Here is a 105764-nt window from a genome sequence, read left to right as displayed (position 1 = left end):
TTCCTCCCTGTGACTGCAGGTGGAGGAGTTATTGATGAGGCTTGTCACACTGACACACACTTCCTCCCTGTGACTGCAGGTGGAGGAGTTATTGATGAGGCTTGTCACACTGACACCGACACACACTTCTATCGGGGGCAGGTTTCTGGTATGTATTGGGCTCACGTGTTCCAATTACATTACTTACACGTTTAATTTCCGAAGCTACTGGTCCCATTTGAAGAAGCTCCGGTTTAATGAATACAGATATACACCTGGGATGTATTGTGTCCTGGCCAACACTCTTCTTCACTTATCTGGCTCAGATCCTGGACTAGTCTCTCAGAGAATTATTGAGAAAGCAGAGCTGTGCATTGATTTATTAATAAGTGTGTCTAGTAGTCGTGGTGCATCCTTCAACATGATCTGGTGAGAATAACACAGTTGGGAAGTGCTTTGTGGCTTAATGACACACACACACACACACACAGTGTACAGTACAGTATCTTTAGCTACATAGCTAATCAAAATATTAGTTTGCATCTATTGATTTAACCTCATCTTGAATACCACCATATAGCGAGCTATATGCAGTAGCCTTGGTTTGTTCCAATACACTCCATATGACTGGCAGTGGTAGAACGGTCCAAGCAGCTGTTGTATGTAGCCTATGTTGTTCATGGTGTGCCAACTCCTCCCTATTGCTTGGGAAAGGAAGATGGATTCCTATTTAATGCCAGAGTAGTGTTTCTGTTTCCAAAGAGAAGACGGATGTTGCAGACATGACTGGCCGCAACAGCATCCACTTCTGTCTGCGCTGCTCCGCTTCAGTTTGAACTCTGGTTCTACAACTCGTACGTCTTAAACAGAACATAAACCGTACAGACATATATTTCTCCCTGACATGCTGAACTCAAGGCCGCATATCTCTGTGATCAGTGTTATCCTGTGTGTGTGTGTGTGTGTGTGTATATATATATATATTGCAATGGACCGATGCAGTGATGTCTTGACTGCCACTGACTGCACTCGCACATGATTTCAGAGAAGCTGATTGATGAGAAGTGATTCCGAACACGGAGGGCCGGTATTATCTCCGAGTATTCTATTCGTCTGTTTCAATGTTCTATCTTCTCTCGCTCTGTGGTTGAACTGGAGTTGGTGTCGCCAGAAAAGGGGACTAATGCAAGGACATTTTTATTCTGCATCAGTGGCATAGCATGACTTGGTTTACCTTGAAGTAATTGCGAAGGGACTTCCTGGCTGGTCTGAGATTCTATCGTAGGCCGTTTTTAGATTGCTAACGCACGCCACGGACAGACTTAAAGCACAAATGGGATTATATAATACTAGTGCGTGACTTGCTGTTCTGGACTGTCATCTCTCACTATGTGTCTGTTGCTCTGAGGGGCAAGGGGGAGGACTGTACTGTTTTCAGAATGAGTATTGAGCAAACTCTCTGGTTTCCTGTCAACTCTCATGAGAAAATAAATTGCCTCGGCAAACCTGCATGGGGCTGATTTAAGTTGATGATTGTATGATTGACCATGTAACCATGGTGAAAACCTGTCCTTGATCATCCAATAAGGTCACTGAACAAGACCTCTCAAAGTAGGCATTTTACACATTAGTAGATACTTGAAAACATTGTAATGACGATGTAGTATGACCATGAATGGCTTCATGATGCGCACATGTCCTTGATCGTCCAGTAAGGTCACTGAACAACATTCTATCCGTGTATACTTCGTAACATTGTAATTGCATGTAGCATTGGGGCCATCTGGGTCTCTTTAACATGTTTTATAATCACAAAGACTAACCTGGATAAATCAAGGTAAAAAAAATGTTACTCATAATTTGCTCTGAGAGCACTTACAGAGAAATACTCAACAATGAACACATCCAGAGAGAATCGTCAAACAGCAATTTTCCTCCCTCTGTGAACAGTTGGCACCTGTAAACGGCAGACAGCAGGTGAGCCTGTGTCGTGGCCAGCAGCACTAAATAGACCTTCAATCATCACCTGGAGTTTGTCAATAGATAAAAGCATGTATAAACCCCCACATTACAGCATTCACACAGAGACAGCTGGTGGTTGTGCACAGTAGCTTACTAAAACGGAATCTATGGCTGTAACAGACGGGATTTTCTTGTAATGGAGAAATGCAGTCAGATCTCCCTCAGGAAAGGGGTCTTCTGACCTCAATGGGGCTTCAACTGTTAAATAAAAGCCTGTCTGAGCAGAAGGTAAGGTTGTTCCGAGCCCAAGTTGCAGGTTTATCCGACCCAGGATGTACTGTTTTATATCTTTGATCTCATTGGAAGTCCACCTCAGTGAATAGGTCTGGCTAGGCCTATAGGAGCACGGCTTTCTGTCTCAGTGAGTGCACCACTGGACAGCCACTCCTGTCCCCCCATCTCTCACTCCACATGAGTGCACCAGTGAGAAGTGTGTCAGCCAAAGCTAAGCCCCAGGGCCAGCCAGGGTTGAGGTGGTGCTCTGCTCTCTCTCTCTCTCTGCCCAGGCCATTTGCCATCCACCCAGGCTGGGTCACACACATACACAACCTTATTGGCCCAACGCCCTGAGCCCTGGCCCAACGCCCTGAGCCCTGGCCCAACGCCCTGAGCCCTGGCCCAACGCCCTGAGCCCTGGCCCTGAGCCCTGGCCCAACGCCCTGGCCCTGAGCCCTGGCCCAACGCCCTGGCCCAACGCCCTGAACCCTGGCCCAACGCCCTGAACCCTGGCCCAACGCCCTGAACCCTGGCCCAACGCCCTGAACCCTGGCCCAACGCCCTGAACCCTGGCCCACCTGCCGCAGGTCAAAGGACCAGATGGTCACACGATGTCGGAAGGATCAAGCAGCAAGTACAGAACACTTTCCTTGTACATTGCACAACACTTGGCACATTGATTGTGAAAACCTAATGGGCTATTCATTTATTAAACTGAACCTCAGTTTTAATATATTTATTAATAGAGTTGAGGAGCCTATAATATATTTATTTTTGATGTTAAATCAACAGACACTAATAAAGGGGTCTCTATAAACAGATGTAAATAAATGACCTTAGGTTAGCTAATGTTGTTATGTTATGAAGCCTAATGTAATAATCTGTTGTAAATAATGAGAGGCTTATATATCCTCTACACAGAGTTAAGAGTGTTCTGCGGACTGTTTCCCGCGTAATGTGTCCCATTTCTCCTCGAACCAATCATTATACTCCAGACACCACCTCCAACCTGGCCTGCCTGTCAGTTAGCCACCAGACTCCGCCCCTCTATGCCTGCCTCGCACAAACAGCGGTCGGGAGAGTAAATACAGAGAGCCCCAAGATGGCGGAGTCACTGAGCTTCATTCACTTTGGTGCAGCGACCAAAAGCCCGCTCGCCAAATCTAAAGAACCGAAACTAGCGTCGGACACCCGGCCGCAGTCTTCCCGGGACATTCACCCGCCGCCGTCCAAGCGAGTCCGAAACGACGAGAAGAGCCTTAAACCTAAGAAACTAAATGGGGAAGGAGGTGCAGGGGGAGGTGGCGGCGCAGTGGAGAAGCAGCACCAGAAGCAGAGTTCAGGCAACCCGACAACATGGAGCTTCAGCCCCGTCAAGGCGAGCAGCAACCCCTCGGCGCCCCTCCAGCCTCCCATTCACACAGTGTTCAAGCAGAGCGCTTTCCTCGCCTCCCATACCAAACCACCATCCAAAAAGCCCAAGGAAAAACGAGAGAAAGAGAAGGATTTCAAGGAAAAGAAGAAACATAAACCAATCCCTGGTACTCCTGGAAATATTAGCAGCAGTCTGAGTAACGTCACTACTGTAATGAAGAAGGAGAACGGGGAGATGAAGTTGTTGCAAAAAGGTATTTTATACGAATGCGCAATTTTACGCACTAAACGGCTGGCTGGATATAACGTTACATGAATAGAACGTGTTACTGCATGTTATTGTCCATAGAAAGACAACGCCAGGGTCCATTAACCACTTAGCTTTTCAGGGCTAGTGGCTGTCGCTCTTCAGGACTGTGAAGCATGTGGGGCCGACAGTGTGCGCCGTGCAGTATGACAATGTGTCCAGTCCAGAACTGCGTCTGTTATCGCGTTTTATTCCAAATAGTTGTGGTGTTATTTTGGAAAGGACCGTTTACATTTCTAATTCTAGCCACGATTGTACACATAATGACATATTTTTTACGGTGAAATTCTATTTTTTTTGTTTCCGAGTTTCGCTGTTCTTCTCGTTTGGTTGGCTAATGGCTGCGGATTTACCCGCTCTTGAACCTGCAGAGAAAATGCACGTTCGAACGTTACAAAGTATCGAGCGCTCTTCTGCAAACTGCTACATAGCGTTCCGATGTCAGGACACGGGTGGAAACATTATTGCACATTTTACAAACACACGTTTTTAATTAAATTCAAACGGGAAATACAATTGATCAACCAGAGCGGAACAAATTGACGTGGTTGTATAAACAAACAACTGTAAGATCAGCATTACGGTCTGGGAGAACGTTAGAGACGTGTTGGCGAAACATTGACCGATCGTTAGGCCTACACATAAGTGGGGTTTTAATTGTAACTGGTGGTTTTAAGACAGTGTTCAAATGACGGTTTAATAAACCATCGGCAGCCATCCACTGTTGTTTTTGTATCCCCACCACGCCCCCAAATAACACCCGAGCAGCGAGGGAGGCAGTGGAGGCAGGGAACAGCTATCTCTACCTCTGAATATTATTACATGCGTGCTGCCTGCCACTATCAACCACATGAATAGATCTGTCTCAAACTGTCATTCCAACACACAGGATGTTAATTCATACCGTTTAGTTTGGATCCAATCTTTTAGGACTAATTCATTTCTTACATTTTACCAATGTGGGAGAAATGAAGACTGTGGGTATTATAAAACGGACCCCCCCCAGGGCATTAGAGGGACCTTGTGACAGATACTTAAAACGGGATCAAATACATATTCCAGCGTTCTAGTTCGATGTATAACAGGATGGTTACAAGTTGGCCTAAAAAAATATACATTCAAGTTTATATTCTAATTCTCTATTCTACCCCAATTTAAAGTGCAAAATAACATTCAGAATTCTATGTATTTCAAGGTAATTTAAAGTTTAAAATAACATAATTCTATTCCAAGTTCACCTGGAGTTCATTCTCAGTAATTAAATAGCAGGCCTTCTGCATTGCTGTTGGATTCCAAGTTCAGGCTGGTGTTGGCTCCATTGAGATAAGCAGGTGTGAGCTGGTAGGACAGAAGGCTGTTGAGAGGGAGAGATGTGAAAGCTGGAGGACTTGAACTCAAGTCAAGCAGAGAGAGAGAGAGAGACGGGCTATTCCAGGGTAAGACTGTTGCTTAGACACATTTTAAAGTGAAAAATATGGATGTCAAATTTAAACAAATAATTCACCTCTATGCACAAGGACTACATGTACTACAACAATGTCCATGGAACATTTCACAAGAACACATTTACTTGAACAACAGGACAGAAGCAAAGTTTAATAACAGAATGGCGGTTTGCTGTTGGTGCCGTCAGTCTGTTACCGAACAGTACATCTGCATTGCTTACTGTTTGGAGTTTCAGCCTGGGTTTCTGTACTGCACTTTGTGACAACGGCTGATTTGGAAACAGGGCTTCATAAATACATTTGCTTTTATCTGACCTGTTCTCTCACACACATCCAACACGTCTCTGGCAGTGAGAGCACCACCACTTGTAGTAATTCCTATGACCCTGGTGGAATGTCCCCAATGTTGATAGTCTATTTATTGAATGTCTGAATGTTATATAATATCAATGGTTTTGGGTGCTGTTTTAGGCTGATAAAATCCCCAGTAGGGAGTAATATTTTAGGTGCTGATTGAATCCCCACTAGGGAGTAATATTTTAGGGTCTGTTTTAGGCTGATAAAATCCCCACTAGGGAGTAATATTTTAGGGTCTGTTTTAGGCTGATAAAATCCCCACTAGGGAGTAATATTTTAGGTGCTGTTTTAGGCTGATAAAATCCCCACTAGGGAGTAATATTTTAGGGTCTGTTTTAGGCTGATAAAATCCCCACTAGGGAGTAATATTTTAGGGTCTGTTTTAGGCTGAAATCCCCACTAGGGAGTAATATTTTAGGTGCTGTTTTAGGCTGAAAAATCCCCACTAGGGAGTAATATTTTAGGTGCTGATAAAATCCCCACTAGGGAGTAATATTTTAGGTGCTGATTAAATCCCCACTAGGGAGTACTATTTTAGGTGCTGTTTTAGGCTGATAAAATCCCCACTAGGGAGTAATATTTTAGGTGCTGTTTTAGGCTGATAAAATCCACACTAGGGAGTAATATTTTAGGTGCTGTTTTAGGCTGATAAAATCCCCACTAGGGAGTAATATTTTAGGTGCTGTTTTAGGCTGATAAAATCCCCACTAGGGAGTAATGAGTCACTTATTATTTTATATGAATGAGTAACAAGTTATTGAACAATCGGAAGCCTCATGCTGTGCAATACTGTTACTTCTCCCTTTTGCCTGCAAAACATTTAGGCCCAACGTTTGAATTTGTAGCTTGCACACATTCCAGGGGTGTGACATGGTGTCAGATTTAAGGGTTTTTACTGGAAGACCTTAGTAAACATGCCTTGTGTTTACATGTCTTCTACCGCTTGTTGACCCCCCCTTCTATTATTTGTATTTCTTTTACTGACAATCATGAACTATATATAATAAATAAATCTGTCCTAAATAGCATCCTATTCCCTAAATTTAGTTCACTATATAGGGAACAGTGCTATTTGGAATGAATCCTGGATGTTCACAACAGGGTTTTAGTGCCTCAGAGCTACTACTGCTTAAGTGAAAAACCACAAACCCATACATACATACATACATACATACATACATACATACATACACTTTCACACCAGGGTCACATTCTTTTTCTCTGCATTGTTGGGAAAGTGCTCATAAGTAAGCATTTCACTGTAAGGTCTACTACACCTGTTGTGTTCAGCATTTCACTGTAAGGTCTACTACACCTGTTGTATTCAGCATTTCACTGTGAGGTCTACTACACCTGTTGTATTCAGCATTTCACTGTAAGGTCTACTACACCTGTTGTATTCAGCATTTCACTGTGAGGTCTACTACACCTGTTGTATTCAGCATTTCACTGTGAGGTCTACTACACCTGTTGTATTCAGCATTTCACTGTGAGGTCTACTACACCTGTTGTATTCAGCATTTCACTGTGAGGTCTACTACACCTGTTGTGTTCAGCATTTCACTGTGAGGTCTACTACACCTGTTGTGTTCAGCATTTCACTGTAAGGTCTACTACACCTGTTACGTATTCAGCATTTCACTGTGAGGTCTTTCTGCACTACAGGGCCATTAGTAGGGTGTATTCAGCATTACTTGACTGGGCCATTATGTTTCCATATTCAGCATTTCACTGTTGACCAGGGCCTACTACACCTGTTTGTATTCAGCATTTCACTGTAAGGTCTACTACACCTGTTGTAATTCAGCATTTCACTGTGAGGTCTAGACCACACCAGTAAGGACACCACAAAGTTTGTATTCAGCATTTCACTGAAAGGTCTACTGATGTGACCTGTTGTATTCAATTTCACTGGGTGAATGGTCTACAGTACACCAGGGTGAATGGTCAGCAGTTCAGGGTGAGGTCAACAGTTCACCAGGGTGAATGGTCAACAGTTTCCCAGGGTGAATGGTCAACTAGACAGGGACCAGGGTGAATGGTCAGCAGTAGATAGGGACTGAATGGTCTACTACACCTGGGTGTGGTCAGCATTTCACTGTGAGGTCTACTACACCTGTTGAATGGTCAGCATTTCACTGGGTGAATGGTCAACAGTACACCTGTTGAATGGTCAGCATTTCACTGTGAATGGTCTACTACACCTGTTGTGGTCAGCATTTCACTGGGTGAATGGTCTACAGTACACCTGTTGTGGTCAGCATTTCAGGGACTGTGAATGGTCTACTACACCTGGGTGTGGTTCAGCATTTGGTCAACAGTGACAGGGACCAGGGTGAATGGTCAACAGTAGACAGGGACCAGGGTGAATGGTCAGCAGTAGACAGGGACCAGGGTGAATGGTCAACAGTAGACATTTGGGTGAATGGTCAACAGTAGACAGGGACCAGGGTGAATGGTCAACAGTAGACAGGGACCAGGGTGAATGGTCAACAGTAGACAGGGCCCAGGGTGAATGGTCAACAGTAGACAGGGCCCAGGGTGAATGGTCAGCAGTAGACAGGGCTGTGAATGGTCAACTACAGGGCCCAGGGTGAATGGTCATTAGACAGGGCTATTTCAACAGTAGACAGGGCCCAGGGTGAATGGTCAACAGTAGACAGGGCCCAGGGTGAATGGTCAACAGTAGACAGGGACCATTTGAATGGTCAACCAGACCAGGGTGAATGGTCATGCCGTCAGGGACCAGGGTGAATGGTCAACAGTAGACAGGGCCCAGGGTGAATGGTCAACAGTAGACAGGGCCCAGGGTGAATGGTCAACAGTAGACAGGGCCCAGGGTGAATGGTCAACAGTAGACAGGGACCAGGGTGAATGGTCAACAGTGACAGGGACCAGGGTGAATGGTCAACAGTAGACAGGGACTTGAATGGTCAACAGTAGACAGGGACCAGGGTAATGTTCAACTAGACAGGGACCAGGGTGAATGGTCAACAGTAGACAGGGACCAGGGTGAATTCAACAGTAGATTGAATGGTCAACAGTAGACAGGGCCCAGGGTGAATTCAACAGTAGACAGGGACCAGGGTGAATGGTCACAGTAGATAAGGACCAGGGTGAATGGTCAACAGTAGACGGGACCAGGGTTGGTCAACAGTAATGGGACCAGGGTGAATGGTCAACAGTAGACAGGGACCAGGGTTGGTCAATAATTTTCAACAGTAGACAGGGACCAGGGTGAATGGTCAACAGTAGATAGGGACCAGGGTGAATGGTCAACAGTAGACAGGGACCAGGGTGAATGGTCAACAGTAGACAGGGACCAGGGTGAATGGTCAACAGTAGACAGGGACCATGAATGGTCATTAGACAGGGACCAGGGTGAATGGTCAACAGTAGACAGGGACCAGGGTGAATGGTCAACATTTTGACTGTAAATTGTCATTAATGGTCAACAGTAGACAGGGACCAGGGTGAATGGTCAAACTGACCAATAATGGTCAACAGTAGACAGGGATAATCATGTAGACAGGGACCAGGGTGAATGGTCAAGTAGACATCAGAGTGATGGTCAACAGTAACAGGGACCAGGGTGAATGGTCAATCTTAGACAGGGATCGCAGGGTGAATGGTCAACAGTAGACAGGGACCTTGAATTTCAACAGTCCTCAAATGGTCAGCAGATGACCTGGGACCAGGGTGAATGGTCAACAGTAGACAGGGACCAGGGTGAATGGTCAACAGTAGACAGGGACCAGGGTGAATGGTCAACAGTAGACAGGGACCAGGGTGAATGGTCATTTCTGGGTGAAATGGTCAACTTAGACAGACTGGAAAGCAGTAGGGAATCAGGGTAAATGGTCAACAGTAGACAGGGACCAGGGTGAATGGTCAAAGTAGACAGGGACCTGGGTGATTCACTCTTGACCAGGGCCATTGAATGGTCAATAGGGGACCAGGGTTGGTCAACAGTAGACATACCAGGGTGAATGGTCAACAGTAGACAGGGACCAGGGTGAATGGTCAATAGACAGGTGCCATTTCTGAATGGTAACAGTAGACAGGGCCATTAATGGAATAGGGTTCCATATGTATGGTCAATAGACAGGGACCAGGGTGAATGGTCAACAGTAGACCAGGGACCATTGAATGGTCAACAGTAGACAGGGACCAGGGTGAATGGTCAACAGTAGACAGGGACCAGGGTGAATGGTCAACAGTAGACAGGGACCAGGGTGAATGGTCAACAGTAGACAGGGACCAGGGTGAATGGTCAACAGTAGACAGGGACCATTGGTCAACAGTGACATTACAGTAGACAGGGACCAGGGTGAATGGTCAACAGTAGACAGGACCATGAATGGTCAACAGTAGACAGGGACCAGGGTGAATGGTCAACAGTGACAGGGACCAGGGTGAATGGTCACAGTAGACAGACCAGGGTGAATGGTCAACAGTAGACAGGGAAGGGTGAATGGTCAACAGTAGACAGGGACCAGGGTGAATTCAACAGTGACATGAATGGTCACTCTAGACAGGGACCAGGGTGAATGGTCAACAGTAGACAGGGACCAGGGTGAATTCAACAGTGACAGGGACCAGGGTGAATGGTCACAGTAGACAGGGACCAGGGTGAATGGTCAACAGTAGACAGGGACCAGGGTGAATGGTCAACAGTAGACAGGGACCAGGGTGAATGGTCAACAGTAGACAGGGACCAGGGTGAATGGTCAACAGTAGACATTTCCAGGGTGAATGGTCAACAGTAGACCGGGACCAGGGTGAATGGTCAACAGTAGACAGGGACCAGGGTGAATGGTCTAGACATTTAGGGTGAATGGTCAACAGGACAGGGACCAGGGTAATGGTCAACAGTAGACAGGGACCAGGGTGAATGGTCAACAGTAGACTACCAGGGTGAATGGTCAACAGTAGACGTGGACCAGGGTGAATGGTCAACAGTAGACAGGGACCAGGGTGAATGGTCAACAGTAGACAGGGACCAGGGTGAATGGTCAACAGTAGACAGGGTGAATGGTCAACAGTAGACAGGGACCAGGGTGAATGGTCAACAGTAGACAGGGCCCAGGGTGAATGGTCAACAGTAGACAGGGACCAGGGTGAATGGTCAACAGTAGACAGGGACCAGGGTGAATGGTCAACAGTAGACAGGGACCAGGGTGAATGGTCAACAGTAGACAGGGACCAGGGTGAATGGTCAACAGTAGACAGGGACCAGGGTGAATGGTCAACAGTAGACAGGGACCAGGGTGAATGAATGAGATCAGGGACCAGGGTGAATGGTCAACGGAGGGACCAGGGTGAATGGTCAACAGTAGACAGGGACCAGGGTGAATGGTCAACAGTGATGGGACCAGGGTGAATGGTCAACAGTAGACAGGGACCAGGGTGAATGGTCAACAGTAGACAGGGACCAGGGTGAATGGTCAACAGTAGACAGGGACCAGGGTGAATGGTCAACAGTAGACAGGGACCAGGGTGAATGGTCAACAGTAGACAGGGACCAGGGTGAATGGTCAACAGTAGACAGGGACCAGGGTGAATGGTCAACAGTAGACAGGGACCAGGGTGAATGGTCAACAGTAGACAGGGACCAGGGTGAATGGTCAACAGTAGACAGGGACCAGGGTGAATGGTCAACAGTAGACAGGGACCAGGGTGAATGGTCAACAGTAGACAGGGACCAGGGTGAATGGTCAACAGTAGACAGGGACCAGGGTGAATGGTCAACAGTAGACAGGGACCAGGGTGAATGGTCAACAGTAGACAGGGACCAGGGTGAATGGTCAACAGTAGACAGGGACCAGGGTGAATGGTCAACAGTAGACGGGGACCCAGGGTGAATGGTCAACAGTAGACAGGGACCAGGGTGAATGGTCAACAGTAGACAGGGACCAGGGTGAATGGTCAACAGTAGACAGGGACCAGGGTGAATGGTCAACAGTAGACAGGGACCAGGGTGAATGGTCAACAGTAGACAGGGACCAGGGTGAATGGTCAACAGTAGACAGGGACCAGGGTGAATGGTCAACAGTAGACAGGGACCAGGGTGAATGGTCAACAGTAGACAGGGACCAGGGTGAATGGTCAACAGTAGACAGGGACCAGGGTGAATGGTCAACAGTAGACAGGGACCAGGGTGAATGGTCAACAGTAGACAGGGACCAGGGTGAATGGTCAACAGTAGACAGGGACCAGGGTGAATGGTCAACAGTAGACAGGGACCAGGGTGAATGGTCAACAGTAGACAGGGACCAGGGTGAATGGTCAACAGTAGACAACAGGACCAGGGTGAATGGTCAACAGTAGACAGGGGACCAGGGTGAATGGTCAACAGTAGACAGGGACCAGGGTGAATGGTCAACAGTAGACAGGGACCAGGGTGAATGGTCAACAGTAGACAGGGACCAGGGTGAATGGTCAACAGTAGACAGGGACCAGGGTGAATGGTCAACAGTAGACAGGGACCAGGGTGAATGGTCAACAGTAGACAGGGACCAGGGTGAATGGTCAACAGTAGACAGGGACCAGGGTGAATGGTCAACAGTAGACAGGGACCAGGGTGAATGGTCAACAGTAGACAGGGACCAGGGTGAATGGTCAACAGTAGACAGGGACCAGGGTGAATGGTCAACAGTGGTACACTATCTACTGTTGACCATTCACCCTGGGCCCTGTCTACTGTTGACCAGGGCTCAGTATAGGGAGTAGCTACATTCAGGGTTTCCTCCTTACTGTTATACAGGCAGGGTGCCTCCCCTAGAGCATCAGAACTGGAAACTGGTTAGGGACAGGAGTTTTACTGTACCTCATCACCTGACCAGGATAAACTCCAGACCCGAGTTGGCCGTATAACTTGGACCCAGAGTATTTCCTTGGCTAGGCTATAACCAGGGCCCAGAGTATGTCCTTGGCTGGGCTATAACCAGGGCCCAGAGTATGTCCTTGGCTGGGCTATAACCAGGGCCCAGAGTATGTCCTTGGCTGGGCTATAACCAGGGCCAGAGTATGTCCTTGGCTGGGCTATAACCGGGGCCCAGAGTATGTCCTTGGCTGGGCTATAACCGGGGCCCAGAGTATGTCCTTGGCTGGGCTATAACCAGGGCCCAGAGTATGTCCTTGGCTGGGCTATAACCAGGGCCCAGAGTATGTCCTTGGCTGGGCTATAACCAGGGCCCAGAGTGGCAGGGCTGTAACCAGGGCCCAGAGTGGCAGGGCTGTAACCAGGGCCCAGAGTGGCTGGGCTATAACCAGGGCCCAGAGTGGCTGGGCTGTAACCAGGGCCCAGAGTGGCAGGGCTGTAACCAGGGCCCAGAGTGGCAGGGCTGTAACCAGGGCCCAGAGTGGCAGGGCTGGGGCCCAGAGTGGCAGGGCTGTAACCAGGGCCCAGAGTGGCAGGGCTGTAACCAGGGCCCAGAGTGGCAGGGCTGTAACCAGGGCCCAGAGTGGCAGGGCAGGGCTGTAACCAGGGCCCAGAGTGGCAGGGCAGGGCTGTAACCAGGGCCCAGAGTGGCTGGGCAGGGCTGTAACCAGGGCCCAGAGTGGCTGGGCTGGGCTGTAACCAGGGCCCAGAGTGGCTGGGCAGGGCTGTAACCAGGGCCCAGAGTGGCTGGGCAGGGCTGTAACCAGGGCCCAGAGTGGCTGGGCTGGGCTGTAACCAGGGCCCAGAGTGGCTGGGCTGGGCTGTAACCAGGGCCCAGAGTGGCTGGGCTGGGCTGTAACCAGGGCCCAGAGTGGCAGGGCTGTAACCAGGGCCCAGAGTGGCTGGGCTGGGCTGTAACCAGGGCCCAGAGTGGCAGGGCTGTAACCAGGGTCCAGAGTGGCTGGGCAGGGCTGTAACCAGGGTCCAGAGTGGCTGGGCTGGGTTGTAACCAGGGCCCAGAGTGGCAGGGCTGTAACCAGGGTCCAGAGTGGCTGGGCTGGGCTGTAACCAGGGCCCAGAGTGGCAGGGCTGTAACCAGGGCCCAGAGTGGCTGGGCAGGGCTGTAACCAGGGTCCAGAGTGGCTGGGCTGGGCTGTAACCAGGGCCCAGAGTGGCTGGGCTGTAACCAGGGTCCAGAGTGGCTGGGCTGGGCTGTAACCAGGGTCCAGAGGGGCTGGGCTGGGCTGTAACCAGGGTCCAGAGTGGCTGGGCAGGGTTGTAACCAGGGCCCAGAGTGGCTGGGCTGGGCTGTAACCAGGGTCCAGAGTGGCTGGGCTGGGCTGTAACCAGGGCCCAGAGTGGCTGGGCTGGGCTGTAACCAGGGTCCAGAGTGGCTGGGCAGGGCTGTAACCAGGGCCCAGAGTGGCTGGGCTGGGCTGTAACCAGGGTCCAAAATACTCAGCCTGTGACTAAAGCCTTTAACTGGAACAGCTGCTGAAGCGATGGTTCTGGCTCAGGCAGAGAGTTGACTGATCCCTAATGGCACGCTATTCCCTTTATAGTGCTTCTGACCAGGGAAGTGCACTATATAGGGAATAGGGTGCTATTTGGGAGGGAGGGGCCCTGAGAGTAGGCTGTGTTCACTAGATGGTTCAGTCACACAAACAGACTCCTGTTCTCCAATTCAGAGTTTAGCTGAGACAGATGGCTGTCTTATGATTCCCCCTCCATCTCTCTCCATCTGTCTCCCTCTCTCGGTCTCCCTCTCTCGGTCTCTCTCTCTCTCTCTCTCGGTCTCTCCCTCTCGGTCTCTCCCTCGGTCTCTCTCTCTCGGTCTCTCTCTCGGTCTCTCTCTCGGTCTCTCTCTCGGTCTCTCTCTCGGTCTCTCTCTCGGTCTCTCTCTCTCTCTCGGTCTCCCTCTCTCTCTCTCTCCTCTCTCTCTCTCGGTCTCCCTCTCTCTCTCCCTCTCTCTCGGTCTCTCTCTCTCTCTCGGTCTCTCTCTCTCGGTCTCTCTCTCTCGGTCTCTCTCTCTCTCTCTCTCTCTCTCTCTCTCTCTCCCTCTCTCTCTCTCTCGGACTCCCTCTCTCTCTCTCGGTCTCTCTCTCTCGGTCTCCCTCTCTCTCTCTCTCTCTCTCTCGGTCTCTCTCTCTCTCTCTCTCTCTCTCTCTCTCTCTTTCGGTCTCCCTCTCTCTCTCTCTCGGTCTCTCTCTCTCTCTCTCTCTGGTCTCTCTCTCTCTCTCTCGGTCTCTCTCTCTCTCTCTCTCTTGGTCTCTCTCTCTCTCTCTCTCTCGGTCTCCCTCTCTCGGTCTCCCTCTCTCTCTCTCTCTCTCTCTCTCTCTCTCCCCGTCTCCCTCTCTCGGTGTCACTCTCTCTGTCTCTCTCTCTCGGTGTCACTCTCTCTCCTTCGGTCTCTCTCGCTCTCTCTCTCTCCATCTCTCTCGGTGTGTCTCTCTCTCTCCCTCTTTCTCTCTCGGTCTCTCTTTCTCTCTGTGAATCAGCGTATGTTTTGGACACATTTGGCCCACTGTGAGCCAGCCTAAGCTATTCATATCTGATGTTGTCCTATATATCTGTGACAGAGACTGGCCTAAGTGCTGCCAAATTATTCATAGTTGTGTAATAGCAATAATGATGTAATAATTGTGCTATATTATCAGTGGTAGCTGCATCTGTCTTTTAACTAGCAGCGTGCCCTCTCCTCAACCTGCTTTTAAATAGGCTGTAATGACAGTTCATTCCCACCACACCAGTCAAGACCCTGCTGCCATTTTCCTGACCTTACACAATGCCCATGACATGATCCAGTGAGTCGGGCAGCGTGCCGGGCAGCCAGAGTTTTATTTATTTAGACTGTTAGTGGCTTCCCATGTCTGTAAAACGATCGCTCAATGTCCAGACAGCTAGTCAGTCTGGCAGCCAGTCAGTGGTGGAGTCAGAGGGAAGCCTCCCAGCCAGTCAGTCAGAGGGAAGCCTCCCAGCCAGTCAGTCAGAGGGAAGCCTCCCAGCCAGTCAGTCAGAGGGAAGCCTCCCAGCCAGTCAGTCAGAGGGAAGCCTCCCAGCCAGTCAGTCAGAGGGAAGCCTCCCAGCCAGTCAGTCAGAGGGAAGCCTCCCAGCCAGTCAGTCAGAGGGAAGCCTCCCAGCCAGTCAGTCAGAGGGAAGCCTCCCAGCCAGTCAGTCAGAGGGAAGCCTCCCAGCCAGTCAGTCAGAGGGAAGCCTCCCAGCCAGTCAGTCAGTCAGAGGGAAGCCTCCCAGCCAGTCAGTCAGAGGGAAGCCTCCCAGCCAGTCAGTCAGAGGGAAGCCTCCCAGCCAGCCAGTCAGTCAGAGGGAAGCCTCCCAGCCAGCCAGTCAGTCAGAGGGAAGCCTCCCAGCCAGCCAGTCAGTCAGAGGGAAGCCTCCCAGCCAGCCAGTCAGTCAGAGGGAAGCCTCCCAGCCAGCCAGTCAGTCAGAGGGAAGCCTCCCAGCCAGTCAGTCAGAGGGAAGCCTCCCAGCCAGTCAGTCAGAGGGAAGCCTCCCAGCCAGTCAGTCAGAGGGCCTCCCAGCCAGTCAGTCAGATGGAAGCCTCCCAGCCAGTCAGTCAGTCAGAGGGAAGCCTCCCAGCCAGTCAGTCAGTCAGAGGGAAGCCTCCCAGCCAGCCAGTCAGTCAGAGGGAAGCCTCCCAGCGGGTGTTGTGTTAATGTGACGTGAGGCTGACAGAGCAGAGGTCTGTATCAGTTTACTCTGCTGCTATTTATACCTGTCTGTCCTTCAGCCATACCAGTGTACCAATATGTACACACACCCAACATTGTATGTGTGTATGCACATACAAAAGTCAACAAAATAATTTCTGGTGTGTGTGTTAGCAGAGGGCACTGTGTATTCCTCTGGTTGACATGCTGAAAGAGGAAGCCAGTATATTGCTGGCTGTGCTGAATCATTTGCACCGTTGGACAGACCTGTGCACAGTCCTAACACTATGACTGGTGTTCTGCTTAGTACAGCGGCCCTGACTCCTCTTTCTGTGTGTCTGACTGCTCTTAATGGTGTACTCCAGCCCCCTCTATCAATATGACTACTACACTGACTGTGTGTGTGTGTGTGACTGCTCATAATGGTGTACTCCAGCCCCCTCTATCAATATGACCACTACACTGACTGTGTGTGTCTGACTGCTCTTAATGGTGTACTCCAGCCCCCTCTATCAATATGACCACTACACTGACTGTGTGTGTCTGACTGCTCTTAATGGTGTACTCCAGCCCCCTCTATCAATATGACCACCACACTGACTGTGTGTGTCTGACTGCTCTTAATGGTGTACTCCAGCCCCCTCTATCAATATGACCACTACACTGACTGTGTGTCTGACTGCTCTTAATGGTGTACTCCAGCCCCCTCTATCAATATGACCACTACACTGACTGTGTGTGTGTGTGACTGCTCTTAATGGTGTACTCCAGCCCCCTCTATCAATATGACCACTACACTGACTGTGTGTGTGTGTGACTGCTCTTAATGGTGTACTCCAGCCCCCTCTATCAATATGACCACTACACTGACTGTGTGTGTGTGACTGCTCTTAATGGTGTACTCCAGCCCCCTCTATCAATATGACCACTACACTGACTGTGTGTGTGTGACTGCTCTTAATGGTGTACTCCAGCCCCTCTATCAATATGACCACTACACTGACTGTGTGTGTGTGACTGCTCTTAATGGTGTACTCCAGCCCCTCTATCAATATGACCACTACACTGACTGTGTGTGTCTGACTTAATGGTGTACTCCAGCCCCTCTATCAATATGACCACTACACTGACTGTGTGTGTGTGACTGCTCTTAATGGTGTACTCCAGCCCCCTCTATCAATATGACCACTACACCGACTGTGTGTGACTGCTCTTAATGGTGTACTCAGCCCCCTCTATCAATATGACCACTACACCGACTGTGTGTGACTGCTCTTAATGGTGTACCCCAGCCCCCTCTATCAATATGACCACTACACCGACTGTGTGTGACTGCTCTTAATGGTGTACTCCAGCCCCCTCTATCAATATGACCACTACACTGACTGTGTGTGGGACTGCTCTTAATGGTGTATTCCAGCCCCCTCTATCAATATGACCACTACACTGACTGTGTGTTTGTGTGTGACTGCTCTTAATGGTGTACTCCAGCCCCCTCTATCAATATGACCACTACACTGACTGTGTGTGACTGCTCTTAATGGTGTACCCCAGCCCCCTCTATCAATATGACCACTACACTGTGTGTGTGTGTGACTGCTCTTAATGGTGTATTCCAGCCCCCTCTATCAATATGACCACTACACTGACTGTGTGTGTGTGACTGCTCTTAATGGTGTACTCCAGCCCCCTCTATCAATATGACCACTACACTGACTGTGTGTGTCTGACTGCTCTTAATGGTGTACTCCAGCCCCCTCTATCAATATGACCACTACACTGACTGTGTGTGTGTGACTGCTCTTAATGGTGTACCCCAGCCCCCTCTATCAATATGACCACTACACTGACTGTGTGTGTCTGACTGCTCTTAATGGTGTACTCCAGCCCCCTCTATCAATATGACCACTACACTGACTGTGTGTCTGACTGCTCTTAATGGTGTACCCCAGCCCCCTCTATCAATATGACCACTACACTGACTGTGTGTGTCTGACTGCTCTTAATGGTGTACTCCAGCCCCCTCTATCAATATGACCACTACACTGACTGTGTGTCTGACTGCTCTTAATGGTGTACCCCAGCCCCCTCTATCAATATGACCACTACACTGACTGTGTGTCGGGCAGAGCCTCTCAGCACAACACCAGTCTGCTGTAAAGGTCATGGCTCTACACCCCAGCTGAGGAGCTTGACTATCGCTGCAAGGCAACACTCAGATTTCCCTCTCTTTTGCTCCTTGTGTACACACACACACACACACACACACACACACACACACACACACACACACACACACACACACACACACACACACACATAGAAAATAGTTGGGTGAGTCGCTGGATATATATATTTTGTGAACTAACCATCACCAAAATAAAAGCTAGACAGTCAGGGAGAATATCCCATTTTAAAAATGGTGCTTTCAGGAGTGTGTTTGTCATGGCATGGTGCCCTCTGTGGGGGTGTGATGTTTGTCATGGCATGGTGCCCTCCATGGGGGTGTGATGTTTGTCATGGCATGGTGCCCTCCATGGGGGTGTGATGTTTGTCATGGCATGGTGCCCTCTGTGGGGGTGTGATGTTTGTCAAGGCATGGTGCCCTCTGTGGGGGTGTGATGTTTGTCATGGCATGGTGCCCTCTGTGGGGGTGTGATGTTTGTCATGGCATGGTGCCCTCCATGGGGGTGTGATGTTTGTCATGGCATGGTGCCCTCTGTGGGGGTGTGATGTTTGTCAAGGCATGGTGCCCTCTGTGGGGGTGTGATGTTTGTCAAGGCATGGTGCCCTCTGTGGGGGTGTGATGTTTGTCATGGCATGGTGCCCTCCATGGGGGTGTGATGTTTGTCACTCAGACAGCAGAATCCACGGCAGAATGTGTAGGATAGTGAGTATTTATTTTCATAGTATGGTTACTCTGCACTGCACTGCAGTGTGACTGAGCCTGGTCTCTGTGTGAGAGGCTGAGCTGGGAGCCTCAGGCCTGTGTCTGTCCCTCTGCCTGGGGACAGGAAACGGAGCAGGCTGCCCTTCCTGTGTGGTGCTGATCAGTCCTAGCAGGAGGGAGACCTCGGAGTGAGCCTCTGCTAATACCACCTAGCACTCTTCAGTACAGTCACTATATGTTATGTCTTGTGTTTATATATGTTATGTAGTGTGGTTTATATATGTTATGTAGTGTGTTTTAAGATAGAAATGTGAGTAGAAAGGACAGGATTCCAGGTCCACCCGGCGCTGTCTCACCCGGGACTCACTCCACCCGGCGCTGTCTCGTCCGGGACTCACTCCACCCGGCGCTGTCTCGTCCGGGACTCACTCCACCCGGCGCTGTCTCGTCCGGGACTCACTCCACCCGGCGCTGTCTCGTCCGGGACTCACTCCACCCGGCGCTGTCTCGTCCGGGACTCACTCCACCCGGCGCTGTCTCGTCCGGGACTCACTCCACCCGGCGCTGTCTCGTCCGGGACTCACTCCACCCGGCGCTGTCTCGTCCGGGACTCACTCCACCCGGCGCTGTCTCGTCCGGGACTCACTCCACCCGGCGCTGTCTCGCCCGGGACTCACTCCACCCGGCGCTGTCTCGTCCGGGACTCACTCCACCCGGCGCTGTCTTATCCACCTGGTATAGAGGTCCTGGATGACAGGGAGCTCAGTGATGTACTGGGCTGTATGCACTACCCTCTGTAGAGCACTACCCTCTGCGGAGCACTACCCTCTGCGGAGCACTACCCTCTGCAGAGCACTACCCTCTGCAGAGCACTACCCTCTGTAGAGCACTACCCTCTGTAGAGCACTACCCTCTGTAGAGCACTACCCTCTGCAGAGCACTACCCTCTGTAGAGCACTACCCTCTGTAGAGCACTACCCTCTGTGAGCACTACCCTCTGTGGAGCACTACCCTCTGTGGAGCACTACCCTCTGTGGAGCACTCTGCAGGAGCACTACCCTCTGCGGAGCACCACCCTCTGTAGAGCACCACCCTCTGTAGAGCACCACCCTCTGTAGAGCACCACCCTCTGTAGAGCACCACCCTCTGTAGAGCACCACCCTCTGTAGAGCACCACCCTCTGTAGAGCACCACCCTCTGTAGAGCACCACCCTCTGTAGAGCACTACCCTCTGTAGAGCACTACCCTCTGTAGAGCACCACCCTCTGTAGAGCACCACCCTCTGTAGAGCACTACCCTCTGTAGAGCACCACCCTCTGCAGAGCACCACCCTCTGTGGAGCACCACCCTCTGTGGAGCAGTACCCTCTGCGGAGCACTACCCTCTGCGGAGCACTACCCTCTGCGGAGCACTACCCTCTGCGGAGCACTACCCTCTGCGGAGCACTACCCTCTGCGGAGCACTACCCTCTGTGGAGCACTACCCTCTGCGGAGCACTACCCTCTGTTGAGCACTACCCTCTGCGGAGCACTACCCTCTGCGGAGCACTACCCTCTGCGGAGCACTACCCTCTGTCGGAGCACTACCCTCTGCGGAGCACTACCCTCTGCGGAGCACTACCCTCTGCGGAGCACTACCCTCTGCGAGCACTACCCTCTGCGGAGCACTACCCTCTGCGAGCACTACCCTCTGCGGAGCACTACCCTCTGCGGAGCACTACCCTCTGCGGAGCACTACCCTCTGCAGGAGCACTACCTCTGCGGAGCACTACCCTCTGCGGGAGCACTACCCTCTGCGGAGCACTACCTCTGCGGAGCACTACCCTCTGCGGAGCACTACCCTCTGCGGAGCACTACCCTCTGCGGAGCACTACCCTCTGCGGAGCACTACCCTCTGCGGAGCACTACCCTCTGCGGAGCACTACCCTCTGTGAGCACTACCCTCTGTGGAGCACTACCCTCTGTAGAGCACCACCCTCTGTAGAGTGTAGAGCACTACCCTCTGTGGAGCACTACCCTCTGTGGAGCACTACCCTCTGTGGAGCACTACCCTCTGTGGAGCACTACCCTCTGTGGAGCACTACCCTCTGTGGAGCACTACCCTCTGTAGAGCACTACCCTCTGTAGAGCACTACCCTCTGTAGAGCACTACCCTCTGCAGAGCACTACCCTCTGCAGAGCACTACCCTCTGCAGAGCACTACCCTCTGCAGAGCACTACCCTCTGCAGAGCACTACCCTCTGCAGAGCACTACCCTCTGTAGAGCACTACCCTCTGTAGAGCACCACCCTCTGTAGAGCACTACCCTCTGTAGAGCCTTGTGGTCAGATGCCAAGCTGTCGCCATACCAGGCGGTGATCCAGCCAGCCAAGATGCTCTCTGTGGTGCAGCTGTAGAACTTGTTGAGGATCTGAGGACCCGTGCCAAATCTTTTCACCCTGTTGTCTCCTTCTTCACGAATGGGTTGGTGTGTGAGGACCATGAGAATTCCTTAGTGATGTGGACACAGAAGAAATTGAAGTTCCTCGACCCACTCCACTCCCGTCGATGAGAATGGGGGCGTGCTCGTCTCGACCCACTCCACTCCCGTCGATGAGAATGGGGGCGTGCTCGTCTCGACCCACTCCCGTCGATGAGAATAGGGGCGTGCTCGGCCCTCCATTTCCTTTGTCATGCTTACGTGAGGTTGTCCTGGCACCACACTGCCAGGTCACTTACCTCCTCCCTATAAGCTGTCTCATCAGTGTTCAGGCCTTCCACCGTCGTGTCGTCACTTAATGGAGTTGGAGTCGTGCGCCGCCACGCAGTCGTGGGTGAACGGAGTACAGGGGGGGTCTCAGTACGCACCACTGAGAGCCCCGTGTGTTGAGGATCAGCGTGTTACTCAGAGGCGGTGCGCTGTGTCATGGCGGAGAAACAGAAGTAGGATTCAAAGGAAAAATAACAATTGGAAATCAACAGGAAAAACATGGCTGCTTTAGTGTCGTAGTCACACTGAGCTTTGAGGGTGTTTGTCATCAACTGTGTGTCTGTGTTTTAAGGGCCTATATTACCCAGAGACCACTAGACAGACAGACAGACTGTCAGCATGTCACCACTAGACAGACAGACAGCATGTCACCACTAGACAGACAGACAGACAGACAGTCAGCATGTCACCAATAGACAGACAGACAGCATGTCACCACTAGACAGACAGACAGCATGTCACCACTAGACAGACAGACAGCATGTCACCACTAGACAGACAGACAGCATGTCACCACTAGACAGACAGACAGCATGCCACCACTAGACAGACAGACATGTCACCACTAGACAGACAGACAGCATGTCACCACTAGACAGACAGACAGACTGTCAGCATGTCACCACTAGACACAGACAGCATGTCACCACTAGACAGACAGACAGACTGTCAGCATGTCACCACTAGACAGACAGACAGCATGTCACCACTAGACAGACAGACAGCATGTCACCACTAGACAGACAGACTGTCAGCATGTCACCACTAGACAGACAGACAGCATGTCACCACTAGACAGACAGACAGACAGACAGTCAGCATGTCACCACTAGACAGACAGACAGCATGTCACCACTAGACAGACAGACAGACAGCATGCCACCACTAGACAGACAGACAGACAGCATGCCACCACTAGACAGACAGACAGCATGTCACCACTAGACACAGACAGCATGTCACCACTAGACAGACAGACAGACTGTCAGCATGTCACCACTAGACAGACAGACAGCATGTCACCACTAGACAGACAGACAGCATGTCACCACTAGACAGACAGACAGCATGTCACCACTAGACAGACAGACAGCATGTCACCACTAGACAGACAGACAGCATGTCACCACTAGACAGACAGACAGACAGACAGTCAGCATGTCACCACTAGACAGACAGACAGCATGTCACCACTAGACAGACAGACAGACAGCATGTCACCACTAGACAGACAGACAGACAGCATGTCACCACTAGACAGACAGACAGCATGTCACCACTAGACAGACAGACAGCCAGCATGTCACCACTAGACAGACAGACAGTCAGCATGTCACCACTAGACAGACAGACAGACAGTCAGCATGTCACCACTAGACAGACAGACAGCATGTCACCACTAGACAGACAGACAGCATGTCACCACTAGACAGACAGACAGCATGTCACCACTAGACAGACAGACAGCATGCCACCACTAGACAGACAGACTGTCAGTCTGGTCATCATCCAGGGATGTTTGCGTTCAGCAGTCAAGCCCCGGCTGTGACAACACAGCTAATTGACTTCCTCTTCTTCACCCCCTCCACTGATTTGACTGTGGATGTTGGACACACTGTCAGTTCCATTCATGTGGCTTTAGGGTGTTGATCAATTCATGCCATTTTGGATCGATTTCAGTGGCATTGTTTGGTGATCTGTCAAATGCTGCTTCAGCTGTGCCGGGGGAAACTGATGCTGTGCAGGGGGAAACTGATGCTGTGCCAGGGGAAACTGATGCTGTGCAGGGGGAAACTGATGCTGTGCAGGGGGAAACTGATGCTGTGCAGGGGGAAACTGATGCTGTGCAGGTGGAAACTGATGCTGTGTAGATGCTGTGCCGGGGGAAACTGATGCTGTGCAGGGGGAAACTGATGCTGTGTAGATGCTGTGCCGGGGGAAACTGATGCTGACAGCAGGGGGAAACTGATGCTGTGCCGGGGGAGATGCTGTGCAGTGGGAAACTGATGCTGTGCAGGGGGAAACTGATGCTGTGCCGGGGGAAACTGATGCTGTGCAGGGGGGAAACTGATGCTGTGCCGGGGGAAACTGATGCTGTGCAGGGGGGAAACTGATGCTGTGCAGGGGGAAACTGATGCTGTGCAGGGGGAAACTGATGCTGTGTAGATGCTGTGCAGGGGGAAACTGATGCTGTGTAGATGCTGTGCCGGGGGAAACTGATGCTGTGTAGATGCTGTGCCGGGGGAAACTGATGCTGTGTAGATGCTGTGCCGGGGGAAACTGATGCTGTGCAGGTGGAAACTGATGCTGTGCAGATGCTGTGCAGGGGGAAACTGATGCTGTGCAGGTGGAAACTGATGCTGTGCAGATGCTGTGCAGGGGGAAACTGATGCTGTGCAGGGGGAAACTGATGCTGTGCAGTGGGAAACAGATGCTGTGCAGGGGGAAACTGATGCTGTGCAGTGGGAAACTGATGCTGTGCAGTGGGAAACTGATGCTGTGCCGGTGGAAACTGATGCTGTGCAGATGCTGTGCAGGGGGGAAACTGATGCTGTGCAGGGGGAAACTGATGCTGTGCAGGGGGAAACTGATGCTGTGCAGATGCTGTGCAGGGGGGAAACTGATGCTGTGCAGGGGGGAAACTGATGCTGTGCCGGTGGAAACTGATGCTGTGCCGGTGGAAACTGATGCTGTGCAGGGGGAAACTGATGCTGTGCAGATGCTGTGCAGGGGGAAACTGATGCTGTGCAGGGGGAAACTGATGCTGTGCAGATGCTGTGCAGGGGGAAACTGATGCTGTGCAGGGGGAAACTGATGCTGTGCAGGGGGAAACTGATGCTGTGCAGGGGGAAACTGATGCTGTGCAGATGCTGTGCAGGGGAAACTGATGCTGTGCAGGGGAAACTGATGCTGTGCAGGTGGAAACTGATGCTGTGCAGATGCTGTGCAGGGGGAAACTGATGCTGTGCAGGGGGAAACTGATGCTGTGCAAACTGATGCTGTGCAGTGGGAAACTGATGCTGTGCAGGTGGAAACTGATGCTGTGCAGATGCTGTGCAGGGGGAAACTGATGCTGTGCAGGGGGAAACTGATGCTGTGCAGGGGGAAACTGATGCTGCAGATGTGTGCAGGGGGAAACTGATGCTGTGCAGGGGGAAACTGATGCTGTGCCGGTGGAAACTGATGCTGTGCAAACTGATGCTGTGCAGGGGGAAACTGATGCTGTGCAGATGCTGTGCAGGGGGAAACTGATGCTGTGCAGGGGGAAACTGATGCTGTGCAGATGCTGTGCAGGGGGAAACTGATGCTGTGCAGGGGGGAAACTGATGCTGTGCAGGGGGGAAACTGATGCTGTGCAGATGCTGTGCAGGGGGAAACTGATGCTGTGCAGGGGGAAACTGATGCTGTGCAGATGCTGTGCAGGGGGAAACTGATGCTGTGCAGGGGGAAACTGATGCTGTGCAGGGGGAAACTGATGCTGTGCAGATGCTGTGCAGTGGGAAACTGATGCTGTGCAGTGGGAAACTGATGCTGTGCAGTGGGAAACTGATGCTGTGCCGGTGGAAACTGATGCTGTGCAGGGGGAAACTGATGCTGTGCAGGGGGAAACTGATGCTGTGCAGATGCTGTGCAGGGGGGAAACTGATGCTGTGCAGGGGGGAAACTGATGCTGTGCAGGGGGAAACTGATGCTGTGCAGGGGGAAACTGATGCTGTGCAGATGCTGTGCAGGGGGAAACTGATGCTGTGCAGGGGGAAACTGATGCTGTGCCGGGGGAAACTGATGCTGTGCAGGGGGAAACTGATGCTGTGCAGATGCTGTGCAGGGGAAACTGATGCTGTGCAGGGGGGAAACTGATGCTGTGCAGTGGGAAACTGATGCTGTGCAGGGGGGAAACTGATGCTGTGCAGATGCTGTGCAGGGGGAAACTGATGCCGTGCAGGGGGAAACTGATGCTGTGCCAGGGGAAACTGATGCTGTGCCGGGGGAAACTGATGCTGTGCAGGGGGAAACTGATGCTGTGCAGGGGGAAACTGATGCTGTGCAGATGCTGTGCAGGTGGAAACTGATGCTGTGCAGGTGGAAACTGATGCTGTGCAGGTGGAAACTGATGCTGTGCAGGGGGAAACTGATGCTGTGCAGGGGGAAACTGATGCTGTGCAGGGGGAAACTGATGCTGTGCCGGGGGAAACTGATGCTGTGCCGGGGGAAACTGATGCTGTGCAGGGGGGAACTGATGCTGTGCAGATGCTGTGCAGGGGGGAAACTGATGCTGTGCACGGGGGAAACTGATGCTGTGCAGGGGGAAACTGATGCTGTGCAGGTGGAAACTGTATTCTCAATGTCATGCACCTCTCCTCAGGAATTAATTGTGTTTGAACAAAACTGTACTCCTTGAGCAAATATTTAGCACTTGCTTGCTTTGTGTGCATACAAAACGAATCTATCATATTTCTCCACTTCCTGCAGGCTTCTCCAGTTGACTATCGGTCTCTGTGTTTATAGCTGGTGTTTTGGGTGCAGGCAGATTGGCCTAGATAACGAGACGATGCACTGTGACACTGGGGGTTTGTTTGTATGCTCAGCAAGCTCAGTCTCTGTAATACGTAGTCTGAGCGTCAGCTTGTCCTAGATTAGGTCATCAGCGGCCTGTTAGTGAGGAGCTAGCAGCCTCTCCAGACTGTAGAGATACTGGGCCGTGGTGGAGCTACTGCTGAGCTCTCCCCGTCTACTATGAGTCACATGAAACCCTCTCTCGCTCCCATTCTGTTTGTCTCTGTCTTACACTATTTGTACTGTTTGTTTCATAACATTCAGTGGATTATACACTTTAGGGGCTGGTTGTATGTCCTCTCCAGCTGTGGGGCACATGCTCTCTGTGTGTACTGGCAGGGTTTCTGTCATTGGAGTCCTTGGACGGGGGCCGCCTGAAGTCCCACAATCTGTTTTTGAGATGGGAAAACGCTTTTCAGTGTGAATTTAAAACTGAAACCCGTCACAAAGTATGCAGAAATTATAATGGACCCTTCATGTTTTTATTATATAATCTTTGAGAACGAACATCGCCAAAATAAAAGCTAGACAGTCAGGGAGAATAGAAAATTTAAAAAACAATGAATTTAGCAGTATTGATTTTCTGTTTGAGCAAAACAAAGCATTTGCAATGGAGAAATGTATAGAATTGCAGGAAATTGTCTTAAAGATGCTTTAAAAAAACATAAACAAATCTAGATCGTCAAGATAAGGGCCTCTAAAATTCAGTAGTGCCGACCGTTGCCACGCCCACCACCTAAGCGCCGTTTTGATAAACTCTGACTCTGTGTCTGTTTAGACACATCTGACCTCTGTCTCACACACGGATCATGGTTTGAATAACTGTCTGGCCTGCTGTCCTACTTGTAAAATGGTAGAGTGGAGAGGGGGGGGGGGGCTAGAGCTCTCTGGATTAACAGCATCACAGTATAATACACTGCCTCGCTCAATCTGTTTTTCTCCGGCTCCCCCCTCTCCTTCTCTACCCTGCATACTTGCTCACTCTGTGTCTCTCGCTCTCTCTGTGTCTCTCGCTCTCTCTGTGTCTCTCGCTCTCTCTGTGTGTCTCTCGCTCTCTGTGTGTCTCTCGCTCTCTCTGTGTGTCTCTCGCTCTCTCTGTGTGTCTCTCGCTCTCTCTGTGTGTCTCTCGCTCTCTCTGTCTGTCTCTCGCTCTCTCTGTCTGTCTCTCGCTCTCTCTGTCTGTCTCTCGCTCTCTCTGTCTGTCTCTCGCTCTCTCTGTCTGTCTCTCGCTCTCTCTCGCTCTCGCTCTCTGTGTCTCGCTCTCGCTCTCTGTGTCTCGCTCTCGCTCTCTGTGTCTCGCTCTCGCTCTCTGTGTCTCGCTCTCGCTCTCTGTGTCTCGCTCTCTGTGTGTCGCTCTCGCTCTCTGTCTCGCTCTCTCTGTGTCTCGCTCTCGCTCTCTCTGTGTCTCGCTCTCGCTCTCTGTGTCTCGCTCTCGCTCTCTCTGTGTCTCGCTCTCTCTCTCTCGCTCTCTCTGTGTCTCGCTCTCTCTCTGTGTCTCGCTCTCGCTCTCTCTCTGTGTCTCGCTCTCGCTCTGTGTCTCGCTCTCGCTCTCTCTCTGTGTCTCGCTCTCTCTCTCTGTGTCTCGCTCTCTCTCTCTCTGTGTCTCGCTCTCGCTCTCTCTCTGTGTCTCGCTCTCGCTCTCTCTCTGTGTCTCGCTCGCTCTCTCTCTGTGTCTCGCTCTCGCTCTCTCTCTGTGTCTCGCTCTCTCTCTGTGTCTCGCTCTCGCTCTGTGTCTCGCTCTCGCTCTGTGTCTCGCTCTCGCTCTGTGTCTCGCTCTCGCTCTGTGTCTCGCTCTCTCGCTCTGTGTCTCGCTCTCTGTGTCTCGCTCTCGCTCTGTGTCTCGCTCTCTCGCTCTGTGTCTCGCTCTCTCGCTCTGTGTCTCGCTCTCGCTCTGTGTCTCGCTCTCTGTGTCTCTGTGTCTCGCTCTCTCGCTCTGTGTCTCGCTCTCTCGCTCTCTGTGTCTCGCTCTCTCGCTCTGTGTCTCGCTCTCTCGCTCTGTGTCTCGCTCTCTGTGTGTCTCGCTCTCTCGCTCTGCTCTCGCTCTCTCGTGTGTCTCGCTCTCTCGCTCTGTGTCTCGCTCTCTCGCTCTCTGTCTCGCTCTGTGTCTCGCTCTCTCGTGTGTCTCGCTCTCTCTCTGTGTCTCGCTCTCTCGCTCTGTGTCTCGCTCTCGCTCTCTCTCTGTGTCTCGCTCTCTCTCTGTGTCTCGCTCTCTCTGTGTGTCTCGCTCTCTCTGTGTGTGTGTCTCGCTCTCTCTGTGTCTCGCTCTCTCTCTGTGTCTGCTCTCTCTGTGTCTCGCTCTCTCGCTCTGTGTCTCGCTCTCTCGCTGTGTCTCGCTCTCTCGCTCTGTGTCTCGCTCTCTCTGTGTCTCGCTCTCTCGCTCTGTGTCTCGCTCTCTCGCTCTGTGTCTCGCTCTCTCGCTCTGTGTCTCTCTCTCGCTCTGTCTCGCTCTCTCGCTCTGTGTCTCGCTCTCTCGTGTGTCTCGCTCTCGCTCTGTCTCGCTCTCTGCGCTCTGTGTCTCGCTCTGTGTCTCTCTCTGTGTCTCTCTGTGTCTCGCTCTGTGTCTCGCTCTCTCGCTGCTGTCTCTCTGCTCGCTCTCTTCGCTCTGTGTCTCTCTCGCTCGCTCTGTGTCTCGCTCTCTCTCTGTGTCTCGCTCTCTCGCTCTGTGTCTCTCTCGCTCTGTGTCTCGCTCTCTCGCTCTGTGTCTCGCTCTCTCGCTCTGTGTCTCGCTCTCTCTGTGTCTCGCTCTCTCGCTCTGTGTCTCGCTCTCTCGCTCTGTGTCTCGCTCTCTCGCTCTGTGTCTCGCTCTCGCTCTCGCTCTCTCTCTCTGTGTCTCGCTCTCTCTCTGTGTCTCGCTCTCTCTCTGTGTCTCGCTCTCTCTCTGTGTCTCGCTCTCTCTCTGTGTCTCGCTCTCTCTCTGTGTCTCGCTCTCTCTCTGTGTCTCGCTCTCTCTCTGTGTCTCGCTCTCTCTCTGTGTCTCGCTCTCTGTGTCTCGCTCTCTCGCTCGCTCTCGCTCTGTGTGTCTCTCTCGCTCTGTCTCGCTCTCTCGCTCTGTCTCGCTCTCGCTCTCTGTGTCTCGCTCTCTCGCTCTGTGTCTCGCTCTCTCGCTCTGTGTCTCGCTCGCTCTCTGTGTCTCGCTCTCTCGCTCTGTCTCGCTCTCTCTGTGTGTCTCGCTCTCTCGCTCTGTGTCTCGCTCTGTGTCTCGCTCTCTCTCTGTGTCTCGCTCTCGCTCTCGCTCTGTCTCGCTCTCGCTCTGTGTCTCGCTCTCGCTCTGTGTCTCGCTCTCTCTCTGTGTCTCGCTCTCGCTCTCTCTCTCTGTCTCGCTCTCGCTCTCTCTCTGTGTCTCGCTCTCTGTGTCTCGCTCTCGCTCTCTCTCTGTGTCTCGCTCTCGCTCTCGCTCTGTCTCGCTCTCTCTCTGTGTCTCGCTCTCTGTGTCTCGCTCTCTCTGTGTCTCGCTCTCTCTCTGTGTCTCGCTCTCGCTCTGTGTCTCGCTCTGTCTGTGTCTCGCTCTCTCTCTGTGTCTCGCTCTCGCTCTGTGTCTCGCTCTCGCTCTGTGTCTCGCTCTCGCTCTGTGTCTCGCTCTCTCTCTGTGTCTCGCTCTCGCTCTGTGTCTCGCTCTCCCTCTGTGTCTCGCTCTCCCTCTGTGTCGCTCTCCCTCTGTCTCGCTCTCTCTCTGTGTCTCGCTCTGTGTCTCGCTCTCTCTGTGTCTCGCTCTCTGTGTCTCGCTCTCTCTCTGTGTCTCGCGCTCGCTCTGTGTCTCGCGCTCGCTCTGTGTCTCTCTCGCGCTCGCTCTGTGTCTCTCTCGCGCTCGCTCTGTGTCTCTCTCGCTCTCTGTGTTCTCTCTCTCTGTGTCTCTGTGTCTCGCTCTGTGTCTCTCTCGCTCTCTCTCTGTGTCTCTCGCTCGCTCTGTGTCTCTCTCGCTCGCTCTGTGTCTCTCTCGCGCTCGCTCTTTGTCTCTCTCGCGCTCGCTCTGTGTCTCTCGCGCTCGCTCTGTGTCTCTCTCTCGCTCTGTGTCTCTCTCGCGCTCGCTCTGTGTCTCTCTCGCGCTCGCTCTGTGTCTCTCTCGCTCGCTCTGTGTCTCTCTCGCGCTCGCTCTGTGTCTCTCTCGCGCTCGCTCTGTGTCTCTCTCTCTCTGTGTGTCTCTCTCTCTCTCTGTGTCTCTCTGTGTCTCTCTCTCTCTGTGTCTCTCTGTGTGTGTGTGTGTGTGTGTGTGTGTATCCTGTCATATGGTGGTGAACGTGCTCCAGAGACGTGTGTGTTGGGGCTGTAGTGAAGCAGCAGCTCCTCTGAACCAGGCCATGTCACTGTAGCAGGCTCCCCTGTTCGGACAGCCATGTGCTCCTCGCTACACCATCCTGCCGTAAACACACATGCATCACACGTGAGCAACACGCGTACCAAAATAACCACAGGCTCAGACTAGTCGCGACCATGTGTACAAATCTACTGGTAACTGGTAACTGCCAAAATAAAGGAAACACTTGAGTAAATGAGGGATGCAAAGTATATTGAAAGCAATTGTTTCCATACAGGTGTGGAATTAACATCCCATGGTGCTTAGGGTCATGTTTAAAAGTGCTGTCCAGGCCCAGTCGCCTGTTATTTTGACTACTGTGGATAGAAGAAGAGATCTCTGGGACTCTGAAAGAGGGGTGATTTGTTGGGGCTCGTTCGGCAGGAGCTTCAGTGACGAAAGCAGCTCAACTTGCTGACGTTTCTCCATATTCCCCTGCCGTCTGTCACCATATTCCCCTGCCGTCTGTCACCATGTTCCCCTGCCGTCTGTCACCATGTTCCCCTGCCGTCTGTCACCATGTTCCCCTGCCGTCTGTCACCATGTTCCCCTGCCGTCTGTCACCATGTTCCCCTGCCGTCTGTCACCATGTTCCCCTGCCGTCTGTCACCATATTCCCCTGCCGTCTGTCACCATATTCCCCTGCCGTCTGTCACCATGTTCCAGTCACCACATCTCAACCCAATTCATCACTTACGGGAGATTCTGAAGTGGTGACTGAGACAGCGTTTTCCACCTCCATCAACAAAACAGCAAACGATGTAATGTTTGGTTCCAGCCCCTTGTAGAATCTATGCCAAGGCACATTGAAGCTGTTCTGGCGGCTCGTGGTGGCCCAGTGCCCTTTGACATACAATGTTGGTGTTTCCTTTATTTTGGCAGTTACCTGTATACCTCCACATCACGCTGTTGTTGTACTATTATTATACCACAGAGGGGTGGGAGACAGTGGGCTTGGAAATGTGTTTGTGAATGTTTGGGCGTGGCAGGGTGTTTGTGACGGATCAGACAACCAACCGCAGGCCTTTAGCTGTGCTGTCTGTCTACTTTAAAGGGCAGTCGAGCTGGATCTTATGGCCGGGTGGTTTTGTTGATGTGTGTAGTGGAGAAGTCAGTCCACACACAACCAGCAGAACATAAATATATGTATGACTCAGTATTGAGGTTCTGAATTGCCAGTGACCTCGCTATACTATATCAACACGATACTGAGGTGTCGATGTACTCAAATAATTGTATTTGTCACATACACATGGTTAGCAGGTGTTAATGGTCACATACACATGGTTAGCAGGTGTTAATGCGAGCAGGTGTTAATGGTCACATACACATAGTTAAATGCTTGTGCTTCTGGTTCCGACTGAGCAGTAATATCTAACAGTTCTCCAGCTACCGAATACACACATCTAAAAGGGTGAATGACAATATGCACATAGATGAGCGCTGGCTGAGCGGCACAGGCAAGGTGCAATGGATGGTATAGAATACAGTATGTACATATGATATGAGTGTTGTAAGATATGTAAACATTAAGGTGGCATTATTTAAAGTGTATGCATTGGGACTTTCACAATTCTATATATATTTAAAAAAATAAAATGCATTAAAAAAAATTTTTTTTTAAATTCACCTTTTAATTTAACCAGGAAAGCTAGTTGAGAACAAGTTCTCATTTACACCTGCGACCAGGCCAAGATGTATTGCGATTTAATGTTAAACATATTTCTCACAATATGTCTGCTGTAGAGAGATGAGAAAATGAGTCATCAGTCATGGAAATGGTGCTGAAAACATTTTGACTCACTATTTAAAAAGGAGAATGAGCTCTACGATGAAAAATACCAGTTTTTCTTATTTTTTTTACAAATCAATACTTGGACTCAAAGCATCTATATATAATGTCGTCCATATCACAATATGTAACTATCAATAAAAACCTTTTTATTTTTATTTATTTTAAAAATATATTTTTTACCATCACAAGTTCTGGTGTGTGGACTTCGACAGCCGGGAACATTTTCACTCTCATCCTCAGTGTTTTAATGTTTTGTTCCATGTTTTTGTTATTTTTCCAGTCATAACCTTGATGTAATTTCTGAAAAGCAGCCACTAATTATTTACATGTAAAATATTAACAGATGTGTTTTATTATATTTAACATGGCAAATCAGTTAAGAACAAATTCTTATTTACAATGAGGCCTCCACCGGCCGAACCCGGACGACGCTGGGCCAACTGGGACTCCGATGGGACTCCGATGGGACTCCGATGGGACTCCGATGGGACTCCGATGGGACTCCGATGGGACGATGCTGGGACTCCGATGGGACGATGCTGGGACTCCGATGGGACGATGCTGGGACTCTGATGGGACAAACTCAAACCTAATAAAAATAACATCATTAAAGAGGGACAGCTGGGAGTGCTGGGAATGGGACGATGCTGGGACTCCGATGGGACGATGCTGGGACTCCGATGGGACGATGCTGGGACTCCGATGGGACTCCGATGGGACTCCGATGGGACTCCGATGGGACGATGCTGGGACTCCTATGGGACGATGCTGGGACTCCTATGGGACGATGCTGGGACTCCTATGGGACGATGTGGGACGATGCTGGGACTCCGATGGGACTCCTATGGGACGATGCTGGGACTCCTATGGGACGATGCTGGGACTCCTGTGGGAGAGGGACTCAATGGGACTGGACGATGCTGGGACTCCTATGGGACGATGCTGGGACTCCGATGGGACTCCGATGGGACGATGCTGGGACTCCTAATCAAATCAAACCTAATAAAAATAACATCATTAAAGAGCAGCAGTAAAACAACAATAGCGAGGCTATATACAGGGGGGTACCGGTACAGAGTCAATGTGGAGGCAATATACAGCGGGGTACCGGTACAGAGTCAATGTGCAGGGGCACCTGTTAGTTGAGGTAATATGTACATGTATGTAGAGCTATTAAAGTGTCTATAAATAGATAGAGAGGAGCAGCAGTGTAGAAGAGGGTAGCCATTTGATTAGATGTTCAGGAGTCTTCAGACTTGGGGGTAGAAGCTGGTTCGTCTTGTACAGAGACTAAAGAGAGCAGAGCATGGAGATCACGTATCAGGCTGTTGTTTTGGCTGCTCTTAAAGAGCTGCTTCCCACAGGTAGCAGCAGGCAGGTAACAACGGGTCATTTGGCAGGTGATCTGAAAACGTTAGACGGTTCTCTGGTTCTGATGAGATGCCAAACGTCCCCGCCTACAGTGGCTCTGCCTCTGAATTGTCCTGTGTCCCAAACGGCACAATCTGGCCATGGTCAAAAGTCGTGCACTAAACAGGGACTATGGTGCCATTTGGGATGTATACTGCTGCGGCTCTTCCCAGTTCCACCCCCTGGACTGCTGCGGCTCTTCCCAGTTCCACCCCCTGGACTGCTGCGGCTCTTCCCAGTTCCACCCCCTGGACTGCTGCGGCTCTTCCCAGTTCCACCCCCTGGACTGCTGCGGCTCTTCCCAGTTCCACCCCCTGGACTGCTGCGGCTCTTCCCAGTTCCACCCCTGGACTGCTGCGGCTCTTCCCAGTTCCACCCCTGGACTGCTGCGGCTCTTCCCAGTTCCACCCCTGGACTGCTGCGGCTCTTCCCAGTTCCACCCCCTGGACTGCTGCGGCTCTTCCCAGTTCCACCCCCTGGACTGCTGCGGGCTGCTTCCCAGTTCCACCCCCTGGACTGCTGCGGGCTGCTTCCCAGTTCCACCCCCTAGGACTGCTGCGGGCTGCTTCCCAGTTCCACCCCCTGGACTGCTGCGGCTCTTCCCAGTTCCACCCCCTGGACTGCTGCGGCTCTTCCCAGTTCCACCCCCTGGACTGCTGCGGGCTGCTTCCCAGTTCCACCCCCTGGACTGCTGCGGGCTGCTTCCCAGTTCCACCCCCTGGACTGCTGCGGGCTGTTTCCCAGTTCCACCCCCTGGACTGCTGCGGCTCTTCCCAGTTCCACCCCCTGGACTGCTGCGGGCTGCTTCCCAGTTCTACCCCCTGGACTGAATCCAGTTTATTACAGTTTTCTAACAGCGGTGTCCAAGCGCTCTGGTTACTGTAATTCAATCCCTAACTGCTGCGTTGTCCTCTGTGTCTAATTATAAGCCCAGTTGTTTTGGTCCTTTTGGGTGGTAATATAATCATGCCACGTGTCAGTAGTCAGAGCAGTTGGCTGAAGCAGTGAGGCCTATAGTTGGGACCATGGTAATCCACCCAAGGCTAATGAAGGTCTTCATGTATTGATGGAAGTAGTTGTTCCTCAACCAGAGCCACCCTCTTCCTCCTCTCCTCTGCTCATTGATTCTCTAGATTCCAGACATGCTCTGGGTAGTAGTGCATCTCTCTCCTAGATTCCAGACATGCTCTGGACTAGCTGCGGCTCTTCCCAGATTCCAGACATGCTCTGGGTAGTAGTGCATCTCTTCCCAGATTCCAGACATGCTCTGGACTGCTGCGGCTCTTCTCTCTCTAGATTCCAGACATGCTCTGGACTGCTCTCTTCTCCTAGATTCCAGACATGCTCTGGGTACTGCTGCGGCTCTTCCTAGATTCCAGACCTCTGGACTGCTGCGGCTCTTCCTAGATTCCAGACATGCTCTGGGTAGTGCTGCGGCTCTTCCTCAGATTCCAGACATGCTCTGGGTAGTAGAGAATCTCTCTCTCTCTCTCTAGATTCCAGACATGCTCTGGGTAGTAGAGAATCTCTCCCTCTCTCTCTAGATTCCAGACATGCTCTGGGTAGTAGAGAATCTCTCCCTCTCTCTAGATTCCAGACATGCTCTGGGTAGTAGTGCATCTCTCTCTAGATTCCAGACATGCTCTGGGCTGCTGCGTGCTCTCTCTCTAGATTCCAGACATGCCTGGGTAGTGCTGTGCATCTCTCTCAGATTCCAGACATGCTCTGCTGCATCTTCCCAGATTCCAGACATGCTCTGGGTAGTAGTGAATCTCTCTCCCTCTCTCTCTAGATTCCAGACATGCTCTGGGTGTAGAGGCTCTTCCCAGATTCCAGACCTCTGGGTAGTAGAATCTGGATTCCAGACATGCTCTGGGTAGTGTGCGGCTCTTCCCAGATTCCAGACATGCTCTGGGTAGTAGTGCGGCTCTTCCCAGATTCCAGACATGCTGCTGGGTAGTTCCCAGTTCTCTCCCTCTCTGCGGGCTGATTCCAGACATGCTCTGGACTAGTGAGAATCTCTCTCTCTCTCTAGATTCCAGACATGCTCTGGACTGCTGCGGCTCCTTCCCAGATTCCAGACATGCTCTGGGTAGTAGTGCATCTTCCTCAGATTCCAGACATGCTCTGGGTACTAGTGCATCTCTCTCCCAGATTCCAGACATGCTCTGGGTAGTAGTGCATCTCTCTCTAGATTCCAGACATGCTCTGTGTAGTAGTGCATCTCTCTCTAGATTCCAGACATGCTCTGGGTAGTAGTGCATCTCTTCCCAGATTCCAGACATGCTCTGTGTAGTAGTGCATCTCTCTCAGATTCCAGACATGCTCTGGGTAGTAGTGCATCTCTCTAGATTCCAGACATGCTCTGGGTAGTAGTGCATCTCTCTAGATTCCAGACATGCTCTGTGTAGTTCCATCTCTCTGATTCCAGACATGCTCTGGGTAGTAGTTTTCTAACTCTCTAGATTCCAGACATGCTCTGGTTAGTAGTGCATCTCTCTCTAGATTCCAGACATGCTCTGTGTCTAGTGCATCTCTAAGATTCCAGACATGCTTTGGTCTGGGTGGTAGATATAATCATGCCACGTGTCAGATTCCAGACATGCTGGCTGAAGCAGTAGGCCTCTAGATTCCAGACATGCATGGTAATAATACAAGGCTAGATTCCAGACATGCTTGGGTAGTGTTGTTCCTCATCTCTCTCTAGATTCCAGACATGCTCTCTCTCTCTAGATTCCAGACATGCTCTCTCTCTCTAGATTCCAGACATGCTCTGGGTAGTAGTGCATCTCTCTCTAGATTCCAGACATGCTCTGGGTAGTAGTGCATCTCTCTCTAGATTCCAGACATGCTCTGGGTAGTAGTGCATCTCTCTCTAGATTCCAGACATGCTCTGGGTAGTAGTGCATCTCTCTCTAGATTCCAGACATGCTCTGGGTAGTAGTGAATCTGCATGCAGGTGTTCTTCACAGCTCTTTTATTAACACAGTTTTTCCCCCTCTTTCCTCCCCTCTCTCTCTCTCTGCCCCCCCCCTCTCTCCCCCCTCTCTCTCTCTGCCCCTCCCTGCTCCCCCCTCTCCTCCCCTCCTCTCTCTCTCTAGACAAGCAGAAACCCAAAATAAACTCAGAGGAGCTCCAGATTAAAAAAGTGAAGAAGAAAAAGAAGAAGAAACACAAAGAGAGTGAGAGAGAGAAGGAGAAGTGGAAACGTCCCAAGATGTACAGCAGGTCCAGCCAGACCGTGTGTGCTGGTCTCCTCTCTGAGCTCCATGCAGGCCTGGCCTCCAAACAACAGCCCCACCACCACCACGGCCACACAGAGTTCAAACCCCCGCTCCCCGTCCACCACCACCACACCTCCACCACCTCATCCATCAAACAGGAGAACTGCTACAGCCCCTCTCCAACTCTGTCCCTCTGCAAGCCCCTATGGAGCAGCAGCAATAGCAGTAGCAGTAGCATTAGTAGTTGGGACCCAGCTTCCCCCATGACATCCCCCCTCCAGATCCCCCAGCCACGGTGCCCCCAGCCTGGCTTTGAGAACCTGGAGTTCGCCCGCTTCATCCACGTAGAGGAACAACCCAACGGTGGAGCCCTGGTGGCACACGCCTACTGCAGCGAGCTCTCGGCCCTGTCTCCCGCGGCGATGCAGCAGTTCGCCCAGGAGTTTGTGACCCTGGCCTTCAGCGAGGACACGTCATCCCAGGCAGCTCACTACGTCATGGGCATCATCCACGGGGCGGCCTCCTACCTGCCAGACTTCCTGGACTACTTCTCCTGGAAGTTCCCCTCGTCGCCGGTCAAGATGGAGATCCTGGGGAAGAAGGATATAGAGACCACCACCATGCTCAACTTCCACAATCAGGTGAGGAGGCTGTTTGGTTGGTTTGTTTTAGTGCTGGCTGTATTTGTTACAGTATTTCATGCTAAATGTGACTATATTGTAATTGAACCATACCACCCTGCATCCCACTGCTGGCTTGCCACTGAAGATAAGCAGGTCGGTCCTGGTCGGTCTGTGGATGGAAGTGGTGTTGGAAGGCAAGTAGGAGGAACTCTTTCCTCTGGGCTAAAAAACAAATATCCCAATTCCCCAGGGCAGTGATTGGGGACAATCACAGGGTGCTGTCTTTTGGATGGGATGTTAAATGGGTGTCACGACTCTCTGTGGTCACTAAAGATCCCATGACACTTATCATAAGAGTAGGGGTGTTAACCCTGGTGTCCTGGCTAAATTCCCCAATCTGGCCCACATACCATCACCTAGTCATCCCCAGTTTCCAATTGGCTAATTTTTCACCCCTGTAACTATTCCCCAGGTCGTTGATGGAAATGGGAAAATAAAACCTGGATGAAAGTGTGTTCATCACTGATCACACACTTCTTTGTTGAAGAAAAACACTAAAAGGCTTATGTCGAGTTCTATCTAGAGAGAGATTTAGCTAAATGAATATAAGCAACAATCCTAGGCCGTTGTATACAGGTTGTATACAGGTCAAAAGGTTGGACATACCTACTCATTCCAAGGTCTTTATTTTATTTAGACTATTTTCTATGTTGTAGAATAATAGTGAAGACCTCAAAACTATGAAATAACACCTATGGAATCATGTAGTAACCAAAACAGTGTTAGACAAATCAAAATCTATTTTCTATTTGAGATCCTTCGAAGTAGCCAGCCTTTTGCCTTGATGACAGCTTTGCACACTCTTGGCAAGAACGCCCCTGAATGAGTTGGTGTGTCCAAACGTTTGACTGGTACGGTATATTTGGAGGAGACTATCATTATAACACGGCCTTGGTTTTACAGAACTACAGACTAAAGAGATAATAGGGCTCGTGTAAAATAAAATCCACTTCTGAATGTTTTCGGGATATCTCCTAATGCTGAGCGGGCTGTAAGCTAAAGCCTCTAGTCCGGTTTGAAGGGGTTTGTTCTGTTTGAATGATTTGAAATGCTGCGTTACGCACAGCCTCTTCCAAAGCCCAGGCTATGCTGCTATCAGGGATATCCTCTCCCTCTGCAAGGCTGCCACTGGCAACCATCAGATCATTTTTCACCCTGCTTCTACTAAATCCAATATGGAGCCCTTGAATAGAGGCTTTCAAGGGCTTTGTCCCAATTGGCTCCCTATTTATTGCACTATTTTTGACCAGAGCGTTAATATAGGGAATAGGGTGCCATTTGGGATGCTGCCAATGTAAAAAATGAGTTCTAATCAAATGCTAGTCTTTTCCCAGGCCTCTGTCTCTCTCTCGGAATGTTCTTTAACACGGAATAAAGAGCTGATTCTAGAACTTGGAAATATCGCTACGTTCTCTTGACATTTAGAACCCTGTGATGTAATACACTAATTGTAATTTAATCTAAAGCTGGGCAGCGGAAGGTGAACACTGGGTCTGGTTGTATATTGAGATCATCCTCCCTTCAGCTTGGTTCAGGAGCAGAGCTTGGCTGGTATTTTGGAAGTTATGACAACTGTCCCCCAGCCACCCTAGTATCCATGAGTTGGTTAGGACAACTGTCCCCCAGCCACCCTACTATCCATGAGTTGGTTAGGACAACTGTCCCCCAGCCACCCTAGTATCCATGAGTTGGTTAGGACAACTGTCCCCCAGCCACCCTAGTATCCATGAGTTGGTTAGGACAACTGTCCCCCCCCAGCCACCCTAGTATCCATGAGTTGGTTAGGACAACTGTCCCCCAGCCACCCTAGTATCCATGAGTTGGTTAGGACAACTGTCCCCCAGCCACCCTAGTATCCATGAGTTGGTTAGGACAACCGTCCCCCAGCCAGCCACCCTAGTATCCATGAGTTGGTTAGGACAACTGTCCCCCCCAGCCACCCTAATATCCATGAGTTGGTTAGGACAACTGTCCCCCAGCCACCCTAGTATCCATGAGTTGGTTAGGACAACCGTCCCCCAGCCACCCTAATATCCATGAGTTGGTTAGGACAACCGTCCCCCAGCCAGCCACCCTAGTATCCATGAGTTGGTTAGGACAACTGTCCCCCCAGCCACCCTAGTATCCATGAGTTGGTTAGGACAACTGTCCCCCCCCAGCCACCCTAGTATCCATGAGTTGGTTAGGACAACCGTCCCCCAGCCACCCTAGTATCCATGAGTTGGTTAGGACAACCGTCCCCCAGCCACCCTAGTATCCATGAGTTGGTTAGGACAACTGTCCGTCCCCCAGCCACCCTAGTATCCATGAGTTGGTTAGGACAACTGTCCCCCCCCAGCCACCCTAGTATCCATGAGTTGGTTAGGACAACTGTCCCCCAGCCACCCTAGTATCCATGAGTTGGTTAGGACAACTGTCCCCCCCAGCCACCCTAGTATCCATGAGTTGGTTAGGACAACTGTCCCCCCCCAGCCACCCTAGTATCCATGAGTTAGTTAGGACAACTGTTCCGCCACCCCAGTATCCATGAGTTGGTTAGGACAACTGTCCCCCCCCAGCCACCCTAGTATCCATGAGTTGGTTAGGACAACTGTTCCCCCCCCAGCCACCCTAGTATCCATGAGTTAGTTAGGACAACTGTCCCCCCCAGCCACCCTAGTATCCATGAGTTGGTTAGGACAACTGTCCCCCCCAGCCACCCTAGTATCCATGAGTTGGTTAGGACAACTGTCCCCCAGCCACCCTAGTATCCATGAGTTGGTTAGGACAACTGTCCCCCCCCCAGCCACCCTAGTATCCATGAGTTGGTTAGGACAACTGTCCCCCCATGCAGCCACCCTAGTATCCATGAGTTGGTTAGGACAACTGTCCCCCCTGTAGCCACCCTAGTATCCATGAGTTGGTTAGGACAACTGTCCCCCAGCCACCCTAGTATCCATGAGTTGGTTAGGACAACTGTCCCCCAGCCACCCTAGTATCCATGAGTTGGTTAGGACAACTGTCCCCCCCCCAGCCACCCTAGTATCCATGAGTTGGTTGGACAACTGTCCCCCCCAGCCACCCTAGTATCCATGAGTTGGTTAGGACAACTGTCCCCCCCCCAGCCACCCTAGTATCCATGAGTTGGTTAGGACAACTGTCCCCCAGCCACCCTAGTATCCATGAGTTGGTTAGGACAACTGTCCCCCCCAGCCACCCTAGTATCCATGAGTTGGTTAGGACAACTGTCCCCCCAGTGGAACAGCCACCCTAGTATCCATGAGTTGGTTAGGACAACTGTCCCCCCAGCCACCCTAGTATCCATGAGTTGGTTGGTGGAGGACAACTGTCCCCCCCAGCCACCCTAGTATCCATGAGTTGGTTAGGACAACTGTCCCCCAGCCACCCTAGTATCCATGAGTTGGTTAGGACAACTGTCCCCCAGCCACCCTAGTATCCATGAGTTGGTTAGGACAACTGTCCCCCAGCCACCCTAGTATCCATGAGTTGGTTAGGACAACTGTCCCCCCCCCAGCCACCCTAGTATCCATGAGTTGGTTAGGACAACTGTCCCCCCCAGCCACCCTAGTATCCATGAGTTGGTTAGGACAACTGTCCCCCCCCAGCCACCCTAGTATCCATGAGTTGGTTAGGACAACTGTCCCCCAGCCACCCTAGTATCCATGAGTTGGTTAGGACAACTGTCCCCCCCCCCCCAGCCACCCTAGTATCCATGAGTTGGTTAGGACAACTGTCCCCCAGCCACCCTAGTATCCATGAGTTGGTTAGGACAACTGTCCCCCCCCAGCCACCCTAGTATCCATGAGTTGGTTAGGACAACTGTCCCCCCCCAGCCACCCTAGTATCCATGAGTTGGTTAGGACAACTGTCCCCCCACAGCCACCCTAGTATCCATGAGTTGGTTAGGACAACTGTCCCCCAGCCACCCTAGTATCCATGAGTTGGTTAGGACAACTGTCCCCCCCAGCCACCCTAGTATCCATGAGTTGGTTAGGACAACTGTCCCCCCCCCAGCCACCCTAGTATCCATGAGTTGGTTAGGACAACTGTCCCCCAGCCACCCTAGTATCCATGAGTTGGTTAGGACAACTGTCCCCCCCAGCCACCCTAGTATCCATGAGTTGGTTAGGACAACTGTCCGTCCCCCAGCCACCCTAGTATCCATGAGTTGGTTAGGACAACTGTCCCCCAGCCACCCTAGTATCCATGAGTTGGTTAGGACAACTGTCCCCCAGCCACCCCAGTATCCTTGAGTTGGTTAGGACAACTGTCCCCCCCCCCCAGCCACCCTAGTATCCATGAGTTGGTTAGGACAACTGTCCCCACGACGGGAAGTTTTTCAGCCACCCTAGTATCCATGAGTTGGTTAGGACAACTGTCCCCCAGCCACCCTAGTATCCATGAGTTGGTTCAGACAACTGTCCCCCCCCCAGCCACCCTAGTATCCATGAGTTGGTTCAGACAACTGTCCCCCCGGCAATGCCACCCTAGTATCCATGAGTTGGTTCAGACAACTGTCCCCCCCCAGCCACCCTAGTATCCATGAGTTGGTTCGGACAACTGTCTCCCCCCCCAGCCACCCTAGTATCCATGAGTTGGTTAGGACAACTGTCCCCCCAGCCTGCCACCCTAGTATCCATGAGTTGGTTAGGACCCATCCTCAATGTGTTCTAAACATATATATTCGATAATATATCCGTTTTTGAGGCAGTTGGTTTCTCATAAGAAGCGATTGGAAAAATGGCTACCTCAGTATTTTACGCAAGATTTTCTGCGGGAGACACCATGTGACCACATGCTATATATGGTCCCTTACAGCCATTCTCCAATGGAAATGCCTAAAACCACTGTCTTGTCCTCTAGACGTCACAATGCTGTAGACACCTTGGGGAATAGGTTGAAACGTAAGCTCATTCGTAGCTCATTCACAGCCAAGGAGTCATTGGCATGAGGCGGTTTTTGAAAATGGGCACTTCCTGGTTGGATTTTTATCTGGGTTTCGCCTGTAACTTCAGTTCTGTGGCACTCACAGACAATATCTTTACAGTTTTGGAAACGTCAGTGTTTTCTTTCCAAAGCCGTCAATTATATGCATAGTCGAGCATCTTTTCGTGACAAAATATCTTGTTTAAAACTAACTTTTTTCATCCAACATTTTTAATAGCGCCACCTAGTCAAGGTAAACCCTTAAGGGAAACACGTAAGATGTTTTATACAACCAAGCCCTGTCTAATTTAACCCCGCAGTCTAGATTACTCACAGACGTGCTACGCTAACTAACTACCTGCCTGCTGTCTCACACTCTCGATTCGCCAGCAGTCAGTCAGTCTCTCACTCAGACAGTCACACCGGCATCGTCATCAATAGAAACATGACCTCAGTAAAACAGCCTCACCAGCAATATTCCTCTTGTCCTTCAAACAGATGCTGCGTGCGCCGTGCGTGCGTGTGTGTGTGTGTGTCGGGCCATGTAATAGTCCCTGCCTTACTCACACCTAATGATGTGAACCATCTCAGAGAAGGAAGAGATGTGATGAGGGCATTAGTAGCCTGCGCATGGCCATGTCAGAGCGTGTTTGTGTATTTACGTGTGAGTGTGTTGGTCTGTGAGCTTGTGTGAACTGTGAGTCTGAGGTAAAGGGCAGCAGGCCAACTGAATCATTATACACCATTATACACTGGCTGGTTCCAGCCCTGGATGTTGATCTGGCTGAAAGCCATGGTATATCAGACAGTATACCACAAGTATAACCAAACAGAACGAGTGAGGGGGAGCAGGAGGAAGGGTGGAGGGTGTCTTCTCTGTGAGGAACAGCTGTTTGCTTAAATTTCCACACGCAGGAGTGCACTAAAGTGTCTCCACAAAGAGATTATCTCGTAGCCGGGGCTGACACACACACACACACACCACACCACACCACACCACACCACACACGGAACAAAAGGAGGGAGGGAACAAAAGGAGAGGCCAATGGCAGCATTGCTCTTTTTAAAGTAAAATCAAAGAAAAGGGACCAATGAAGACCCTACATTTCTGATGTATGATATTTCACACTGTCGGGTGTAGCAGGTATATTATGCATACATTTGCAGCATAATGTATGTACTGTGGGTGGTACTGGAAGCTCCCCACCCACACCAGAAACCTCCGTAGGTTCAGGTTCTGTCAGATCATTCCTGAAGGAAGGAAAGGAGATGAGGAATGGAGGCCATTCTAGAATATGAATGAAGGCCCCAATGAAGACCCTACATTTCTGGTGTATACTGTTTCACACATTGGTAGGCCCACAGTGTACACGTCAATGTTAGCAGTGTACTATACAGTGTGTGGTGGCTACCCAGGAGACAACCTGGGTGATGACTATAGGAACAGAAGGAATAATAGTTTGTTGAAGTGTAGCTGGATGAGAAGACGGAGAGGAAGACCGTTTTAGTCTCTTGAGAATATACACCCTTAGGTCATGAGGTAAATCACTATGTGATTGGTCAGGCTCTGTTTTTTTGTTTGTTATTTAACCCTTGTTTTACCAGGTAAGTTGACTGAGAACACATTCATTTACAGCAACGACCTGGGGAATAGTTACAGGGGAGAAGAGGGGGGGCTGAATGAGCCAATTGGAAGCTGGGGATGATTCGGTGGTCATGATGGTATGAAGACCAGATTGGAAATTTAGTCAGGTCACTGGGGTTACCACCCCTACTCTTACACTAAGTACCATGGGATCTTTACTGACCACAGAGAGTCAGGACACCTGTTTAACGTCCCATCTGAAAGACAGCACCCTGTGATTGTCTACACAAGACAATGTCCCCAATCACTGCCCTGGAGCAGTGGGATATTTTTTTTTTAGACCAGAGGAAAGGGTGCCTCCTACTGGCCCTCCAACACCACTTCCAGCAGCATCTGGTCTCCCATCCAGGGTCTGACCAGAACCAACCTTTAGTAAACTTCTGGAAAAAATTGTGGTTGACCAGATACAATGTGATTTCACAGTAAACAAATTGACAACAGAATGTCAGCATGCTTATAAGGAAGGAGACTCAACAAGCACAGCACTTAAACAAATGACTGATGATTAGCTGAGAGAAATTGATGATAAAAGGATTGTGGGGGCTGTCTTGTTAGATTTCAGTGCAGCTTTTGACATTATTGATCATAGTCTGCTGCTGGAAAAACATGTGTGTTATGGCTTTACACCCCCTGCTATAATGTGGATAAAGAGTTAGCTGTCTAACAGAACACAGAGGGTGTTCTTTAATGGAAGCCGTTCAAATATAATCCAGTTAGAATCAGGAATTCCCCAGGGTAGCTGTCTCGGCCCATGGCTTTTTACAATTTTTACTAACAACATGCCACTGGCTTTGAGTAAAGCCAGAGTTTCTATGTATGCGGATGACTCAACACTATACACGTCAGCTACTACAGCGACTGAAATGACTGCAACACTCAACAAAGAGCTGCAGTTAGTTTCAGAGTGGCTGGCAAGGAATAAATTGGCCCTAAATATTTGTAAAACTAAAAGTATTGTATTTGGAATAAAACACTCACTAAACCCTAAACCTCAACTAAATCTTGTAATAAATCCTGTGGAAATTGAGTAAATTGAGATGACTAAACTGCTTGGAGTAACCCTAGATTGTAAACTTGTAATCTGTCATGGTCTGTCTATAATAAAGCAATACTCTGCCTTCTTAACAACACTATCAACAAGGCAGGTCCTACAGGCCCTAGTTTCTACCTTCTTAACAACACTATCAACAAGGCAGGTCCTACAGGCCCTAGTTTTGTCGTACCTTGACTACTGTTCAGTCGTGTGGTCAGGTGCCACAAAAAAGGACTTAGGAAAATTGCAATTGGCTCAGAACAGGGCAGCACAGCTGGCCCTTGGATGTACACAGAGAGCTAATATTAATAATATGCATGTCAATCTCTCCTGGCTGAAAGCGGAGGAGAGATTGACTTCATCACTACTTTTATTTATGAGAGATATTGACATGTTGAATGCACTGAGCTGTCTGTCTAAACTACTGGCACACAGCTCGGACACCCATACATACCCCACAAGACAAGCCAAGAGGTCTCTTCACAGTCCCCAAGTCCAGAACAGACTATGTGAGACACAAAGTACTACATAGAGCCATGACTACATGGAACTCTATTCCACAGTACCACATAGAGCCATGACAACATGGAACTCTATTCCACAGTACCACATAGAGCCATGACTACATGGAACTCTATTCCACAGTACCACATAGAGCCATGACTACATGGAACTCTATTCCACAGTACTACATAGAGCCATGACTACATGGTACTCTATTCCACAGTACCATAGAGCCATGACTACATGGAACTCTTATTTCACTATTCCACAGTATCACATAGAGCCATGACTACATGGAACTCTATTCCATAGTACCACATAGAGCCATGACTACATGGAACTCTATTCCACAGTACTACATAGAGCCATGACTACATGGAACTCTATTCCACAGTACCACATAGAGCCATGACTACATGGAACTCTATTCCACAGTACTACATAGAGCCATGACTACATGGAACTCTATTCCACAGTACCACATAGAGCCATGACTACATGGAACTCTATTCCACAGTATCACATAGAGCCATGACTACATGGAACTCTATTCCACAGTACCACATAGAGCCATGACTACACGGAACTCTATTCCACAGTACTACATAGAGCCATGACTACATGGAACTCTATTCCACATCAGGTAACTGACACAAGCAGTAAAATTAGATTAAAAAAACAGATAAAAACACCTTATGGAGCAGCAGGGACTGTGAAACAACACACACATTGGCACAGACATACACATGATAACATACGCACTATACACACACATGGATTTAGTACTGTAGATATGTAGTGGAGTAGGGGCCTGAGGGCAGACAGTGTGTTGTGAGTGTATTGTAATGTTTTAAAAATGGTATAAACTGCCTGAATTTTGCTGGAGCACAGGAATAGTAGCTTTGACAGCAGCTAATGGGGATCCATTAAAAGCAAGCCAGCAGTGGGATGCAGGGTGGGATGCTGCTGGATGGAACCCATGTTTATATGGGGCGGCAGGGTAGCCTAGTGGTTAGAGCGCTGGACTAGTGACCGGAAGGTTGCAAGTTCAAACCCCCAAGCTGTCGTTCTGCCCCTGAACAGTGCAGCATGGCTGGCCCTTGGATGCACACAGAGAGCTAATATTAATTATATGCATGTCAATCTCTCCTGGCTGAAAGTGGAGGAGAGATTGACTTCATCACTACTTTTATTTATGAGAGGGATTGACATGTTGAATGCACCGAGCTGTCTGTCTAAACTACTGGCACACAGCTCGGACACCCATACATACCCCACAAGACAAGCCACAAGAGGTCTCTTCACAGTCCCCAAGTCCAGAACAGAAGTATTGATCAGGGTCACACCAAGGTTCTTTGCATTCTGGGAAGGCGACACTGGCGTTGGCAATCATGATGGAGAGGTCATTGAGCGGGCAGGCCTTCCTCGGGAGGAAGAGCAGCTCCGTCTTACCGAGCTTGAGGTGGTGGACCGACATCCGAGCTGAGATATCTGCCAGAAATGTAGTTGTCATCCGCATAGCAATGATAGGAGAGACCATGTGAGGATATGACGGAGCAGAGTGACTGTATAGAGAGAAGAGGAGAGGGCCAAGAACTAAGCCCTGGGGGACACCAGTAGTGAGAGTACGTGGAGCAGAGTGACTTGGTGTATAGAGAGAAGAGGAGAGGGCCTAGAACCGAGCCCTGGGGGACACCAGTAGTGAGAGTACGTGTAGCAGACAAGACCCTCTCCACGTCACCTGGTAGGAGCAGCCTGCCAGGCAGGATGCAATCCAAGAGTGTGCAGAGCCTGAGACACCCAGCCCTGAGAGGCGGGAGATGGGGATGGTGCACGGTCTCAATGGCAGTGGTTAGATCTAGGAGGATGAGAACAGAAGAGAGAGTCAGCTTTTGCAGTGAGGACAGCCTGTGTGGCACAGAGAAGAGCAGTCTTGGTTGAGTGGCCCATCTTGAAGAATGACTGGTTAGGGTCCAGAACATTGTTCTGAGACAGATGAGAAAGTTGAGCAGAGACAGAACACTCAAGTGTTTTGGTAAGAAAATAAAGAAGGGATACAGGTCTATAGTTTGTAACATCAATGAGTCTCTAGTGTTGATGTCTTGAGGAGGGGAGAGACTTGAATGCTGATTGGCTGAAAGCCATGGTATATCAGATCGTATACTACGGGTATGACAATTGTTACTGCTCTAATTACGTTGTTAACCAGTTTAAAATAGCAATAAGGCACCCCAGAGGTTTGTGGTATATGACCAATATACCACAGCTAAGGGCTGTATCCAGGCACTCCACGTTGCGTCGTGCATACGAATAGCCCATAGCCATGTTATATTGGCCATATACCACACCCTCTCTGGCCTTATTGCTTTACTATACACTACTACATTGTTGTCGATGGTAGTCCAGTCGTGTTCGATCAGAGATGAGGTTACTTCAAGGGAGAGAGGAAGGATGCGTTTACATGAAGAACATAGTCATTACATAGTCATTACATAGGCTTAACTGTTCTGTGGCTGGGTACAGTGTAGTGGGTCTACATCTTAACTGTTCTGTGGCTGGGTACACTGTAGTGGGTCTACATCTTAACTGTTCTGTGGCTGGGTCCAGTGTAGTGGGTCTACATCTTAACTGTTCTGTGGCTGGGTACACTGTATTGGGTCTACGGCTTAACTGTTCTGTGGCTGGGTACAGTGTAGTGGGTCTACGGCTTCACTGTTCTGTGGCTGGGTCCAGTGTAGTGGGTCTACATCTTAACTGTTCTGTGGCTGGGTGCTTCGCTTCACCTTTCCTAGCAACAAGCGTTTTTATCCCTGAAAATAGAGCTGGGTACACTGTATTGGGTCTACGGCTTCACTGTTCTGTGGCTGGGTACAGTGTAGTGGGTCTACATCTTCACTGTTCTGTGGCTGGGTACAGTGTAGTGGGTCTACATCTTCACTGTTCTGTGGCTGGGTACACTGTAGTGGGTCTACATCTTAACTGTTCTGTGGCTGGGGACAGTGCAGTGGGTCTCCATCTTAACTGTTCTGTGGCTGGGTCCAGTGTGACCCGCTGGGTCCGTCAGGAGCGGGGAAGCTTTTCTAATGGTTGTGGGGAGGTGAGGCCTGTAGAAGGTGGTACTAATCACTGGATATGAAGCGTCTCCCTGGAGGAGTACTCTTAGACAGAGTAGATCTCTCTGTTCCTGCCTTTATTTTCTCCCTCCCTCTCCCTCTAGCTTGAGCGTGCGTTCGCTCACCTACCCCGAGTTTCCTAGCAACAAGCGTTTTTATCCCTGAAAATAGAGCATTGTGAAAAAATAAAAGTTGGGGTCTAGTGGTGGGGGCTGGCTCTACTGCCGCTGTCTCTGTTCCTCTAGGGGGTAGTGGTGTTGTCGGAATGGCTGGGGGGTCTCGTGGTGTTGTGGGAGTGTGGGGGGGGGGCTCTGGTGTTGTTGGAATGGCTAAGGTGGGGGGGCAGGCTGCTATTGGAGGAGCGTGCCTGGCTGCTATTGGAGGAGCGTGCCTGGCTGCTCTAGTTGGAGGTGACCCGCGTGCGCGGGCTGCTATTCTAGGAGCGTGCCGGGCTGCTCTGTTCCTTGGAGGAGCGTGCCGGGCTGCTCTTGGAGGAGCGTGCCTCGGGCTGCTCTTGGAGGAGCGTGCCGGGCTGCTCTTGGAGGAGCGTGCCGGGCTGCTCTTGGAGGAGCGTGCCGGGCTGCTCTTGGAGGAGCGTGCCGGGCTGCTCTTGGAGGAGCGTGCCGGGCTGCTCTTGGAGGAGCGTGCCGTGTCAGTTCCTTCACTTGACCTTTTGGAGTATTCTGTATTTCCTTGTTATGTGGAGAATGTAATCACTTCCTCTTCGTGCTTAAAGTGACAATCAGAATATGAATGGCCTCATAATCCACATAAAACACTTTATTGTGTAGTGTCTCTGTTCCGGTGACCCGCTACGGTGACCCGCTGTCTCTGTTCCTCTAGTTTGTGCTACGGTGACCCGCTACGGTGACCCGCTGTCTCTGTTCAGGTGACCCGCTACGGTGACCCGCTGTCTCTGTTCCTCTTGTTCGCTCTACGGTGACCCGCTGTCTCTGTTCCTCGAGTTAGTGCTACGGTGACCCGCTACGGTGACCCACTGTCTCTGTTCCTCTTGTTCGCTCTACGGTGACCCACTGTCTCTGTTCCTCTTGTTCGCTCTACGGTGACCCACTGTCTCTGTTCCTCTAGTTAGTGCTACGGTGACCCGCTACGGTGACCCGCTGTCTCTGTTCCTCTAGTTAGCGCTACGGTGACCCGCTGTCTCTGTTCCGGTGACCCGCTACGGTGACCCGCTGTCTCTGTTCCTCTAGTTTGTGCTACGGTGACCCGCTACGGTGACCCGCTGTCTCTGTTCAGGTGACCCGCTACGGTGACCCGCTGTCTCTGTTCCTCTTGTTCGCTCTACGGTGACCCGCTGTCTCTGTTCCTCGAGTTAGTGCTACGGTGACCCGCTACGGTGACCCACTGTCTCTGTTCCTCTTGTTCGCTCTACGGTGACCCACTGTCTCTGTTCCTCTTGTTCGCTCTACGGTGACCCACTGTCTCTGTTCCTCTAGTTAGTGCTACGGTGTACCGCTACGGTGACCCGCTGTCTCTGTTCCTCTAGTTAGCGCTACGGTGACCCGCTGTCTCTGTTCCTCTAGTTAGTGCTACGGTGACCCGCTGTCTCTGTTCCTCTTGTTCGCTCTACGGTGACCCGCTGTCTCTGTTCCTCTAGTTAGCTCTACGGTGTCCCGCTGTCTCTGTTCCTCTAGTTAGCTCTACGGTGACCCGCTGTCTCTGTTCCTCTAGTTAGCTCTACGGTGACCCGCTGTCTCTGTTCCTCTAGTTAGCTCTACGGTGTCCCGCTGTCTCTGTTCCTCTAGTTAGCGCTACGGTGACCCGCTGTCTCTGTTCCTCTAGTTAGCGCTACGGTGACCCGCTGTCTCTGTTCCTCTAGTTAGCGCTACGGTGTCCCGCTGTCTCTGTTCCTCTAGTTAGCGCTACGGTGACCCGCTGTCTCTGTTCCTCTAGTTAGCGCTACGGTGACCCGCTACGGTGACCCGCTGTCTCTGTTCCTCTAGTTAGCGCTACGGTGACCCGCTACGGTGACCCGCTGTCTCTGTTCCTCTAGTTAGCGCTACGGTGACCCGCTGTCTCTGGTGACCCGCTGTCTCTGTAGTTGTGAATTGGAATAATTGCCCGGTACGTGTGCTATGCCAGTGCCATCTCTCCCTCTCTGGTGACTGTGCTCTTGGCCCATGCATTCCTTCCATCAACTGGGTGGAACGTGTACCCACATAATGAAAAACAATTTTTCTTATCTGTGATCATGCGGGAGGCTAACATCTCCCATGCATTAATAAACTATTTATAAAACATTAAAGCTTTTATATACACACACTTGTGATCATTTAATATTAAGTTGTTATAAAGCCTATTAATGCTTCTTGTATCCTATGGTTGTACAATGTTAACTAATAGTACCCAGGAGAGGACTTGTACCAGGATGTTAACTAACAGTATCCAGGAGAGGACTTGTACCAGGATGTTAACTAACAGTACCCAGGAGAGGACTTGTACCAGGATGTTAACTAACAGTACCCAGGAGAGGACTTGTACCAGGATGTTAACTAACAGTACCCAGGAGAGGACTTGTACCAGGATGTTAACTAACAGTACCCAGGAGAGGACTTGTACCAGGATGTTAACTAACAGTACCCAGGAGAGAGGACAGGACTTGTTGGCTTCACAGCAGAAGGATCCTGTATACTAGTGGATGACATGGGGAGGTATTTTCCCTGTCCTCTCAGGGATACAACCAACCTCTGTTATACTTGCTGACTGGAACATATAACACAGATGAGTAGTACAACACACCTGTGAGTTGACTGGAGCATTTAACACAGATGAGTAGTACAACACACCTGTGAGTTGACTGGAGCGTTTAACACAGATGAGTAGTTCAACACACCTGTGAGTTGACTGGAGCGTTTAACACAGATGAGTAGTTCAACACACCTGTGAGTTGACTGGAGCGTTTAACACAGATGAGTAGTTCAACACACCTGTGAGTTGACTGGAGCGTTTAACACAGATGAGTAGTACAACACACCTGTGAGTTGACTGGAGCATTTAACACAGATGAGTAGTACAACACACCTGTGAGTTGACTGGAGCATTTAACACTGAGTAGTACAACACACCTGTGAGTTGACTGGAGCATTGAACACAGATGAGTAGTACAACACACCTGTGAGTTGACTGGAGCATTGAACACAGATGAGTAGTACAACACACCTGTGAGTTGACTGGAGCATTTAACACAGATGAGTAGTTCAACACACCTGTGAGTTGACTGGAGCATTGAACACAGATGAGTAGTACAACACACCTGTGAGTTGACTGGAGCATTGAACACAGATTGATGTCTGGATAAGTTGTTTGTTTATGGGACCAGTGTCCCAGAAGCTCTTAGATTGTATTTACTGTTACAGATGGAGGCATGAATTTTGCAGCTCCAAAATAACCAGCTGAGTATAAACACACCAGAGTTCCATTTAACACAGCTCCATAACGTACAACACAGGTCTCTGGTTAAATAAAGGTTACATTTAAAAGATGGACATGTTATCGGCCACCTGTGATCTGATGGACATGTTATCGGCCACACAGATGGACATGTTATCGGCCTGCGATCTGGATGGACATGTTATCGGCCAGCAGATGGAGTGTTACAACCAGCAATCTGATGGACATGTTATCGATGTCTGGACATGTTATCGGGACCAGTGATCTGATGGACATGTTATCTGTCACAGCTGGATGGCATGAATTTTGCAGCTCCAAAATAACTGATGGATAACGTTATCAGCCAGCGATCAGCTCCATGGACATGTTATCGGCCAGCGATGGACATGATGGACATGTTATAAAGGTTAGCATTTAAAAGGACATGTTATCGGCCAGCGATCTGGATGGACATGTTATCGGCCAGCGATCTGGATGGACATGTTATCGGCCAGCGATCTGGATGGACATGTTATCGGCCAGCGATGGACATGTTATCGGCCAGCGATGGACATGTTATCGGCCAGCGATCTGGGACATGTTATCGGCCAGCGATCTGGATGGACATGTTATCGGCCAGCGATCTGGATGGACATGTTATCGGCCAGCGATCTGGATTTGAACCTCGGCAGTGGGGGTAATTTATCATTGGACTGTCTGATGTTTGGAATCTGCTGATGGTGTTATCACATCCTCCCTGTAATCATACTGACAAGATGAGGGATGTGGTGAGGTACTACTCAGCAGGTGTCGCTGTCATCGAGCTGCATTTTACTCTGCTCCTCTTCATGGAAGAAACACTTTACTGGTTGTGTTTTGTTCAGGTCTGTAGCTGGAGGATGTCTGTCACTGTGGAGAGGTGAACCCAGAACCTAAACCCATTTCACCCAGCGTGTTGAATTCAGTTTTCTTCAATGTCCTGAGGGCTTAACATTGATTGTACTTCCACGCCGTTAAAATTTGACAAATAGTCCTCTATCCATCGCTTTTGGTATTTCCGATGCGCTTTCGTCTCGATGACTGTTAGCAAGCTGGACAGTGGTGAGACTAAAGGTATGTCCATTATTGATTGAGTCTGTTTTTCCCACCCCCAAAAATAAATGTTTTACTCAAACAACCAGGGTGCTGAATTGAATGTGCTGGCAGGCCGCATCCATCCCACAAGGCCGTATTTTTGCTACCCCCTGTCTAGAGGATCTGTCAGCCCAGACAACAGGAAGGCTTGTGGAGGCAGTATGGAGGCTTGGCAAGGTCAGCAGTGTCTTCCTATTGGAGTGGAGCCTCGGTCTCCCTGTGGCACACAGTTCCTTCCCTCCCACTCTCGCTTCACTCAGCTCCCTCTCTCTCCTTCTCTCCCTCCACTCAGCTCCCTCTCTCTCATTCTCTCCCTCCACTCAGCTCCCTCTCTCTCCTTCTCTCGCTCCACTCAGCTCCCTCTCTCTCCTTCTCTCGCTCCACTCAGCTCCCTCTCTCTCCTTCTCTCGCTCCACTCAGCTCCCTCTCTCTCCTTCTCTCGCTCCACTCAGCTCCCTCTCTCTCCTTCTCTCCCTCCACTCAGCTCCCTCTCTCTCTCTTCTCTCGCTCCACTCAGCTCCCTCTCTCCACCTTCTCTCCCTCCACTCAGCTCCCTCTCTCCTTCTCTCCCTCCACTCAGCTCCCTCTCTCTCCTTCTCTCCCTCCACTCAGCTCCCTCTCTCTCCTTCTTCCTCCACTCAGCTCCACTCAGCTCCCTCTCTCTCCTTCTCTCTCCACTCAGCTCCCTCTCTCTCCTTCTCTCCCTCCACTCAGCTCCCTCTCTCTCCTTCTCTCCCTCCACTCAGCTCCCTCTCTCCTTCTCTCCCTCCACTCAGCTCCCTCTCTCCTTCTCTCGCTCCACTCAGCTCCCTCTCCACTCTCCTTCTCTCCCCTCCACTCAGCTCCCTCTCTCTTCTCTTCTCAGCTCCCTCCACTCAGCTCCCTCTCTCTCCTTCTCTCCCTCCACTCAGCTCCCTCTCTCTCCTTCTCTCCTCCACTCAGCTCCTCTCTCTCCTTCTCTCCCTCCACTCAGCTCCCTCTCTCTCCTTCTCTCCCCTCCACTCAGCTCCCTCTCTCTCTCTCTCCACTCAGCTCTCCCTCCAGCTCCCTCTCTCTCTTTCCTCCACTCAGCTCCCTCTCTCCCTTCTCCCTCCACTCAGCTCCCTCTCTCTCTCTTCCACTCAGCTCCCTCTCTCCCTCCACTCAGCTCCCTCTCTCTCCTTCTCTCCCTCCACTCAGCTCCCTCTCTCTCCTTCTCTCCCTCCACTCAGCTCCCTCTCTCTCCTTCTCAGCTCCCTCTCCTCTCCCTCCACTCAGCTCCCTCTCTCTTTCCCTCCACTCAGCTCCCTCCACTCAGCTCCCTCTCTCTCCTTCTCTCCCTCCACTCAGCTCCCTCTCTCTTTCTCTCCCTCCACTCAGCTCCCTCTCTCCTTCTCTCGCTCCACTCAGCTCCCTCTCTCTTTCTCTCCCTCCACTCAGCTCCCTCTCTCTCCTTCTCTCCCTCCACTCAGCTCCTCTCTCTCCTTCTCTCCCTCCACTCAGCTCCCTCCTCCTTCTTTCCCTCCACTCAGCTCCCTCTCTCTCCTTCTTTCCCTCCACTCAGCTCCCTCTCTCTCCTTCTCTCCCTCCACTCAGCTCCCTCTCTCTCTTCTCCCACTCAGCTCCCTCTCTCGCTCCACTCAGCTCCCTCTCTCTCCTTCTCTCCCTCCACTCCCTCTCTCCTTCTTTCCTCCACTCAGCTCCCTCTCTCTCCCTTCTCTCCCTCCACTCAGCTCCCTCTCTCTCCTTCTCTCCTTCTCTCGCTCCACTCAGCTCCCTCCGCTCCTTCCCTCCCGCTCTCCCTCCACTTAGCCCCTTCCCTTCCTCCCTCCTCAACTCTTCCCTCCTCCACTCAGCTCCCTCCTCCTCCTCAGTCCGCACAGCACAGTAGAATTTAGCCCTCAGTCCTGCCAAGAACAACAAAAGAGCGGGCGAGAGAGACGAGACGGAGAGGGAGAAAGAAAAGAGAGGGAGGGAGAGACGAGACGGAGAGGGAGAAAGAAAAGAGAGGGAGGGTCAGGAACACTAACTGTACAGCCATCTGTCCAGAAGACTTCTCTGTTTTAACTTGTTTTAATGTTTGTAATACTAAGATGGCCGTCACCAGAGGGGAGAGTTTACCTCAGAACAAGACAACAGGAGGCCGTCACCAGAGGGGAGAGTTTACCTCAGAACAAGACAACAGGAGGCCGTCACCAATGGGGAGAGTTTACCTCAGAACAAGACAACAGGTGGCCGTCACCAGAGGGGAGAGTTTACCTCAGAACAAGACAACAGGAGGCCGTCACCAGAGGGGAGAGTTTACCTCAGAACAAGACAACAGGTGGCCGTCACCAGAGGGGAGAGTTTACCTCAGAACAAGACAACAGGAGGCCATCACTTCCCTCTGTTGTTAGGGGAGAGTTTACCTCTCAACAAGACAACGGGAGGCCATCACTTCCCTGTGTTGTTAGGGGAGAGTTTACCTCTCAACAAGACAACAGGAGGCCATCACTTCCCAGAGGCTGCTCTCTCTGTTTAGCTGGGCAGTCCAGGCTGCTCTCTCTGTTTAGCTGGTCAGTCCTGGCTGCTTTCTCTATTTAGCTGGTCAGTCCAGGCTGCTCTCTCTGTTTAGCTGGTCAGTCCAGGCTGCTCTCTGTTTGGCTGGTCAGTCCAGGCTGCTCTCTCTGTTTAGCTGGTCAGTCCAGGCTGCTCTCTCTGTTTAGCTGGTCAGTCCAGGCTGCTCTCTCTGTTTAGCTGGTCAGTCCAGGCTGCTCTCTCTGTTTGGCTGGTCAGTCCAGGCTGCTCTCTCTGTTTAGCTGGTCAGTCCAGGCTGCTCTCTCTGTTTAGCTGGTCAGTCCAGGCTGCTCTCTCTGTTTAGCTGGTCAGTCCAGGCTGCTTCCAGTTAGACAACAGCTGGTCTGTCCAGGCTGCTCTCTGTTTAGCTGGTCAGTCCAGGCTGCTCTCTTTTCTGTTTAGCTGGTCAGTCCAGGCTGCTCGTTGTTAGGGGAGGCTCTCTGTTTAGCTGGTCAGTCCTGGCTGCTTTCTCTATTTAGCTGGTCAGTCCAGGCTGCTCTCTGTTTAGCTGGTCAGTCCAGGCTGCTCTCTGTTTAGCTGGGCAGTCCAGGCTGCTCTCTCTGTTTAGCTGGTCAGTCCATGCTTTCTCTATTTAGCTGGTCAGTCCAGGCTGCTCTCTCTGTTTAGCTGGTCAGCCCAGGCTGCTCTCTCTGTTTAGCTGGTCAGCCCAAGCTGCTCTCTCTGTTTAGCTGGTCAGTCCAGGCTGCTCTCTCTGTTTAGCTGGGCAGGCTGCTCTCTCTGTTTAGCTGGTCAGTCCTGGCTGCTTTCTCTATTTAGCTGGTCAGTCCAGGCTGCTCTCTCTGTTTAGCTGGTCAGTCCAGGCTGCTCTCTCTGTTTAGCTGGTCAGTCCAGGCTGCTCTCTCTTTCTGTTTAGCTGGTCAGTCCAGGCTGCTCTCTCTTTCTGTTTAGCTGGTCAGTCCAGGCTGCTCTCTCTGTTTAGCTGGTCAGTCCAGGCTGCTCTCTCTGTTTAGCTGGTCAGTCCAGGCTGCTCTCTCTGTTTAGCTGGTCAGTCCAGGCTGCTCTCTCTGTTTAGCTGGTCAGTCCAGGCTGCTCTCTCTTTCTGTTTAGCTGGTCAGTCCAGGCTGCTCTCTCTCTCTGTTTAGCTGGTCAGTCCAGGCTGCTCTCTCTCTCTGTTTAGCTGGTCAGTCCAGGCTGCTCTCTCTCTCTGTTTAGCTGGTCAGTCCAGGCTGCTCTCTCTCTCTGTTTAGCTGGTCAGTCCAGGCTGCTCTCTCTGTTTAGCTGGGCAGGCTGCTCTCTCTGTTTAGCTGGTCAGTCCAGGCTGCTCTCTCTGTTTAGCTGGGCAGTCCAGGCTGCTCTCTCTGTTTAGCTGGGCAGTCCAGGCTGCTCTCTCTTTCTGTTTAGCTGGTCAGTCCAGGCTGCTCTCTCTGTTTAGCTGGTCAGTCCAGGCTGCTCTCTCTTTCTGTTTAGCTGGTCAGTCCAGGCTGCTCTCTCTCTCTGTTTAGCTGGTCAGTCCTGGCTGCTTTCTCTATTTAGCTGGTCAGTCCAGGCTGCTCTCTCTGTTTAGCTGGGCAGGCTGCTCTCTCTGTTTAGCTGGTCAGTCCTGGCTGCTTTCTCTATTTAGCTGGTCAGTCCTGGCTGCTCTCTCTGTTTAGCTGGTCAGTCCAGGCTGCTCTCCGTTAAGCTGGTCAGTCCAGGCTGCTCTCTCTGTTTAGCTGGTCAGTCCAGGCTGCTCTCTCTGTTTAGCTGGTCAGTCCAGGCTGCTCTCTCTTTCTGTTTAGCTGGTCAGTCCAGGCTGCTCTCTCTGTTTAGCTGGTCAGCCCAGGCTGCTCTCTCTGTTTAGCTGGTCAGCCCAGGCTGCTCTCTCTGTTTAGCTGGTCAGTCCAGGCTGCTCTCTCCGTTAAGCTGGTCAGTCCAGGCTGCTCTCTCTGTTTAGCTGGTCAGTCCAGGCTGCTCTCTCTTTCTGTTTAGCTGGTCAGTCCAGGCTGCTCTCTCTCTCTGTTTAGCTGGTCAGTCCAGGCTGCTCTCTCTCTCGCTCTCCTTAAAACCTTCTATGATTTATTTTCCTCTTCTCTAACTCATGAAGCCCATATACATTTAATGAACTTGCTGTAGGTGGGTTGTGGCTACAAATCACATCTCTCCCTGTGAGAGGTAAACCATGATGAGATCTCGCTCTCATCTCCCTCGCTCTGTTGTCTTCCTCTCTCATTTCAATTTAAGGGCTTTATTGGCATGGGAAACATATGTTTACATTGCCAAAACAAGTGAAATAGATTATAAACCATTTAAAAAATATATCAGTAAACATTACACTCTCAAAAGTTCCAAAAGAATGTCATATTATGTGCAAATAGTTGAAGTACAAAAGGGAAAATAAATCAACATAAATATGGGTTGTATTTACAATGGTCTTTGTTCTTCACTGGGTGACCTTTTCTTGTGGCAACAGGTAACAAATTTTGCTGCTGTGATGTCACACTGTGGTATTTCACCCAGTAGATATGGGAGTTTATTAAAATTGGGGTTGTTTTCAAATTCTTTGGATCTGTGTAATCTGAGGGAAATATGTCTCTCTAATATGGTCATACATTTGGCAGGAGGTTAGGAAGTGCAGCTCAGTTTCCACCTCATTTTGTGGGCAGTGAGCACATAGGCAGACATGGCTCTCAAGAGAAGACAGACTATGGCGGCCTTTCTCAATAGCAAGGCTATGCTCAATGAGTCTGTACATAGTCAAAGCTTTCCTTAAGTTTGGGTCAGTCGCAGTGGTCAGGTATTCTGCCACTGTGTACTCTCTGTTTAGGGCCAAATAGCATTCTAATTTGCTCTGTTTTTTGTTGTTTCCAATGTGTCAAGATATGGTATTTTTCTCATGATTTGGTTGGGTCTAGTTGTGTTGCTGCTGTAGGCCCTCCTTGGTTAGGGACAGAAGCACCAGATCATTAGCAAACAGTAGATATTTGACTTCAGATTCTAGTTGGGTGAGGCCGGGTGCTGCCCTCGCCAATTTGTTGATATATATGTTGAAGAGGGTGAGACTTAAGCTGCACCCTGTCTTACCCCACGACCCTGTGGAAAGAAACGTTTGTTTTGCCAATTATAACCGCACACTTGTTGTTTGTGTACATGGATTTTATCATGTTTTCCCCCAACACCACTTTCCATCAATTTGTCTAGTAGACCCTCATGCCAAATTGAATCAAGCTTTTTTTAAATCAAGCATTTGCCTTTGTTTTGGTTTGTTTGTTTGTCAATTAGGGTGTGCAGGGTGAATAAGTGGTCTATTGTACGTTAATTTTATAAAAATCCAATTTGACATTTGCTCAGTACATTGTTTTCACTGAGGAAATGTACGAGTCTGCTGTTAATGATAATGCAGAGGATTTCCCCAAGGTTACAGTTGACGCATATCCCACGGTAGTTATTGGGGTCAAATTTGTCTCCACTTTTGTGGATTGGGGTGATCAGTCCTTGGTTCCAAATATTGGGGAAGATGCCAGAGCTAAGGATGATGTTAAAGAGTTTTAGTATAGCCAATTGGAATTTGTTGTCTGTATATTTGATCATTTCATTGAGGATACCATCAACACCACAGGCCTTTTTGGGTTTGAGGGTTTTTATTTTGTCCTGTAACTCATTCAATGTAATTGGAGAATCCAGTGGGTTCTGGGAGTCTTTAATAGTTGATTCTAAAATGTTGTATTTGATCATGTTTTTGCTGTTTATTCTTTGTTATAGAACCAAAAAGATTGGAGAAGTGACTTATGTCCATTTTGGATAGATAATTCTTCGTGTTTGTTTAGTGTTTTCCAATTTTCCCAGAGGTGGTTAGAGTCTATGGATTCTTCAATGACATTGAGTTGATTTCTGACGTGCTGTTCCTTCTTTTTCCATAGTGTATTTCTCTATTGTTTTAGAAAAAGAGAGCGAGGCGATGGAGAATCACTATCTTTCTCTGTCTCTCTCTCTCTCTTCCTAAGGAGAGTTGTCACAGTACTTGGTGTTTGAGTGCCTCCTCTCGCCACCCCCTCACGTCCTGCCAGGAGAAGGCTTGTCCTGAGCTCACCCTAACACCAGAGGGAGTGGCCCGATGGGGACAGACAAAGCAGGAAGCCTGTTCTCCTCCCCGGCCAATCCCATGTCAGAGTGAAACGGCTGCTGCCAAATCAGCTCCCAGGGTTATGTGTTCCGTACACGCAGATTGGCTGCCTGTGTTCAAATCAAAACACACAGCACACAGTGGTTGGCTGGTTGCCTGGAGACATGGGCCTAACCATACTCACCCTTTAGGAGGGGTTGTTTTTGTTCGTACTGTCTCCCCCTCATGAAGGTTATCATGATAACTGCAGAAGTATCACTGGGAAATGAATTGGCAATAGTGGTGGAATTACATTCACCGTTCTGGTGCTCTCCCTCTCTCTTTGTGGCTTAAAGTGTTTCAAGTGTCCGTCTGGTGTAGATTTGAGGGTTCTGTCGTGTTGTTTGGATGAGTCATCCACAGCACAGAGCTGCCTGGCTGGGTGACTGCCTGGCTGGGTGACTGCCTGGCTGGGTGACTGCCTGGCTGGGTGACTGCCTGGCTGGGTGACTGCCTGGCTGGGTGACTGCCTGGCTGGGTGACTGCCTGGCTGGGTGACTGCCTGGCTGGGTGACTGCCTGGCTGGGTGACTGCCTGGCTGGGTGACTGCCTGGCTGGGTGACTGCCTGGCTGGGTGACTGCCTGGCTGGGTGACTGCCTGGCTGGGTGACTGCCTGGCTGGGTGGGCTTCAATGGGCTTCAGCAGCATCTTTTCATGGTGTCTCTGATACATGCTGTCACAATACTGTCTCCCTGTGTCCAACCCCAGAAGGCATCCAATTACAAAACAGAACATATTCTGTTTCCAATCTCTGTCTTTTTATTCAGTAAAATAATTTGTTTATAATTTTAGCCAGCTATGCATTTTTTTTTATTTATTATTATTATTTTTTAATCTATTGTGTGTTTGACATGGAAACCCCCCCTGTCATATATTTAAGAAATGAGGCACGAGGGGGTGTGGTATATGGCCAATATACCACAGCTAAGGGCTGTTCTTATGCACGACGCATTGCGGAGTGCCCGGACAGACCTTAGCCGTGGTATATTGGCCATATACCACAAACCCCCGAGGTGCCTTATTGCCGTTATAAACTGGTTACCAACGTAATAAGAGCAGACAAAATAAAATGTTTTATCATACCTGTGGTATACGGTCTGATATACCACGGCCGTCAGCCAATCAGCATTCAGGGCTGGAACCCCACATATGAAATAAAGACTGTCTGGAGTTCTAGTCTGATCAGTCATTCCAATCACTCTCCTTTCATGTTGATGTCTCTCACCTACACCCATCCCATTACCTGGCTGTTACCTCAGCCAGCCAGCCCCAGCCAGGTGAGAGGTCACAGTGGGGTCCCTGCCCGAGGGAGAGAGATGGGGAGGAAGATAGGGAGATGAAGGAAAAAGAGTAGGGGGGGGGGTAGAGTAATATCTCTGCTCAAAAGTACTGCACTATATATGGACTAGGGCTCTGGTCTAAAGTACTGCACTATATATGGACTAGGGCTCTGGTTTAAAGTACTGCACTATATATAGGGACTAGGGCTCTGGTCTAAAGTACTGCACTATATATATGGACTAGGGCTCTGGTCTAAAGTACTGCACTATATATGGACTAGGGCTCTGGTTTAAAGTACTGCACTATATATGGACTAGGGCTCTGGTTTAAAGTACTGCACTATATATAGGGACTAGGGCTCTGGTCTAAAGTACTGCACTATATATGGACTAGGGCTCTGGTCTAAAGTACTGCACTATATATGGACTAGGGCTCTGGTCTAAAGTACGGCACTATATATAGGGACTAGGGCTCTGGTCTAAAGTACTGCACTATATAGGGACTAGGGCTCTGGTCTAAAGTACTGCACTATATATGGACTAGGGCTCTGGTCTAAAGTACTGCACTATATATGGGGACTAGGGCTCTGGTCTAAAGTACTGCACTTTATATGGGGACTAGGGCTCTGGCCTAAAGTACTGCACTATATATAGACTAGGGCTCTGGTCTAAAGTAATGCACTATATATGGGGACTAGGGCTCTGGTCTAAAGTACTGCACTATATATGGGGACTAGGGCTCTGGTCTAAAGTACTGCACTATATATGGACTAGAGCTCTGGTCTAAAGTACTGCACTATATATGGACTAGGGCTCTGGTCTAAAGTACTGCACTATATATAGACTAGGGCTCTGGTCTAAAGTAATGCACTATATATGGGGACTAGGGCTCTGGTCTAAAGTACTGCACTATATATGGACTAGGGCTCTGGTCTAAAGTACTGCACTATATATAGACTAGGGCTCTGGTCTAAAGTAATGCACTATATATGGGGACTAGGGCTCTGGTCTAAAGTACTGCACTATATATGGGGACTAGGGCTCTGGTCTAAAGTACTGCACTATATATGGACTAGAGCTCTGGTCTAAAGTACTGCACTATATATAGGGACTAGGGTGCCATTTGGGACGCATATATAGTGGTCGTAGAGAAAAGTGAGAGAGGGATTAAGGAGAGAAAGAGGAATCGGATCTCTGCCATCCCTCTTTCCCTGAGACCAGGAGAGGAGGATGATATTTTTCTCTGAGATGTCGAAAGAAAGAGGCAGGGAGACTAACAAGAGATGGAAAGAGAGGAAGGGAGAGCAGAATAGGAAGGGAGGGAGAGGGAACAAGAGCGAGGGAGAGAAACCGTGAGAGAGGTGTACAGTACAAAGAGGCACTAGGTGGGTCGTCCCATGGGACTGTATTCTCTGCCTGGGAGGGAGGGACGCATGCTGGAGGAGAGAGGCTGGGAAGGAGGCAGGCTGGAGGAGAGAGGCTGGGAGGGAGGGAGGCAGGCAGGCTGGAGGGGAGAGGGAGGGAGGGAGGCAGGCAGGCAGGCTGGAGGAGAGAGGGTGGGAGGGAGGGAGGCAGGCAGGCTGGAGGGGAGAGAGCCATAGAGCGAGAGGGAGGGGGAATAGGGAGAGAGGGAAGCAGGCCAGCTCCGACCTTGAAAAGCCAAGTGGTGTGAAACACGTCTTTCTGGTTTAACGGGCTCAGTATACCACAAGGTCTGGTACCAGCACAGCTGATCAAGAGACTTCTCTCTCTAAAGGCTCAGTATATATAGGACTAGGGGCTCTGCTCTCGCTCTCTCTCGCTGCTGTCTCGCTCTCTGCTCTCTCTCTCTCTCGCTCTCTGTCTCTCTCGCTCTCTGTCTCTCTCGCTCTCTGTCTCTCTCGCTCTCTGTCTCTCTCTCTGTCTCTCTTGCTCTCTGTCTCTCTCGCTCTCTGTCTCGCTCTCTCTCTGTGTGTGTTTTCTCTTCCTCTTTTCTCCTGCTAAGATTTGATCAACTTTACACTGTGGCAGCAGACACGCCTATAGACCAGTCTCGCTATCGTGTTGTGTTCACCCTGTTGTGGCACACGCTTCTTTTATCTGCTGTTGGAGAAAACACAGACCACAACAACATCAAGCAGCTCCCTTGTTAGGAATAAACAGACAGGCAGAGTCAGGTCACAGTGACTGGGACCTATTGTTGTTATATAGTGACGGGTGGTAGTAGTAGGTCCGGGCTATATGTTAAGTAATAACTGGTCTAGGATAGGGGTAACTACTAGTAGAACAATGATTCCAAGCACCACCCTCCTTTTGAAGCTTCCAGTCTGATCTCCAGCCTTGTCCTCGTCAACACTCACACCTGTGTTAACGAGAGAATTCCTGACATGATGTCAGCTGGTCCTTTTGTGGCAGGGCTGAAATTCAAAGGAAATGTTTTTTGTGGATTCAGTTCATTTGCATGGCAAAGAGGGACTTTGCAATTAATTGCAATTCAACTGTTTTCTCTTCATAACATTCTGGATTATATGCAAATTTACATCATACAAACTGAGGTAGCAGACTTGGTAAAAAGTAATGTTTGAGTCATTCTCAAAACTTTTGGCCACAACTGTATGTTATGTAATAACTAGATACAGGGCTAGGCTATATGTTATGTAATAACTGGTAACGGGGCTAGGCTATATGTTATGTAATAACTGGTAACGGGGCTAGGCTATATGTTGTGTAATAACTAGCAACAGGTCTAGGCTAGGCTATATGTTATGTAATAACTAGCAACAGGTCTAGGCTAGGCTATATGTTATGTAATAACTAGCAACAGGTCTAGGCTAGGCTATATGTTATGTAATAACTAGCAACAGGGCTAGGCTAGGCTATATGTTATGTAATGACTAGCAACAGGGCTAGGCTATATGTTATGTAATAACTAGCAACAGGGCTAGGCTATATGTTATGTAATAACTAGATACGGGGCTAGGCTATATGTTATGTAATAACTAGCAACAGGTCTAGGCCATATGTTATGTAATAACTAGCAACAGGTCTAGGCTAGGCTATATGTTATGTAATAACTAGCAACATGTCTAGGCTAGGCTATATGTTATGTAATAACTGGTAACAGAGCTAGGTTATGTTATGTAATAACTAGTAACAGGGCTAGGCTATATGTTATGTAATAACTAGATACAGGGTTAGGCTATATGTTATGTAATAACTAGATACAGGGCTAGGCTAGGCTATATGTTATGTAATAACTAGCAACAGGTCTAGGCTAGGCTATATGTTCTGTAATAACTAGCAACAGGTCTAGGCTAGGCTATATGTTATGTAATAACTAGATACAGGGCTAGGCTAGGCTATATGTTATGTAATAACTAGCAACAGGTCTAGGCTAGGCTATATGTTCTGTAATAACTAGCAACAGGTCTAGGCTAGGCTATATGTTATGTAATAACTAGATACAGGGCTAGGCTATATGTTATGTAATAACTAGCAACAGGGCTAGGCTATATGTTATGTAATAACTAGCAACAGGTCTAGGCTAGGCTATATGTTATGTAATAACTAGCAACATGTCTAGGCTAGGCTATATGTTATGTAATAACTGGTAACAGGGCTAGGTTATGTTATGTAATAACTAGTAACAGGGCTAGGCTATATGTTATGTAATAAGGGCTAGGCTATATGTTATGTAATAACTAGATACAGGGTTAGGCTATATGTTATGTAATAACTAGATACAGGGCTAGGCTATATGTTATGTAATAACTAGATACAGGGCTAGGCTATATGTTATGTAATAACTAGCAACAGGTCTAGGCTATATGTTATGTAATAACTAGCAACAGGTCTAGGCTATATGTTATGTAATAACTAGCAACAGGTCTAGGCTAGGCTATATGTTATGTAATAACTAGCAACAGGTCTAGGCTATATGTTATGTAATAACTAGATACAGGGCTAGGCTATATGTTATGTAATAACTAGATACAGGGCTAGGCTATATGTTATGTAATAACTAGCAACAGGTCTAGGCTATATGTTATGTAATAACTAGCAACAGGTCTAGGCTATGGCAATATGTTATGTCATAACTAGCAACAGGGCTAGGCTATATGTTATGTCATAACTAGCAACAAGGCTAGGCTAAATGTTATGTCATAACTAGCAACAAGGCTAGGCTAAATGTTATGTCATAACTAGCAACAAGGCTAGGCAAGGCTATATGTTATGTCATAACTAGCAACAAGGCTAGGCTATATGTTGTGTCATAACTAGCAACAGGGCTAGGCTATATGTTATGTCATAACTAGCAACAGGGCTAGGCTATATGTTATGTAATATCTAGTAACAGGGCTAGGCTATATGTTATGTCATAACTAGCAACAAGGCTAGGCAATATGTTATGTCATAACTAGCAACAAGGCTAGGCTATATGTTATGTCATAACTAGCAACAAGGCTAGGCTAAATGTTATGTCATAACTAGCAACAGGGCGAGGCGATATGTTATGTAATATCTAGTAACAGGGCTGATGAAACTCTCTGTAATGGCTGACCATGCAGTGTAGTGACGTACCTCGTAATAGACTTCTCTTACTAAGAGAGGCATATCATATCCTGACCTGGCCATCCGGAGTTATGTAGCTATCTGCTGATCAGAGAGGGAGATAGGAGCAGAGGAAGAGTGATGGAAAGGAGGGAGAGTTGTTGAGACAGAGACACAGGTCTAAGAGGATAAAGGGTTTGTTGTGGATTTGTGCTGTGTGTGTCCACGCATGCTGACGAGGGATCTGGGCAGATCTGCGGGTAGGCCTAATACCTTGGCTGGCTTTGGGCTGCTGGGGCTGTGAGTCATGTAGAGAGAGGGGGGAGAGGGAGTGGTGGAGGGATGAGGGGAAACAATAGTGAAGGAAGAGGGGAGGAGTAGTTTGTTTGGCTGGCTGCTCTAGGGGTCTCAGTTCAGCCAGTCTTGGCTGGCTGCTCTGCTCTAGGGGTCTCAGTTCAGTCAGTCTAGGCTGGCTGCTCTGGGGGTCTCAGTTCAGCCAGTCTAGGCTGGCTACTCTGCTCTAGGGGTCTCAGTTCAGTCAGTCTTGGCTGGCTACTCTGCTCTAGGGGTCTCAGTTCAGTCAGTCTAGATGACTGGGGGCCTCACAGGGGGAGAGAGGTACAGTAGTGTGTTTAGATGACTGGGGGCCTCACAGGGGGAGAGGGGTACAGTAATGTGTTTAGATGACTCGGGGCCTCACAGGGGGAGAGGGGTACAGTAGTGTGTTTAGATGACTGGGGGCCTCACAGGGGGAGAGGGGTACAGTAGTGTGTTTAGATGACTGGGGGCCTCACAGGGGGAGAGGGGTACAGTAGTGTGTTTAGATGACTGGGGGCCTCACAGGGGAGAGGGGTACAGTAGTGTGTTTAGATGACTGGGGGCCTCACAGGGGGAGAGGGGTACAGTAGTGTGTTTAGATGACTGGGGGCCTCACAGGGGGAGAGGGGTACAGTAGTGTGTTTTGATGACTGGGGGCCTCACGTGGGGAGAGGTACAGTAGTGTGTTTAGATGACTGGGGGCCTCACAGGGGGAGAGGGGTACAGTAGTGTGTTTAGATGACTGGGGGCCTCACAGGGGGAGAGGGGTACAGTAGTGTGTTTAGATGACTGGGGGCCTCACAGGGGAGAGGGTACAGTAGTGTGTTTTGATGACTGGGGGCCTCACGTGGGGAGAGGGGTACAGTAGTGTGTTTAGATGACTGGGGGCCTCACGTGGGGAGAGGGGTACAGTAGTGTGTTTAGATGACTGGGGGCCTCACAGGGGGAGAGAGGTACAGTAGTGTGTTTAGATGACTGCGGGCCTCACAGGGGGAGAGGGGTACAGTAGTGTGTTTAGATGACAGGGGGCCTCACAGGGGGAGAGAGGTACAGTAGTGTGTTTAGATGACAGGGGGCCTCACAGGGGGAGAGGGGTACAGTAGTGTGTTTAGATGACAGGGGGCCTCACAGGGGGGGAGGAGTACAGTAGTGTGTTTAGATGACTGGGGGCCTCACAGGGGGAGAGGGGTACAGTAGTGTGTTTAGATGACTGGGGGCCTCACAGGGGAGAGGGGTACAGTAGTGTGTTTAGATGACTGGGGGCCTCACGTGGGGAGAGGGGTACAGTAGTGTGTTTAGATGACTGGGGGCCTCACAGGGGTAGAGAGGTACAGTAGTGTGTTTAGATGACTGGGGGCCTCACGTGGGGAGAGGGGTACAGTAGTGTGTTTTGATGACTCGGGGCCTCACACGGGGAGAGAGGTACAGTAGTGTGTTTAGATGACTGGGGGCCTCACAGGGGGAGAGGGGTACAGTAATGTGTTTAGATGACTGGGGGCCTCACAGGGGGAGAGAGGTACAGTAGTGTGTTTAGATGACTGGGGGCCTCACAGGGGGAGAGGGGTACAGTAGTGTGTTTAGATGACTGGGGGCCTCACAGGGGTAGAGAGGTACAGTAGTGTGTTTAGATGACTGGGGGCCTCACGTGGGGAGAGGGGTACAGTAGTGTGTTTTGATGACTCGGGGCCTCAGACGGGGAGAGAGGTACAGTAGTGTGTTTAGATGACTGGGGGCCTCACAGGGGAGAGGGGTACAGTAGTGTGTTTAGATGACTGGGGGCCTCACAGGGGGAGAGGGTACAGTAGTGTGTTTAGATGACTGGGGGCCTCACAGGGGGAGAGGGGTACAGTAGTGTGTTTAGATGACTGGGGGCCTCACAGGGGGAGAGGGGTACAGTAGTGTGTTTAGATGACTGCGGGCCTCACAGGGGGAGAGGGGTACAGTAGTGTGTTTAGATGACAGGGGGCCTCACAGGGGGAGAGAGGTACAGTAGTGTGTTTAGATGACAGGGGGCCTCACAGGGGGAGAGGGGTACAGTAGTGTGTTTAGATGACAGGGGGCCTCACAGGGGGAGAGGGGTACAGTAGTGTGTTTAGATGACTGGGGGCCTCACAGGGGGAGAGGGGTACAGTAGTGTGTTTAGATGACTGGGGGCCTCACAGGGGGAGAGGGGTACAGTAGTGTGTTTAGATGACTGGGGGCCTCACAGGGGGAGAGGGGTACAGTAGTGTGTTTAGATGACTGGGGGCCTCACAGGGGGAGAGAGGTACAGTAGTGTGTTTAGATGACTGGGGGCCTCACAGGGGAGAGGGGTACAGTAGTGTGTTTAGATGACTGGGGGCCTCACAGGGGGAGAGAGGTACAGTAGTGTGTTTAGATGACTGGGGGCCTCACAGGGGGAGAGAGGTACAGTAGTGTGTTTAGATGACTGGGGGCCTCACAGGGGGAGAGGGTTATTCATACAGTAATGTGTTTAGATGACTCGGGGGCTCACAGGGGGAGAGGGGTACAGTAGTGTGTTTAGATGACTGGGGGCCTCACAGGGGGAGAGGGTACAGTAGTGTGTTTAGATGACTGGGGGCCTCACAGGGGGAGAGGGGTACAGTAGTGTGTTTAGATGACTGGGGGCCTCACAGGGGGAGAGGGGTACAGTAGTGTGTTTAGATGACTGGGGGCCTCACAGGGGGAGAGGGGTACAGTAGTGTGTTTAGATGACTGGGGGCCTCACAGGGGGAGAGGGGTACAGTAGTGTGTTTTGATGACTGGGGGCCTCACGTGGGGAGAGAGGTACAGTAGTGTGTTTAGATGACTGGGGGCCTCACAGGGGGAGAGGGGTACAGTAGTGTGTTTAGATGACTGGGGGCCTCACAGGGGGAGAGGGGTACAGTAGTGTGTTTAGATGACTGGGGGCCTCACAGGGGGAGAGGGGTACAGTAGTGTGTTTTGATGACTGGGGGCCTCACGTGGGGAGAGAGGTACAGTAGTGTGTTTAGATGACTGGGGGCCTCACGTGGGGAGAGGGGTACAGTAGTGTGTTTAGATGACTGGGGGCCTCACAGGGGGAGAGAGGTACAGTAGTGTGTTTAGATGACTGCGGGCCTCACAGGGGGAGAGGGGTACAGTAGTGTGTTTAGATGACAGGGGGCCTCACAGGGGGAGAGAGGTACAGTAGTGTGTTTAGATGACTGGGGGCCTCACAGGGGGAGAGGGGTACAGTAGTGTGTTTAGATGACAGGGGGCCTCACAGGGGGAGGAGTACAGTAGTGTGTTTAGATGACTGGGGGCCTCACAGGGGGAGAGGGGTACAGTAGTGTGTTTAGATGACTGGGGGCCTCACAGGGGGAGAGAGGTACAGTAGTGTGTTTAGATGACTGGGGGCCTCACAGGGGGAGAGGGGTACAGTAGTGTGTTTAGATGACTGGGGGCCTCACAGGGGTAGAGAGGTACAGTAGTGTGTTTAGATGACTGGGGGCCTCACGTGGGGAGAGGGGTACAGTAGTGTGTTTTGATGACTCGGGGCCTCACACGGGGAGAGAGGTACAGTAGTGTGTTTAGATGACTGGGGGCCTCACAGGGGGAGAGGGGTACAGTAATGTGTTTAGATGACTGGGGGCCTCACAGGGGGAGAGAGGTACAGTAGTGTGTTTAGATGACTGGGGGCCTCACAGGGGGAGAGGGGTACAGTAGTGTGTTTAGATGACTGGGGGCCTCACAGGGGTAGAGAGGTACAGTAGTGTGTTTAGATGACTGGGGGCCTCACGGGGGAGAGGGGTACAGTAGTGTGTTTTGATGACTGGGGGGCCTCAGACGGGGAGAGGGTACAGTAGTGTGTTTAGATGACTGGGGGCCTCACAGGGGGAGAGGGGTACAGTAGTGTGTTTAGATGACTGGGGGCCTCACAGGGGGAGAGGGGTACAGTAGTGTGTTTAGATGACTGGGGGCCTCACAGGGGGAGAGGGGTACAGTAGTGTGTTTAGATGACTGGGGGGGCCTCACAGGGGGAGAGGGGTACAGTAGTGTGTTTAGATGACTGCGGGCCTCACAGGGGGAGAGGGGTACAGTAGTGTGTTTAGATGACAGGGGGCCTCACAGGGGGAGAGAGGTACAGTAGTGTGTTTAGATGACAGGGGGCCTCACAGGGGGAGAGGGGTACAGTAGTGTGTTTAGATGACAGGGGGCCTCACAGGGGGAGAGGGGTACAGTAGTGTGTTTAGATGACTGGGGGCCTCACAGGGGGAGAGGGGTACAGTAGTGTGTTTAGATGACTGGGGGCCTCACAGGGGGAGAGGGGTACAGTAGTGTGTTTAGATGACTGGGGGCCTCACAGGGGGAGAGGGGTACAGTAGTGTGTTTAGATGACTGGGGGCCTCACAGGGGAGAGGGTACAGTAGTGTGTTTAGATGACAGGGGGCCTCACAGGGGGAGAGGGGTACAGTAGTGTGTTTAGATGACAGGGGGCCTCACAGGGGGAGAGGGGTACAGTAGTGTGTTTAGATGACTGGGGGCCTCACAGGGGGAGAGAGGTACAGTAGTGTGTTTAGATGTGTCAGCAGTATTTACATGTTTCACATATTCCTGGTCTGAGTGTATCAGACATTATGGGAATGTGGCTGGTTGGCTGGCAGCTCAGCTCTGCTCTCTCTCGGTGAGGAGGAAGTAGGTTGTTTTGGATGTATCCATGTATTAGACTGTGCTTGGCTGTCTTCTCACGGTGTTGACGGCTCCACGCCACTCCACGTCTTGGTGGGTTTCCTTGTCCGTCTGCAGTCTGCGGCAGGGAAGAAATCCCAGAGGAAAGACCCTTTATCGTCCATCCATTCCCTTTAACTAACACACACACACACACACACACACACACACACACACACACACACACACACACACACACACACACACACACACACCCACCCGCAGGGGCGCAGTGGGCATCCAGATGCAATCTGTGTCTGTCTCTGCTTGCATCTCTCTCACCTGTGAGTGAGTCCATTACCCTAAAACAGAGTGTGCCCAGAGCAAGCCGCCCAGGAGGAGAGAACAGACAGGAGGGATGGCTACTACTCAGAGGTGTGTGTCCTCATGGATAATGAAGCTCATCTCATTCTCGTTAGGAGGAAGATCATATCTGGTCCATATTATGTGTTGTGTTCATGGAAACACGTTGAGCCTGGAAACAACAAGGGAGGCACCCATGCTTAATGTACACACAGTTTGGACTGGGCCATTCATTGGTTGGCCTTATTTAAATAGGATTAATCCTGTACAGTATTCAAGCCCTGCTCAGATACTTCTGTCCCACACACATCAATCCACTATTTGCAACCACATAATTGATTGAAATTATGTAACAATATTCATCGAATATTAAATATTATTTTCTCCCAGGTTGACTTCCTTTCAGTCTGAGGGAATACGAGTCCAGGCCCAGTGACCCTGTGTGACCTCGTGTCTGAACACATGTTCTCCCCAGTGATAGATGATGGTGTGTGTTGTAGACAGGGAGCCTGTGGGGCCTGTGAGAGGTCAATTCCCCAAACAGTCAGTTGTTGTACAGAGTCTGGCTCTACACTGGTTTCTCTCTCTCTCTCCTCTATCTCTCTCTCTGACAGATTCACTCGGCTGACACCCAAGGACACTCTACTTCTCCTCATCCTCTCTCCCCGTTGTCCTTTTACTTCCTGGCCACTACAGTAAACTCCCTCACCTTACCCCTTGACTCACCCTTCGCTGGCCCCTCCATTGTGACTTGTTGCCATAAATGGAACAGAGAGGACTAGGATCCACACACACACACACACACACACTGGTGGCTTGCTCCCTCAGGGCAGGAAAACAGCACCAGACACCACTACACACACACACACACAAACACACACACACACACACACACACACACACACACACCCTCTCGTCTCGAAGACGTCCTCTGTGAAGTCTCCAAACATGATTAAACGCTGCAGCCCTCTGAGGACCTCCACCGCTGGCTTCAATTTAGGGTAACTGATCTTAACAGCCTGCAGTAAGGATAGGATAGGATAGGGAGGGGGGTTGGCACAATTACCATATAACCCACGATTACGGATGAAGAAAATAAAATAACCGTCATAACGGTTTATATGTTTATTTTGGTGGGGGAACGAACAGCTGGCAGGAGGGCGGAGGGAAGGATGGAGGGAACACGTCTCACATCTGCTCAACAGACTCCTGTCAGACAGGAATTGCCCACTTCCAGCTCCACGCATCACCACCTGAAGCACAAGTGCAGCACGCATGATGTGATTGGCATATGACTGTCCCCTACTAAAAACAAAGATTTGTCGACCGAAAGTAGTCTGTTCTTTCGACCAATCGATTGGTTGAAATGGTTAAACGTGTATTTTTCCATATATAGAGACAGCCTATGCGTTTTAATAAATCATTGAGCTTGTCTGATGCTTTAAGCTTACGGTTTGATGCCTCAAGAGGGCGCCAGAGATCTAGATAACCAGAAAGAAATAAACACTTAACCTGACATAACTCCTCCCTCTCCTGCTGGCTTTCTCAGATTCTGCCATTACTCTCCTGAAATTGCCTGTAATTGGATACATGAGGAGTTGGCACCCTTTCTCATGTTGAATGCCAATCTATCTTATCAGTTCCACCGATCTGCGTGTTCGTTATGGTTCAGATGCACTTTTTCGTAAAGTTTCATTTAATTTATAATAACGTCTTCATATCTCAATCATTGTCATGTGGTTAATCAACCTTCTATCCAAATCTAAATGAAAATGATACAAACCTCAAAGGTTAATTATTTTGCCAACTATGTTAAAATAGCCTACATAAATCTAACAAATAAAAACATTGCAGCCTGCAGGTAGAACATCTCCTTTAAATCACATTGGCTACACATGTAGCCAATGAACTTGGAACATTGTATAAACTATTAAGTTGGGACCAGCACTAGTGAACTTGCAGCGTTGTATAAAATATTCTGGGCCCTCAGTTTCCCCAGCAGTGAGCTCAGGACAGACACAGCAGTAGGCTATTTAAACATAAGAAGCCGTGCTTGACTTGGGCAGGAGCTCATCAGAGCTGGGTACCGCCACCTCACACTGCTGTTATTACTCTTAAAGAATATTAACTCACAGGTATGGTGGAGCTCAAGCACCTAAATACAAACGGTACCAGAACCCAAAATGAGTTCCGGCACCTAATTCAGTCCAAGTCCAGCACTGATAAGAAGTAATCAGGTCGGCCTATTTTATTACATTTCCACTGGATCAGAGCATGACATTTTTCACTTTCACGCTGAGTGGTTATCGAAAGGGAGAGGGCTTGAAATATTTTTCAGGTAGCCTATAGGCCTAGTTCTATTTCTGTGTCCTTACTCAACAGTGACAGGAGCGCTCCAAACAAAAGACAATGACTAAATTGACAACTTGTAAATGGAATGAAATTAACCAAAACTTGTTTCTCACAAGTGTAGAATAGGTTGTGCTCCTCTGTAAACAGGGTGTCCACTCCTACAATGAGAACGGGAAGAATGGAACAATATTAAATGCATTAAAATAATTACCATAAAATACATTTTATATTTTTACCCCTTTTTCTCCCCAATTTTGAGGTATCAAATTGGTAGTAACAGTCTTGTCTCAACGCTGCAACTCCCGTAAGCCCTCGTAAGCCCGCGACGGTCGAGAGCCAAGCATCCTCCGAAACACGACCCTGCCAAGACACTCTGCTTCTTGACAGACAGGAAGCCAGCCGCACCAACGTGTCAGACGCAGCCCCGTGTAACAGGCGCCCGGCCCTCCACCAGGAACCGCTAGGGCGCGGTGAGACACGGACATCCCGGCCGGCCAAACCCTCCTCCAAACCGGACGACGCTGGGCCAATTGTGCGTCGCCTCATGAGTCTCCTGGTTGCGTCCGGCTGCAACACAGCCCGGGATCAAACCCGGATCTGTAGTGACTTAGACCACTGGAACACTCAGGAGGCAGTAGATAGAAATGATATGAGTGAAGGGTAAATGTACTGCTGGTGATACACTATGTCATGGAGAAGTGATTTACACAACAATCAAATGCCAACATGTCACACAGTGAAGTTAGGAGAGAGGTGCATCAGACGTCTGTATGGGCCATGCAGCATTTACGGGGATCTGGCCTCCGCATCCGTCAGACCTGTCGTACTTCTTGTGCATCACAGAGCTGTTGTCAAGGAAGTGAGTTTGTGTTTATACAGGATGTACCGCCCCCAAATACTGTTAATGTGGATCTCTACAGAGCCCTGCGTATTGTTCCAACGTTTGGGAGGGTGCTGGATTTAGCCTCTGCGTACCTCTGGAGGCTCCACAATTGCATCACACCCTGCATATGGAGAGTCCCACCACATTTTCGGATCAAACATAAATGGGCTTTTAGTCCAGGCCTCCTGCAATGGATTAGATCACTTTTTATTTGACCTTTATTTAACCAGGCAAGTCAGTTAAGAACAAATTCTTATTTTCAATGACGGCTTAGGAACAGTGGGTTAACTGCCTTGTTCAGTGGCAGAACGACAGATTTTGTACCTTGTCAGCTCGGGGATTTGAACTTGCAACCTTTCGGTTACTAGTCCAATGCTCTAACCACTAGGCTACACTGCCGCCTCACTGAAATGGGCGCATATGTATATGTTTTATATATAAAACAATCTTGGTCGAACCAACAGCCTAACGACCAAACAATTGACCAGTCGACTAATTGGGGCCCTAGTTTGGTAATATGATTGACTGTTGTAATATGTCCCTGTACACTTTGTTAACACTGCTGCTGACCCTGTGAAAAGACACAGACCTCTAGTAGAGGATCATGTTTACAAACAGATCGTCTATTAACTGTCTGAAGGAGAAGATGTTCCTCTGACACTATGTAACGTTCAGACAGATGGACTCTGCTCCAGGAGAACCTGACCTTATGATGAACTCTCTCTCTCTCTTTAGCCTGAGGATATTCTGTGGTGATAAGAATGGCTGGGCTGTAGTAGCTGTATTAGACAGGGTTGTAAGTGAATAGGGAGGACGTCTGGGACATTGAGACGAGCAGCGATCTGCTCCTCCTCGTGTGTAGTCTCATTACCATGTTAGAGAGGGAGGACTGTGACCCTCGGGCCTACGGTCCAGAGACAGACAGGAGGGGGGTTGTGGCTCTCTGTGGCTCTGAAGCTGCTATAAAACCTTCGTTCTTTCTTTCCTTCCTTTCAGCAGATGTACTCAGATCTGTAGGAACAAAGTGAGACAGTGAAGGAGACCGGGATGCACTTCTAGCTATTCAACAGGGCTTTTTATTACTGGGTGACAGCTGTACTGTGTAAAACAGGTTAGCTAGCACTACCAGCTCTTTGAATGGCTGCTCTCTGTGTCTCAGAATAGGAATAGCTACAACTGTCGGATCTAGAAGCACAAGCATTTCACTACACTCGCAATAACATCTGCTAACCATGTGTATGTGACCAAAAATTTAGATTTTATTTGAATGGGAACTACTCTGATGTTATTGCACTAGCAGGTCATGTGCAGTTGTGGAATCTCATTCTCCTGACAGTCAGCCCCTCACTGGGTCTGTTGTGACTGTCTCTCTCAATCCTGACAGTCAGCCCCTCACTGGGTCTATTGTGACTGTCTCTCTCAATCCTGACAGTCAGCCCCTCACTGGGTCTATTGTGACTGTCTCTCTCTGTCCTGACAGTCAGCCCCTCACTGGGTCTGTTGTGACTGTCTCTCTCAATCCTGACTGTCAGCCCCTCACTGGGTCTATTGTGACTGTCTCTCTCTGTCCTGACAGTCAGCCCCTCACTGGGTCTATTGTGACTGTCTCTCTCTGTCCTGACAGTCAGCCCCTCACTGGGTCTGTTGTGACTGTCTCTCTCTGTCCTGACTGTCAGCCCCTCACTGGGTCTATTGTGACTGTCTCTCTCTGTCCTGACAGTCAGCCCCTCACTGGGTCTATTGTGACTGTCTCTCTGTCCTGACAGTCAGCCCCTCACTGGGTCTATTGTGACTGTCTCTCTCTGTCCTGACAGTCAGCCCCTCACTGGGTCTATTGTGACTGTCTCTCTCTGTCCTGACAGTCAGCCCCTCACTGGGTCTATTGTGACTGTCTCTCTCAGTCCTGACAGTCAGCCCCTCACTGGGTCTATTCTGACTGTCTCTCTCTGTCCTGACAGTCAGCCCCTCACTGGGTCTATTGTGACTGTCTCTCTCTGTCCTGACAGTCAGCCCCTCACTGGGTCTATTGTGACTGTCTCTCTCAATCCTGACAGTCAGCCCCTCACTGGGTCTATTGTGACTGTCTCTCTCTGTCCTGACAGTCAGCCCCTCACTGGGTCTATTGTGACTGTCTCTCTCTGTCCTGACAGTCTGCCCCTCACTGGGTCTGTTGTGACTGTCTCTCTCAGTCCTGACAGTCAGCCCCTCACTGGGTCTATTGTGACTGTCTCTCTCTGTCCTGACAGTCTGCCCCTCACTGGGGCTATTGTGACTGTCTCTCTCTGTCCTGACAGTCACTGTGTCTATTGTGACTGTCTCTCTCTGTCCCGACAGTCACTGGGTCTACTTGTAATGGTGTAGAATCAGAACGAGGGGAAGGAGAGGCTGTTGAAGAGGAGAGCTGCAGTATTACTTGGCTCCAGTGGGGGGGGGTTACAAGCAGCAGGTAGTCTGTAATCCCCCCCCCCCAGTACCAGAGCAGTGTCTGATCTCCCAGTATCATTACTGTACAGCATCAGCTTTCACACTACTGATACTGCTGTAACATCAGATGTCCTCATGAAGTAGTGCTCTGTACATGGCTCAGCCTTCACACCAACACACACTGCATCTCTCTGGTTTGGGTTAGTGGTTGGACATCAGTCCTCAGGGGAACGAGTACTGTACATATTCAGTTCAACTGACTTGAACGTTTTTGTCTAGACCTCAACACTCCAGTGAACTGGTCTTACTGACTGGTTTACTGACTGGTCTTCTGTCTGTTTACTGACTGGTCTTACTGACTGGTTTACTGACTGGTCTTACTGACGGGTCTTACTGACGGGTCTTACTGACGGGTCTTACTGACGGGTCTTACTGACGGGTCTTACTGACTGCTCTTACTGACTGCTCTTACTGACTGGTCTTACTGACTGGTCTTTCTGACGGGTCTTACTGACGGGTCTTACTGACGGGTCTTACTGACTGGTCTTACTGACGGGTCTTACTGACGGGTCTTACTGACGGGTCTTACTGACTGCTCTTACTGACTGGTCTTACTGACTGTTTTACTGACTGTTTTACTGTGCTCTACTATGTGTTCTAGGTAAAGAGAACGTACAGCCACGGGACGTACCGGGCAGGTGCCATGCGTCAGATCAGTCTGGTGGGGGCAGTGGACGAGGAGGTGGGGGATTACTTCCCAGAGTTCATCTCTATGCTGGAGGAGTCGCCCTTCCTAGAGGTGAGTAGCCCTGACACAGAATAATGATATAGATCCATCATTTTATAGATAATATCGATCTATAGGTAATATGTTGGATTTAGTCATTTAGGTTTCAAAATACGTTAGTTTGGGCCACATTGTTTAGGGAGAATTCAACTCATTGGATCTATAAACAAAGGAAAGTTGCCCTCTAGTGGTTGAGAAGGGTAATTATGGTTTTTCAACAACAACAAAAAAGCATTGGTTTTGATGGATGTCTGAAAGATTAGAGTTCCTCTTTCCTGTTCCAGTTTGTTTTCTCACACACCTCTATCTATCACTCTACTCCTCCTCATTGTAACTCTGGCGTACCCTTCTCCTCCAGCGGACGCTACCGTGGGGTACGTTCTCCAGTCTGAAGCTGAAGAGTCCAACAGAGAGTGATGACGGGCCCATCATGTGGGTACGACCTGGGGAACAGATGATCCCTGTGGCTGACGTACCAAGTCTCCCTACATAAGGAGAAGGTGAGGGCTCACTGTGCTCACAGGTAGTAGGTCCTACTTTCACACCCTGTGGCTGACGTACCAAGTCTCCCTACATAAGGAGAAGGTGAGGGCTCACTGTGCTCACAGGTAGTAGGTCCTACTTTCACACCCTGTGGCTGACGTGCAAGTCTCCCTACATAAGGAGAAGGTGAGGGCTCACTGTGCTCACAGGTAGTAGGTCCTACTTTCACACCCTGTGGCTGACGTACCAAAGTCTCCCTACATAAGGAGAAGGTGAGGGCTCACTGTGCTCACAGGTAGTAGGTCCTACTTTCACACCCTGTGGCTGACGTACCAAAGTCTCCCTACATAAGGAGAAGGTGAGGGCTCACTGTGCTCACAGGTAGTAGGTCCTACTTTCACACCCTGTGGCTGACGTACCGAAGTCTCCCTACATAAGGAGAAGGTGAGGGCTCACTGTGCTCACAGGTAGTAGGTCCTACTTTCACACCCTGTGGCTGACGTACCAAAGTCTCCCTACATAAGGAGAAGGTGAGGGCTCACTGTGCTCACAGGTAGTAGGTCCTACTTTCACACCCTGTGGCTGACGTACCAAGTCTCCCTACATAAGGAGAAGGTGAGGGCTCACTGTGCTCACAGGTAGTAGGTCCTACTTTCACACCCTGTGGCTGACGTACCAAAGTCTCCCTACATAAGGAGAAGGTGAGGGCTCACTGTGCTCACAGGTAGTAGGTCCTACTTTCACACCCTGTGGCTGACGTACCAAAGTCTCCCTACATAAGGAGAAGGTGAGGGCTCACTGTGCTCACAGGTAGTAGGTCCTACTTTCACACACAGATGCAAATGTCTGTTTTTTTTTTTACGGGATCCTGCTTCAAAAGGAACTACTCAGGGTCTTAAATGGGAACATTATGTTCTATTCTCCTCATGGGGACCTGAAATGCATTTCCATTCAACATCCTATTTTCCTTAACCACTAATTGTAACTCTAACTAACCCCTACATTTAAAATAGCCTTTAAAAAATATATATATATACATTTAACCAGGTAGGCTAGTTGAGAACAAGTTCTCATTTACAACTGTGACCAAGATAAAGCAAAGCAGTGCGACACAAACAACAACACAGAGTTACACATGGAATAAACATACAGTCAATAATACAGTAGAGAAAAAGTCTATATACAGTGTGTGCAAAAGAGGTAAGATAAGGGAGGTAAGGCAATAAATAGACCATAGAAATGGAATAATTACAATATAGCAATTAAACACTGGAGTGATAGATGTGCAGAAGATGAATGTGCAAGTAGAGATACTGGGGTGCAAAGGAGCAAAATAAATAACAGTATGGGGATGAGGTAGTTGGATGGGCTATTTACAGATGGAAACCAGACTCGGAAACCAGATTTCATAGCGGAGAAGGTACGGTGGGATTCAAAATGGTCGGTGATCTGTTTGTTAACTTGGCTTTCGAAGACCTTAGAAAGGCAGGGTAGGATAGATAAAGGTCTGTAGCAGTTTGGGTCTAGAGTGTCACCCCTTTGAAGAGGGGGATAACCGCAAGCAGCTTTCCAACCTTTGTGGATCTCAAACGATACGACAGAGAGGTTGAACAGGCTGGTAATGGGGGGTTGCAACAATTTCGGCTGATGATTTTAGAAAGAGAGGGTCGATGCTGTGTTGATATTGGCTTCGGCTTCAGTGTCTGTTCTTCTTAAAAGAGAAGCTGATTTTCCACACGACACACGTGCAGAATGTACTTCACTCTGTCCAGCATTTAGCTATCTCTGTTCATCCTCCTCTCCTTTTCCTTCTGAATGTCCTGACTGTCATGTTGCTTTCCATAAACATGAGGTCTGCATCCCAAATCATACCCTATTCCCTATATAGTGCACTACTTTCAACCGGGCCAGGGCCTTGTAGGGCACTATGGAGAATTTTGTTGTCATTTGGGACGTAGCAGAAAGGAGTCTTGCTATCATCCCTGAACCTCTCAGCATCTCAGGATGAGGCCATGAGCTCATCTCTGAACCTCTCAGCATCTCAGGATGAGGCCATGAGCTCATCTCTGAACCTCTCAGCATCTCAGGATGAGGCCATGAGCTCATCTCTGAACCTCTCAGCATCTCAGGATGAGGCCATGAGCTCATCTCTGAACCTCTCGGCATCTCAGGATGAGGCCATGAGCTCATCTCTGAACCTCTCAGCATCTCAGGATGAGGCCATGAGCTCATCTCTGAACCTCTCAGCATCTCAGGATGAGGCCATTAGCTCATCTCTGAACCTCTCAGCATCTCAGGATGAGGCCATGAGCTCATCTCTGAACCTCTCACCTCCTCAGGATGAGGCCATGAGCTCATCTCTGAACCTCTCAGCATCTCAGGATGAGGCCATGAGCTCATCTCTGAACCTCTCAGCATCTCAGGATGAGGCCATGAGCTCATCTCTGAACCTCTCAGCATCTCAGGATGAGGCCATGAGCTCATCTCTGAACCTCTCAGCATCTCAGGATGAGGCCATGAGCTCATCTCTGTGCTTAGTTTGTCATCATGATGTCATTGTAGGCTACCGCCGTAGCAAATAAATTCTGCTTAGAAAGAGGAGAGGGAGACGAAAAGAGAAGGGAGATGAAGAGGAGACGAAAAGAGGAGAAGGGAGACGAAAAGAGGAGAAGGGAGACGAAAAGAGGAGAAGGGAGACGAAAAGAGGAGAAGGGAGACGAAAAGAGGAGAAGGGAGACGAAAAGAGGAGAAGGGAGACGAAAAGAGGAGAAGGGAGACGAAAAGAGGAGAAGGGAGACGAAAAGAGGAGAAGGGAGACAGAGGAGAAGGGAGACGAAAAGAGGAGAAGGGAGACGAAAAGAGGGAGGGAGACGAAAAGAGGGAGGGAGAGTGGAGCCTAGATGAGATCATCGTCATGTTAAACACTGCTACAGCAGACGACAGGCTCGTCGACAAGCCCCCGCTGTGAGACGCTTCTCATTGTATCACTACACACACACATACAGACACACACACACACACACACACACACACACACACACACACACACACACACACACACACAGAGACACTCACACACACACACACACTGTGTTTTGGTTGCATGACGGCATCCTGTAAAATGGATGATTTATTTATAGGATGAGTCTTCATGCTCGGGGAATCCTCAGGGATCTTTTATAGGACACAGTAACACATGGTTTATGGATCATGCTGTACACAGGCATGGGAACTGTGAAAGACAGAGACAGACATGGTTTAGGGATCATACTGTACACAGGCATGGGAACTGTGAAAGAGACAGACATGGTTTAGGGATCATACTGTACACAGGCATGGGAACTGTGAAAGACAGAGACAGACATGGTTTAGGGATCATACTGTACACAGGCATGGGAACTGTGAAAGACCGAGACAGACATGGTTTATGGATCATACTGTACACAGGCATGGGAACTGTGAAAGACCGAGACAGACATGGTTTATGGATCATACTGTACACAGGCATGGGAACTGTGAAAGACAGAGACAGACATGGTTTAGGGATCATACTGTACACAGGCATGGGAACTGTGAAAGACCGAGACAGACATGGTTTATGGATCATACTGTACACAGACATGGGAACTGTGAAAGACAGAGACAGACATGGTTTATGGATCATACTGTACACAGACATGGGAACTGTGAAAGAGACAGACATGGTTTAGGGATCATACTGTACACAGGCATGGGAACTGTGAAAGACAGAGACAGACATGGTTTATGGATCATACTGTACACAGACATGGGAACTGTGAAAGAGACAGACATGGTTTATGGATCATACTGTACACAGGCATGGGAACTGTGAAAGACCGAGACAGACATGGTTTAGGGATCATACTGTACACAGGCATGGGAACTGTGAAAGACAGAGACAGACATGGTTTAGGGATCATACTGTACACAGGCATGGGAACTGTGAAAGACAGAGACAGACATGGTTTAGGGATCATACTGTACACAGGCATGGGAACTGTGAAAGACCGAGACAGACATGGTTTATGGATCATACTGTACACAGGCATGGGAACTGTGAAAGACCGAGACAGACATGGTTTATGGATCATACTGTACACAGGCATGGGAACTGTGAAAGACAGAGACAGACATGGTTTAGGGATCATACTGTACACAGGCATGGGAACTGTGAAAGACCGAGACAGACATGGTTTATGGATCATACTGTACACAGACATGGGAACTGTGAAAGACAGAGACAGACATGGTTTATGGATCATACTGTACACAGACATGGGAACTGTGAAAGAGACAGACATGGTTTAGGGATCATACTGTACACAGGCATGGGAACTGTGAAAGACAGAGACAGACATGGTTTATGGATCATACTGTACACAGACATGGGAACTGTGAAAGAGACAGACATGGTTTATGGATCATACTGTACACAGGCATGGGAACTGTGAAAGACAGAGACAGACATGGTTTAGAGATCATACTGTACACAGACATGGGAACTGTGAAAGACAGAGACAGACATGGTTTATGGATCATACTGTACACAGGCATGGGAACTGTGAAAGACAGAGACAGACATGGTTTAGAGATCATACTGTACACAGACATGGGAACTGTGAAAGACAGAGACAGACATGGTTTATGGATCATACTGTACACAGGCATGGGAACTGTGAAAGACAGACATGGTTTAGGGATCATGCTGTACACAGGCATGGGAACTGTGAAAGACAGACATGGTTTAGGGATCATACTGTACACAGGCATGGGAACTGTGAAAGACAGAGACAGACATGGTTTATGGATCATACTGTACACAGACATGGGAACTGTGAAAGACAGAGACAGACATGGTTTAGGGATCATGCTGTACACAGACATGGGAACTGTGAAAGACAGAGACAGACATGGTTTATGGATCATACTGTACACAGACATGGGAACTGTGAAAGACAGATACTGTAGTATAGTGACGAGTACCTCACTGCCTGTCCTCATAGATACTGTAGTACAGTGACGAGTACCTCACTGCCTGTCCCCATAGATACTGTAGTATAGTGACTAGTACCTCACTGTCTGTCCCCATAGATACTGTAGTACAGTGACTAGTACCTCACTGTCTGTCCCCATAGATACTGTAGTACAGTGACTAGTACCTCACTGTCTGTCCTCATAGATACTGTAGTATAGTGACTAGTACCTCACTGTTTGTCCTCATAGATACTGTAGTATAGTGACGAGTACCTCACTGCCTGTCCTCATAGATACTGTAGTACAGTGACGAGTACCTCACTGCCTGTCCCCATAGATACTGTAGTATAGTGACTAGTACCTCACTGTCTGTCCCCATAGATACTGTAGTACAGTGACTAGTACCTCACTGTCTGTCCCCATAGATACTGTAGTACAGTGACTAGTACCTCACTGTCTGTCCTCATAGATACTGTAGTATAGTGACTAGTACCTCACTGTCTGTCCCCATAGATACTGTAGTATAGTGACTAGTACCTCACTGTCTGTCCCCATAGATACTGTAGTATAGTGACTAGTACCTCACTGTTTGTCCTCATAGATACTGTAGTATAGTGACTAGTACCTCACTGTTTGTCCTCATAGATACTGTAGTATAGTGACTAGTACCTCACTGTCTGTCCTCATAGATACTGTAGTACAGTGACTAGTACCTCACTGTCTGTCACCATAGATACTGTAGTATAGTGACTAGTACCTCACTGTCTGTCCTCATAGATACTGTAGTATAGTGACTAGTACCTCACTGTTTGTCCTCATAGATACTGTAGTACAGTTACTAGTACCTCACTGTTTGTCCTCATAGATACTGTAGTACAGTGACTAGTACCTCACTGTCTGTCACCATAGATATTGTAGTATAGTGACTAGTACCTCACTGTCTGTCCTCATAGATACTGTAGTATAGTGACTAGTACCTCACTGTTTGTCCTCATAGATACTGTAGTACAGTGACTAGTACCTCACTGTTTGTCCTCATAGATACTGTAGTACAGTGACTAGTACCTCACTGTTTGTCCTCATAGATACTGTAGTATAGTGACTAGTACCTCACTGTTTGTCCTCATAGATACTGTAGTACAGTGACTAGTACCTCACTGTTTGTCCTCATAGATACTGTAGTATAGTGACTAGTACCTCACTGTCTGTCCTCATACAGTGCCTTGCGAAAGTATTCAGCCCAATTTTTCAGTTTTTGATTTGTTAAAAAAGTTTCAAATATCCAATAAATGTCGTTCCACTTCATGATTGTGTCCCACTTGTTGTTGATTCTTCACAAAAAAATACAGTTTTATATCTTTGTTTGAAGCCTGAAATGTGGCAAAAGGTAGCAAAGTTCAAGGGGGCCGAATACTTTCGCAAGGCACTGTAGATACTGTAGTATAGTGACTAGTACCTCACTGTCTGTCCTCATAGATACTGTAGTATAGTGACTAGTACCTCACTGTCTGTCCTCATAGATGGGGCGGCAGGTAGCATAGTGTTAGAGCGTTGGACTAGTAACCGAAAGGATCTAAATCTCTGAGCTGACAAGGTAAAAGTCTGTCGTTCTGCCCCTGAACAAGGCAGTCAACCCGCTGTTCCCCAGTAGGCTGTCATTGTAAATAAGAATTTGTTCTTAACTGACTTGCCTGGTTAAATAAAATAAATAGATACTGTAGTACAGTGACGACTCTCTCTCCTGACTCGAACAGTATGACCAAATAGCCGTGGCCAATCGCTTCAGGAACAGGCACTCCCTCCCTCCCTCCCTCCCTCACTCACTCACTCACTCACTCACCACTCACCACCACTCACTCACTCACCACCACTCACTCACTCACCACTCACTCACTCACTCACTCACTCACTCACTCTCCCTCCCTCACTCTCCTCCCTCCCTCCCTCCCTCCCTCCCTCCCTCCCTCACTCTCCCTCCCTCCCTCCCTCCCTCCCTCCCTCCCTCCCTCCCTCCCTCCCTCCCTCCCTCCCCCCTCCCTCCCTCCCTCCCTCCCTCCCTCCCTCCCTCCCTCCCTCCCTCCCTCCCTCCCTCCCTCCCTCCCTCCCTCCCTCCCTCCCTCCCTCCCTCCCTCCCTCCCTCCCTCCCTCCTTCCCTCTCCCTCCCTCCCTCCTTCCCTCTCCCTCCCTCCCTCCCCTCTCCCTCCCTCCCTCTTCCTCCATCCCTCTCTCTCTCCTTCTCTCCTTCCCTCCCTCCCTCTTCCTCCATCCCTCTCTCTCTCCTTCTCTCCCTCCCCTCCCTCCCTCCCTCCCTCTTCCTCCATCCCTCTCTCTCTCCTTCTCTCCTTCCTTCCCTCCCTCCCTCTTCTCCCTCCTCCTCTTCTCCCTCCCCCTCTTCTCCCTCCCCCTCTTCTCCCTCCCTCTCCCTCCCCCTCCCCCCTCTCCTCTCCTTCCTCCCCTCCCTCTCCCTCCCCCTCTTCTCCCTCCCCAGAGTGCTGTCTGTTTCTTCTGTTGAAACCTTTTCTCTGGGTCTCAGCTTTACATGTATTACTTAATCCAGGCAGAAGTCCTGTCCTACTTCTGCATACTAAACAGTGCTCGGGTTACATCACAAATGGCACACTAACCCCTATATAGTACACTACTGTAGGACACGATATAGGGAATATGGTGTGATTTGTGTCACAGGCACTATCTCCTCGTTGGTTGTTTCACCCTGTGATGTTCTCTAGTGTAATGTATGTTAAATGTTAGGATGTACTCACACTGCCTTTACACTGGCTGTGTTACCCCTCTCTCTGACTAAACACTGGCTGTGTTACCCCTCTCTCTGACTAAACACTGGCGGTGTTACCCCTCTCTGACTAAACACTGGCGGTGTTACCCCTCTCTGACTAAACACTGGCGGTGTTACCCCTCTCTGACTAAACACTGGCGGTGTTACCCCTCTCTGACTAAACACTGGCGGTGTTACCCCTCTCTGACTAAACACTGGCGGTGTTACCCCTCTCTGACTAAACACTGGCGGTGTTACCCCTCTCTGACTAAACACTGGCGGTGTTACCCCTCTCTGACTAAACACTGGCGGTGTTACCCCTCTCTGACTAAACACTGGCGGTGTTACCCCTCTCTGACTAAACACTGGCGGTGTTACCCCTCTCTGACTAAACACTGGCGGTGTTACCCCTCTCTGACTAAACACTGGCGGTGTTACCCCTCTCTGACTAAACACTGGCGGTGTTACCCCTCTCTGACTAAACACTGGCGGTGTTACCCCTCTCTGACTAAACACTGGCGGTGTTACCCCTCTCTGACTAAACACTGGCGGCGTTACCCCTCTCTCTGACTAAACACTGGCGCTGTGGGGTCGCTCATGAATGTGGTGTTGTAGGACATTGCGGTATATTCCTAGTTCTGGAACGCTGCAGTGTGTGTGGGCTTCAGAGGAGGCTGGTGGGAGGAGCAATAGGACAGCAGGCTCATTGTAATGGTCTCTGGAACCAGACAGCTTACTTCCGGCTCTCCGGTGGTCTCTAGAACCAGACAGCTTACTTCCGGCTCTCCGGAAGGTCTCTAGAACCAGACAGCTTACTTCCGGCTCTCCGGTGGTCTCTAGAACCAGACAGCTTACTTCCGGCTCTCCGGTGGTCTCTAGAACCAGACAGCTTACTTCCGGCTCTCCGGTGGTCTCTAGAACCAGACAGCTTACTTCCGGCTCTCCGGTGGTCTCTAGGACCAGACAGCTTACTTCCGGCTCTCCGGTGGTCTCTAGAACCAGACAGCTTACTTCCGGCTCTCCGGTGGTCTCTAGGACCAGACAGCTTACTTCCGGCTCTCCGGTGGTCTCTAGAACCAGACAGCTTACTTCCGGCTCTCCGGTGGTCTCTAGAACCAGACAGCTTACTTCCGGCTCTCCGGTGGTCTCTAGAACCAGACAGCTTACTTCCGGCTCTCCGGTGGTCTCTAGAACCAGACAGCTTACTTCCGGCTCTCCGGTGGTCTCTAGAACCAGACAGCTTACTTCCGGCTCTCCGGTGGTCTCTGGAACCAGACAGCTTACTTCCGGCTCTCCGGTGGTCTCTGGGACCAGACAGCTTATTTCCGGCTCTCCGGTGGTCTCTAGAACCAGACAGCTTACTTCCGGTTCTCCGGTGGTCTCTAGAACCAGACAGCTTACTTCCGGCTCTCCGGTGGTCTCTGGGACCAGACAGCTTACTAAGCTACAAGGTCAGGGATATCCGAGACTAGCTCTCCAGAGGCAGGATGCTGGATCAGAATTTTAAAAAATCTGTTATATAGTATCATATGGTAATTGATGATTGATTGATTATTTTGGTCTTATTATGGCCGCCTGCTATAGAAGTTTGTGTTAATCTCAATATCCTCTCCTCCACCAGGTCAACCAATGAGATCAAGAACCTGCAGTACCTACCTCGGGCCAGCGAGCCTCGTGAGATGCTGTTCGATGACCGGACGCGTGCCCACGCTGACCACATCGGACAGGGCTTCGAGAGGCAGACCACCGCCGCTGTAGGGGTGCTCAAGGCCGTGCGCTGTGGAGAGAGGTGGGTGCTTTTAACACCCGGATATATGATAATGTATTGTCTTTAGATGACTTTAAACTGTAGGCCTATTGAGGCTGTATTTAGTATCCAACAATCGTCCAACTAATCCGTTACAAGACCGCTGCATAATCCGATTGGAAATCAATGGTTATAATCTATCTTCTCTCTGTCTCTGTAGCGCGGAGCCCCCTCGCGTTACCAAAGACGTGATCTGTTTCCATGCTGGAGACTTCCCTAATGTAGTCCAGAGGTTACAACTGGACCTGCACGAACCACCTCTGTCCCAGGTGAGCTGCACCTGTCCTCTACCTCGTTCCTATTAGTTAAGATGGCAGCGGAGACAATGGCTGCTGTTTCATGGGCTCTTAAACAACTCTGCTATTTTGTTTTGTTTTTTTCTTGCATTTTTTTGTAACTTATTTTGTAACTTATTCTGTCTCTTATGACTGAAAGCTTCTGGAAAACAGAACAGCGACTTACTCACTTCGAATTTGATGAAGAACATTTCTTTAATGAGTTGGATGACTTGTGGAGATGCCTGGTGGAGATTAGAGGTCGACCAATTATGATTTGTCAACACGAATACCAGTTATTGGAGGACCAAAAAAGCCGGTACCGATTAATCGGACAATTTATATATATATTTATTTTATTTATGTATTATTTATTTGTAATAATTCAATAAAATCAATTTAGTCTCAAATAAATTAAACATGTTCAATTTGGTTTAAATAAGGCAAAAACAAAGTGTTGGAGAAGAAAGTAAAAGTTTAATGCTGCTAGAAACTTACCTTGGCTCCTTGCTGCACTCGCGTAACAGGTAGTCAGCCTGCCACGCAGTCTCCTCGTGGATTCCAATGTAATCGGCCATAATCTGTCATTAAGTTTGCTGATGACACATCAGTGGTAGACCTGATCACCAACAACCATGAGACAGCACATAGGGAGGAGGTAAGAGACCTGGCCATGTGGTGCCAGGACTAAAACCTCTCCCTCAACGTGATCAAGACTAGAGAGATGATTGTGGACTACAGGAAAAGGAGGATTGGGAGCATTCTGACTGGTTGCATCGCTGCCTGGTACGGCTACTGCTCGGCCTCCAATCGCAAGGCATCACAGAGGGTAGTGCGTACGGCCCAGTAAATCACTGAGGCCAAGCTTTCTGCCATCCAGGACCACTATACCAGGTGGTGTCAGAGGAAGGCCCTAAAAAATGTCAGACTCCGGCCACCCTAGTCATAGACTGTTCTCTGTGCGACTGCACGGCAAGCGGTATCGGAGTGCCAACTCTAGGTCCAAGAGGCTTCTAAACAGCTTCAACCCCCAAGCCATAAGACTCCTGAACAGCTAATCAAATGGCCACCCAGACTACTTGCATTGCCCCCCCCTCTTTTACGCTGCTGCTACTCTGTGGTCTATGCACTTTAAAAACTCTACCCTAATGTACATATTACCTCAATTACCTCGACTAACCGGTGCCCCCGTATATTAACTCTGTACCGGTACCCCTTGTATATTACCTCACAACTGTTATTTTACTGCTGCTCTTTAATTATTAGTCACTTTTATTTCTTATTTTTCTTAACTGCATTGTTGGTTAAGGGCTTGTAAGTAAGCATTTCACTGTAAGATCTACACCTGTTGTATTTAGCTCGTGACAAAACATTTGATTTGATATTGCATGAAACAAGGTAGCTTATCCACAGCCCTATGCACTGTACTGCCACCCTCTGGCTAGATGTGGCACTACACTGTGCTATCTCTAACAGACCCTCCAGGAGGACTCAGTGCCTGTCCTACATTAAAGTAATCCTCCAGGAGGACTCAGTGCCTGTCCTACATTCAAGTAATCCTCCAGGAGGGCTCAGGCCTACATTAAAGTGATCCTCCAGGAGGGCTCAGGGCCTGTCTTACATTAACCAGTTAAACGTAATCCCCAAAATGAATGATTTATCATGACAGGGCCAGAAACAATAACTAGTAATGCTGCATACTCCAAGAACGGTTCATATCTCACCTTTACGCTAAAAATAGTTTTAAATGGCTGAGGTGGCGTCACTTTTGATGACACAAGTTCAAGTACACAGTACAAATATAACGTATTTATATAACAAATGTAACATCTTTCCTATTCAACAAACTATGAAGGCTTGTTATATATATATGCTTTCTAAATATAGTATAATCAAATGATAAAAATGACTAAGATTTCACCTTCCTTATAACTGTGAAAAACATATTTGTATGTTTTAGTGTTGGAGAAAATGAGCATGTTTTCTCTCTTGATCAAATCTTCTGCCTCCATCCATGTGAAGGTCTCAGAGCTCCTAACTTGGCTTCCTGAACTCGCTAGGAACTCTCCTTTCAACTCATTAATATTGTCATTCAATGACAGTTTTTTTTTTTCAAATCTACAAATTATTTTAGATTACTGGCTATAAATCGACAACTACTATTTTCTGCTGCGCTACGATGTAAGGATTGCAGGCATATGTGGTGTTAGTGGCTGTGATGTAGTCAGCCTGGAGTTGATGGACAGTCGGAAGGGTGAATGACAGGTTTGGAGGGACATCCCAGCTTCAAATGGTGTCAGATTTCACACCCTCCTTCACACAGGTGTCTGAGAATCAGGGCTACCAGTCAATGCAAGCTATTTCCATCTACGGTGTCCACAGATCGATTTATAAGCCAAAATGCCAGTTGTAACCGGTACCAGAACCATGCAGCTCCCCAAAACAGGGGACTTGACATCTGAGAGGTTTTTAAAGAGACCCTCCAGGAGGGCTCAGGGCCTGTCTGCCATTAAAGAGACACTCCAGGAGGGCTCAGGGCCTGTCCTCCATTAAAGAGACCCTCCAGGAGGGCTCAGGGCCTGTCCTCCATTAAAGAGACCCTCCAGGAGGGCTCAGGGCCTGTCCTCCATTAAAGAGACCCTCCAGGAGGGCTCAGGGCCTGTCATCCATTAAAGAGACCCTCCAGGAGGGATCAGGGCCTGTCCGCCATTAAAGAGACACTCCAGGAGGGCTCAGGGCCTGTCCTCCATTAAAGAGACCCTCCAGGAGGGCTCAGGGCCTGTCCTCCATTAAAGAGACCCTCCAGGAGGGCTCAGGGCCTGTCCTCCATTAAAGAGACCCTCCAGGAGGGCTCAGGGCCTGTCCTCTATTAAAGAGACCCTCCAGGAGGGCTCAGGGCCTGTCCTCCATTAAAGAGACCCTCCAGGAGGGCTCAGGGCCTGTCCTCCATTAAAGAGACCCTCCAGGAGGGCTCAGGGCCTGTCCTCCATTAAAGAGACCCTCCAGGAGGGCTCAGGGCCTGTCCTCTATTAAAGAGACACTCCAGGAGGGCTCAGGGCCTGTCCTCCATTAAAGAGACCCTCCAGGAGGGCTCAGGGCCTGTCCTCCATTAAAGAGACACTCCAGGAGGGCTCAGGGCCTGTCCTCCATTAAAGAGACCCTCCAGGAGGGCTCAGGGCCTGTCCTCCATTAGTGTCTCTAAAGCTGCAGTTTTGTTTTAATTAGGAGCAGCTGAGAGGTGATTTCACAGCATCCGTCTGCGTTTGCTTTACAAATGTTCAACCCAGAGCTGGATCCTTCAGCACTAGTGATTGAACTACTCCCCTGGTTTAGAACAATATGGGAACAGCTCAGTGGATCTTCTCCTCCAGTGTGTTTTGAGGTGAAAAAGATGCACATTGAGAAAATCCCCAGTGTCTATGGTGAGTACACTGTGTAACTCTCTCTCTCTCCCTCAGTGTGTGCAGTGGGTGGACGACGCTAAGCTGAACCAGCTGAGACGCGAGGGGATCCGCTACGCCCGTATCCAGCTGTACGACAACGACATCTACTACATCCCTCGTAGTGTGGTTCATCAGTTCAAGACTGTCTCTGCTGTCTGCAGCCTGGCATGGCACATCCGCTAAAACAATACCACCAAGAGCCTCCGGCCGAGGAGGAGAGGAAGGTGGACGTGTCGACGCTACGAGTCAAACAGGAGCAGTTTGGGGATGCCTTGATGGGAGGGACCACAGCTCCTCTCACGGACCCCAAACCCCCACAGACAGAGACACTGCCCACCCGGAGGTCAAAGTGGAACCTCAACCTGCAGATATAAGGCTGCCCAAGCCCTCTGTCACCTCACCCATCGCCCCCCTAACTCCCTCCAAAACGTCTTTCCAGGACACCAAGCCCAAATCACATCACCATCATCCCCACTACTACCACCACCACCATCACTCAGAATTACATCAAACCACTACCACACACTCTTCCTTGTCTTCCTCACTCAAACCCTCCCCCACCTCCACCCCCCATCCTCTCCCAAACCCAGTCCGTCATCCTCTTGTACCCCTCTCCCAAATCTAGTCCCACTTCTACACACTCTCCTCTCTTCAAACCCAGCCCGGCTTCCACTCGAACCCCCAGTCCCTCTCCCTCACGTAAACCCTGCCACACCCCTACTCACACCCCTATCCTTACCCATATTCCTACCCTTACCCACACCCCTACCCTTGCCCATACCCCTATCCTTACCCACACCTCCATCCTTACCCCTACCCTTACCCATATCCCTACCCTTACCCACACCCCTATCCTTACCCACACCCCTACCCTTACCCCTATCCCCTTTTGACACCCTCCGCTGCACCCTTCTATCTTCTTCAAGCCTGGCCTCCAGCCACACAGAGAGCAGGACCCCTACACCCCAGTTCCGGGCCCAACCCCAGCCCAGACCGGACAAACCCCAGGACAAAGACACTTCTCTTTACACCAAGGCCCCAGTCACCCCCGGAAACACGGCCTCCTGGCCCCCGCACCGCTCCTCCTCTCCTTTAAACACCACCAGCAAGAGCAGCAGCAGAAAGACTGTTTCTACTGATCTTTGTACACAGTGTTTTAAAATGGCTCTTCGGGGTTCTGTTTTGATCCCATCGAAAGGAAGGAGAAGACAGAAATTAAACCATGATATCAACACGGTGTGTGATGTATTCTAAGGAACACGTAAAGCTCTGTTGGGTCTGCATCCTAAATTGAGCCCTATTCCCTATATAGGGATCTACTTTGTGACCAGGGCCCATAGGAGAGAGATCTGTTCAAAAGTAGTGCACTATATTGGAAATGGGGTGCCCTTTAGGATGCACACTTCTCTGTTCTGTTACCGAATGAATACATTGCAAATGTAACATTCCTCAGTGCCTGTCCATAACTGTGTAGCCTGGTCCCAGATCAGTTTGTATTGTCTTGTCTCCATTGTTGACCGTACAGTAGGAGTTGGCTTGGCAAGAAGGCATAAACTGATCTGGGACTCAGGCTAATATCTGTGAACTGTCAAAGCACTTAGGGCCAGAAGCACTGGTACTCTGCAGGTCTGACAAACATACAGGTCCTTAAATAATATATTTTACTTTTAGGTTATAGATGGATTATTATTACAGCTGACATTAACATATATATATTTTTTGTAAGATGATGAGACATTATTTTAAAGGATCCAGGCTTTTTTTGTTCCCTCAGAGGCTTATTTATATCAAGGAAGCTTTTAGTTTTCATCATTTTTGTTCGATTTTAATTGTCAGCACTGTAGTGTAAATAACTTTTTGTAAGGAGAAAAACTTGTAGTGTGATTTCTACATAAATATGGACCTCTTAATAAAGGTTAACGTTACGAGTGATGTTGTTTGATCATGGGGCTACAGTGGACACCAGATGGACCTCTTGAATGTGTCAATTGAGCAATTCGACACATTTGGGCAGACTTGATACAAAATATTGTCCAGTATTGCAATGCTTCACTGGATCAATCTGAAACTTTGCGCACACTGCTGCCATCGGGTGGCCGACATCTAAATTGCAACATGTGATGGCCTTTCTCTTGCATTTCAAAGATAAGGGAACAAAGAAAAAATAGAGAACACATGTTTTTCTCTTTGTATTATCTTGTATAAGATCTGTGTTATTCTCCTACATTAATTTTACTTTTCCACAAACTTCCGTGTTTCAAATGGTACCAAGAATGTGCATTTCCTTGCTTCAGGTCCTGTTCTACAGGCAGTTAGATTTGGTTCATTTTAGGTGAAAATTGAAAAAAAGGTTAATGTGATGTTTGATCAAGGGGCTCCAACGGACATACAGTAGATCAATGGTTCATATCTGATATCATGGCCTTTTAGGTTCTAACTTAAACTGATAAGACCATTCCTTTTATATTTAACAGGTATCGTCTTGCAATAGAGACTTGTTGGGCTCAGTCAAGAAGTGTGTATATTTGGGATTCAACTTGCCACTCATCTGAAACAGGCAATTTATTTCTGCACAACAATCTCCAATAAGATGTCTGCGTGGAGAGAGTACAGTGTGTGATCTGCAGAAGCATGGATCCCTTGTAGCAGGATCACCTTTCTAGGCTCTGCTACTTCTGGCCGTGTGTTATGTAAGCCGCCCACACACTGCACTCAGCGGCAATGAGCTCAGCAGTTCTGGTATGTGAGATTATAGCCGTGGCGTGCTGGGAAATGAAACACAAGAGCTGCTGATCAGAACGTGCAGTAGCAGTACAAGCCCAACAGCTTCTAGCGAGGTCTCTATGACTGACTGCCCTGGCCCCTACCACATGGTTTGAATGTCAGATTAGTGTGATGGGCGAACCTCAAACTCTTTGTGTGTCCCAAATGGCACCCTGTTCTCTATAGTGCACTACTGCTGACCAGAGCCCTATGGGGCTATCCAAAGAGAGTGTGGCATACAGAAGGACCTGAGGGGTTGGGAGGCAGCCCTGACACACAGACCAGCGAGGAAGATGTTTGTGTGAGAGGAAGATGTTTGTGTGTGTGAGGAAGATGTTTGTGTGTGAGGAAGCTGTTTGTGTGTGTGAGAGGAAGATGTTTATGCATGTGTGTGTGAGAGGAAGATGTTTATGCATCCTCCGTGTGTGAATGTCTGGACAAATGTGTCCTTTAAAAGGGCAGGCACAGAGAACAGTCTCCTTTCAGAGTGAGGGATTAAATAAACCCCCCCACACACCAAATGCATCATGGTTGAGACATTTTGTTAGTACACATTTACTGAACATGGAATGAGGCTGTTCAGTCTGTGCAAGTTGTAAACTTCTTTGATACAGCCCAGTATTACAACTGATTATTGCTCTGTCGAGGATTGCATTGAACAAGTCGGCCAACAGTCTACCGTGCTGCTACTGCCATCTATCCAATACGGCTGGTAGTGCATTGAGACTTGCCTGCTCATCTATTCTGATGCTGGAGTCAACAGCTCACAAGGCACCATAAACAAAGTCAGAGCATGTTTTAGTTTGAAACAATAGTGACATCCATTTATTCACACAGTACTGAAAGGAAAATAAATAATATGCAGATTGATGTCAAAACAAACTATTCAAATGGTGAAAATTAAAAGGAGACAGTAACACTACAGGTAGATCACATTTAAACTGAATGGCTTTACATCGGAAGAGCCCCGTCTTCCAAACACTATAGGTAGATCACATTTAAACTGAATGGCTTTACATCGGAAGAGGCCCGTCTTCCAAACACTATAGGTAGATCACATTTAAACTGAATGGCTTTACATCGGAAGAGGCCCGTCTTCCAAACACTACAGGTAGATCACATTTAAACTGAATGGCTTTACATCGGAAGAGGCCCGTCTTCCAAACACTACGACAATCATGTCGTCCCACAAAGTATGAAAGAGTTTACAACACAGAAGATGCTGACGTCAAGGAAAATGTCTGGAAATCCTTAGTGAGCAATGTGACATGTCTTTGCTAGATTGTATTAGTTTATCTGACATCTACATGACCTGTAATTACATCTGTTTTATAACCTCCTGAAGACACAGTCTCTGATCTGTTCTCTGATAAGCAGTACTGTTGGCACGAGAGCAAAGCTTGGTCAACGGGATAACACTTCATGTCATAACAAATGAAGGAGAGTTTGTGATTTTGCAAACAGCTGAAATAACCACACGACAGAATCAGGTTTGTGTGTGTTCCTTCCAGCCTCTCTGGAAGAGCCTCCTCCTTTCCATTCTCCTCAATCCATCTCTCATGCCTCTCTCCTGTCGGGGAAGATGTTATAGCCCAGCTCCACCATGGCTCCCAGCAACATGCACCACAGAGGAATACACACAAAGGTGAGCTTGATATGGGTAAGCTTCTCCAGCCGGGCGCACAGCGTCAGACAGAAGCCCAGCTTCAGCAGCATGGACGCCAGGTACCAGGCCTCCTTCTTCAGGTCCTGGGAGCCGTTCGAGGGTCGTGTCCCGCTTTACACCTGGCGACCATCTTGACGAGTAACATGAGGAGGAGGATGCCGTCGAAGACCCATACGGGTAGAAAGGTGAGGAACCAGTTCCAGTGGACTTTGCCATCGAGTTTGAGGACGAGCATGATGAGGAAGGCCAGGGTGAAGATCCAGGTGAGGAGGACTCTCTGAGCGAGAGACATGGTGGCCCCACAGGTACACTGGTCGTACACCTACAGTGGAAATAGAGGTTGCGGCCCTGGGAAGAAAGGGTCAGAGAGAATACAGCCATGATGCACCTTTATTATGCATTCAAACGGTACACACATGAGTTAGCTAGCTGTCTAGATACAGTCAGACCCATACATTTACAATGTCACTAATGACAAGTTCTTCTGCGAGGCCGAAGAATACCGTCACAACTGGAACGTTATTTTAACACAGCTGCAGACAGTTGCACCTAACGTTACTTAGAAATGTCATATAGCAAACTAACTAGCGTGATATTTTTTTTAATAGAAATGTTTAGCTAATAAGCTAACATTATTTGCAAGACAGATAAACACATTTACATTTTCAGAATGGCTAGTTAGCTCGCTAAAGTTAACTGGCGTTTGCTAAAATAGCTAACGTTAGTTATTCTAGCAAACATCACAACGCGTTGCAGCAACCTACCTGATGTTGTGTTTAGTGATGATCAGAGTTTCTGTCTCCGTATCCACCGTTAAATAATTTTCGATAATCCATCATCAATATTAGCTACATGACCGTTCGTAAATATTAGCTAGTTTGAACGGCTGATTTCTGATTTATTCCCTTTGCTTGCACTCAAGGTAAGATCCCGCCCAACATAAATACCTATTGGTTATTGATAAAATTATCGTTCCAACTATTGGACCAATGTAATGTCAATCACAATATCCCGTATTTGAGGATACAGGGCCTTTACCGTAAAGTTCCTAAAGAATATCCCCAACCGATTTAAAAAATAAATGACAGCAACACAACGCAGAGCTGCGGTTAGTTTCAGACTGTGTACCTTTATTTGTGAGAGGTATTGTGACATGTTGAATGCACCGAGCTGTCTGTTTGAACTACTGGCACATAGCTCGGACATGCCACCAGAGGTCTTTTCACAATCCCCAAGTCCAGAACAGACTATGGGAGGTGCACAGTACTACATAGAGCCATGACTACATGGAACTTTATTCCACATCAAGTAACTCATGCCAGAAGTAAAATTAGATAAAAATCAAATTCCTTATGGAACAGCAGGTACTGTGAAGCAACACATTTACATTTAAGTCATTTAGTGACGCCCATCCAGAGCGACTTACAAATTGGTGAATTCACCTTCTGACATCCAGTGGAACAGCCACTTTACAATAGTGCATCTAAATCATTAAGGGGGGGGTGGTGAGAAGGATTACTTATCCTATCCTAGGTATTCCTTGAAGAAGTGGGGTTTCAGGTGTCTCCGGAAGGTGGTGATTGACTCCGCTGTCCTAGCGTGAGGAGTTTGTTCCACCATTGGGGGGCCAGAGCAGCGAACAGTTTTGACTGGGCTGAGCGGGAACTGTACTTCCTCAATGGTGGGAGGCGAGCAGGCCAGAGGTGGATGAACGCAGTGCCCTTGCTTGGGTGTAGGCCTGATCAGAGCCTGGAGGTACTGCGGTGCCGTTCCCCTCACAGCTCCGTAGGCAAGCACCATGGTCTTGTAGCGATGCGAGCTTCAACTGGAAGCCAGTGGAGAGAGCGGAGGAGCGGGGGTGACGTGAGAGAACTTGGGAAGGTTGAACACCAGACGGGCTGCGGCGTTCTGGATGAGTTGTGGGGTTTAATGGCACAGGCAGGGGAGCCCAGCCAACAGCGAGTTGCAGTAATCCAGACGGGAGATGACAAGGCCTGGATTAGGGACCTGCGCCGGCTTCCTGTGTGAGGCAGGGTCGTACTCTGGATGTTGTAGAGCATGAACCTACAGGAACGGGCCACCGCCATGATGTTGGCTGAGAACGACAGGTGTTGTCCAGGATCACGCCAAGGTTCTTAGCGCTCTGGGAGGAGGACACAATGGAGTTGTCAACCAGGATGGCGAGATCATGGAACGGGGCAGTCCTTCCTGGGAGGAAGAGCAGCTCATTCAGCCGAGGTTCAGCTTGAGGTGGTGATCCGTCATCCACACTGATATGTCTGCCAGACATGCAGAGATGCGATTCGCCACCTGGTCACTGTGGGAAGGGGGGAAAGGGAGAAGATTAATTGTGTGTCGTCTGCATAGCAATGATAGGAGAGACCATGTGAGGTTATTACAGAGCCAAGTGACTTGGTGTATAGCGAGAATAGGAGAGGGCCTAGAACAGAGCCCTGGGGGACACCAGTGGTGAGAGCGCGTGGCGAGGAGACAGATTCTCGCCACGCCCACCTGGTAGGAGCGACCTGTCAGGTAGGAGCGCAATCCAAGCGTGGGCCGCGCCGGAGATGCCCAACTCGGAGAGGGTGGAGAGGAGGATCTGATGGTTCACAGTATCGAAGGCAGCCGATAGGTCTAGAAGGATGAGAGCAGAGGAGAGAGAGTTAGCTTTAGCAGTGCGGAGCGCCTCCGTGATACAGAGAAGAGCAGTCTCAGTTGAATGACTAGTCTTGAAACCTGACTGATTTGGATCAAGAAGGTCATTCTGAGAGAGATAGCGGGAGAGCTGGCCAAGGACGGCACGTTCAAGAGTTTTGGAGAGAAAAGAAAGAAGGGATACTGGTCTGTAGTTGTTGACATCGGAGGGATCGAGTGTAGGTTTTTCAGAAGGGGTGCAACTCTCGCTCTCTTGAAGACGGAAGGGACGTAGCCAGCGGTCAGGGATGAGTTGATGAGCGAGGTGAGGTAAGGGAGAAGGTCTCCGGAAATGGTCTGGAGAAGAGAGGAGGGGATAGGGTCAAGCGGGCAGGTTGTTGGGCGGCCGGCCGTCACAAGAAGCGAGATTTCATCTGGAGAGAGAGGGGAGAAAGAGGTCAGAGCACAGGGTAGGGCAGTGTGAGCAGAACCAGCGGTGTCGTTTGACTTAGCAAACGAGGATCGGATGTCGTCGACCTTCTTTTCAAAATGGTTGACGAAGTCATCTGCAGAGAGGGAGGAGGGGGGGGGGAGGAGGATTCAGGAGGGAGGAGAAGGTGGCAAAGAGCTTCCTAGGGTTAGAGGCAGATGCTTGGAATTTAGAGTGGTAGAAAGTGGCTTTAGCAGCAGAGACAGAGGAGGAAAATGTAGAGAGGAGGGAGTGAAAGGATGCCAGGTCCGCAGGGAGGCGAGTTTTCCTCCATTTCCGCTCGGCTGCCCGGAGCTCTGTTCTGTGAGCTCGCAATGAGTCATCGAGCCACGGAGCGGGAGGGAGGACCGAGCCGGCCTGGAGGATAGGGGACATAGAGAGTCAAAGGATGCAGAAAGGGAAGAGAGGAGGGTTGAGGAGGCAGAATCAGGAGAAAGGTTGGAGAAGGTATGAGCAGAGGGAAGAGATGATAGGATGGAAGAGGAGAGAGTAGCGGGGAGAGAGAGCGAAGGTTGGGACGGCGCGATACCATCCGAGTAGGGGCAGTGTGGGAAGTGTTGGATGAGAGCGAGAGGGAAAAGGATACAAGGTAGTGGTCGGAGACTTGGAGGAGTTGCAATGAGGTTAGTGGAAGAACAGCATCTAGTAAAGATGAGGTCGAGCGTATTGCCTGCCTTGTGAGTAGGGGGAAGGTGAGAGGGTGAGGTCAAAAGAGGAGAGGAGTGGAAAGAAGGAGGCAGAGAGGAATGAGTCAAAGGTAGACGTGGGGAGGTTAAAGTCGCCCAGGACTGTGAGAGGTGAGCCGTCCTCAGGAAAGGAGCTTATCAAGGCATCAAGCTCATTGATGAACTCTCCGAGGGAACCTGGAGGGCGATAAATGATAAGGATGTTAAGCTTGAAAGGGCTGGTAACTGTGACAGCATGGAATTCAAAGGAGGCGATAGATAGATGGGTAAGGGGAGAGAGAGAGAACACAAACATAGACACAAACATAGACACATGCATGCAAACACACGATAACATACGCAGATGATGCAATCTCTATTGCGCTCCACATTGTCCTTTCCCACCTGGACAAAAGGAACCCCTATGTGAGAATGCTATTCATTGACTGCAGCTCAGCATTCGACACCATAGTGCTCTCAAAACTCATCATTAAGCCAAGGACCCTGGGACTAAACACCTCCCTCTGCAACTGGATCTTGGACTTCCTGACGGGCCGCCCCCAGGTGGTGAGGGTAGGCAACAACACTTCCGCCACGCTGATCCTCAACATGGGGGCCCCTCAGGGGTTCGTGCTCAGTCCCCTCCTGTACTCCCTGTTCACTCATGACTGCACGGTCAGGCATGACTCCAATACCATCAGTACGTTTGCTGCTGACACAACAGTGCCTGATCACCAACAACCATGAGACAGCACATAGGGAGGAGGTCAGAGACCTGTCCGTGTGGTGCCAGGACAACAATCTCTCCCTCAATGTGATCAAGGCAAAGGAGATGATTGTGGACTACAGGAAAAGGAGGTCGAGCACACCCCCTGTCATGTCTTGTTATGTCTGTTCCTGTCCTTTCTCTTCATTCTCTCTCTCTGCTGGTCTTTTTAGGTTACCTTCTCTGTCTCTCATTCCTCAGCTGTTCTACATCTGCCCTAACTAGCTCATTCTCTCTTTCCCCACCTGTTCTCTCTTCCCCCTCTGATTAGGTCTCTATTTCTTTCTCTGTTCCTGCTACTTTCAGTGTCTGATTCTTGTTTGTGTTTTTTGATGCCAGAAGCAAGCTGTCGTCTCGTTTGCTTCCACCTTGTCCTGTCCTGTCGGAGTCTGCATGCATGGCAGGTGCAACCTGCATTATACTACGTTCTTTTGTTCCATTGACTACGTTGGAAGAGGATTTATGCCATTCCTGTTTTTTATTAAAGAACTCTGTTTTCTGTTAAAACCGCGTTTGGGTCTTCACTCAAGTTCATAACAGAAGAATCAGACCAAGAATGGACCCAGCGGCTCCGGACCCTTTTCACTCCGCCGTCGAGATCCAGGGAGCGATGCTAGGCAGACACGAGGAGGAATTGTCTGCTGCTCAACATGCCGTTGAGACCCTGGCCGTCCAAGTCTCCGACCTCACAAGACGGGTTCACCAACTCCACCTCGATCCACCGCCCACTTCCAGGGTTTCCGAGTCTCCGGGCCCAGGATCAACAACCCGCCGTGTTACTCTGGGGAGCCCACTGAGTGCCGCTCATTCCTCACTCAGTGTGATGTGGTGTTCTCTCTCCAGCCCAACACTTACTCCAGGAGCGCAGCCCGCATCGCCTACGTCATTTCTCTCCTTACCGGACGGGCGCGTGAGTGGGGCACGGCAGTCTGGGAGGCGAGGGCTGAGTGTATTAACCAGTATCAGGACTTTAAGGAGGAGATGATACGGGTTTTTGACCGTTCTGTTTTTGGCGAGGAGGCTTCCAGGGCCCTGTCTTCCCTATGTCAGGGGAATAGATCCATAACGGATTATTCTATTGAGTTTCGCACTCTCGCTGCCTCTAGTGACTGGAGCGAGCCGGCTTTGCTCGCTCGTTTTCTGGAGGGTCTCCACGTCGAGGTTAAGGATGAGATCCTCTCCCGGGAGGTTCCTTCCAGTCTGGACTCCTTAATAGCTCTCGCTATTCGCATAGAGCGACGGTTTGATCTTCGTCGCCGAGCTCGTGGAAAGGAGCTCACGTTCTCCGTTGCTCCCCTCTCCACATCACTGCCACCTGCCGCATCACTGCCACCCTCCTCCGCCGGCTCGGATGCTGAGCCTATGCAGCTGGGGGTATTCGCATCTCGGCCAAGGAGAGGGAACGGAGAATCACCAATCGCCTCTGTCTCTACTGCGGCTCCGCTGGTCATTTTGTCACCTCATGTCCAGTAAAAGGCCAGAGCTCATCAGTAAGAGGAGGGCTACTGGTGAGCGCAACTACTCAGGCCTCTCCTTCTGGATCACGCACTACCTTTCCGGTCCATCTCCGCTGGCCCGGTTCATCTGCTTCCTGCAGTGCCTTGATAGACTCTGGGGCGGAGGGCTGTTTTATGGACGAGACCTGGGCTCGGGAACATGACATTCCTCTCAGACAGTTAGGGGAGCCCAGGGCCTTGTTCGCTTTAGATGGTAGTTCTCTCCCCAAGATTCAGCGTGAGACGCTGCCTTTAACCCTCACTGTCTCTGGTAATCATAGCGAAACCATTTCTTTTTTAATTTTTCGTTCACCTTTTACACCTGTTGTTTTGGGTCATCCCTGGCTAGTGCGCCATAACCCTTCTATTAATTGGTCTAGTAATACTATCCTATCCTGGAATGTTTCTTGTCATGTAACCTGTTTAATGTCTGCTATCCCTCCTGTTTCCTCTGTCTCTTCTTCACAGGAGGAGCCTGGCGATTTGACAGGGGTGCCGGGAGGAGTATCACGATCTGCGCACGGTGTTCAGTCGTTCCAAGGCCACTTCTCTCCCTCCACACCGGTCGTATGACTGTAGTATTGATCTCCTTCCGGGAACTACTCCCCCCGGGGGTAGATTATACTCTCTGTCGGCTCCCGAACGTAAGGCTCTCGAGGATTATTTGTCGGTTTCGCTCGACGCCGGTACCATAGTCTCCTCCTCCTCCCCCGCCGGCGCGGGGTTCTTTTTGTTCAGAAGAAGGACGGGTCCCTGCGCCCATGCGTGGATTATCGAGGGCTGAATGACATAACAGTTAAGAATCGTTATCCGCTTCCTCTTATGTCTTCAGCCTTCGAGATCCTGCAGGGAGCCAGGTTTTTCACCAAATTGGACCTTCGTAACGCCTACCATCTCGTGCGCATCAGGGAGGGACGAGTGGAAGACGGCGTTTAACACTCCGTTAGGGCACTTTGAATACCGGGTTCTTCCTTTCGGCCTCGTTAACGCTCCAGCTGTCTTTCAGGCACTAGTTAACGACGTCCTGAGAGACATGCTGAACATTTTTGTTTTCGTTTACATGGATGATATCCTGATTTTTTCACCGTCTCTCTCGATTCATGTTCAGCACGTGCGGCAGCGTCCTCCAGCGCCTTTTGGAGAACTGTCTTTATGTGAAGGCTGAGAAGTGCACTTTTCATGCCGCCTCTGTCCCTTTTCTCGGTTCCGTTATTTCCGCTGAGGGCATTAAGATGGATCCCGCTAAGGTCCAGGCTGTCATTGATTGGCCCGTTCCTAAGTCACGCGTCGAGCTGCAGCGCTTTCTGGGCTTCGCTAATTTCTACCGTCGTTTCATCCGTAATTTCGGTCAGGTGGCAGCTCCTCTCACAGCCCTTACTTCTGTTAAGACGTGCTTTAAGTGGTCCGTTTCCGCCCAGGGAGCTTTTGATCTTCTTAAGAATCGTTTTACATCCGCACCTATTCTTGTTACACCTGACATCTCTAGACAGTTTGTTGTTGAGGTTGACGCGTCAGAGGTGGGCGTGGGAGCCATTCTTTCTCAGCGCTCTCTCTCTGACGGCAAGGTCCATCCTTGCGCGTTTTTCTCTCATCGCTTATCGCCGTCAGAACGTAACTATGATGTTGGTAATCGCGAACTGCTCGCCATCCGCTTAGCCCTAGGCGAATGGCGACAGTGGTTGGAGGGCGACCGTTCCTTTTGTCGTTTGGACTGACCATAGGAACCTTGAGTACATCCGTTCAGCCAAACGACTTAATGCGCGTCAGGCTCGTTGGGCTCTGTTTTTCGCTCGTTTCGAGTTTGTTATTTCTTATCGTCCGGGCTCAAAAAACACCAAACCTGATGCTTTATCTCGTCTCTTCAGTTCTTCTGAGGTCTCCACCGACCCCGATGGGATTCTCCCTGAGGGGCGTGTTGTCGGGTTGACTGTCTGGGGAATTGAGAGGCAGGTAAAGCAAGCACTCGCTCACACTCCGTCGCCGCGAGCTTGTCCTAGGAACCTTCTGTTCGTTCCCGTTCCTACTCGTCCGGCCGTTCTTCAGTGGGCCCACTCTGCCAAGTTAGCCGGCCACCCGGCCTTCGGAGTACGCTCGCTTCCATTCGCCAGCGTTTCTGGTGGCCCACTCGGGAACGTGACGCGCGTCGATTTGTCGCCGCTTGTTCGGTCTGCGCGCAGACTAAATCTGGGAACTCTCCTCCTGCCGGCCGTCTCAGACCGCTTCCCATTCCCTCTCGACCGTGGTCTCACATCGCTTTAGATTTTATCACCGGACTGCCTTCATCAGCGGGGAAGACAGTTATTCTTACGGTTGTCGATAGATTCTCTAAGGCGGCTCATTTCATTCCTCTCGATAAGCTCCCTTCTGCTAAGGAGACGGCTCAGATCATTATCGAGAATGTTTTCCGAATTCATGGCCTTCCGTCTGACGTCGTTTCCGACAGAGGCCCGCAGTTCACGTCTCAATTTTGGAGGGAGTTTTGCCGTTTGATTGGGGCTTCCGTCAGTCTCTCGTCCGGCTTTCATCCCCAGTCTAACGGTCAAGCCGAGCGGGCCAATCAGACTGTTGGTCGCATTTTACGCAGTCTTTCTTTTCGTAACCCTGCGTCTTGGTCAGAACAGCTCCCCTGGGCAGAGTACGCCCACAACTCGCTTCCCTCGTCTGCTACCGGTCTATCCCCTTTTCAGTGTAGCCTCGGGTACCAGCCTCCGCTGTTCTCATCTCCAGCTCGCCGAGTCCTGCGTCCCCTCCGCTCAGGCTTTTGTCCAGCGTTGCGAGCGCACCTGGAAGGGGTCAGGTCGGCACTTTGCCGTAATAGGGCGCAGACTGTGAGGGCCGCTAATAAGCGTAGGACCAAGAGTCCTAGATATTGTTGCGGTCAGAGAGTATGGCTCTCCACTCAGAACCTTCCCCTTAAGACAGCTTCTCGCAAGTTGGCCCCGCGGTTCATTGGTCCGTTCCGTATTTCCCAGGTCATTAATCCTGTCGCAGTGCGACTTCTTCTCCAGCGCTATCTTCGTCGCGTTCACCCGGTCTTCCATGTCTCCTGTGTTAAGCCCGTTCTTCGCGCCCCCGCTCGTCCCTCCCCCCATCCTTGTCGAGGGCGCACCCATCTACAGGGTTCGTAAGATTTTGGACATGCGCCCTCGGGGCCGTGGTCATCAGTACCTAGTGGATTGGGAGGGGTACGGTCCTGAGGAGAGGAGTTGGGTTCCCTCTCGGGACGTGCTGGACCGTTCGCTGATCGATGATTTCCTCCGTTGCCGCCAGGTTTCCTCCTCGAGTGCGCCAGGAGGCGCTCGGTGAGTGGGGGGGTACTGTCATGTCTTGTTATGTCTGTTCCTGTCCTTTCTCTTCATTCTCTCTCTCTGCTGGTCTTTTTAGGTTACCTTCTCTGTCTCTCATTCCTCAGCTGTTCTACATCTGCCCTAACTAGCTCATTCTCTCTTTCCCCACCTGTTCTCTCTTCCCCCTCTGATTAGGTCTCTATTTCTTTCTCTGTTCCTGCTACTTTCAGTGTCTGATTCTTGTTTGTGTTTTTTGATGCCAGAAGCAAGCTGTCGTCTCGTTTGCTTCCACCTTGTCCTGTCCTGTCGGAGTCTGCATGCATGGCAGGTGCAACCTGCATTATACTACGTTCTTTTGTTCCATTGACTACGTTGGAAGAGGATTTATGCCATTCCTGTTTTTATTAAAGAACTCTGTTTTCTGTTAAA

General features: G+C 49.8%; 1 protein-coding gene and 1 pseudogene across 1 annotated transcript; one reads left to right on the top strand and one right to left on the bottom strand.

The window, feature by feature from the left end:
- The first annotated feature begins 3265 nt into the window (after positions 1-3265).
- On the top strand, positions 3266-92707 carry LOC135530771 (uncharacterized). Its single transcript, XM_064958953.1, is given in 17 exon segments — positions 3266-3845; positions 7528-7552; positions 20888-21070; positions 24269-24566; positions 25334-25517; positions 32934-33448; positions 34113-34674; positions 37041-37804; positions 77667-77804; positions 78151-78255; positions 78492-78547; positions 87665-87832; positions 88011-88119; positions 91584-91746; positions 91749-91877; positions 91880-92172; positions 92495-92707. Coding segments are annotated over 17 exon segments (4431 nt in total). The 5' UTR covers positions 3266-3319.
- Positions 92708-95833: 3126 nt separating this feature from the next.
- On the bottom strand, positions 95834-96335 carry LOC135530769 (transmembrane protein 60-like; annotated as a pseudogene).
- Between the last annotated feature and the right edge of the window lie 9429 nt (positions 96336-105764).

This window comes from Oncorhynchus masou, unplaced genomic scaffold (assembly GCF_036934945.1).
Source record: "Oncorhynchus masou masou isolate Uvic2021 unplaced genomic scaffold, UVic_Omas_1.1 unplaced_scaffold_1414, whole genome shotgun sequence".
NCBI lineage: Eukaryota > Metazoa > Chordata > Actinopteri > Salmoniformes > Salmonidae > Oncorhynchus > Oncorhynchus masou.
Note: the sequence above shows the minus strand (reverse complement) of the source record. Positions and strands in the feature narration are given on the sequence as shown.